The 101,567-nt window shown below is 46.8% G+C and overlaps 1 protein-coding gene and 1 long non-coding RNA gene across 2 annotated transcripts; one reads left to right on the plus strand and one right to left on the minus strand.

Annotated features, from left to right (window-relative positions):
• Positions 1-275: 275 nt before the first annotated feature.
• NUP50 (nucleoporin 50) lies at positions 276-18,632 on the minus strand. The gene is made up of 8 exons (XM_081248083.1): positions 18,298-18,632; positions 13,153-13,231; positions 11,122-11,205; positions 7,425-7,611; positions 5,733-6,398; positions 3,624-3,705; positions 2,114-2,232; positions 276-1,106 (listed from the first exon to the last, which is right to left on the minus strand). Exons 2-8 carry the CDS (start codon positions 13,219-13,221, stop codon positions 904-906), a joined length of 1,410 nt encoding a protein of 469 aa, XP_081104209.1. The 5' UTR covers positions 13,222-13,231; positions 18,298-18,632; the 3' UTR covers positions 276-903.
• Positions 18,633-18,835: 203 nt separating this feature from the next.
• LOC308625404 lies at positions 18,836-63,424 on the plus strand. Its single transcript, XR_014017093.1, has 5 exons — positions 18,836-19,052; positions 27,702-27,999; positions 48,599-49,014; positions 61,616-61,679; positions 61,761-63,424. It is a non-coding gene; the product is annotated as an uncharacterized lncRNA (long non-coding RNA).
• Positions 63,425-101,567: the final 38,143 nt, after the last annotated feature.

Consider the following 101,567-nt stretch of genomic DNA (forward strand, 5'->3'; position numbering starts at 1 on the left):
TTTCCTGGTTAGTTCACATGGCTCCTGTGTCATAAAACTATGATTTAGTAAGTTTAGGTTTTAGATCCACAGGATTCACCATGGTACAAATAACCAAGAGCATATTCTCTTCCTTTTGTTGTATGGTTTAACCCTTTCTTTTCTATAAGGGTCTACAAACTACCAATTTGTGCTTTTAAATCTCATTCCTGGCAATCCCCCCCCATCCCATTTGTCTCTAGGGGGACAGAAGTAAGAGCACCTCATGAATAAACCTACAAAACCAAAGAACAAGCTACTCATTTCCTTTTAAAATGAAACAGCAGTTCCAGAATCACAGTAAAGCAGCCGATGGGGTTAAAGGCCAGCGTCCACACAGAAAAAGCTGAAGGCAAACATTCAGTGCTCACATTTCAGCTGTAAAATAACACAATAAAGCAAAGAAGAAACATCTCCGCCACAGCACGGTAGCACGGTTCACGTGGACACACATCAGCCAAGCCTGCCAGAAAGAAGACCGCTACAGGCAAGCTCCCTTCTGGACACACCGCCGTGAAAAGCCGCGCCGGTGGTGGCAGCTGACCCCAAACTCCTGGATCGGAAAAGCCTTTGGGAAATCTATAATCGATACCCTGATTTCAGTCCATTAAGAAATCACCTGTGGTTAGTTTAATAAATGAACATTAAAAATCTTCCAAAAATTTCCTTTCAAATGTATTTCACACATTAGACAGTTCTTAAGAAGGGAGAATACAGTTTCTTGACACTTAACGTTAAAGGTTTTATTGGCCGTGTTAATCTTCCCCACACAACTTATAAGTTATCTGTAAGTCCTAGAATGTCAAAGTAGGAAGAGAAGAAAACTAAGTTTAGGGGGCGGTGGGGAAGCAGCAACTTGGCAACGACTCCTCAGCCGAAGTGTGTTCAGGCATCCTTTTTCTCCTGTAAAATTCTGTGCAGCTCATCTGCATCCTCGCTTGTTTTTACCCGAATTAACATGGTAACTGGGGTGGTGGCGTTCTTCTCATCAATGGGTGGGTTTGGAACGCAAACAATAAGCACATTGTTTTTCCCTGTGCGAGTACACGGCATACTGGGTGGAATCAGAACATTGAGCAGTATGTTGCCTGCATTTAAACACAGGGAAAAAATGCATCAAAATATATAAACTAAAGTTCCGTGAAACTACAGCTTTAAGAGGCTAAACAATAAACACCAGAGCAACTTATACTTAATGGAGCCACAGGAATGTCCTAAGGATGGCCACAGCTCCCTGCCAGATGCCAGCACGGTGTCCCTGAGAGAGGACCATGTGCCTCTGGCAGGACGTGGACTGGGCCTCCCTGAGGAGGACCCGCCTTCTGCGCACCTGCCCCAAGTCTCCCACAGCCATGGCAGCAGCCCTAAACCAGCAGCGCTTTAGAACACACCGTGCTTTCTTGCACTGCAGAAAAAAACACGCCAGCACGACGTGGAGGCTTCACTATGTCATTCGAACAGAGAATGGTCAGCAGAGAAACGGCTCTGTCAGAGGCCAGCACCGCTCACAGGGTGACAGTGATGTCGCTATGATAGTATCACAGATTAGTCAAGTCCACAGGAAAGAAGCCTCGCAGAAGTTTCTTTCCAGGACACAGTCTGGTGTACTCTGCCACCACTGACCACATCCCCTTAGACCCGCCCCGAGCCCAGCCACTACCTCTTCCTTTCAGAGGACTGTTTTAAAGGTAAAGCTGGAGGGTGGGGTAAAGGGTGGACAGCAACGAGTTAATGAATATTTGCTACATAAAAAGGATTCCTTTGAACAGTTAATTTCCCTTGAGTGTTTACTAAACCATCCGATTTACCTGTAGCTTCTTAGTCACATACCTAGCACAAAGGAAAATGAAAACCATTTCGGTTACTTCTTGGCAACAGCTTTCAATACATCCAGGTTTTCTTATACCCTACTACCCTGGTACTCGACTAAATCTATAATCAGTGAGTACAGGATGAATTTGGCCTGAACAAACTCTATTCCATTCCAAAGAACACATTAATATACTTGAAAATCTCAATGACTAAATCAGCAAAGGGCTTTTACATACTATGTGATTATGATTATTTTGTACCACCTGAAAAAAAAGATACCCACCTAAATTGGTGTCGGCCCGCACTAAAAGCTGTGTCTTCTGATTAGCTGTAGGTTTTAAATGCAGAGTGCCTACACCCTTCTCTTTAAATTCATTGTCTTTCTTGTAAAATAGTTTACACCTACAGAGAAAAATAATAGGTACAATCAGACACTCAATGACAAACAGCCAAGCATCCCACACCTCCCTGACGTGCTCCTTCAGCCCTGAGCTCAAAAGAACTGACCTGGTCCTTAAAGAAGAGGAACAAATACAGAACACACACTCTGCCACACAAACACCCCCCCACTTTCCTACTTCTTATTTTTGAATTCTCTTCAGGACTCCTTCAATTTCTGATCTCCCAAGATGTTGAAGTAAGTCTGGAAAACATGCCTAAGCAAGGCCTAGAATAATGCTGTCAAATGTTTCCCCGGCCTCCTGTCACACATCTCCTTAGGTTATTAATAAACAAACCAAAACTACTGCCTGTTCCTTTGATTTACTGATTAGAAAAAAATCTTGGGAATTCCCTGGCGGTCCAGTGGTTAGGACTTGGCGCTTTCACTGCTATGGCCGGGGTTCAATCCCTGGTCAGGGAACTAAGATCTCACAAGCTATGCGGCGTGGACAAAAAAAAAAAAAAAAACCTTAAGTCAGGGTCATTCTTTTACATCATCTGTGTAATTAAATTTTAAAACAGGCAAAAGGAATTGCTGGTCTCTCTTAAAAGTTCTCAAAAATAAACAACATTTGGGAATCCCACAGGATTTGGTGATTCACACTACGAAAATTGCTGACTTAAGTCTGAAATGTTTGTATTAGAAAAACACATCCAGGGAAGCTTCTAAGAGGGTACAAACGTTTTCCAGTAAATATCTTTGTTAAAAACCACTAATTTCATTGAGAGATGATTCAAAATTTCTCTTCAGTCTTCTTCTGAAATCAGCAGCTCTCATTAGACAAACAAACAAAAAACAAAAACCCCAAACCAGTTCTCATCACTGAGGGAAAGATAAAGTATTTACACATCCTTAACGGGAAGGAATGGCTGCTATGGAAAACTTTTTGGCTGTGAGAAAATCCACGAAGGTTAATGTGTCTCCAGGAAGGAATCCGAGATGCCACCTAATTTAAGAGCAGAAGTAAAACCAAACCTCAAATCAGTGACTAGGTCTTTGTAGGGGAAGGAGGAGGGGAAGAGAAGAAAGGAGAAAAAGGGAGAGAGTGATGAGATGAGACTGGGGCAGGAAGATCAAAAAGAAAAGACTGTCTCTAAAGCACTTGAAAAGCAGAAAAGAGCTAAATTAACAGAAGAGAGTAGGATACGCCCAGCAGGAAATTTTTAGAGTCGGATTATTTTTAAATAAACAGGCCAAGAATTCTTCCTTGTTCCAATTCAAAGAATGGGCACAGCCTGACCCCAGGATGGGACGCCCAGTAAGTTCTGCAGGGACAATGTCACCTGCGCTCTCCAGCCAGAAGCCTCTTTCCACGTCTTTGAAAAGTGGAATTCCCGTGACTATTACTTACTTTTTGGAGTAAAAAGCATCTTCTTCTTTTACTTCAGTAACTACTACTTTGGGTGGCTCATCATTCTCTTCTTCATCTCCACCTTTTATAAAAACAACACTAATTCAGTAAGATTCAAACCAAGAGCTTGAAAACGTGACAAAAGAAGTTCGTTACCTACCCCCGCCCCAACCTAAAAATTCCAGGTAAGCTGATACAGAAACTGAAACACAATCTAATCGTGCGGGGGGCGGGGATAAGGAGGCACTCACTGGATTTTTGCAGAAAGCCCTTGAATCAAAGTGTCCGTGCTTGTATTCAGTGAACAGGCAAACTCACACAGGAAAACAATCAGTCAACACTCACATATACTCAGATTACCCACTGGGAAATAAAAATCTCAGATGGGTTTCCAACACTTTCATCCCCGAATGCTCCTGTGACTGTAGCTGCATCACGCCAAGGAATAACCAATGAGAGCAATGACCAAAGACAATGGAGAAAATAACAACTTTACAGGACAAGTTGTCAGAGAAATTAGTCCAAAGCCAACTGTAAGCAACTTAAGCTCTGTCAGGGCCACCACGCCCCTGGACATGCTGGTACCACGGGCACCCTCCCGGGCTGAGTCCAACAGCACTTCCCTTCACTCCAGTGCCTCAACCTCAGGGGAGAGCTAAGTCACTGCTGGACACAAATTACAATCCCCTTAAGGAGAAAGCAACTGCATAAAACTCACTGACTAGTGACTAAGAAAAACAGTTCTGGCGCTCAAATAATTCAGGTCACAAGCTCATTTCGATTTTAAGAAGGCACTCCTGAGTTAGGCCCTCCAGCGTGGGTACCGGGCATCTGTTATTTTAACAAGCTCTCCAAGTGTGCGTAAGACGTGTTAACCGCAAGATAAGGAATAAGTGCTTTATGGAGGGGCATCCTGCTGAGATGGAGACTTAATTCAAACTCGACATCCCTTCCACAACCCGCAGAGTCCCTGTGACTATGACAGACTCTCCCTCTGTCGTATTTAGGGCAGAGAAGAAGGGGGAGCTCTTTATTCTATGCTTTGCCCTGGAGGGCCCTTGCCTGAGGATACAGGTGAGGAGGGCAAGGCAACATAAGGAGAGTTTCCCTCCAGGTAGAAAAACATAATATTTAACGGCCCACTGGCAATTGCAGTTTTCCTTCTCAAGGATCAATATGCTGATGCCTGAGAGACGTACTTTTTTTTTTTTTTTTTTTTTTTTTGCGGTACGCGGGCCTCTCACTGTTGTGGCCTCTCCCGTTGCGGAGCACAGGCTCCGGACGTGCAGGCTCAGCGACTATGGCTCACGGGCCCAGCCGCTCCGCGGCATGTGGGATCTTCCCGGACCGGGGCACGAACCCGTGTCCCCTGCATCAGCAGGCGGACTCTCAACCACTGTGCAACCACTGTGCCACCAGGGAAGCCCAGAGACGTAGTTTTAACTGCTTATAAGTAAGAGCCTACATACACACAGTTTGTTCACCACCACCAGGTGGTGAAGAGGGATTATGATACAACCCCTCTTTCCAGGGAGCTTCTTGAACCACGTAGGGAGCGGAGGGGCGGGGATTAAGGCCTGGTTTGGGGCACTAACACGACACACCACAGAAACTTCTAGAAAGGTGGCTGCAGTCCAGGCACATCTTGGGAAAACCCTGTCAATTTTTTCCCCCACAGCTATGAAGTCTACCTTTTTTACAGTGGAGTATGGTTTTGCCTTGTGAATTTATTTATAAGCAAATCTCTTAAAAACAAACAATTCAGTGAACGTCCATCATGAATTTTTCAATAAACTACAATTTTTTTAAATGGAAAGCCAAGTATTTGATAATTTTCAAAGTCACTGTGCCAGGTGTTTTTATATTATTTTTATTTTTATACTCTTAATCCTTAAAATAACCCTACCAAATCAGTCTTACTCCATTTCACGAATAAGGAGACGGACTCAAAGGAGTTAATCGACTCTGTCCGGGATCACACTCACGTCGAGGAAATGATGGAGTTGTGACGTGAATCCAGATCCACCTCGTGCACAAGGCTACGCTTTTCCCACCAAATACAGAACTCCCACAAATCTAGACGACTTCCAGGGCTGACTTTGTGTTTACCTTTGCAGTCGTTGCCGCCACCTTCTGCTCGGCTCTCCAACGTTTTAGGGGAAAATGGTGAAGAAACTGGTTTACTCTGGGTAATATCTTTGCCAAATAAACTGGCGTTTCCAGAAGAAAATGAAAATCCAGTCAAGGGGCCAGAGTTTAAGGAGCCCAAAACAGAACTATCAATTTTCTTGCCGAAATTAAATGAGGCACTTGTTGCTCCTAGTGACGGGTCCTTGCTCTTTTCAGACACAGCCTCCACCTTCTTTTCAGATGTATCCTCAGTTTTGTCACCATGAAACAAAAATGTTGACTCTTGCTGTAATTCTGTTGAGCCAAACAGGGAAGGAGGCTGTGTTTCAACTGAGATTTTGTTGGTTTCACCTTCAGAATTACTGCTGCCACTGTTCCCATGCTGCTGTTCGATGCTTGCTAAGTATTTCTCATAGTCTTTAAAGATAGGTGTCAGATCACAGAGCGGGTTTCTATTCACGTGCTTCACAATCCAATCCCGAACGGAGCAGTTTAAGGCCGCCAACTGCTTATGATAGGCATTCGTGTGGCGGGCGGCACTGGAGGTGAGGCCAGAGGAGGCGGACTGCTGACTGTCGCCATTAGTTCTGGGATTTGAAATCTTTTTATCGACCAAGAAGGTAGGGCCATTTACAGCAACAGACCCTAAAGGAAATTACAGTTTTAAGAATTTATTCAGAAGCTGATTTAATTAAGTCATCTTGATTTTCATACCACTCTGTCTTTGTATTTTGTGCTTTTACTGTATCCCATTTTTGTGACAGTTCAAGAAGTATGTGCACATATAGTATTTGGAAACTAGTTATTACAAAAATCAAATCAAACATTATATATATGAATATATCTACTTTTTACATGCTTGCATTAAACTGCTATAATTTTAAAATAATCTCTTCCTTCAAAAGGATGGCTTTTTTACCAAAAACTGTCAAAGTACTATGTTAGTATAAAACTTAATCCCCAAGGTTGTAGGGAGGAACATATATTAATGCAGTTAAAATCTTAATAGAAAGTACTTACCTTAATCACACTAAACATTCTGCCTAATTTAAATGAAACAGTATATACTCTTAGAATAACTAGCTAAGTATAATCCAACGAGTCAGGATCATTTCTAAGAACCAAAGATTTTAACCCATGATCCCATTCTCTGTTGTTAATCCCAAGACTTCTTGACCAATTCCCTCAAAACAGGATTAGGCAATCAACATGTCCTGGGCAAAATAAACCTAGACTGGGAACAGTAAGGTATGTGGCACAAAGGAAATTCTTGGTACGTGTATAATGAATGAGGGGGTGGGATGGGAGGCCTTTACAGAGGGTCCGCTAAGAGCTTCTTTTTCTCCTTTGACCCTTAGGTTGATTCTGAGGTCATTCTCGTTTCGCAGTTGAAGATTTGGAGGCTCAAAGGTTAAGGAACGTCACCGAGGTCACACAGAGCTGGTAACTGGCAGAACTGAGAACAGAACCCAGGTCTAGTTTGGCCTGTGCTCTACTCACTTACTCTGTAAAGAGCCAAAAGCTCCCTAATTTCCATCCCTTTCACCATTACCCTGTTTTTGCTCATATAGCCTCAGGACTCAGAAAAAGTACAAGAAAAACTTCTTTGAAAGTTATTTGTCATAGATCATCTTTACACAGATGTGACTCGGGGGAGAAGAACCTACTCACCAAAGGTGGCCTTGGTCTCGGTCGCTGTCCTTGCACTGGAGAAGGGAGGGGCACTAGTTATGCTGTTTCCATTTGACAGTCCTTCCAAAGTCTTCCCTCCAGCGCCATTACCAAATCCAGAAAACCCCCCTCCTCCAGAAGGTACAACCAAACCTTTAAAATCTTTAAAGGCCCCTCCACCATCAGACTGAAATATAAAGAAAGAGCACACACGAGATAACTCTACTTTTCTGTCTCCAAATAAGCAAGTGAATAACAGTACTATCTTGGCTAAATAGTACCTAGAATCCTTATGCAACCAGCATTAAAGGAAACTGCCAGCACAAGCAGAAACAGAACATGGGTTTTACTCATGACAGCTTTGAAACCCGGAGCTGCCTTCCTAAAACAGGAAGGATAGATGTGATTTACAGTGAAATAATTTTTAAAAATATATTTAGGATATAAAAGGTTAAAAAGACTAATTCAAATAAATTCACGGACTCACCACCGAGGCACAGAACTGTAACTAAAAACACATTCTCAACACAACTAAACCCCAAATGAAAGATTCTTCATATACTACTCAAAGACCCTTTGCCTAAGGAAGTTGTAGAAACATCAAGTGAGGTTAACTAAAAGTACTCTACCCACTACTTATAATTTCCTAAGAACTTTTGTTGCTTACGGCCTGCTTTCAGTATACAGAAACTTGCAAAGTTGACTGAGTCCCAATTCTAGATTTTCCGTGAGTTGAGAAATCCAGAGGCAACATTTTATTTCCAAGGTTTTCTCTGCTTTCTTTAGCAAGGTCTTTCTGGCAGACCCTTCCTGCTGTTGGTGGCTGTCTCCCATCTCTAACCCAAGATGCTCTGGAAATGTTTGGCATGCCTTATGAAATTCTAATGCTGCTCTCTGCCCCTGGGCTGTGGTCTGCACTGTTTCTGCCTCTTCACTGTCACTTGTCCACAGCTGGCCCGTCCCTCCTTGAGCCTGTCTCCCCTAGGCATCTCGTTCTTCATCATGAACTTGCACTCTTAGGCCTCTTCTCATTTCCCCTGGCTTCAACCTCCTTGATGGGGAAATTTCTCAGAGCTGCACCCACCTCTCACGCCACTTCCTGTTCTGAGTGGCCAATCAGTACACCTAGTGGTCTCCTAGAGAACTCCACTTGGATGTACCACAGCCCCTTGAAATACATTTTTCTTTTCTTTTTTTTTTTTTTAAGAGATGTTAATGGCAGCGCAGATGGCAGGACAGTTTAGGGGAGAATGGATACACAGATGTGGGGTGAGTCGCTTTGCTGTGCACCTGAAACTGTCACAATATTGTTAATTCGCTATACCCCAATATAAAATAAAAAATTAAAAAAAAGAGGGATGTGCAATTTATTTGTTTATTTTTTTGGCCACACCTGGAGGCGTGTGGGATCTTAGTTCCCCGACCAGGGCTCGAACCTGCACCCCCTGCATTGAGAGGCGGAGTCTTAACCACCAGACTGCCAGGGAAGTCCCGAAATACATTTCTAAAACAAAATCGATCACCTCCTCCCTAATGAAGCTGTCCCTCCCCCGGTATCTTCTTCATGAAAGAGCCACCAAATATAACTTGGCTGAACACCTACATCCAGCCAGTCACCAGTCTTAAGAATGAAATCAGGCCAGAAAAGAACTCGGAATAAAGAAAAATTGAACAGAGCCACCACAGAACGTGCAGTTCTGTAGGTTTTTTCTGAGGATGCCACCCAAGATGTTCAACCCAGCCTCTCCTGCCTGACAACAGATGTCCAGGTCACCAAGACAGAGCTCACGTGTCTGGAATTTATTTGAGGGATGAGGACTGTACTGGGGAAGAGTTATTAAACACGGAGTGACGGCTGAATACTGACCACATGACTTCAGTTCACAAGTTATAACTCATCTTTTATCCTCTGGAACACAGGAATGAAACATTTTAATATACCATATTATACTAGAAGGAAAAACAAAATGGGAAACGCTTCTATTATTCTCAAAGGTATCAGCCTACCCAGAGCTCGGTCCTAGGGAGCAGGTAAGACTCTGAGAATATCTTACATTTTCCTCTCTTACTTCCAACACCCTCTTCCTTGCTTTCCTATTGCTACTCTTTTCCCTCTTCCTACTGTCACTCAACTCAAATTTGTCTACATCTATATCTTATTTCTCCAATTGGATAAGTTCCCTTTAAGGTACAGATCTCTTATTTACTTACTTACTTATTTATTTTTTCTTAATATAAATTTATTTATTTTATTTTATTTATTTTTGGCTGAGTTGGGTCTTTGTTGTTGCGCATGGGCTTCCTTTAGTTGTGGCGAGCGGGGGCTACTCTTCATTGCAGTGTGCGGGCTTCTCATTGTGGTGGCTTCTCTTGTTGTGGAGCACGGGCTCTAGGAGTGTGGGCTTCAGTAGTTGTGGCATGGGGACTCAGTGGTTGTGGCTCGTGGTCTCTAGAGCGCAGCCTCGGTAGTTGTGGTGCATGGGCTTAGCTGCTCTGTGGCATGTGGGATCTTCCCGGCCCAGGGCTGGAACCCACGTCTCCTGCACTGGCAGGCAGATTCTTAACCACTGTGCCACCAGGGAAGTCCCAGATCTCGTATTTATTATCTTTTTGTATCTCCCATGGTCTACACCAAGGAATTTTCACAAGTGCACTAGGCATTTAAAAAAGCATTTATTAACAACCCAATCAAAAAATGGGCATAAGATCTAAACAGACATTTCCCCAAAGAAGATATACAGATGGCCAACAGGCACATAAAAAAATGTTCAACATTGCTAATTATTAGAGAAATGCACATCAAAACTATCAATACAATGAGGTATCACCTCACGCCGGTCAGAATGGCCACCATCAAAAAGTCTACAAGTAATAAATGTTGGAGAGTGTGGAGAAAAAGGAACCCTCCTAAACTGTTGTCGGGAATGTAAATTTGTGCAGCCACTATGGCGAACAGTATGGAGGTTACTTAAAAAAACTAAAAACTACCATACAATCCCACTCCTCGGCACATATCCAGACAAAACTATTGATATAATTTGAAAAGATATTTGTACCCTAATGTTCACTGCAGCACTATTTACAAGAGTCAAGACAGGGAAGCAACCCTAATGTCCACTGACAGATGACTGGATAAAAATGTGGTATATATATACACAATGGAATGTTACTCAGCCGTAAAAGAAAATGAAATAATGCCATTTGCAGCAACATGGATGGACCTAGAGAATATCATAGTAAGTGAAGCAAGTCAGACAGAGAAAGACAAATATGATATTGCTTATACATGGAATCTAAAAAAATGATACAAATGGACTTCCTTACAAAACAGAAATATGACTCACAGACATAGAAACAAACTTATGGTTACACCAAAGGGGAAAGGTGAGGGGAGAGATAAATTACCAGTTTGGGATTAACATATATACAACAATACTATGTATTAAATAGATAACCAACCAAGGAATTACTGTACAGCACAGGGAATTATACTCAATATCTTGAAATAATGAATTTAACAATGAAAAACCATTATTTGTATTAAAAAAAAGACATTCTTGATAGATTACATAAGAGACAGTAATTAAAAAAAAAAAAAAAAGCATTTATTGATCTGACTGCTCCCAGAGGTGGAAATATTCTACAGCTCAGAAATCGAGTTAGTGTTTAATACCAGAAGCTGTAAGAAAACACTCACTTCAAATCCAACACTTCTACGCTTTGCTCTCTTTATGGCTCTATTCTTCAAGACTTCCTCACTGGCCACCGAGAATGTTCCCACCTGCAGGAGTGTACAAATTAAACAGCAACAAGATAAGGCCAAAAAGGAGATAAAATGCTGAACAAAAAAGCTAGACCAGACAAACTGATCGAGATATCTTTTTTTTTCTTTTTTTCTTCTTTTGTGGTACGTGGGCCTCTCACTGCTGTGGCCTCTCCCGTTGCCGAGCACAGGCTCTGGGTGCGCAGGCTCAGCGGCCCAGCCGCTCCACGGCATGTGGGATCTTCCCAGACCGGGGCACGAACCCTTGTCCCCTGCATCGGCAGGCGGACTCTCAACCACTGCGCCACCAGGGAAGCCCTCTTCTGGTTTTTAAGTAACACGAATTATGGAGAGGGCACGTTAAAGTTTATGTCTAGTACCTATCCTGTGAATTCCAATGCTAGTTAGGCGAATCAGAAACCTTCCAGAAACTACAAATCCAGACTTTATCACAATTCAGAGACAAGAGCGCATATATCAAAGTTCTAAGAAGACTAAGACCATCAAAACTTTGGTGCAAAGCTGTTCATGATCAATTCTTCGAATATTTCAAACATATTCAAAGACATTACCCAGATGCCCAAATCTAATCTCTTACAACTATGGTTTTCAAAAATAAATTTTATGTTCATAATACACATTATTTCAAAGAGGAGCTTTGCCCTTCTGCCCGTGACCCAGAGACCACTGAGACTGGGACTCTAAGTAACCTGCTGGAAACCTGCTGAAAATCTTTCGCTTTACTTCAACCCTTCTTTTTACCCTGGAGGAATGGCATAAAATATTTTCTGTAAAAAGTTCTCATCTATACTTATTTCAGATAATACTAAACTTAAAGAAATCTCTACACCCACAGAAGGGATCATTTGGCTATACCTGACCCAAATTAAATGTAATGTCCTTCCACACTCATTTCATTAGAATCTGTCCAAATGGAAGTTTTTTCATTCCTGAAGTATTTTAATGTCAAAACAAATCATTATATGGTAGGCCCAGAATGTAACTGTGCCTAAAACCTGGAAAGAACTAAAGTTACCAAAGACTTGCTTAAGAAGTACCAAGTCAGTCAGAATTGTTAAAAGCTCTGTTAAAAGCCCATACTTGTGATTTTGGTTTCCCCAAACATACCAGTACACATATTTGTAAAGGAAAAAATACTAATATTAGAAAACAGATTGCGAAAGAAGGAAAACAGCAGTCTAAGAATTATCTTGGAAACACTTTTGCAGACTCTTTAAAATATACATCTATTTTTTAACCTAGCACACTTCTACTAACTTGAAAGGCTAACTTGGTGCAGATTTCCTTAGTGAACTGGCCTGGGAATATCAAACGGCTGATGAGGCACTTTAGAAATGCAGCTGTGTTCTATTCTTTGTAAGATAAAAATTAAAAGATTTCCTCAGGGAAGACCATTTTTATTTTGTTAGGAAAGAAACTAGGCCATCTAAATTCTATTCCTATTAACGCAGTTGTTGCGGGGTGGGCGGTGTCTTAAGTATATGAAATAAAATGGGCCTCCAAGAAGCATTACAGTAAGGGAGGCGACCTCAATCTTCTAAAATCTAAAACTGTGAGCGTGGCAGACTAAGACAGTGGTGGTGAACCACTTTTCAAGTTTGAGTGCTGGCACTGTGCTAAGTTTATGACTAGATCATTCACTCACCCTTCAATGTGGGCTAAAACCATGGGCTTAGAATGCTTCAATGAAATGCTCCATGAAATTTAGGAGGAAGGTGCTTCCACAAAGGAGCAGAGCATTTAGGGAAGAGTTGCTAATGGAGAAGCACACCCAAATGTAATCAATTTCTAGACTAAGTACAGATCATAAGAAACCATACTATTTCCCGTTCTGGATGTTCTTAAAAAGGCCATTTAATTTTACCAGAGTCTTCATGAGGAATCCCAAAAAGAATTTAAATTTGGAAGTAGAAGGAAATCATTCTTAGGGAAATTATTTCTTACCTCTTCTGCTTCATCTTCTTGATCCCAATTCCTATCTGTCAATTCCTTCTCGGCAATTCTTTTGGCCATTTTTTCGAACCTAAAAGCAAAAAGACTAGAAGTGATAAGTTTACTTTTCTAGAATATGATTTAAATCTTACAAAGAATTTTAAAAATTCACTCTAGCATGAAATGAGATAAAAACATTCCTGATACCAGTGGGCGCTGCTTTAATGAGAACTCTGCAGCACTGTGGGGCTCCTAGGGTCATGAATCAAATAAAGATTACTGGAGGAGGCAGTGAGGTCCTCTAAGGCACAGCGAACAATATACTAAATCAACTGCATTTGAACAAATTACAATGAGGGCTTCCCTGGTGGCGCAGTGGTTGAGAGTCCGCCTGCCGATGCAGGGGACACGGGTTCGTGCCCCGGTCCAGGAGGATCCCATATGCCGCAGAGCGGCTGGGCCCGTAAGCCATGGCCGCTGAGCCTGCGCGTCCGGAGCCTGGGCTCCGCAACAGGAGGGGCCACAACAGTGAAAGGCCCGCGTACCGCAAAAAAAAAAAAAAAAAAGAAAGAAAAAAAAATTACAATGAAACACTGATTTTTAAAAATCAGAAATCTAAAGAACTGAATAATAATCAACAAATACTTAACTAACTTATTCCATGCAACTTATACTTACACAGAGTCTTGCTACAGGCAAGACTTTTTTTTTTTTTTTTTTTTTTTGCGGTACACGGGCCTCTCACTGTTGGGGCCCCTCCCGTTGCGGAGCACAGGCTCCGGACGCGCAGGCTCAGCGGCCATGGCTCAAGGGCCCAGCCGCTCCGCGGCATGTGGGACCTTCCCGGACCGGGGCACGAACCCGTGTCCCCTGCATCGGCAGGCGGACTCTCAACCACTGCGCCACCAGGGAAGCCCCAGGCAGGATATTTTTAATGTTTAAAATTCTCTTAAGGATGATAAAGTACAACCTTAGTTAAGAATTTGAATAAGGTATTGGAAATACCTTCCCAACATGAGTACAGATGGTCCCTGACTTACAATGGTTCGCCTTGCAAGTTTTCAAGTTTACAATGGTGTGAAAGCAATACACACTGAGTAGAAACCTTCTTTCAGATTTTGATCTTTTCTCAGGCTAACAAGAGGCGGTATGATATTCTCTTGTGATGCTGGCCAGAGGCAGCAAGCCACAGCTTCCAGTCAGCCAGCCAAGCCATCACAATCGATATACTTACAACCATTCTGTACCCATACAGCCATTCTGTTTTTCATTTTCAGTACACTATTCAATAAATTACATGAGATATTCAACACTACTATAAAATAGTCTTTGTGTTAGATGATTTTGCCCAACTGTAGGCTAATGTAAGTGTTCTGAGCACATTTAAGGTAGGCTGAGCTATGATGTTCGGTAGGGTAGGTGTATTAAATGCATTTTTTTTTTTTTTTTTGGCGGTACGCAGGCCTCTCACTGCTGTGGCCTCTCCCGTTGCGGAGCACAGGCTCTGGCCGCACAGGCTCAGCAGCCATGGCTCACAGACCCGGCCGCTCTGCGGCATGTGGGATCCTCCCAGACCGGGGCACGAACCCGTGTCCCCTGCATCGGCAGGCGGACTCTCAACCACTGCGCCACCAGGGAAGCCCTGCATTTTCGACTTAACAGTATTTTCATCTTACCATGGGTGTATTGTGACGTAACCCCAACATATGTTGAGGAAGATCTCTATTCATTTTTAGGCTATAGACAAGTTGATAGTAATCTATTTCCCAAGACTGAACGTTTCATTACCCCAAATTGCATATTTCTAAGCTAGGACACCATTTAAAAGTTCAAAATATGATTAATATGGATGTGTTAACATTCCTAGAATTTTTAACTCTTCAAAAATAAGCCATCAGGGCTTCCCTGGTGGCGCAGTGGTTAAGAATCCACCTGCCAATGCAGGAGACATGGGTTCAAGCCCTGGTCCGGGAAGATCCCACATGCCGTGGAGCAACTAAGCCCGTGCGCCACAACTACTGAGCCTGAGCTCTAGAGCCCGCGAGCCACAACTACTGAGCCCGTGTGCCACAGCTACTGAAGCCCGCGTGCCTAGAGTCCATGCTCCACAACAAGAGAAGCCACGGCAATGAGAAGCTCGCGCACCGCAATGAAGAGTAGCCCCAGCTCGCCGCAACTAGAGAAAGTCTGCGTGCAGCAACGAAGACCCAACACAGCCAAAAATAAAAATAAAATAAATTTATAACAAAAAAAAGCCATCAGCTCAACTCCTCAAAAACCATGGTGTTACGGGGAGGAATAAGAGTCAGGGATTGACGGTATTACCTCTACGAGCACTTATTCAAGGTGGGTACTTGTATCCATCCCTTAAAATTTCCAATTTATTTTGTGATCCTAAGATCATAAATCCTTTGCTATTAAAAACAGAAACAGGGGGCTTCCCTGGTGGCACAGTGGTTGAGAGTCCGCCTGCCGATGCAGGGGACGCGGGTTCGTGTCCCGGTCCGGGAGGATCCCACATGCTGCGGAGCGGCTGGGCCCGTGAGCCATGGCTGCTGGGCCTGCGCGTCCGGAGCCTGTGCTCCGCATCGGGAGAAGCCACAGCAGTGAGAGGCCCGCGTACCGCAAAAAAAAAACAAAACAGAAACAGGGCTTCCCTGGTGGTGCAGTGGTTGAGAGTCCGCCTGCTGATGCAGGGGACACGGGTTCGTGCACCGGTCTGGGAAGATCCCACATGGGCCCGTGAGCCATGGCTGCTGAGCCTGCGCTCCGCAATGGGAGAGGCCACAACAGTGAGAGGCCCGCGTAATACACACACACACACACACACACACACTCTCTCTCTCTCTCTCAATGGAGAGCTCCACTGTGAGTGTTGTGCTGGATTCTTCCCTAACTGACCAGTTAAATGGACCAAAGAACTCCATATTCTCTGCTACTTACCTTGCCCAGGAATTTATCGACTAGTTTGGAACACTAGCCAGCGTTCCTGAAAACCAGCCTAGCTTCCTTCCTATAGTCCTTCCCCAGTCTCATTTGCCCTCAACACCACAACCCACCAGAGTAAGTTTCTAGAACCTCCTGGTCATTAGGATACAAACTTACACATCACCCATTGCATGTTAGTATCTATAAAATAAAATTCAAATGCTGGTATTCCAAAGTCCTCCAAAATCTGACCCCCTGTAGGGTAATCACATAGGGCTTTTCAGCTTTTAATACTCTTCTAATAATCTCTCAATTTTTCTTTTACAAGTGCTTTTTTCTGATTACAGAAAAAATGGTTTTAAAGTCCCAGATTCTAAAACATAAATGAGAATTAACGTAATTTTCATTCATTACCTGCAAGTCCTCTTTTTTAATGCCTCCCTCCCAAACACTTGGTCAAGTTTTGCTACTAATCTTTGTCATCCAGAAAACAAACAAGGTACCCTTACACATAGATCCTTATTAAACTTGAACTGTTCAGAGGCCAGGTCTCTGTATGGATTCTTTCGGGCCATTTTCCTACTCAGTAACTAGCACCTCCACCAGAGGGCGGAAGAGGGGAGAATCTGAAACAGTCATTTTTTGCTATCAACTATCAACTTAATAACTTAATAGGTATTAAGATTAACTGGCAAAAAGGGGTGGAGGTGAAAGTGCAAAACCTGTGATAAGCATAAAATTGTAACACCTAACTCATACCCACAACTGAAGAGACAACTGGCATACTGAAACAACCTAAATTAATGTAGCTGCTTCTTGTTCCACCCTATTTATCCCATCAATGACTAATCAGAGGGCGGGTACCTTTGTTTCACTCACTCATGTACCTCAAATCCACTCCCCGCCCCCCAATGGCTGATGGTCCGGCTGTTGCAGAATCAGAGATCTGGGGCACGATGTATTTGAGAAAATACTACAAAATGCTAGAATCCAGTTTTGCCATTTTGTTGCTGGAGACCTTGGGCAAATTATTTAATATTTGTGCCTCAGTTTCTTCATTTGTAGAACAGGGAGGTGTTGTGAAATTTAAATGAGATACACAAAAAGCTTAGTGCCTGGAACAGAGGAAGGACTCAATAAATATTATTAAAGGAACAAGTTTTGTTAGAAGCAAAGGCTACAAAATACTACTTCTCCCTAACTTAAAAGCTGTAGTGTGGAAAAAAAGAGAATTAACTTGAATTATGAGTCTGGCTTTAAAAAATACGTTACCAAATCCGTATTTTATTTCAAAGCATGATACTTCAGACAATAATCTTCTTTTTATGCCAGAAGAGAAAAAGGGAAAAAAATCCCTGTAAAGTACTTAGCACAAAGCCTGGCACCTAGAGTCTTATATGCTATTACTTAGAACTTAAAAAACATGTGGGCTTGTGGTTTAAAAGGCACCAAATTATGAAATGATTACTAGGTATGAAGCATGCCTTGTGATAGCAAATCGAAACTTTTGGTAATTGGAGAAAACTTTATTTGCCCGACATAGTGAGGTTTGCGTATACCACCTGGTGCTGCCCCACCCTTGGGGTTTAACTTCAGTCCACATCAGTTTTAAGACGGAAACAGATTTGAACATACTCGACGGTGTGATGCCCGGAGGAAAAAGGGAACATGGGGCCGAACTCCGGAGGCTGAAACGCTAAGGAAAAACGAAATCTCTAACACTGCTTCTTAATCGGGCAGCCTAACGGGTGATCAGTGGCCTGAGACTGCAATAAGAAAGTGAAGCCAGACCAAGGAGATGGTGGAAGGAGCGAAAAGAAAGAGACGAGTACCGAGAGGAACCGCTAGGAAACAAACCGAGGGGGCCTCGCCAGGACGGTCCCTGCCCGCTCCGGCTCCTGCCTCCGCCAGGGCCGCAAAGGCCCTGCGCCCGGGCGGGCCTTACCCAAGTCGGACACGGCAGCCCCAACAGGCCGGCCCCGAGCCCGGCTTCACAAACACGCCCGACTGCGTCGCTGCTGACACTGCGCCCCCCCTCCCCGGCTCCCCCATTACCCGCTCCCCAGGCGGGGCCCCGCACCCCGCTCCTCCCTCCCAGGGTCCCCATTCCAGGCCCGGGTCCCGCACCCGGAGCCAGGCTTCCTCCTCCCAGACCCGGGCCCCGCACCCCAGCTTCCGCGCTCGGCCCCCGCCCCTACCGCGCCGCCCGCCCGCCCGCCTGCTTCTCACCTCGCCGGCGGCAGCCGCGGCCCTCGTTGGCTTGTGGGTGCGGCGAAGCCCGGGTGCGTAGCGGCGAGCAGGTGCGAGGTCGCGGCCGCGGCGCTCGGGTCTGAAGCGGCGCCCGATCGCTTCCGGGGCGCTGAGAGCCTCGAAGGATTCGGTGGTCGGCAAGCCCTGAGACTCAAACACCATGTCCCTCGGGGACCTCGCCTCTCTGCGTTGGGCAGTGAGGGGGAGAGCCGTCCGTTCAGCAGGAGACAGTTGGGAGAACAGCACTCCACACGCCCCACGCCGCCATTTTGTAACTCGAATCTACCCCTCACGACCAATTCGAAAAAAAGGGAGGAAAGAAACGCCCGCGTCCAGCTACTACGCAAGCGCGCCGGAGCCTTGGTTTTGCAGCTCCTCCTACGGCGGCAGAGGGGCGTCACGCGGCGCATGCGCCCAACTGCTTTGAAACGGTCGCCGGAGCGCTCCCGTCTTACGCATGCGCACGCGCATGCGCGCACTGCACGCGCCGGCATCTAGGGCAACCGGTGCTGGCGGCCAGGGGTTAGCGGGCGTTGGTCACGTGCCGGCGGCCGTAAGCGTTTGAGACGTCCGCGCGCCGGTCGCTGCTGGTGGTGGGCGCGCCTGGGAGTCGCGAGGCGCCGGGGAGAGTGGGATCAGTCAGGGAACGTGGCCGGGGCTCGTGGTGTCCGTGTATGATGCTGGAGGGCTGAGGAGAGATAGGCCGTGACTCCCAGAGACGTGAGTGAATTCGGGTAGCGTCACGTCGGGACCTTGGCGCCGGGGGCCCGCGATGCGCCGGCTGCGGATGCTCGGAAGGCCTGGGATTGCGGAACCGGGAGGGACGGTCGCGGGCGTGGATGAGAAAACCGGACCCGTCCGCCGTTCCACGGCCACCTTGTATTTGCTTTCCGTGGTGGGTCCCCTAGAGGCCAAGTAACTTGCCATTTGCACACCTAGTCGGGATCAACGAAGATGAAGTTTGCAAACACATTTTTAAACTGTGGGACTAATACATATGTCCAGTGTCAGGATTTGTGTTCGTATGCTTTTATTTGAGTACTACAGTATAGCATCTCAGATACCACGTACAGTAGTAGATTAAGCTGTACAAAGCGGTTCAACTTTAACTCTCCTTGCCTAACGGTTAATAGGACACTATGGGAATTTGACCCATTATTAACTCAGCAGGAAAGTTGCCTCAGAAAAGGAACATTCTGGAACTTTACTGGTGGCACAGTGGTTAAGAATCCGCCTGCCACTGCAGGGGACATGGGGTCGAGCCCTAGTCGGGGAAGACCCCACGTGCGCGGAGCAGCTAAGCCCGTGCGCCACAACTACTGAGCCTGCGCTCTAGAGCCCGTGAGCCGCAACTCCTGAGCCCACGCGCCACAACTACTGAAACCCGCGCGCCTAGAGCCCGTGCTCCGCTTGCCGCAACTAGAGAAAGCCTGCGCACAGCAACAAAGACCCAACACGGCCCAAAATAAAAATAAATAAATGAATAAATAAAAGAAACATTCTTAGAGCAGTGGTTATTAACCATTTTGGGGGGAAGGGTTTATGGATTACTTGAAAATGCAAAGAAATTTTGTGCATACATTCATGTAGGAAACCAGTTTGCATATAATTTCAGGGTGTTTGTGAGTCCTCCCTAAAAGCCTATCCATGGACTGACTAGCATGTTAAAGACTACTTGTCTAGGTACTAGATTACACATCATAAGGGTTTAAAGAAGAACAAAGGTGACCCCTATTATGTTTACTTCTCCTAGGATGAGACCTTCAAAACAGTTGTTGCCAGGTGTTTGTTCTTTTTCTGAGGATGTACGTGATAAATACCCAGCCAGGGAACTGTATTGTTGTGTATCTTTCACACCGTCCTTGTAAACTGGATGGAATGCGAACTGTACGGAGAATGTTGACTGACAGCGTATTACAGAAAGAGAGATCTCCAGAGGCATGCTCTTAAGTGTTTTTTTTTTTTTCTACAAAAAGAGACATAATACCCTTCAGGATGATACATGACTTGGCAAAGCTATGCAGTTGGTTAGTGGCAGAGCTAAGGCCAGAACCCAGGTCTCACTTCCAGCCCATCGTTCATTTCAACAATCAAAGAATGCCTACTGCTGGACACTCCACAGATGTTACAAGTGGCCCCTCATCTCTTCCAGCTGTCCCAGGTCAGCTTTCCCACATGTCACACTGGCTGTTCTAAGTACTTACCACTTAAACCTCACTAGCCACATTTCTCCATATTCCACCTCCCAACCCCCAGCCTCACCTCCTGCCTAACCATCCTTAGTACATACTATGCATTCAACTAGTTAACAAATGAATGAACCCTTTTTATTTTTCTTCACTGAGAGAGACATTATCCCAGACATTTCTGGGTTCCCTTCTGAGTAGTAGTTTGTGAATCATCATGTTTGGTTCTGTCTCTGTGAAGCTCATTCATTCCAAACTTTCTAGTGCCTTAGAAACTGAATGGTAATTTTTGTTTTTCACAGGCAACTGTGATTACTAGACAACTTGCTGTATAATATCTGGTCCTTACTATATAAAGGACCCAGCTTAGGTAGTGCTAGGCTTTCTTATAGTCAACATTGAAATGTGGCTAGTTAAAATCATAACTTTTATTCTTGCAGTAATCCATTTATCTTGTAAGGCTGAGCTGGTACATTTATTTCTTAATTACATATTGTAGTATGAGGTAATTCATGCCTTTCTAATGCAAATAAAGATTTATGCATATAATAGCACAATAGCACTTGAGCTGACTTACACAAAACTGTGGTGGATTTTAGTGCTTTACTAAAATGACAGCTTTATACAGGCTATAACTCAGGAGAATGAAGGCAGTCTGTATGCAACCCCTACCTCCACTGAATTTGGCTTCCATTTGTCACTCATTTTATGAAATAGTCCTCCAAAAGCATTAGCTAGTTTTTTCTGAAATCTACCTTTCAAAAATCTCTTTGAATTTGCTTGACCTCTGAGGATTTTTATGGTTGCCAGGTTAGGTCACTTTCATCTTTTTGTTAAGTAAATAAGTAACCAGACACATCAGTTTACCTTCTTAACCTAATTCAGAATGAGTTCATGGCAATGTAATCTTGCATTCCTTTCTCCTGCTTGAGTTCCATGACGGGAACCACCATTGTGTCAGCTTTGCCACTGTGATCAAGTCATAAATGTCTCAGATAATTCAAGCCTAGTTTACCCTAATGAAGAAAATTCGAAGATAACATTTGTTGAATTCCAGCTGTGTCCTGGCCTTTGTTTTAGATAGAGAACCTTGAGATTGGAATAATTCTCTGTTTGGACTTAACAGAAAACATCCAACAACAGGAAGCCTGTAGGACCACACTGTGCTCCTAATATTAAGGAATTGAAAAAGGAAGTGTTTTTCTATCATCAGCCCAGCAGTGGGACTGCTGTCGTGGAGTGGTCCTGCTGAAGACCCCAACTAATAGAAATTTGTACCTCTTTTGTGTTTGAAGTGACCTCTTTGAATCCAGAAATGCAATTGCACTTTTCTCTTTATTTTGGGTCATTTGTTGACCAATACCTGTGCCCTGTCCTAGAGTAGGTTTTACCTAAAGAATAGGAGAAAAAGGTTAGGACAGATGGGCAGAGAGCATGCACTGCCTTAAAGGATATCGTATACTGCTTTTCTCTTCCTGTTCTTCAGTTCTTCATGAGTTTGGTGTTGAATACTGATAAAACGACCTCCACAGTCAAGAGAAGGTAAGTACTAAAGGCAGCAGAATGAAGAATTTGGGGTTAGCGTTACCAGATCACAGAGCATGGAATTCTTAAATAGTTGTGCCACAGGAATTCACAGAGTTCTTGGAAGATTCGCATTCCCCCAGACCTGGTCTAAGAGCCAGAAGTCTGGTGGGTGATGTGTGTATAACAGGCACCAAGAGTCTTGTTTTCCTCCCAGACTCTTGCTCGAGTTTGAACCTAGTGGAAAGTCCGCCTCCTTTAGTTGTTGGGCAGGCAAAGGTTATCCAACCGAGTGAGGGAAGGGAGATGCATAAAATAGGAAATATGGTGATTAAGAACAAGCTTTGGAGTTAATTTTCCTGAGTTTGATTCTTTTTTTTTAATCAATTAATTTATTTACTTATTTATGGCTGTGTTGGGTCTTCGTTGCTGTGCACGGGTTTTCTCTAGCTGCAGTGAGCGGGGGCTACTCTTCGTTGTGGTGCACGGCCTTCTCATTGTGGTGGCTTCTCTTGTTGCGGAGCACGGGCTCTAGGCGCGCGGGCTTCAGTAGCGTGGCACGTGAGCTATAGTAGTTGTGGCTCGCGGGCTCTAGAGCACAGGCTCAGTAGTCATGGCACACGGGCTTAGTTGCTCCGCGGCATGTGGGATCTTTCCAGGCCAGGGCTCGAACCTGTGTCCCCTGCATTGGCAGGCGGATTCTTAACCACTGCTGCCACCATGGAAGCCCTGAGTTTGATTCTTAAACATGGCTCATACCAGTTGGGTGTCCTCAGACAAGCTATTGAACTCTGAGCTCAGTTTCCTCATCTGTGAGCTGAAGGTAATAGTGCCTTCATGGAGTTGTGAGCGTTAAAGGAGAACATTGATGTAAGGCACACAGTAAGGGCTCAGTATAAATGGATCATTATTATTAAGACAATAGCCCCTGTTTTTAAGTTTCTTGGAGGTTTTCCCTCCTCAAACACTGAAAGGATTTTAATTATTTTTTTCGAATAGGATTCTTGTTCTAAAAGATTTTGTTTACTATCAAAGATTGTATTTGTGAAATGATAATTCAGTTTCCCTTTACTAATCAGAAATGTAACCGACATGCGGAGGTTTTTCCCTCCTTACCATAACTAATATAATCTCACCGGGTTCTTGTTATTCCAGCTAAAAGCAAAGAACTGTGATGTTATGGCTGGAGCAGTTTTATGATCAGTTAGACTTACGATTTCCAGTAGGCTCTTTGAAACGTTACTTATGGGTCAGAGAATCCCTGTGCCTTTTCATAGGTTCTAGACTACATTTTTCTCAATGTCAACACAGTTAGCTTCAAAAATAAAAATTAATGTTAAACTAGGATTCAACTGGATTCTCCTGAGACTTTGCGCAATGCCTGACTTATTTTGTCCTGGAAGTTGCAGTCCATTGACTTGTATTTTCATATTTCAGGCTTCAATGCAAAAGGAAAACTAATGGCTACATTTTCTAGAGCTGTTATTATTATTATTATTATTTTTTGTAGTACGCGGGCCTCTCACTGCTGAGGCCTCTCCCCTTGCGGAGCACAGGCTCCAGACACGCAGGCTCAGCGGCCATGGCTCATGGGCCCAGCTGCTCCGCGGCATGTGGAATCCTCCCGGACCGGGGCACGAACCTGCGTCCCCTGCATCGGCAGGCGGACTCTCAACCACTGCGCCACCAGGGAAGCCCCCATAAATATTTTCTTATATTGAAATTTAAAGTCTTTGGTTTTGGCACTCGGGGACCTTCACATCTTGCCCCAGTCTATCTTTTCAGCCTCTTTCAGTGTTCCCTGTCATGCCCTCTATACCCGCTAACCTCTCAGTGTTCACCAAATACATCTGCCTTTTAAAGTCTCTCGGACCTTGCTGGGGGTTCTCTCTGCCTGGATTGCTGTTTCTTCTCCTGGTCGGGCCTCTTTGAAAACCTGGTTCAAATGTGTGCTCTGTGGAGCCTTTCATATCTCCCAGGCCAAGGTGGAAGCACTCATCATGTATTTTCATGAGATGTCTCTTCTTGGTAGACAGTGTGCTCCTAAAGCATATAGGGCTTTGTCTGATTCATCATCATCTCTCTAGAGCCAAATGTGGTGTATTAGTTTGCTCAGGCTGCTGTAACAAAATGAGCTGGGTGGCTTAAATTACAGACATTTATTTTCTCACAATTCTGGAGGTTGGAAATCCCAGATCAAGCCCTAGCAGGGTTCCAGTTGAGAAGTCTCTTGAGGCTTGTAGATGGCCGCCTTCTCACTAAGTCCTCACATGGCATTTCCTTGGTGTGTGGTGTGCTGCGGAAGGAAAGAGAGCAAGAGAAAGAAGGAAAGAGATCTCTCTCTGGTGTCTCTTTTTAAAAAAATTTATTTATTTTATTTATTTATTTTTGGCTGTGTTGGGTCTTCATTGCTGCACGTGGGCTTTCTGTAGTTGCGGCAAGCAGGGACTACTCTGCGTTGTGGTGTGCAGGCTTCTCACTGCAGTGGCTTCTCTTCTTGCACAGCACGGGCTCTAGGCATGCAGGCTTCAGTAGTTGCAGCACACGGGCTCAGTAGTTGTGGCTCATGGGCTGTAGAGCGCAGACTCAGTAGTTGTGGTGCATGGGCTTAGTTGCTCAGCAGCATGTGGGATCTTCCCGGACCAGGGATCGAACCCATGTCCCCTGCATTGGCAGGTGAATTCCTAACCACTGCGCCACCAGGGAAGTCCAAATCCAAGACTTTTAAATGCTTTAATCCAAATACATACCCACTCCTGTCTTATATATCATTATTGTCCATCATTTTACTTATAGCTCTTTTTTTTTTTTTTTGCGGTACGCGGGCCTCTCACTGTTGTGGCCTCTCCCATTGCGGAGCACAGGCTCCAGATGCGCAGCCTCAGTAGCCATGGCTCACGGGCCCAGCCGCTCCGCGGCATGTGGGATCTTCCCAGACCGGGGCACAAACCTGTGTCCCCTGCATCGGCAGGCGGACTCTCAACCACTGCACCACCAGGGAAGCCCCAGCTCATTTTTATATTCTTCAAATTATTTACTATTGCTGTTGTTTTTAAACAGTCGGTGCTGATTTAGAGTTGCCACGTAGTTAGTTACCAATTACTTTGCTACCATTTTTTCTTATATCTCTTTTTCAAACCTTTTCTTTCTGAAATAAATCCCATAGTATTTCTTTCAGTGAAAATCTTGATAGTGGTATTCTTTTAGGCTCTTCAGAAAAAAACAAACCTCTTCTCTTCCTCATTGTTATATTGACATTTAGCTGGGAAGGTAATTATAGGTGGACACTTATTTCTCTCAGCAGAAAAATTTACGTGTATTTCTTTACAGAGAGATTATGCTGTGCCACAGCCAGTTAGTGGAGGAACGGAGACTTGAATCCATGCCCACGTGACACTAGAGCTGAAGTTCTCAGCCAAATCCTTTGTATTTGGATTCATCAAATAATATAACGTGAACAGTAACAGGTCCACAGTGTATCTACATCATGACAACACATAGGCAAATTTTAAAATACAATATTCAGTCCAGTGCAGCAAGCATCTTTTGAAAACTTCTCAAATGCTAAGCAACATGGGGCGTACAGAAAGATATTGTGCTTTGGTGGAGGCAGCACAGTCTCCTTGGGGAGGTGGGAAGCACTGGCAGCATTTGTTCCAACATACTTCAGCATCCCAGCCAGGGTTCTAGGTCTTGTGATGCTGGGAAATAGCAAACACGTAAGGCTCTCTTTGAGCTATAAATGTGCTTGTATACTGATTACCCTCAGGAATACATATGCAAACATTGTATACTGGCTGAGGAGCCCCCTGAAAGCAAGCCTGGACAGGGGCATGCACATACCTAATTGATTTGGGAAAGTGAGTGATTCCAGAGACTGGGGGAGTATAACAGGGAAAAAGGAAAACCAATAAAGAGTGCATTCTCAAGCTGGTTCTGGGGCTCTGTCTTAACCAGGGTTCTCCAGAGAAGTAGAACCAAGAGATTTACTATAAGGAATTGGCTTTTGCAATTATGGAGACTGGGAAGTCCAAAATCTGCAGTGTTGGCCAGCAGGCTCGAGACCCTGGAGAGCTGATGGCACAGACAAAGTCTGAAGGTGTCCTGCTGGAGAACTTCTGCTTCAGGGAGTTCAGTCTCTGTTCCATTCAAGGCTTCAACTGATTGGATGAGGCCCACCCATACTATGGAGGGCACTCTGCTTTACCCAACGTTCACCATTTTAATGTTGATCTCATCCAAAAAACTCTCCAAATTGACATATAAAATTAACCATCACAGGCTTGGTCCTCTGGTACCACCTAGCAGTGTGTAGAATGTGCCTCAGACGGTGCTACCTGGGACAGAGAGGGAGCAGTTGTCTGCTGGTGCTGTGCCCCATGGCCAAGGCTTTCTTGCCTGTGGATGCATGAATTTGGGGCAGATTCCTGCAGGTGTCCTGCACTGTAGTGTCAGGGCAACCCTGGGGCAGAACGCCAGAGATGGCTGGGTCAGAAGTGTGGCCAGGAGCATCAGGATACACCTTCATCAGGGTACACCTGTGTCAGGGTAAAACTGCATCAGGGTACACACACATCAAGGTACACCTGCGTCAGGGTACACCTGCATCGGGGTACAACCGCATCAGGGTACATCTGCATCAGGGTACAACTGCATCAGGGTACACACACATCAAGGTACACCTGCGTCAGGGTACACCTGCATCGGGGTACAACCGCATCAGGGTACATCTGCATCAGGGTACACATGCAGGATACACCAGCACTGGCTGGAATAAAAGGTAGGATGGGAGAATATAAGGCCAGGGCATAAGAGAGTCATAATTCTTTCTGACTACCTTAGTTTTCCTCAGTGAACACCCTTCTCCATTTTCTACTGGAGACTTTTAGAGTTACTGTTTTTCCCACTCATGGTAGGAAAATCATTTAGTTTTTGTTACTCTCCAGAAATCACCAATGTCTTCGCTAACTCCTAATGATCCTCTCTGTCCTTGGATGTCACTGTCCGTCTTTCTGTCCTGCAGTCCTCATGACCACACGGTACTGAGAATACTGTTTCACTCTCCCAGCTGCCATGAAGCCTTTGAGGCCACGGATCCACCCTCTCTTCCTGTTTCTCAGTTCTGTGGTTCTTATTAATTGCTGAATAAATGTGGCTAAAACAAACTGAACAGGCTTTGCTTTTCGACTCTACCATACGGGTCCATTCTCATCGTGCTTTTAAAACTGCGGTTAGGGCTTCCCTTGTGGCGCAGTGGTTGAGAGTCCGCCTGCCGATGCAGGGGACACGGGTTCGTGCCCTGGTCCGGGAAGATCCCACATGCCGTGGAGCGGCTGGGCCCGTGAGCCATGGCCGCTGGGCCTGCGTGTCCGGAGCCTGTGCTCCGCAACGGGAGAGGCCACAGCAGTGAGAGGCCCGCGTACGGGGAAAAAACAAAACAAAACAAAACTCTACGGTTAGACCTGACCCCAGTCCCTTAACCCTTTGGCCCCATCTTCTCATGCATAACATGAGGTACATGTTACCTACTCAGAGGTTCATTGCTCGATTACATGAAGTGGTGGGTATGAAAGCACTAACAACTGTGAAGCCGAGCAGAGCTGCGGGCTGTGATTGTTACCACGGCGGAGTTTGCTAGCTGGCCACCACAATCTGCTCCCCCGTCTTCTGCAGGAACGGACTGCCGTGAGGCTCAGCGAGAGATGGCCCTGCCCGTCTCCTTTCTTGCTGGTGTGGCCTTGCGCCCAAATGCAGGGATGCACGCGGAGATGATGGTGCAACTTCTCGGTCATCTCCCACATAGACAACGAACCCCAGCCCGGAATGGAGCTCTTTTCCCTCCTTGCAAGCTGGAACGTGGACGTGCTCACCACCCAGCTTGGACCTCGGGAGGAAGACGGTGCCCGCAGCCAGCACAGCAACAAGCTGGAAAGGGCCTGGCTCACCATCTGGACCTTGGGACTGTTATGTGGTAAGGCAATCAGCTTTGCTTTAAGACACTGTCCTTTATGTTAGAGTCTCTCTGTTTCTGCAGCCTGGACTCTGTCCCGTTATTATGAGTACGGTGTCAGCGTGAGTCTCATATAACGAAGTCCTCTTCCTTTGACACTAAACTCATGTTGGGCCTGAATCATTTGGCCTTAATTTTCTCTCAGTGAAGATGTTACGTTGGAGGGGGCAGGAGACACTGAGGACCATTCTATACCAGATACGTGAAGGATGGACAGCCCTTGCCTTTCCTGCATTCCTGTAGGATAACTCTCAACGAAAGCGTTAAGCTCATATTAAACCATCTTCTTTGTGAAGCCTTGGGCAGAGAAGGTGGAGCTGATATAATGACACCCCTGCTTTTCTTTTCGTGGCCTTGGCCAGGACTTTCTGTGACACACATTTATGAACCAGAGTCTGCCTGGAAATTGGGGCTGAGGAAATTTTCCTAGAGTGGGAAAAGCCCAACGCACTTGAAAACATGAGGCACAGCTAAGCCCAAATTCCAACTTTTATCACTTAACAGTGAAGTCACTTAATCTCCCCAAGTCCCTTTTTATTATTTTATCCAGCTCTTAGATGGGGCACCACTGTCTGCTTCCAAGAGTTGCTGGGGAGATCACATACCATTGAGACAAAGGGCTCCAGCATATTTCTGGGCGTTTTGTACACTGTTCACAAATACTCGTTTCTTTCCTCAGATAAATTTGGGAGAATCCATTCTTAAAAAGTTTTGCCTGAGTTACTTTATATCCCACTCTCTCAGAAGGTATCTGAGGCTCCCTCTAAAAGCAATGTTATTTCTAAAGAAAGTTTCCTTTTAGGAGTGATTATTTAGGATTATTTTCTTCTTCCGATTCTGAGAGATGTGTGTGTGTGACGGGGTAGATTTAGTTCACTACGAAAGAGAAGGCGTGAAAAGACAGCAGTCCTTGGTTTATGACAGCATTGCTAACCTTGACGGGAGGGAGGAAAAGATGGGAGGTGCTGGGCGATTCTGACCCTCAAGGCTGAGGAAATGAAAGCTAGTTTGGGAAAGCCGTGGTCAATTTTGAGTGAGACCTCTGAAGCTCCTAAGGCTGGGGAGGTCTGCCATGATGAGGGTGTTAACGATCACAGTTTAAAGTCTTGGTGTCTAAAGCCATAAGGCAGGTGATTTCTAAGGCCCCGCAGGTTCCTGGGGATTCCAGGTGTGGGGTAAATACTTAGCGTTCCCTCTCTTCTCCTTCCCCCACTTCCTGCCTCCCTTTTCTCTTCTGCCCACTTCCCTGCAATCTTATGCATGCACAGACACTCATTTGTATTCAAAGCAAGGCTTAATCCATTCATTAAATATATACTGAGTAATAAATGTGTCAGATTCTAACCAACTGAGAAACAGGTTCGCAAGGAGCCACTGAAAACCAAGGTACGGATCAGCTTTATTAATGGGCCACGCAAGTGCCCAATAGCCTGGGAAGAGCAGAGTTCCAGGTGCCGCTGGACTGGAGCTGGTGGACCCGCCTCCCACCAGAACCCTGACACCCCCATCACAGGCAGAGGGGCAGCACCCAGAACAGCCTGGTCTGATGTGTTCGGCGCAGGGAGAGCGGCGGTCTGAGGGAGGAGGAGTTAATGTCATCTGGTAGATGAGGCCCAGTGTCCTCTGTCCTCTCGTTGCTGGTCCTGCCAATGAGAGAAGGGAGCAGTGAGTGACGGGCAGCATTCAGTACCCCTCCTGGGGGAAGAGCAGAAGTCCACCCCTCTGCACCAGGGAGGGGAGGTCTGAGTGGGCGGGTGGGGGACATAAAGGCTCCTAACAGGGAACTTTGGATCATGTCTCCTCAAAGCTCACGTTGACGTCCTAACCCCCAGGAACTCTGAATGTGACCTTATTTGGGAATAGGGCTGCCGCAGATGTAATTAGTTAAGATGCAGTCACACTGGAGGAGGGTGAGCCCCTAATCCAGCACGACTGGCGTCCATATAAAGAGGGGAAATTTGGACACAGGTACACAACGAGAAGGAAGGCCACATGAAGATGGAGCAGAGATCGGGGTGATAAGTCTTCAAGCCAGTGAACACCCCAGATGGCCAGCAAACCCCCAGAAACCAGGGGAGAGGCCTGGAACTGTCTCCCTCGGAGCCCGCAGCAGGAACCTGCCCTGTGCACACCTTGATCTCGGATTCTGGCCTCCAGACTGTGAGAGAATAAGTGTCCATTGTGCAAACCCCACAGCCTGTGGAGCTTTGTCCCTGCACCCCCAGGACAATCTACAGAGGCCTTGAAAGGAGGAGCCCTGGAGGAGGACCCCACTGGCCGGGTGCCCGCAGGTGCTGTCCCTTCTCCTCCCAGCGCCACCTCGTCCCGCCACCCCCCAGAGCTCTGGGGAAGACCCTAGACTCCAGGGGAAAGGGCAGCGATTTCTGCTCGTTCAGAAGCCTTGTCCTCTGCCCCAGGTCCCCGTTCACGGGACTCCAGTCACAGTCTTGCTAATTACCTACCCTGTGAGCCAGAGCCAAAAGCAAAGTGAGCCAGCAACCTGCTTGTAAACCACCTTGGGTACCTGTGTGTGTGGAGGGCGGACCCGACCTGCACTCCTCCGTCACCTGATTCTACCTGCAAGAAATGCGCACGCGCCCTACCGCAGGTGGACGGCACCAGCGAGCGTGATCCCTGACTGATGGAGCTCCCAGCACCCTTGGGTTTTAAATGCGGTTGGTTTTTGCCTGGTTCACGGCCTCAGTGGTTCTCTCATCTCTTTAGAAGTCACTGTCGGGTCTTCCCTGGTGGTCTAGTGGGTAAGGCTTCGCCTTCCAACACAGGGGGTGCAGGTTTGATCCCTGGTCGGGGAGCTAAGATCCCACATGGCTCAGGGCCAAAAAACCAAAACATAAAACAGAAGCAATATTGTAACAAATTCAGTAAAGACTTTAAAAATGATCCACATCAAAAAAATCTTAAAAAAAAAAGTCACTGTCCTCTTCATTCAGGTGATGAGGCCCTTAAGCTTAAGCACACTCACCTTGTATCGATATAGTAGTTTTCTCTGCTACAGTAATAACCAAGCCATCTTCTCCAAAATGTGCAAATTTAGGAGAACTGGGCTAGGGGAGGCCAGGGCCCCAGGGGCAGCTTCCCGGTCACTGCGAATGTCTCTCCTGAAGTCGCCTCCCTGCCTCCCCCCACTATCCCCGCTGTACCCCTAGCACACACTGGGGAGTAGGGCTCCCTCCTCTTCTGCTTTGCACAGTGCCTGGATGTGGCAGGCTGGCAGCAGCAAAGGCCCGAGGACCACTGTGCGTGCGGACAGCTCTCATTCAGCTTCTGCTGGAGCGGCCAAACATGACTTAGGTGTCCTGTACTCCTTGCCCCACCCAAGCCTCTTGCATGCGTTACTTGAACCCAGGGAATCAATTTCCTCAGCATCTGGCCGAGTGCCTGGCACCTAATGATCGATGAGCACTGGATTTATTTGAACCAGCTTTGTGTCCTGGGTCAACTCATTTTATGTCCCTGGGCTTCCTTCCATCACCTTTTCTGCCAAGAGACGGACCTTGAACTGGATGCTTTCCGCAAGGTGCCTTCAGCTCCAAAGTTGTCATCTTCAACATGTGAAAGTCACTTCCTAATAGCTTCTAGTCACCAACTACTCCTTCTACCACCACCACCCCCGCCCCACCCCAAACACAACTGTCAGCACAGTCTGGGTTTTGGGATACGCATCTAGTCTTACAAGAAACAAAATGCTTCTCCCGTTTTCATTTCTTTCGCATCTAAGACTATAATGGTTGTTAGCATTTGATTATTTGTTGATGTGCAGGAGGTCCCCAAGACAACTTTCAGGTTCAAAATTCTCTAGAAGGATTTGCCAACTCAGAAAAGCTCTTATACGCATGGTCACAGTTTATTACCACAAAAGGACACAGAGTAGAATCAGCAGAGGTAAGAGGCACAGAGGGCAGAGTCCAAGGGAGACCTGGACTGGGGCCCCCAGCTCTCCTGTCACAGTGGAGCCGTGTGGTCAGTGCTCCATTCTCCCAGCAAGGACGACGGAGGGAAGAGGGTGAGCCTGAGGATGAGAATTGGCCACATGCGAGGATTCATAGAATTAATAGGCGTCGCATGACAGGAAAGTCAAGGATGACCCCCACTTTCCTGCTTATGAGAGAGGGAATGTGAGAGGGGGTCTGGGTCTGGGGAGGAGTGGAGACAGTGAGTCCGGTTTTGAATATATTGGTCTGAGGTGCTTGTGGTACGTCCACGTGGGCCAAACAAGAGGTTTGAACTGGGAATCGTAAGTGTTGAAGGAGGTATCGAAGCCCTGTGAGTGGATGAAATTGACTAGGGGTGGAATTTAGAGTGGGAAGGCATGTTCTTTTTTTTTCCTATAGCTAATTGTTTGCTTTTGTTATTTATTTATTTATTTATTTATTTATTTATTTATTTATTTATTATTTTTTTTTTTTTCTTTTTGCGGTACGCGGGCCTCTCACTGTTGTGGCCTCTCCCGTTGCGGAGCACAGGCTCCGGACGCGCAGGCCCAGAGGCCATGGCTCACGGGCCCAGCCGCTCCGCGGCATATGGGATCCTCCCAGACCGGGGCACGAACCCGTATCCCCTGCATCGGCAGGCGGACTCTCAACCACTGCGCCACCAGGGAGGCCCTGTTATTTATTTTTAAAAAATTTTATTGGAGTATAGTTGACTTACAATGTTGTGTTAGTTTCAGATGTGCAGCAAAGTGAATCAGTTATACATATACATATATCCAGTCTTTTTTAGATTCTTTTCCCATATAGGCCATTACAGAGTATTGAGTAGAGTCCCCTGTGCTATACAGTAGGTTCTTATTAGTAATCTATTTTATATATACTAGTGGGTATATGTTAATCCCAGTCCCCTGGGATTTTTTTATATCTTTTTTTTTTTTTGCTGTACACGGGGCTCTCACTGTTGTGACCTCTCTCATTGCGGAGCACAGGCTCCAGACGCGCAGTCTCAGCGGCCATGGCTCACAGGCCCAGCCGCTCCGCAGCATGTGGGATCTTCCCAGACCGGGCCATGAACCCGTGTCCCCTGCACCGGCAGGTGGACTCTCAACTACTGAGCCACCAGGGAAGCCCATATCTATTTTTTATATCTATTTTATATATACTAGTGGGTATATGTTAATCCCAGTCCCCTGGGACGTAATTTATCAAGTCCCCCCATGTTTCCCCTTTGGTAACCATAAGTTTGAGTGCAAGATCTGTGAGTCGGTTTCTGTTTTGTTAATAAGTTTATTTGTATCATTTTTATTAGATTCCACATGTAACTGATATCATATGATACTTGTCTTTGTCTGATTTACTTCACTTAGTATGATAATCTCTAGGTCCATCCATGTTGCTGCAAATGGCATTATTTAGTTCTTTTTCTTCTTTTTTTTTTAAGATTTAATTTTATTTATTTTTGTCTGTGTTGGGTCTTTGTTGCTGCGCGTGGGCTTTCTCTAGTTGGGGCGAGCAGGGGCTTCTCTTGTTGCAGAGCATGGGCTCTAGGCTCACGGGCTTCAGTAGTTGTGGCTGGCGGGCTCTAGAGCACAGGCTCAGCAGTTGTGGTGCATGGGCCTAGTTGCTCCGCGGCAAGTGGGCTCTTCCTGGACCAGGGCTCGAACCCGTGTCCCCTAAATTGGCAGACAGATTCTTATCCACTGTGCCACCAGGGAAGTCCCTATTTCATTCTTTTTTATGGCTAAGTAGTATTCCATTGTATATAGCAAGGCGTGTTCTTGAGGAGTTCCATTGTATTAAAAATCGCTAGTTGGATGGTGAGCCAGCCTGGGAGGCTGAGGATATAGTCAACTCGAAATATAAGAAGAAAACTAGGGGAAGGTGTCTAATGTTTCAAGAAAGAGGGAATGGTTAGGGGTCTTGAATGTGCTGAAAGGTTAAGTAAGATGAAGATTGTACAATATCTACTGGATCTAGCAAAATCATTGGTCATTGGTGACCCTGCAGGAAGCCATTTTGGAGAAGGGAAGTTTGAGTAGAAGCCCTTTGCAGTGGTTTGAGAAATGAGGAGTGGAGACACTGTACATTACTTTACAGAGGTTTGGCTGAGAACTGAAGCTCAGAGATCAGGAAGTAGCCAGAGAGGGCAGTGGGGTGGAGGGGTGATTTTTTAAAATGTCTTCAAAAGTAGAAGAGCCCCGAGCATATTAACATGCAGAGTGGAATGATCTAAGAAGAGGCTGAAAATAAAGAAGAGAGATGGATAATAGAATGCAGTTCTTGAGAAGGTGAGAGGGGCTGGGACCCAGGGCACACAGGGGTGCTTAACCCAGGAGAGCAGGAGGGGAGGAGAGGATGTTCACGGACACAGGTGAGTGGGTAGTGACAGTCCCGTCCTTAATGCTATGGAAGGTGCCACTTTTCTGTTCAATTCAACTCCACAAATACTTGTTCCCAGACACTAGGCTTTGAGCTGGTGAGGTAAGTGAGAGCGAATCTAAGGCTCTCATGGAGTCAGAGAGAAGTGGGGGAGACAGGTAACCACCATCAGAGCTAATGTTCATGCAGTCATAGCACTGAGTTCTCACAACAGCCCAGGAAATGAGCAGCCACGTGATTCTGATCTAACAGCTGAAGGAACGGAGGTGCCGAGAAGTTAAATTACTCGTTCTAGGTTAAAAGAAATTGTGGGACTGAAATGAAAACCCAGAGAAAGCTCTCTGGAGCGTGTGCTTTTCATGACAACATCACGTGCTGGCTCTTGTTCATAAATCACATCTCAGGAAAGCAACTCGCCAAAATGCCAGACGCCCAGCTATCACCAGTTTTCCAGGGCAATCCTGGTTTAATGTCATTCTCATCTTTTCAACGAAGGCAATTCATTAACTTTCCTTCTGGCATCTCTTCAGCTGGCACGTTCCTGTCAACCTTTATAATCCAGCCTGTTAACCCTCTGCTGCTTCTGTAAAGCTGGTCTCTCTCTGTTTTAATCCTTCTTGGTTTTTTCATTATAGTTCCTTTCTGCACCCCAAACTGGGGCACAAAGGACTTGTTTTAATTTAGGAATCTGTGTGGGAAATCTTACAAAAGGCTCACAGAGATGATGATATGAGACTCTAATCTCCAGCCTGGACCTCTCCCCTGAACTCCAGCTCCATATATCCAGTTGCTTACACAGCATCTCTATCTGGATGTCACATTTCAAAGCCTGAACCCCCAAAGCCTGATCTCCATCTTTGACTCTACCTCCTTGTCTGCTGCCCCCTGCAGTCTCCCCATCTCAGTTAATGGTATCTCCATAACCCCAGGTATTTGGGAAAAAACCTCTCCTTCTTGATTTATTTTTTATTTTTTAAAAATGTTATTGAAGTTTAGTTGATTTACAGTGTTGTGTTAATTTCTGCTGTGCAGTAAAGTGACTCAGTTATACATATATATATTCTTTTCCATTATGGTTTTTCAAAGGCTATTGAACGCATTTCCCTGTACTTGTTGTTTATCCATTCAGTATATAATAGTTTGCATCTGCTAATCCCAAACTCCCAATCCTTCCCTCCCCAACCCTCTCCCCCTTGGCAACCACAGTCTCTTCTCTATGTCTGTGAGTCTGTTTCTGTTTCTTAGGTTCATTTGCGTTGTATTTTAGATTCTATATATAAATGATATCATGTGGTATTTGTCTTTCTCTTTCTGACTTACTTTGCTTGGTATGATAATCTCTAGGTCCATCCATGTTGCTGCCAGTGGCATTATTTCATTCTTTTTTATGGCTAATAGCCCACTGTATATATATACTACATCATTTTTATCCATTCATCTGTCAGTGGACATTTACGTTGTTTCCAAGTCTTGGCTATTGTAAATAGTGCTGCTATGAACATTGGGGTGCATGTACCTTTTCGAATTGTATTTTTGTCTGGGTGTGTGCCCAGGAGTGGGACTGCTGGATCATGTGGCAACTCTATTTATAGAAAACCTGTCCTTCTCTCAGGCCCCACATATAATCAGAGGATGCATCCCATTGGCTCTCCAAATAATGCACATCCACCATCTGACCATATGATGGTTAATGTGTCAATTTGGCTAATGGTACCCAGGTATTTGGTCAAACACTAGTCTAGATGTTGCTGTGAAGGCATTTTTTTAGATGAGATTAACATTTAAATAAATTGATTTTGAATAAATCAAATTACCCTTCTTAATGTGGGTGGGCCTCATCCAATCAGTTGAAGACCTTAAGAGAAAAGATTGACCTCCCCCAAGGTAGAGGGAGTTCTGCCTGCAGGTGGCCTTTGGTTGCAACATCAGCTCTTCCCTGGGTCTCCAGCCTGCAGGCCTACCCTGCAGATTTTGAACTTGCCATTCTCCATAATTGTGTGAGCCATTTCCTTATAGTAAATCCCTCTCTGGAGAAAGAAGAAATGCTCATGACGGTCACAGTCCTCATTTCTGTAACTCTTCACATGGCTGTCATTGGTATTTTTAAGTACCTTCTTCTACTACCCATTCTGTATTTCCTTTGCCCTCAGCAAGCACTTAGCTTGTTGTGGTTCTTTGGTGGGGGGACCCAAACTGTCATTCCTGAAGGGTCTGGGCCATTAGTAGTCCTGCTTGAATTAGATTGTTGTAGTTTTCCATGAGCTTTTATCACAGGGTGTGATAATACTAAGAGATGACCTAAGTGACCTCCCGTATTCCAGACATACCCAATTTCCCCTTGGTGATCAGGGTCAATCACCCCAGCCAGCACAGCAACTCCCTTATTTGCCTGTTGATTCAGAGACTGGGTAGCAGTCTTAACTTCCGTTCAGTGGAATCATTGTTGCATCTACTGGTAGAAGCATGTCCTCTCTTTGGAACTAAGACCTCAGAGCCAGCTGAACATAGGTCATGGATATAGGAAGCAAAAATCTCTGCTAGTAGGACCCTAGGGGTAATAGTAAGTGATGCCATTTCCACCTCTTGACTCCTGGACTCGTGAACCCTGGCTACTAGACAACAAGAGAACTATACACATCTTCTTGGTTCCTTCTCTGGAGAGCTCGAACACAGGCCATTCCTCACCACCTCCATGATTACCTTGGCCCAAGCCACCAACATTTCTACCTGGATTATTGCAAAAGCCTCCTAAGTCATGAATAAATTGATGAGGGAATATGTAGGCTGGACCTTGAAGGAGACACAAGGACCTGGTAGGTGGGGAAGGGGCAGCAGAATGGCATTAGACAGAGGAAACTACAAAAACAAAGGCATGGATAGTTCTGAAAGAGCAAGCTATGTCCATTTCTAAATATCAGTGAACTGGACAGAGAAGGGGAGGAAGAGCAGATTGGGACATATAGTGAAGTTCTTGCATAGAAAAATTCAGCTTGGTTACTAATTGAGAAAGCTTTACCTGGAAGATTATTCAGAATTGACTGTTGTTTTATTTAGATAAAAGTATTTTGTGAAACTCAGTGTTATCTTATTTTCACTTTCCCCACCAACTTGTTCCCTTGTGTTAATTTTCATGGAATTAGCCAAGTGGAGTTTTGGGAATTTTTCTTTTGTACAATGCATGTATTTAAGATGTAAACCAGTTTACTAGTTGATACTACAATATTATATTATAAAATTTTTTTAAATAAACTTTAAATTTTGTGATAATTTTAGATTTATAGTAAAGTTATAAAGATAATAGAGTTCACTCATCCCCTTTGCCCAGTTTCCCTAATCTTACATCTTATATAACCATGACACACTTGTTACCACTAAGAGATTAACATTGGTACGTTACTATTAACTATACTCTATACTTTATTCCTATTTCACCCATTTTCCCACTAGCATCCTTTTTCTGCTCCGGGATCCGATGAAGGATCCCATGTTGCATTGACTTGTCATGGACTCTTGCTCTCCTCTGGTCTGTGATAGTTCTTGTTTGTCATTACTTAGTCAGTTAGGAGTACTGGTCATGTATTTTGTAGATACCCCTCAATTCAAATCTCTCTGATGTTTTCCTCATGTTTAGACTGGTGTTTGGGATTTTGGGGGTGAATACAAAACAGAGACGAAAAGCCCTCCTTTTCTCATGACTTCAGGGGTACATGATTTCAACATGACAATACTGTGATGTTAACTTTGATCACTTGGTTAAGGTGGTGTCTGCCGGACATTTCCACTGTGAAGTTACTGTTTTCCTCTTCCAATGCTCTGTTCTTGGGGACAGAGTCATTAAGTTCATCCTCAAAAGGGTGGGGTTAGGAAATGAAGTGCCACCTCTTTATGGGGGGAGTATCTACATATATTATTTAGAATTCTTCTGAAAGGAAGATTTGTCTCTTCTTCCCCCTTTTTGTATTCAATCATTTATTTGTATCAGTGTGCACTCATGTCTATTTATTTTATACTTTTGTTGTAATCCAACACCACATTCTTTCTTTTGTTCAACATGCTGCATTTTTTTTCTAACACTTCCTTTCTTTCTGGCACTACAAGATGCTCCAGGGTTATCTCCTATTTTCTCTGCCCAAGCCCTAGAGTCAACCCTGTCTCCAAGGAGCTATTATAACATTTTATAAACACCTTAGTATAGTTTTTTTTTAATTTAATAGTTTTGAACAGATAGAACATTAAGTTGAACTGTATTGAATGTTTAAGTATGAAGGAGTGGAGAGTAATATATAGATTTTGTTGATGGGTTTTTATCCTTATGAAAAAGAGAATTATCTATTTATATTAATATATATTGTTATTGCCTTATTTTAAATATATATTTAAACAGCAGAAGCTGTTTCCTGCTTGTGTATGTGAAAGCATATTCCGGAGTATACTGTTTGTATATGTCCCTTAGCTCAGGTTTGTTAATTTTGATTTTCAACTATAGAATCTCTCTACTGGATTTTTCCTTTGCTTATTCAATCATGGAAAAAGATATGTTAGAATCTCCCAAATGTGATGGTTGACTTGTAAATTTCTCCTTGTAATTATTTTAGTTCTTGCTTTGTATATTTAGAAGCTATATTATTAGATGCACACAAATTTAGAATTGTTCTGTCTTTGTGCTTAACTTCCCAAATTAACTATCTTTATCTGTAGCAATTTTCTTTCTTCTTTCATAGTAGTTAAACATACATAACATAAAAGTTACCATTTTTATCATTTTTGAGTATACAAGTCAGTGACATAAGTACATTGTTCTGCAACCATCACCACCATTTATCTCCGGAACTTTTTCATCTTGCAAAACTGAAACTCTGTCACCATTAAACAATAATTCCCCTTTTCTCCCTCCCTCTAGCCCCTGGGAACCACCATTCTACTTTCTGTCTCTGTGAATTTGACTGCTCTAGGTACCTCATGTAGTGGGATCATACAGTATTTGTCCTTTTGTGTCTGGCTTACTTCACCTAGCATAATATCATCTTCCAGGTTCATCTGTCTTGTAGCATGTGTCAGAATTTCCTTCCTTTCTAAGGTGGAATAATATTCCATTATATGTGTAGACCACATTTTGTTTACCCATTAATTTGCTAATGGACCCTTTGGTTGCTTCTACGTTTTGACTATTGTCAGTAATGCTGCTATGAACATGGGTGTACAAATATCTGTTGAAATCCCTGCTTTCAGGTCTTTTTTTTTTTTTTTTTGTATAGACCCAGAAGTGGAACTGCTGGATCATATGGCAATTCCAATTAATTTTTTGAGTAACTGCCATACTGTTTTCCACAATGGCAGCACCATTTTATATTATCACAAGCAATGCACTAAGGTTTCAATTTATCCACACCCTCACCAACACTTCTATTTTCTGGATTTTTTTTTTGATAGTAGGCATTCTCATGAGTGTAAAGTGACATCTCGTGGGTTTTATAGTAATTTTTAAAATGAAAGTTCTATTTTTCTGACTAACACACAGAGTTTTCTTTTGGTAAATATTTGTGTGGTACATATTTTTGTATTCTTTACTTTCAACTTTTCTTGACCTAATGTTTTATGTGAGTTTCCTAGAAACAGCAAATTATTAAATTTTCTTTCATATCTAATCTGACAATCCTTGTCTTTTAACTAGAATGTTTAGTCCACTCATATTTATTGTTGTAATTGGTATAGAGTTAATTATGGCATGTTATTTTATGTTTTCTATTTGTCCTCATTTTTAAATTAAAAAATTCTCTTTTCTTAAATCCTTGGGAATTAGTTTATTTTTTCATTCCATTATTTTCCTTCTGCTGTTGTAAAGGGATAAACTTTGTTTTTATTCTTTTAATACTTAGCCTTGAAATACTTTAACAGGCACATTTAACTTTCTGAAGTCTAAATTTAGTAACTTTAGCTTCCTTCCAAATAATATAAGGACCTTACAACATTTTAACTCCAGGCACCTCCCTTTTAGCTTATGTGTTTTTGTTGTTGTTGAGTGTTTTAGCTTTACCTCTCTCTCTCTGACATTAGTCTTTATTGTAAGGTAGTATGGTTTATTCATTACTCCTTCTGTTTCCCTCTATGTGTACGGAGATTCACTAGCATGACACTTCTAGCCTTTCTCTGCCTGACTTAAACTAATGGGTGAATTTGGAAGGGAAACTAGACATGTGTAACCTTGTCTTTTCTTGAGAGGGAGTTGTTTTCAGGAAGAACACATATGATTCTTTTCCTCCAAGCTGTAAGTCTTACAGAGGCAGGTTCCCATGTACTTGGCAGAAGGGAGGGTGAGGGTGCAGCTGTGGAGACCTGGAACTGCCTGTGACTGGCTGGGTAAGTTGGCCTAATTCTATGGTTCAATATTATGAGATGTATTTGCCTGCAGATATAAGCTACATTTCCCAACATTAGTTTTGTTGGTAATAAAAGCAAAAATTTGTCCTTCTCTCTGCCTTCTTGTATGTTCTTGTTTTACAATCCATTCATAATCCATATATGGAAAAGAAATGCTTTTTATTGGGATCTCTAAAACCTTAACAAATTTCTGTTATTGTTATTTTTGTTAGAGTAATTTGTTAAGGTTTCCTCAATATTTGCCATATTCTTTGCTCACCTTTACTCCTTGTATCGCAGACTTTCCTTCTGGGATAACTGTCCTTCTTCTTGAAGTTATCTTTTTTTTAAAATTAATTAATTAATTTATTTATTTTGGCTGCACATGGGTTTTCTCTAGTTGCGGCGAGCGGGGGCTACTCTTCGTTGCAGTGTGTGGCTTCCCATTGCAATGGCTTCTCTTATTGCATAGCATGGGCTCTAGGTGCGTGGGCTTAAGTAGTTGCAGCATGTGGGCTCAGTAGTTGTGGCTCACGGTCTCTAGAGTGCAGGCTTAGTAGTTGTGGTGCACGGGCTTAGTTGCTCTGCGTCATGTGGGATCCTCCCGGACCAGGGATCGAACCCATGTCCCCTGCATTGGCAGGCGGATTCTTAACCACTGCACCACCAGGGAAGTCCCTTGAAATTATCTTTTTTTTTTTTTTTTTTTTTTTTTTTTTGCTGTACGCGGGCCTCTCACTGCTGTGGCCTCTCCCGTTGCGGAGCACAGGCTCCGGACACACAGGCTCCGCGGCCATGGCTCGCGGGCCCAGCCGCTCCGCGGCATGTGGGATCTTCCGGGATAGGGGCACGAACCCGTGTCCCCTGCATCGGCAGGCGGACTCTCAACCACTGCGCCACCAGGGAAGCCCTGAAATTATCTTTTATTTGTTCCTTTTGACAGGATATATTTCTGGTAAACTTTCTTAATTTTGTTTGAATTAATTTTGTCCTTGTTCTTGAGAGATGGTTTCATACTATGTACAATCCTGTTATTTATTTTTTCAGAAGATAGCATTCCACTGGCTTCTGTCTTTTATCAATATTATTGCTGTTCAGAAGTCAGCTGTCAATCTAATTATTGTCCCTTTACAAGTGATCTCTGTTTTCACACTTGGTGAAAAGACCTTTTTGTCTTTTGTATTCTGCAGTTTCACAGTGATATTTCAAAGTATGGATTAAGAAAAAAACAACCCAGATTAGAATTCACTGAAAATCTCAAATCTGAGAATTCATTTCTTTAATTAAATTAGGAAAATTATCAACTACTTTCTCTTCCCCATTCTTCTGTCATCTTCTGAAAACTCTTCCTTGTTTCTCAACTTCTTATATTTTCCATCTTTATTTCTGTCTGTATTGTATTCTGTGTAATTTCTTTAGATGTATCATCCAGTTCACTAATTATTTCTCCACCTATGTCTAACCAGCTGTTTAACATATCGATAGAGTTTCTAATTTCAAGTTTTATGCTTTTTATTTCTGTAAGTTTTAATTGATTCTTTTTCAAATCTGCATGGTCTTTTTCTGTATAGTTTCTCATTTTTATTCATATTTTCAATTTTCTCTTTAACTATGTTGGATATACTTTTTTCTGTTTTGTATCTGATAATATTCAAAATCTGGAGCTTTTGTTAGTCTACTTTATGTTGTATCTGCTCATTCTCACTCATGGAGACTTATTTCTCTGTGTGTGTGTGTGTGTGTGTGTGTGTGTATGTATCAAAAGCTCAAGATCCTTGAAACCTTGTCACTGGGAACTCTTTGAGGACTTGCTTGAGGGTGAAGATTTTAGTTTGATTCTATCAGGCTCCTGAGTACACCACCGACCTGGGACCACTTTGGATGAAATTCTCAGTTTGACGTTTTTCTGGCCATGCAGGTAGTGTTAACTGAAGCCACAAACCTGTGTGAGGACTGGTTTGCTGCTAAGATTTTTCAGGGCAGCCATTCCCCCTCCACCCAGAGTTGAAGCTGAGACAGACTCATTTCCTCACTGACCCCTTTTTAGGGCAGATTCTTTCTCTCTCACACTTTCAGTGGTCTCTGATGGAAATGCCCACCTGGTGTGCACCTGAGACTAGTCTTCTAAAACTGAAGCTCTTCTTTCCCACAGTTGACACAGGATGCCTCAGGGCTGGCCTCAGGACTCAGGGCTGGTTCTCCTCCCAGCACCCCTGCTCCTGCTTTGTTTTTAGCATCTGAGAATTTCCTTTTCTTTTTCATAAGCCCAGTCATGCATTTAAGAGGACACTTTTTACATTTAATCTAGAACTTTGGGATTTTTGGTGGGAGTGTGTCAGGACAACTTTTTGCTGGACTAGAAACCTCTTGCAGGGCTCCTCCATCCTCTTTGCTGCAAGAGGGCACACTACTCTTTTCTCATACTTGAGCCTTCTTTTATAACCACACCCCTCACTCCAACAAACAGCTATTCCCTTTCATACAATTTCACATCAAGGAAGCAGAGGGGAAAAGAAAGAAATGATGTTCTGTCCTCCTCTTTGCCAACTTAGAATATAAACACTCCAAGAGTGGGCACTTCTTTTTTTTTTTTTTACATCTTTATTGGAGTATAATTGCTTTACAATGGTGTGTTAGTTTCTGCTTTATAACAAAGTGAATCAGTTATACATATACATATGTTCCCATATCTCTTCCCTCTTGCGTCTCCCTCCTCCCACCCCTCTAGGTGGTCACAAAGCACTGAGCTGATCTCCCTGTGCTATGCAGCTGCTTCCCACTAGCTGTCTATTTTACGTTTGGTAGTGTATATATGTCCATGCCACTCTCTCACTTTGTCACAGCTTACCCTTCCCCCTCCCCATATCCTCAAGTCCGTTCTCTAGTAGGTCTGTGTCTTTATTCCTGTCTTACCCCTAGGTTCTTCATGAGATTTTTTTTCTTAGATTCCATATATATGTGTTAGCATACAGTATTTGTCTTTCTCTTTCTGACTGACTTCACTCTGTATGACAGACTCTAGGTCCATCCACCTCATTACAAATAGCTCAATTTCGTTTCTTTTTATGGCTGAGTAATATTCCATTGTATATATGTGCCTCATCTTCTTTATCCATTCATCCGATGATGGAGACTTAGGTTGTTTCCATCTCCTGGCTATTGTAAATAGAGCTGCATGAACATTTTGGTACATGACTCTTTGAGTTATGGTTTTCTCAGGGTATATGCCCAGTAGTGGGATTGCTGGGTCATATGGTAGTTCTATTTGTAGTTTTTTAAGGAACCTCCATACTGTTCTCCATAGTGGCTGTACCAGTTCACATTCCCACCAGCAGTGCAAGAGTGTTCCCTTTTCTCCATACCCTCTCCAGCATTTATTGTTTCTAGATTTTTTGATGATGACCTCCTAGAGAAATGGAAATAAAAACAAAAATAAACAAATGGGACCTAATGAAACTTCAAAGCTTTTGCACAGCAAAGGAAACCATAAACAAGAGCGGGCACTTCTTTAGGAATGATTTGTGTAGTAAGTAACTGCTCTTAATCATGGACTCTCACTTGTTTCCACAGATCTGTATGTTGAATTGGATGTTTACTACCTTTAGATGTACCTTAGATGGATTGTGGAGTTGAGCTGGCTATTTAAAGGCATCCCTGATTGACTCTTTGTATATTAAAAGACATGCTTTGGTTGAATATCATAAGAAATTTTGCTTAAAGTGGGATGCTTTTGGCATTGTGCAGCTGTATTTGGATTTAACTAGCACAGGGTAACTTGGGGAAGCCCCTGGCGTTATTTTATTGGTCAAAAACAATGCCTCTCTCATAATTTATATATTTAACAGTCACCCGACGTCCATCACCCAAACAAAGGGATAGGTAAAGCCATGTTTCTTGGCCTCTGAGAAGTTCCCTTTGCCTGCTGCCTTTCAGCCAGAATGGGCTGGTAACCACGTCAGGCTCACTAGCCAGACAGGAAGATGCTTTTGCTGAAGTCCGGTCCAGCAAAAGGATGACAGAGTGGTTGATGTGCTTCATTATCCTAAGAGAACAGCTACTCATCACTCCTGTTATTTCCAGGAATAGCTACCTTCCCTTGTTTCTTTCAGCAGTAAGGGAGTGCTCCCAGAGTGGAAGGCAACCCAGCAGCTTTGTCTTTTTTTTTTAAAGATTTTTTTTGATGTGGCCCATTTTTTAAGAATTTGTTACAATATTGCTCTGATTTTATGTTCCTGGTTTTCCGGCCGTGAGGCATGTGGGATCCTAGCTCCCCCACCAGGGATCGAACCCGCGGCCCCTGCATTGGAAGGCAAAGTCTTAACCACTGGACCGCCAGGGAAGTCCCAACCCAGCAGCTTTGGACATTTATCTGCATAATCCTTCTGGAAAGCACAACGAGTATTTAGTTTGTTCCTCTCGTCCAAAGCAGGGACGCTCATTTCAAGAGAGCAAAGGAGTGTTTCCTCCCATGCCTTCCTTCCCTGTGCTGTGCATAGTACATCCCAAAGACGATGGGGGAACCCAAGGGGTCCCGGGAGCAATAGACCCCAGAAGTATTTAGGGAATTAGGATTGGAAATGAGGTAAACGTTTCCAAAGCTTTGCAAATCATTCTCGCAAACCCACAAAGGACAGCTGCAGAGCTTCAAAATGAGAAAGTATAAAATAGTAAAGAACGAGATCAAACCAGATGGGAATAATCACAGCAGTGAATGATCACTTTTCATTTTTGGAATCCTTTAAAGCTGTGTATTGCCTTTGTCAGTACCAAAGATTCTAAGGAAAAGGTGCCCAGTCATCAACTGTGCTAAGATTTTAAAAAATGGATCCTATGCTTTGAGTTTAAAAAAATGTTGAGCAGACGTATGACCTTTATGTTATTTCTGAAAATGGAAGACCGTTGAGACCTCCTTGCAAGCATCACCGTTCTCACAATAACACATTCATCAGTGGAGCCAGTGGTCAGACGGTGGTTAGGCTGTTGGTTGCCTTCCACTAATCCGCGTGATGGTCTTTCATAGAGCTGCCCCTTTGTGAGCCTCCGATTCCTAGCTGTCATTTCTTCCACTCCCCCTGAGTGTCTGCATGTTGAAAGCACCCTGGAGCTGCCTTTTCACTGTGCAAGCGCTTGCTGTCTTAATTAACGTGTCCACGTCTGTCAGGAAGCACAGTGTCCTGTGGCATGTGGCAACATTGATATGGATCGCAGTCTAATTTCGAGCAGCTAAATGTCAGGAGAGCAGAGGCCACCCCCGTTTTTGGACCTTGACTTTGAAGGCAGGTCTTGTTGCTAGGTTCCTCATCCCCTCTACCTGCTCCCACGGAGCCGAAGAGAAATCCCCCACAGCTGGAAGAAGTCAGCACACCATGGCGGCTTCCCTTCGCTTCCTTGGACAATGGGAGAAAGTAGTTATTGTTGGCAGCTCCCGAGGCAGCCATTCTTCCTGGGTAGAAATAAGAGGAGGTATCATTTCAACAGGATCTTGAAATATGGGTAAACGTTATCAAATATGGAAAGGGGTGTTTTCAGGGGGTTCCACTTCTGGCTATGAAGGGTACTTACAACAGACCAACCTTCCTACCATGAGCAATCATAAGAGCTGGATAGAGCTTCCCTGGTGGCGCAGTGGTTGAGAGTCGCCTGCTGATGCAGGGGACACGGGTTCGTGCCCCGGTCCGGGAAGATCCCACATGCTGCGGAGCGGCTGGGCCCGTGAGCCGTGGCCACTGAGCCTGCGCGTCCGGAGCCTGTGCTCCGCAACGGGAGAGGCTACAACAGTGAGAGGCCCGAGTACCGCAAAAAAAAAAAAAAAAAAAAAAAGCTGGATAAAATACCAGACACCTGTTTGAAGGCATTGGTGAGTAACCAAGGCAATGAGGATATGGTCTCTGCTTCTCTCTTCAGGGCATTGATCATTCGTGGCATGGAACCCAGAGGCAGAAGTACTGCCCAGAGCTTCCTGCAGTCTCAAGGTGCTGGGGATACACTGAAGTCCACTGCCACCAAAGCAGTGAGGATGTGATAAAAGATTGTGAATGGGGACATGTTTTACAATCCCAGTTTGTCACTTAATTAACAATAAATGAGAAATAAAACTGTTCAGTAAGGTACTTGCTCAGCAGCCCATGCCTTCCCCTCCCTGGACAGACAAATCTTCATCAGAAAGTTCTTGATGGGTGTGGAATCAAATTCTGGTGAGGGTAGAGTTGCATGTTTCCAGTCCAATGCAGTCAGCCTGACACAAGGGCTGGCTGCTCCATGATGGGTGGCTCAAGCCCTAGAACAGGCACCCTGTCCCTGGACAGGCACCACTGATTTGACTCTTTGGTCTCCCCTTTTCTCTCTTTTCTATGATCATGATTCTTTTAGTTTGCACAGAATTCCTTCAAATAGGGTAAAATATGATTAATTTGGTTTCTGCTCACTAACTTACACTCACATTTGAGTCCTATCTCTCTGAGACTCCGGGGTGTGCTGAAGCCACCTCGTACTGGCTTGCAAGAACTGACTGTGCATGTCTCTTCCCAACTCTGCAGCCAATTATTTTGAGTTAGTAGCTTGAATTGGCCGTGGTGGAGCATTGACACCATGGAAGCTGTAAATATTACAAACCAAGACTTCTTCCCAGAGAGCCCATTGAACATTTACCAGCACACCACTGCCCAGACTTCTTCATTGGTGTTTGGGGGGATATTCCAAAATCTTGGGTCTCACATTTCTAGAAATTCCCTGATCACTCCTGCAAACCCTTCATGTTATCATTGCCCAAGGGTTCAAGGGTATATCTTGGAGAGCAGCCTCATTCCTCTTATCTCTGGATTCCCGGGGGAACATTTTACATTTGCCCCATGAACCAGCAAAGGCCAGACTGTGAACAGCCTTGAAGAGCAGTATAAGACGAGTGACAAAGGAAGATGAGCTCGGAAGCTGCTGTACCGTCTGGGGAACGGTGACAGAGGCCTGCATGGGATGCACACGCATCTACTGCCTGGATGGCCATTTCATTTGAGAGCAATCCCATTCTACCACTTGAGGAAACATTCTCCCAGAATGACTGAGAATCTCGAGGATTCTCAGGATGCCACTATACATCAATCCATTGACACTTCTCTCTCCACACCTGTCTTCCAAATTAGTCAATGTTTTCAGGGCCCTTGAATCCCAGGAGATAGATATTTTTCAGAAACAGACCCTTGGGTTTGTTATGCAAAAACTAAGTCAAATCAACCATCCAGAGGACAGAAAATCTTTGGTCATGGAGTGACAACTGTCGATGAGAAGAATTCATGGTTTTTACTGTGTTTATTTATACATGAGCATCTCAGATGACTATTCTTATTAATCTACATCAAAAGTCTATTTCTTGTAACCTGAGATTTTTCCCTGTTAAGCCCTGTAATGATGGTGTCCTGAGCAAGAAAGTTTTTTGTCTTGTCTTGTTTGGTTTTGTTTTGCCTCAGAGCGTAGCCTAAAGTACAGTTCTGATTGCCTTGTAAATAGGATGTTCCTTGAGTAATTATCTCAGTGACCACGGGTGGTTGTAGTTGATTCAGAAAAGTCTCCTTTTGGAGACAGAGTCTGTTCACGCTTCCCATTAAGTCATGAAGACCAAACCCAAGAGTGAGTTTGAATACTTACTCAATGTTCACGCAGGGTGATTTGATGGCAGCAAAGAGGACTGAGAAAAATAAACAGCCATCAGCACAGAAGAACCTCATTAAATCAGCTGATGAGAGCTTGTAGCTTCTCATATTTACAGTAACATGACAGTGTATAAATCAGCATCCTTCTCGAAGGCCAGACCCTCCAAAGAAATGGGCTTTTAAAACAGGAAGATGCAGAGCTAACATATTCATATACTTTCTTTTCAGAGGATACCTACCTGTGCAGTCCTCTAAGCTCTTCCAAAGATTCTTCACCTGCGTTGTTTGTTTTGTTTTGTTTGTTTGTTTGTTTTTGGCTGCACCACGCGGCACGTGGGATCTTAGTTCCCTGACCAGGGATCAAACCCGCACCCCCTGCAGTGGAAGCCTGGAGTCATAACCACTGGACCACCAGGGAAGTGCTAGCTACGTTATTTTATTGAAATTCTTATAACACATGAGGGGATGAGATGGGCAGACTATGTTGTATTTCTGTCTTCTCTCACCTGCAGGAGATGCTGAGGTTCCAAGAATGATGATGCTGGATCAAGGTGGCCCAGCAGGAGAACCACAGTAATTCAGGTTCAAGATTCTCAGCTTGGCATTTATCGTGCTGACTGCGAGGCTCATGGCAATTTATTTTTGTGAGTGAAACGTACTTAGCTATAGGTGGATGTTGACTTTTAATAAAGATGGTGATAGAAGTAGCAAAAACAGGGGTCTGGTGTGGTTGGGATTGGGGGACTGACACTGAGGCTGGTGTGGCGGCTTGTCCCAGCAATGGCTCCGACGGACCCCACGCCTGGAATTCACCCCCTGCCTGGGCACCTCCCACTCTGGCCCTGTGACTCACTTTAACCCATACAGCGGGGCCCAAGGGATGCTGCACCAATTCTGGGTCTAAGCCTTAAAGATGTTTTTGCACTTTTGGGAGCCCCAAGCTGCCATGTAAAAAGCCCAGTTACCCGGAGAGACCACGTGAAGAAGCCACATTGAGAGGGAGAAGCCCTGAGGCTACAAGGGGAGAGAGGGAGAGAGAGACAGACAGACGGACTGACAGGAGAAGGAGGGAGCCCCAGATGAGCCCACCCAGCATTCCGGTTGTCCCAGCCATGGCACTGGACACATGGGAAAAGCCACAGCAGAGGTTTCAGCCCCTGCTGCCATCTGACAGCAGCTGCATCCATCAGAGACCCCAAGGGAAACTGGCAAAAAAACTGTTCAGCTGAGCTCTCGTTAATCCCAGATCATGAGAAACAAAGAAATAGTTATTGTTTTAAGCCAATAAGTTTTGGGGTGGTTGTTATGCAGCAAGAGATACACAAAACAGCCAGAGGAGATTCCATGTATTCATTCGTTCACTCGTTGGTCATTTACTAATCTACTATGCTCCCATCACTTTCCCTTCTTGTTGCTTTCATCTAGCAGCATTCCAATCATTTCCCTTCGTGCAGCTTTAGCACCCGGCTGTCTGTCTTCCTCTACACCAGCTGGAATTTTTTTTTTTTTTTTTGCGGTACGCGGGCCTCTCACTGTTGTGGCCTCTCCCGTTGCGGAGCACAGGCTCCGGACACGCAGGCTCAGCGGCCATGGCTCACGGGCCCAGCCGCTGTGCGGCATGTGGGATCTTCCCAGACCGGGGCACGAACCCGCGTCCCCTGCATCGGCAGGCAGACTCTCAACCACTGCGCCACCAGGGAAGCCCTGGAATTTTTATAGGGATTCCACTGACTCTGTAGATGGGGACTGTTGCCATTCTAACAGTATTAGGTCTTCCAATCCGTGAGTACGGCTGTTTTTCCATTTATTTAGCTCTTCTCTAATTTCTTCCAACAATGTTACATAGTTTTAAGTGTTTAAGGCTTACACATCTTTTGTTAAATTTCTTCCTAAGGATTTTATTCTTATTGATGCTGTTGTAATTGCAATTGTCTTTGTCTCATTTTCAGATTTTTCACTGGTTGGTAGTGTATAGATATACAGTAGATTTTTGTACATTCGTCTTGTATACTGTAGCTTTGCTGAACTTGTTTATTAGTTCTAATAGTTTTTGTGGATTCCTTAGGATTTTCTACATATAAGATCATGTTTGTGAATACAAATAGTTTTACCCTTTCATTTCATTTCCTTTTAAAAAAAAAAAAAAAGATTTATTGGGCTTCCCTGGCAGTGCAGTGGTTAAGAATCCTTCTGCCAACGCAGAATGTGTCAGGTCTTCATTGCAGCACGCGGGATCTTCGTTGAGGCATGAGGGATCTTGAGTTGCAGCGTGCGGGCCCTTTGTTTTGGCGCGCCAGCTTCTCTCTAGTTGTGGTGCTCAGACTCCAGGATGCGTGGACTCTGTAGTAGTGGCGCGCGGGTTTCAGAGCGCGTGGGCTCTGTAGTTTGCGGCACACAGGCTCTCTAGTTGAGGCACATGAGCTCAGTAGTTGCGGTGCACTGGTTTAGTTGCCCCCCAGCATGTGGGGTCTTAGTTCACTGACCGGGGATTGAACCCACATCCCCTGCATTGTAAGGCGGATTCTTTACCACTGGACCACCAGGGAAGTCCCATACCCTTTCATTTCTGATCTGAATGGCTTTTATTTCTTTTTATTGCCTAACTTCCCTGCCTGGAACCTCTAGTAAAAATGTTGAAAGGAGGTAGCAAGGGAAAACATCCCAGTTTTGTTCCTGACCCTGGGGGAATCCTAGGGGGATTCAGCCTTTCGTCATTAAGTCTGATGTAACTGTGGGTTTTTCACTGATACTCTTTATCAAGTTGAGGAAGTTCCTTTCTATTCTCAGTTTGCCAAACATTTTTATAAAAAAGTGAATTTTGTCAAATGCCTTTTCTGTGTTTATTGAGATGATCGTGTGTTTTTTGTCCTTTATTCTGTTGATACGATATATTAATTGATTTTGAGATGTTAAAACAAACTTGCATTCCTGGGATAAGAATCCCAATTGATTCTGGGATAAATCCCATTTTGGTCATGGTGCATAATCCATTTTATATGTTTCTGGATTCAATTTGCCAGTGTTTTGTTGAGGACTGTTACATAATATTCAAAAGAGACATGGGTCTATAGTTTTCTATTCTCGGGATGTCTTTGACTGGTTTTAATATTATGGTGATACTGGCCTCATGGAATGAGGTGGGTACTTCTTTTTCATTTATTTACCGCAGCTCTCAAATGGGAACTCAGAACTGCCAGACAATCCTGCTACACTTGCCTAGTAAATTTACTTTCATACTATTATGTAGCTTTTCATCTGTCCTTATATCTAACACTACTTAGTTGATGACTGCCTCATGTTTTATGGAGAACAGAGATGTAATTAAATGAGAACTGCCCCATTTCCCACACCCAGAGTTACCAAGTCTCAGCATCCTTTGCCATGGTTGACTGCTCTCTCCTTGAAATACTTCCTTCTGGAGGCCACTATGATACTGCACTTGTCTGGATCCCTTCCTGCCTCAGAGATTGCCCCTTCTCCACCAGATCTCTAAATGTTGGAGTTCCCTAGGGCTCTGCCCTCTGCTCTTTCCTCTTTTTTTACCTACACTCTCCAGTGATCTCATGTATCCCTTTAACTTTGACTCAAAAATGTATATGTCCTGCCCTGACCTTTCTCAGGAATTCTAGACTCATATCCAACTGCCTTCTCATTATTGCCATTTGGATGTCTAAAGGCTTCTCAAAGTTAATGCTGCCAACACCCAACTGTTTCTCCCCTGCACCAGCCCCATCCTGCAGCTGCTTCTCTCCTAGCCTCCCCTGTCCCTGTGGACAGCACTGCCACTAGCTAGGGCATCTTTGATTCGTCCCTTTCTCTCAGATCCCTTTTTTTTTTTTTGAGGTACGTGGGCTTCTCACTGCTGTGGCCCCTCCCATTGTGGAGCACAGGCTCCCAACGCACAGGCCCAGCGGCCATGGCCCACGGGCCCAGCCGCTCCACGGCACGCGGGATCCTCCCGGACCGGGGCATGAACCCGCGTCCCCTGCATCGGCAGGCGGACCCTCGACCACTGCGCCACCAGGGAAGCCCCTCAGATCCCATTTTTAAACAGAAAAATTCTGGTTGACTCCACACCGAAACATAACCTGCCGTATTCAGCTACTTTTATCCATTTCCTCTGCTTAAAGATTCCCTGATTTGCTTCCTCTCACACCTATTATCTCTGAATGCAACTTGCTCTTTTTGGTGCACTGATGAACTTTCCTTCCTCCCTCCCTCCCTCTCTTCCTTCCTTCCTCTCTTTCTTTCTGAAACAAAAGTCAACTTGGGGTCTTGCCTTAAAAAAATATATATATGAATACAAATACTACTATCTTTTTATCAGGAAATAGAATGTCTGGACAGGGATGCCATATACAGGTTGTGCACTGCACAAGTCCCAGGGTGCAAAATGGCACGGTGGTGGTATTCAACAGCCCTGTACTTATGTATTTTTTTATGAATATATCTTTTTTATTATTTATTATTTTATTATTTATTTATTTATGGCTGGGTTGGGTCTTCGTTGCTGCACGCAGGCTCTCTCTAGTTGTGGACAGCAGGGGCTACTCTTTGTTGCAGTGCATGGGCTTCTCATTGTGGCGGCTTCTCTTGTTGTGGAGCACGGGCTCTAGGCGCGCAGGCTCAGTAGTTGTGGCACATGGGCTCAATAGTTGTGGCTTGTGGGCTCTGGAGTGCAGGCTCAGTAGTTGTGGTGCATGGGCTTAGTTGCTCTGTGGCATGTGGGATCTTCCTGGACAAGGGATCGAACCTGTGTCCCCTGCACTGGCAGGCAGATTCTTAACCACTGCTCCACCAGGGAAGTCCTGTATTTTTTTAATTGATAACTTTTATTGTGGCAAAATATAACAAAAATTGATCATTTTAACCATTTTTAAGTGTACAATGCAGTGTCATTAAGTACATTCGCAATATTGTACAATCTTACCACTCTCCATTTCCAGAATTTTTAAATCTGCCCAAACAGAAACTCTCTCCCCATTAAACACTCCCTCTCCATTCCCCCTCCCCCAGCCCCTGGCAACCTCTATTAAACTTTCTGTCTCTATGAATTCGCCGATTATAGGACCTATAGAAATGGAATCATACGTTTGTCCTTTTCTGTCTGCTTTATTTTTATGCATTCTTTTGTATTTTTCCATCCTTGAAGTGTTTCGTTTGAAAGTTAAAATTTCAAAGCATTATTTAACTAGCACACAGGTTAACATTCTACCTTTGAACAAATTTAGTTCAAGATATTTTTGAAACTAGTTTATCTTATCTTTTCTTTATAGTTTATCTTTTTCATTTATCTTGTCTTTTTTTGCAGATTACTTAGCTGTAAAATGTAGTTTGTCTCATAGGGTCTCTTAATATTACGTTTTTTTGAAAAGAAGACATTCTACCATGATAAAAATTCTTTGTTTGGTCAAACTTTAGTCAGGCTCCTAAACCTCCTTCTAGGCCAATCTGGGGGTCCCTGTTAAATCTAGCTTTGGCAAGCACCCTGCTAAGTTGATTTAACCAGAACCCCCATCCTTGATACTTGATCACCCTCGATAATCTGATCTGGTTCCTCACCACCCCCCCACCCCCTGGCTCCACACCAGGTGATGCCTAAACAGGCTGGCCTGTCTTCAGCAAGAATCCTGTTAGGTTGGCTTCGCCAGAATCCCCCTTACCCCTGATGTTTCCTCTTATTCATTTTCCATCCACTGACTCCTACCTCTCCTTGGCTCTAAATCCCCACCTGCCTACCCTGTATTCAGAGCAGAGCCCAACCTCTTTCCCCTGACTGCAGAATCCCATTGCAGTGGTCCCTGTACATATCATGATGGTCCTGAATAAAGCCTGCCCTACCGTCTTTAACAAGTGTCTCTGAATAATTTTTTAACAATCATTGCAAATTAAGTGCATGGCAAAGTCTTTAATATAAAAAGAAATGTATGTGGGGGACTTCCCTGGTGACACAGTGGTTAAGAATCTGCCTGCCAATGCAGGGGACACAGGTTCAAGCCCTGGTCTAGGAAGATCCCACATGCCGTGGAGCACCTAAGCCCATGAGCCAAAACTACTGGGCCTGCGCTCTAGAGCCTGTGAGGCACAACTGCTGAGACCACGTGCCACAACTACTGAAGCCTGCGCGCCTAGAGCCTGTGTTCTGCAACAAGACAAGAAACCACAATGAGAAGCCCACGCACCGCAACGAAGAGTAGCCCCCCACTCGCCGCAACTAGAGAAAGCCCGCACTCAGCAATGAAGACCCAATGCAGCCAAAAATTTAAAAAATAAATAAATTTATTTTTAAAAAAAAGAATTGTATGTGACTTTCGTCAACCATTTTTCTTTTCTTTGTGACCATAGCAGGGGTTTAGATTTTATTTCAAGTGTTTTTTCCCATTCACACCAAGACCAGATATCCCCCCTCCGCCGCCCTGCCTTTTTTCTTTTTCCACTGATTTCCAATCTAAGCCAATCAGAGTTCATACTTTCTGCCAGAAAAATCCAATCAACTCTCCCTGCTTTGCAGCCAGACCCAGTCAGCTCTGCCTTGGTGACCAGGTTAGCCGCAGGCCTCAGGAGAGAGAGGGTGAGAACAGAAGGTCCCTCATCATGGGCTTCACGCATTGCTCTTGAAGGGCACTGCCAAGTTTGTCCTGAGCATCCTTCCCCTGCCCCACACTGCTGCCCCCCCACCCTTTCTCCCAAGACTGAAGACAGCCAGTCTCCTGACTTTGCCATCTTTTGGAGAAAGGAAAGAACAGTCTCACATACTTCTTGTTCAGGATTATAGGTTTAAAATCAGCTTGGATTTGCTGCTTCTGGACTTTTCTCCTCTTTCCCTGCCTGCTAGTCTTTGTGCTGGGAGCTATCAGGACAGAGTCTGCCTCAGTCCTGATGATGGTAATGGTGATGATGGTGATGGTGGTGGTGGTGGTGATGATGGTGGTGATGATGAGACGATGATGATGGTGATGATGATGATGATGATGATGGTGGTGGTGGTGATGAGATGATGATGATGGTGAAGATGGTGATGATCATGGTGATGATGGTGGTGATGAGATGATGATGGTGATGATGATAATGATGGTGATGATCATGGTGATGATGATGATGGTGGTGATGAGATGATGGTGATGATGATGATGATGGTGGTGATGGTGGTGTTGATCATGGTGATGGTGATGATGGTGGTGATGGTGGTGATGATGGTGATGATGATAGTGATGATGATGATGGTGATGGTGGTGATGATGGTAGTGACGAGCTAAGATATGTGAAGCCCTCTCCACCTCTACATGTTGGCTCATGTAATCCTCATAACAACCTGAAAGGGTAAGGAAACTGAGGCATGAGATACTGAGCTGATTGCCCTTGTCACAGTTGAGTATCTGAGGCCGTGTCTGAGCTGCAGCTGGCATCTGGAGCCTGCACTCTGAGCCACAGGAAACTCTCTGGGACCTGCTCCCAGTCTAGCACTGAATCTTTGTTTAGTGGATGCCTGAGCCAAGGTCCTTAAATATCACTCTCCCTTGTTGGAGAAGAACCACTGAGGCCATTTAAGCATTGGCACATTTGCAACCACTTCAAGTAATTTTATTTGTCATGGAACGTCAACTTTTACATGATGTGTGCACAATATCTACTCACTATGATCCTTAAATCAATAAATACAGTGTATTTAAATTGATAAATAGAATGTATTCAAATATAATATAAATAAACACAATGTATCCAGATACATAGTAAACAAACAGTGTATTTAAATCAATGAATGAAATGATTAAGGGACCCTAAATGGACACTTACCTGGTTCCAGAGGGTTCTCTAGTTTCAATACTTTCCAGCTAGAAATTCTGAGAGGTAGTCTACACAGTCATTGTATTTCAGTTACTTTCACATTTTCTTGGTGCTTCCAAGAACTTTCTCTGAACTTCTCAGGCCCCTTATCATTCCCTATAGAATTGTAGTTATTTTTTAATTAATTAATTAATTAATTTATTAATTTATTTATTTATGGCTGTGTTGGGTCTTTGTTGCTGTGTGTTGGGCTTTCTCTAGTTTTGGCGAGCAGGGGCTGCTCTTTGTTGCAGTGCGCGGGCTTCTCATTGCGGTGGCTTCTCTTGTTGCAGACAACGGGCTCTAGGCACATGGGCTCAGTAGTTGTGGCACACAGGCTCTAGAGCGCAGGCTCAGTAGCTGTGGCACATGGGCTTAGTTGTGTCACAGCATGTGGGATCTTCCCGGACCGGGGCTCGAACCTGTGTCTCCTGCATAGGCAGGTGGATTCTTAACCACTGCGCCACCAGGGAAGTCTGAGAATTGTAGTTATTTATGTGCCAATTTCATCTCTAAGTGTCTCGAGGTCAGGCTTGATCTTTGAGTCATCCGTCCATCCTCCTTTCCACCCACTAGACCCATCCTTCCCCACGTGGCGTCTAGCACCATCCCTTACCCGTTGTTAGGACTCAGTACATATTTGATGTTTGAAAGAATGAACAGTCCTCTAAGACATTGCCTGATGGAAGAGATCCAAGTACACACACCCAAGCTTGTCTCCATGGTGCAAATCAGGATCACTCAGGATTTCTCTATTGATCTTTCACTGTATCCAAAAGGGCTAGACCATGAAGGCAAAGCAGTTACTTTCATTAGAGTCCAAATGAGACTAGTGAAGTTTTACGGATATTTGAAAAAAGACATTTAGTTCAAACAAGGAATGTCTAGCTCTCATTTCCATCACCACAATCACTGTCCATGAGTCAATGTTGGGTTTCAGCCTCCATGACCCTGAGATTGTTTCAGTGGCCCCTCCATCCCTGTGCACTGGTCAGTTGCTGTTCCACAGCCTCAGTTCTGAATCACCTGAAGCTCATGATATACAAGTTCCCATTCGATGGGCTAAGTGTCTTTTCTGCAGGGAGGTAATACATCCCTCAATTACAGTTGTCATGATTTCTTAAGTAACTCTATGGATACCGGGACTCAATTCTGGATACGTAGGGAATGGCTGTGGTCTCTAACCCTCGAATTTATATTTTCATTGGGAATATTTAAAAGTGACAGTAGAAGTTAAACGACAGTCTGAGTTTAGCAATGATAGAAGGCAAGAGCAAAACTGTATCCCGGGATGGGGCGAGATGAACTCATCACTGGCAGGTCTTGGAATTCAGAGGACGGGAAAGTGACTCTGGGCTGAGCTTGTGTGGGAAGGCTTCGCCCAGAAGAGGATGATCTTGTACTGCCCTGTCACCAGTGGTAGCAGCGTGCCAGGCTCTCGGTGCGGCAACCAGGCCATTGGTCAGCAGGCTGACCTCCCTCAAGCTCAGTAGCCAGGCTGTTACAGTTACGGTGGGAATCGATGTACCGAATGATTTATACCTTCCATTCCCCAAACCAATGCTTTTCCTATTTCTTCTCATTATTTGCTGAATCGATGTGCTAATTAGTAGCTGTCACTTCATTTCTGAAAATTATGACAGAGCTAAAACTGAATGATTACCAAGATACACTAATTACATCTCAAGGGATGTGCCCAAGATGTTTAGACTATCTTTTCTCCTCCTTTGTTGCCTTTCCCTAGTGCGTAACTTTGCTCTAATCACTTTTGAAGGAAGCAAGTCACATCACAACTCTAGCACCTTGGGGTTTGTATGTGTAAGAGCTAAGAGGGGGATTAGATTCTGTTAGAGTGGCTGGCAGTCTTTGAAATGAGGTGTATCAAGGCCTGGCCCATTTTCTTCCCCACATGCTAACTGCACATTGGCACGAGGGATAAAATAGGGCAGACTATTTTAGGGTAGGCTTGGTATGCCCTTTCCAGCTCCTGATTCAGGGCATGGACTCTTTCAACCCGAAAGGAAGGGATTAAGGTGGTAGAAACAGCTCATGTACCAGCAAAAACTTGGAGCGCCATCTTTGGTACATGGTCAGCCAGCTTCTGTACCAAGACCCCACCGCATCAGTATCTTTGGACTTCCCATCATACAAGTGGCCACATTTAACATTTGAGTTGATAGTTAGGGATTAAAGAACCTGGGTGGAACCGAAGTGGATCAGATTTCTCATATTTTTGTTCTGATTTTCACTAAATAGAATTAGGCTGAGTTTGTTGCTGCTGGCTTCCTGCCTTTCCCTCAGTCCTTGTCTCTACATACTGAGAGCTGCTGACCAGAGGCCCCTGAGACTCAAGTCCTGATGCCTTTTTCCCCGGGCTCTGAGACTGTACTGGGCCTGGCCACTGGACAAGCCAAGCGGGAAGTGCAGGGGAGTTAATGCCCCAGAAGCAGCCCTCAGCTGTTGTTGATGGGGCGCAGGTGAAGCCTAGCTTCTGTGCTACCCAGCAGAGGAACTCCGAATGCTGTCTCAGGAGCCTAGTAAAAAGATATATTTCTTTTTTCAGGAATTTGATAAAATGATAAGATTTCATCAGCAGTCACCCAATGTTCAGCAACTGTCCATTAATAGTCTGCTCTGTGCCTGGAACTGCTCTGGGCGCTGTGAGTGTGGTGGGAACTGAGACATAGAGGGTTCTTACCTTCATGGAGTTTACATTCTAGGCAGGGCAGAGCCACAGTCAACAAGTAAATAAATAAACAAGTAAATAAATAAATGAACATGCTGTAATAAGTGCTATAAAGGTTATAAGACATGATCAGCTCTTGGTTATTTCATTCACTGGACAAATATTTATTGAGCTCTGTATGACTGTATGCCAGGTACTGCATTGGGCCTTGGTGACATGGTGCAGACAGGACAGAACAGGTCCCTGAACTCATGGAGATGTTGTGTCTGGTTGGGAAAGATGCAGCAAATACATGAATAGATGTAACAACTGCAGATGGCCAGCTGCTATGAAGGAAGGAAATGGAGTGGTATCTTGGAACCACCCCATTAGGTGGTTCCAAGGTGGAAATTAGGAAATTTCCAAGAATTTCCTGATTCTTGGAAAATGCAAAGAATTAGGAAACGACTTACTCTGAGAGCTCACTCTGGCTGACAGGTGGGCATATTTCAGCAGAGGTGGCTTGTGAGGGGGTGGAGAGGTGGGGTGGGCAACTTAGAGTGCTTCTCACAGCAAGTGCAAAGGCCCTGAGGTGGGAAAGGGCTTGGCGTGTGTGGTGAGAAGAAAGGAGGCTATGTGACTGCCACCTGCTGAGCCAGGGAAGGGGGGAAAGGAGCAGTTGGAAGCTGGGGAGAAGCCTGGTCGCTCGGCCCCTGGTGGGCCACGGGGAGGGGCTTGAATTTTATCCTAGTAATTATCTGGAGAGCTCCTGGAGAACTGAAGGGAGGAAAATGACACAGTATGACTTATGTTTTTAAAAGCTTGCTCGCTGCTACCTGGGAAACGGCGGGTTGTGAGGTGAGACAGGAAGCCGCCATGAGGTCAGGAGGTTATGACAGTGACCCAGGCAAGACCTTCACCGAGCGTATTGTTTTTGAGGTTCATCCATGTTGTAGCAAATGTCAGTACTTCATTCCTTTGTATTGAGGAATGTCTGGGTACACTTACTGCATCTGGACTTTTGGGTTGTTTCCACTTTGGGGCGATCATGAATATTTTGCTGTTATGAACATTCATGTACAGGGTTCTGTGTGGACGTGTTTCCAGTTCTCTTGGGAGGATAATACTTTCGAACTACTAAGTGATTTCTTTTTTCTTCTCCTGTAATTCTCTTTGTTTGCCCTCCCTCCTACTCAAGCAGCTAGACGACTTGGTAAAACAATCACAGAAACGCTGCCTTATTTTTCTCACTGCATCCACGGGTGGCTGGTGATTTCAGTTGGCCCCATCCATGATATTTCCTTGACCATGTGATGCAGGTGGTGCCTGCCAGGCTTCTCTTTTATAATAAGAGTTATTCCTTTCCCTGGTTTTCTGCCATTTTTGTGGGGAGGTTCTTTGAAACTCTGCAAGGATCTCCATTCATCATTAACTCTTGATGTATTCATTTTACTTATTTATATCTGTATGGATTTACGCTTTCCTATTATAGTCATTGGATTTTAATTATTGGTACCATTATTTATTTTTATGCTCAAATCATCCTAGATTTGGCCAATGGCAGCCTTTTCAGAAGTAGATTCCATATTTGTTGATGCGTCTCTCTCATCCTATAAGCACTTACTCGCTCTCTGGCCTCTTTCCCCTGTGGTGTCTCATTCCAGCCCCATCTTCAAAGAGGACCAACCCCAACGCCAAGGCTCATCAAGCCTCTGCTTTTGTTACACGCTGGTGTCTCATTGGCTAAAGCAAGTCACATGGCCTGGCAGGTGTAAGCATGGGCGGGGCCACGCAGGGGCACAGAGCCCAGGACGGGGGATTCATTGGGAGCCGTCAGTCCTGCAGGCCAATTACAAATGCTAACTGACATCCAGCCACAGTGTTGGGGAGAAAATAAGGAGACGTGTTAGCCGTTAGAGAATGAATGCCCCAACCAAAAGGGCAGCCCCTTTGCAGCTCCAGGTAAACGTTGCCATGTAGGACATAAGCCCAGTGTTGCCAGGTCTTGTGATTTTTTTTCAGAGACACAGAAAATCTAGAGTTATAGACAAAATCCAGATTCTAAAGTGTTGACTCAAATTTTTAATCCCATGTGGGCCAACAAAACCCATCTGTGAGTGGCCTTTGGCACCCGGGACACCTGTCGGCCACCCCGGTGGGTGCACCTTGTGTTTCTAAGCAGTGTCACTGCACCACAGCCCTGTAAGGCAGTGCCATCAGGAATCTTCCCATGGCAAGGGGTGGCATCACCCACCCAGACTTGCTCGGGCCGGAAGGACAGTTATTGGTTCAGTAAAAAGAACTTGCAAGGCTGGCTTTGGTCATGCTGACCTTGGGGCTTAAGTGACGTCCCCAAGACTTGGTCTCTGTCCCTCAGCTCTGTTTTCTCATTCGTTGGCTGCATTCTGAAGCAGGCTTTCTCTGTGCAGCCGCACAATCGGCAGCTCCAGGCTTAGGTGATCCTCTGCGCTTGAGTCCCCCAAAGAGAAATTATCTTTCTCCCAGCATCCAGCTCTGCCCAGCTGACAGGCCCTCCTGCCCCACCAGGGACCACATCTGTCTCTGGCCAGGCTGCCTCATGAGCCCCTGTGACTTGGAGAAGCAGGGACATCCAAGTGGAATTGCATGGAGTGGGTGGCAGGGCTGGGCGGGGTTGGGGGCAGTAACATAGGCGGGGGGGGGGGAATCTGAGAGGGAAGAAAGAACAGGTGTCAGTCGCAGGAGGGAACTCATTATTTCTCGCTTGTTCATCGAAGACAATTTTAGAAAATGCAAAGAATTAGGAAACGACTCACTCTGAGAGGTCACCCTGGCTGACAGGTGGGCATATTTCTTTCTTTCTACCCGGGTGAGCTTCATCCCTGCTGTATGTGTAACTTTGTATCTGCTTTTTTCTCTCAGAATTGTAAGTTCCTCAGGTCTCTGTCTCGAGGATCTTGAGTGGAGCCCGGCCTGGGGTTCCTTGAAGTGTCCCATCTCGGGACAGGGTGACCAGCCCCTGGGGCCAGGTTGAGCTCTCCACGGAGGACCCAGGAGACTCTCTGGTGGGGAATGGAGAGACTGAGGCAAGGAGCCAGGCGGGTCCTGAAACACTTTCAGACAACGCAACCATCGCGACCCCGGCGCTCTTATTCAAGACCACAATCCTGTGTCCATGACCACAGCAGTGGAGCCCGGATGCTTTCTCGTCTGCGTTCTGACGATTACTCTAGACCCACGGGCACAGTCTGTCAATGTGGGAAGGAGGCAGAAGCAAGGGGGCACATGCCTCCTTGGGCAGCTCCTCTGCTTTTTCATTTTTTAAATATTTTAATTTATTTACTTACTTATTTGGCTGCGCTGGGTCTCAGCTGCGGCATGGGGAATCTTCTTTGCGGCGTGTGGGATCTTGTTTCCTGACCAGGGATCGAATCCAGGCCCCCTGCGTTGGGAGCATGGAGTGTTAACCACTGAACCACGAGGGAGGTCCCGCCTCTGCTTTCTTCCTTCACTGGCTGGTGGCAGAAGAGCAGAACATCACCCTGTTTGCTGGCTGGGTGTGTGATCGCTGGGGACCCCCTCACCATGGAAGGCTTTGGGAAGACAGTCTCTGAGTGTTCAATGGTCTCCAGACCGACGGTGAGTCCTGAGCAATGGTTCTGGCACCTGCTTATTAGCCCGTCTATGAAACACACGCTATGTACGCCACGGCACTGAGTGGGTCCCAGGGGGCTAATTGCTTCATTGTGTAAATCCACGCTTAGGGAAGTTTAGCACACACAGACTATGCGCTCAGCCAGCTGAAATGATCCTCTGTTGCTGTTACAGTCAATGGTGAAAATCACACACACCACTTTGAAAAGTGAACGATGTTTTTCACCTGATGGATCATAATAGCTCTGCAGAGTGGTTAAGGCCTGGACCGTCAGTCCATTGAGAGCCTGTGGAAGTGGGGGCGGGGGTAGAAGAGCGAGGCTGGGGGTGAGAAGGGGTGTCCCATCGTGTCACTCCTTCTAGAAAGCCGGCCCGAGAAGAACTGGCAAGCGCTTCTACTGGAACGCCAATCCTTAACTCCGTCTGTACTTTATGGGCTCGTGAACATCCCTGAACCCTCTTCTGTATTTCCACGCACAACTCTTTGTTTGGCTGGCACCCAATTCCCACTCTTTCTCAGTAAACCCTCTGTGATGTGTGTAAAGAACAGAGGAAGGGCCATGTAAGTGTTGATGGTGTAGGCATGCAGCCAGGTCCCTCTGCTTTGAGGTCTAACTCAAGACCCACCTCTGTGAAAGATCCGCAGCCCGCTGATGCTCCCCTTGCCTCCAAATGCTGAGGATGGTGACAGGGCCAACAGTGATGACAATGATGGTGATGACAATGACGATGACGATATGCTGATGACAGCCAACACCCACTCTGTGAGGCCCTGGGACCACCATGTTCTAAATCCTTTATCTGTGTTAATCATCGTAATACAACAGTGCACCAAGCCACTTGATGTCTTTCCTGTTATTTGGATCAGGAAACTGAGGCAGGACAGTCTAAGTGACCTGCCCCAGCCGCACGGCTGGTCGGACGCAGAGTGAAGATCTGGACCCAGGCCACAGGCCTTAGGAGTCCAGCCCAGAACCCAATAGACAGGCTGCCTCTTCGAGGTCACAGCTACTGGTTTGGGCCCCGTATCCCTGCTGGAATCATGAGCTGACTGGCTCCGCTAACGTGCCTTCTTCACTTCTCAAAGCAAAGCCACCTTAGTCTTTGTATTCCCAAAGTGTACACAGTAACTGCTCACTTAGCATCGATCAGCTGGCAAAGACCCCGACGGGCAGATGGTGAAATGCTTTCATTTCACAGTAACAGGCCCTTGTCTGGCTCTCACGTTCTAAAGGGGAACATTGTGGCCCCCTCCCAGGTCCCAGGGGTCAGAAATCCAGGGATGCCTGGTTGGGGGGACAGAGAGGAGGCACACCCCCAGGGGAGGAGGGACAAGAAGGTTCGTCCCTGGGAGGAGAGCTCTGGGGGTGGGGCAAAGGCGAGACCAGGTCTCCCAGGGCCCAGTGTGGGAGCTGCAGGGTTGGCAGGACCTCTGCAGAGTCCGGTCCCGGTCAGCTGACTGGGACTGTTAGCCTGACTTGTCCTCAGGTGACAGCAGCCTGGAGGGCAAGAGAGACCCTGGGAACAGGAGGGCAGGGAGGCCGGCCCGAGGAGCCTGCCAGGCCACCCGCCCGGTGTTTGGAAGGAATGTGTCGCACCTAATGGGAAACAGGAGTGCTCTGGAGCTCCTGTCTTTGGGCAGGACACAGGTAGCTGTTCTGGCTCCCACGGGGACTTCAGGAGGGGGAGGTGGGACCCTGGCCTGCGCCCTCCGATTGGCTGCGGGAAGCAGCTAAGCCACAGGCCCCGCACGAAGCAGGTGCTGAGGCTTGTTGAATGAATGAACGCAGGAATGAATGGACCTTCAGAGCAGTTATGGAGAGACAGAGCCCAAGTCACGTGCTTCTACACGAAGCAATTCCACGCTGTCATCCTAAGTGTGAGGACAGGCAGTTTCCTAGGAAGGAAAGTAGGCCTAGGCATTGGCTCACGTGACTTGGCCAATTGCCTAGAGCGGACCAGAGGGTCTGCAAGGGTCTTTCTCAAAGGGTGACCTATGGGCTGACCGCATCTGTGTTGGGAGGGGCCCAGAAATCTGCATTAGCAAACTCCGTAGGTGATCCTCACGCGGAAGATGGGGCCTGTGACTATTAAGAGGAGAAAAAACAAAAACGGAGAATAAAATGTTCCCGTGAACTCAGAACAAAACAACAGCTTCGGTCTAAGAGGGCTCTGAATAATTGTCTGGGTAATGCTACCCCCTCTTTTTTATTATGATAAAATATATATAGCATCAAATTTACCTTTTTTTTTTTTTTTTTTTTTTGTGGTACGCGGGCCTCTCACCGCCGTGGCCTCTCCCGTTGCGGAGCACAGGCTCCGGACGCGCAGGCTCAGCGGCCATGGCTCACGGGCCCAGCCGCTCTGAGGCATGTGGGATCTTCCCAGACTGGGGTACGAACCCGTGTCCCCTGCATCGGCAGGCGGACTCTCAACCACTGTGCCACCAGGGAAGCCCTAAAGTGCTTTGTTTTAATGTAAATTCCTACGTTTCCTCAACTCTCACCTCCCTGGTGACAACTCTGTGGCCACCTCCACTGCGGAGACTCTCACCTGAGGGCTTCTATGCCCAAAGCTCCAGTTGTGTTGAACCGAGTCAGTTTGTCCTTCCCGGCTTCCGAAAGCTCTGACACACACCTCTCCGTGTCACTAGATGGCGCTGGAGAGTAGTTTGGGTTTTTTCCTTGGGGAGAAAGACCTGTTTTGTCTCCTTCTCCTGGGGGGTAGAGATTCCTTGTGCCAGGGTGGGGGGATTGCTCTGCAGTGTCCCCTGCCTGGGGTCACATTGACTAGAAAGTTGGCCACGTTTTTGAGCGTCTAATGTCTTTAGTTGGAGAAGCCCACATTATCCTCCCTAAAAGGGGTAACGTTGTTGGGAAAACACCAGCACGTTGGAAAGAACATCGGATGCGGTGTCAGAAAAACCTGCATTTTAATCCTAGGTCTGTCAAATTTGTGTGTGACCTGGAAACATCATCTGGGCTCTCCAAGCCTTAGTTTCCCTACCTGTAAAGTCAAAGAGTTGGATTAGTCAGTGGTTCTCGATTCTGGCCATGCCTGAGGGTCCCCTGGGAAGAGACAACATGCACGCTGGTTGAATCAGAATCTCTAGGAGAAATGTGTTTTGAAGCTCCCGGGTGGTTCTGATGCAGTGGGTGGAGAACCCCCGTGTTACGGGGTCCCTGAAATCCTTTTTAGCTGTAAGAGGCTCTGTCCCTTACCAGCTGGCTGACCTGGAGCAAGGAACCCTCTTGAGCCTCAGCTTTTTCATCGTATAAAATGGGAATAATGGTACCTATTCTCACCTGGGGTATGATCAGTAGAGGAGACAGTATGAGTAGAACCCCATGGCACAGTGCTCAGGCTGAGCTGCTCTTACCTCTAGACGAGCTTTGCTCAAAGCGCAGGCGGCGGGGGTACACAAAGGGGGTCTCTTACAAGACACCTGCTGCCCAGGGATCCGCATCCCGAGCTCCTGAATCCGTGGGACTAACTTGAATCCGTGGGACTGGACAGGGCCAGCTCTGAGGCCTTTGAAATGTCCCCCGGTACTGTACTCGCTAGATGCTCAACAAATGTTTGATTAAATACCTCATTTAATTAAGGAAAGCTTCTGGAAGAAAGTGACACCAGACCTGAGTCTTGAAGGCCAACCAGGAATTAGCAAGAGAAGGAAGGGTGGGGGGTTTCTCCCCAGGCAGCTGGGATGTGTGGTGTGTGTGTGGGGGGGGGGTGGAGCAGCAGGGGGCTGGCCCAGGACCACTAGGCTTGACCACCCGTCCCCTGACGGAGCCCTCCTCCCCGCAGCGGGCCCTGCAGGATGGAGAGTGAGGCAGCGCGCTCCCTGGTGGGGAAGCTGGGGAAGGTAAGAGTGGAGGCCACACCCTGAGGTCCCTCATGCAGAGGTCTGAGCTCTGTCCCGTAGGTTCTGCAAAAGCCCGAAAGGGTTTAAAGCAGGGGGGGTGTTCTGGAGCTCCTGCTTCCTGTGGATGCTTGATGGAGCATTGAGGGGGAAGCAGGAAGAAGGAGGGGTGAGGAGGGAGACCTGGAGGAGGAGGAGGTGGAGGGTGATGCTGTAGTCCAGGCAGGGAACTCTGGGGGATGGAGAGTCGGGAGTCAGTTCAGCAGCCGTTGGGGAGTTGGGGTGGAGAGCAGGATCGGGGTTGGGTGCTGCTGGGGCCTTGCAGGGGAAGAACATACCCTGGCTTAGGTGACTTAGGTCTCAAAGGACCACTGTGGCCCGGTGGAGGGACAGGGGTGAGGGTGGAAGCGGGGCGTTCATCCAGAGGAGACTAAGACAGCCCGGCAGTCTCTGCGTCTGGTGGTGGCAGCGGAGGAGGGGAGAACAGGTCAGCCTGGCCGTGTCTCAAAGGCAGAGCCACCGGGATTGCTGATGGATTGGATGTGCGAATGAGAGAGGGCGTTGTGAGGACGCCATGCTTTGTAGCCTGAGCGACTGCAAGGACCTGGGAGACTGGGGAGGGTTGAGTTAGGGAGTTTGGGGTGTGGGAGGTGCTCACCGGGCTGTCATGGGAACCTGTCCCGTGGCCAGAGAAGTCAGGCCTGGAGGGAAATCAGAGCCACACAATGTGCCCAGTGAGGCGAAAGTCAAGGGGCATCAATACACCCACTGGCTTTGGAACCGGCGACCTTAGCCCCTGCACCCTCACTGGGTGGTCTGGGTGGGAGCTGAGGGACAATGGGTGAGCAGGAGAGCAGCTTGGGGGTGGGTAGAGGGGGTAAAGGTCAACAGCCTGGATTTGTCCCCTCGGGCCGCCACAACCAAATACCACAGCCTGGGGGGCTTAAATAACAGACGTTTATTTCTCACAGTTCTGGAAGCTGCAAGTGTGAGATCAGGGTAGAGCAAGGTTGGGTTCTCTTCCTGGCTTACAGACAGCTGCCTTCTTACTGTGTCCTTTCATGGCAGCTGTCTGCAATCCAGGAAGGAAGTCTGTCCTCCCTCCCTCCCTTCCTTCCTTCCTCCCTCCCTTCCTTCCTTCCTCCCTCCCTTCCTTCCTTCCCTCCTTCCTTCCTTTCCCTCCTTTCCTTCCGCCCTTCTCTCTCTCCAAACTCATCAAATTATATACATTAAATATATGTGCAGTTAATATGTACAGTTTGGGGTATATCAATTATATCTGAAAAGCTGTTAAACAACTGTACTGACATTTTTGTTTGCTTTTCTTCTCCTTTTGCACTGTGGCTTTATAAATTTTTAAAATAATTACCTTATTGAAGTATAATTTATGTACAATAAGCTGAACCCATTTACATAAGATTTGATGAGTTTTGACAGATGTTTTCGCTTGTGAAACTGCCATGTGAAACTGCAATGTGTGAGTGATTCAGTTCTGCTACATTCTTTCCAACTCTTGGTATTGGGTTTTACAATTAAATACAAATTTTAGCCATTCTCATGTGTGTGTAGAGGTGTCTCACTGTGATCTTCATTTGCATTTCCCTGATGACTAGTGATATTGAGCTTCTTCTCACGTGTTCATTCATATATGTTCTCTTATGAAGTTGTGAGCCCTTTCCTGAGCCCTTTAGCTGGATGCAACCATCACCACCATCCATCTCCAGGACTTTTTCATCTTCTTAAACTGAAATTCTGTCCCCATTAAACACTAACTCCTCACCCCCTCTCACCCTGGCCCTTGGCAACCACCATTCTACTTTCTGTCTCTATGAATGCGACTACTCTAGGGACCTCACGTAAGTGGAGTCATACGATGTTTGTCTTTAGTGGCTGCTTATTTCACCGAGCATAATATCCTCAAGGTTCATCCATGTTGTAGTATGAGTCAAAGTTCCCTTCCTTTTAGAAGCCAAATAATATTCCATGGTATGTATAGACCACATTTTGTTTATTCATTCATCTGCTGATGGACACTTGGGTTGTTTCCACCTTTTGGCGATTGTAAATAATGCTGCTATGAACATGGGCATACAAATAACTGAGTCCCTGCTTTCAATTCTTTTGAGTGTATGCCCATAAGTGGCATTACTGGATCGTGTGGTAATTCTGTGTTTAAGTTTTTGAGGAACCACCATACAGTTTTCCATAGTGATTCCACTATTTGACATTCCCATACTTTCTTTCATTCTTAATCAGAGGGTTCTGGGTAGGATTCCACTTTTGGTCAGCACCTTTAAACAGTAGAGCACCTATTTCTTTTGTTGTCATTTATAAGTCAAGGAATTTTAACGTTAGAAGGAATCTTAGAAATAAATCTTGTCTAATAACTCCCCCGTCTATTGATTAGGGAACTGAGGTCAGAGCAGCTAAGTGGGCTGCCAGGACACTTGGCGAGTTGCTATGGGATGGGCGTCTTCACCATTCTCCCCGCCCTCTTGGGTCGCTGTCACGAGCTGGGTTTGAGCAGCTTCTCTCCTTACAATATGCTGTGTGAGCTGGTCCCTGCTGCTCCCCCAGCCCCACCCCCCAGCTTCTCCTCCTTCCCTGGGCCCTTGGGTGCTGATCTCTACAGACTTCATCAAACCAGCTCTCTTTCCACTGGGTTTCCCCTTTGCTTGGGCCAATGGGAGGTGCTGGGAGGAGAGAGAGGTCTGGGTATTTATTCCCCGGCTCCTTCCCTGTTAGAGTTGCCAGATAAAATACAGGATGCCCGGTTAGTTTTGCATTTTAGATAAATGAAAACACTTTTAGTATCAGTATATCCCATGCAATCTTTGGTATGTACTTATACAAAAAGTTATTCATTAATCTGAAATTCAAATTTATCTGGGCATCCTGTATCTTCATTTGCTAACTTTGGCCACCCTATGAGCCCCTGTGGGTTTGCAGAGGGCGAGCCTGGTGGCTTTCCTCTGCCAGAGATCCCAGCTCCTGGGCCACCCCCTTCTCCCTGCCACAGATCCTGGGGTTCCAGTTTCTGCTCCCTTCACTCCTGGGGGGGGGCTGGCAATGACATCCCACTCTGGCTGGTCCCAGGTACTTTCCTGGCCCTTGCTGGGTTTTCTTAGCCCTGCCCACACCTTCACATAAAATCTCTTCATTAAATTCTCCTCCATCAGCCAGTGAGGGTTGAGCTCTGCCCAACGTTAATAGGTGAGGAGGGCTGTGTAAGCAGCGGCCGTGAGGGGGCATTCAGGGTGCCCCCCACGGCGGAGGTGCAGGTGCCTTCGTTACAGCTACTGCGGAGCCAGGAAGCTTTCCTCTACAGCCATGTCTTTAGCCTCAGTTTCTTCATCCCTAAAATGGTGCACATGTGTGTGCAGTGGTGGGGAGGTGGGCGTGAGATCCTCCCTGCCTTTGCAGTGGGGTTGTTGTGAGGATCAAACGTGTTAATTGATGTGAAAATACTTGGTAAGATTTTAGTAAAATGTCGAGAATAGTTACTATGCAGCAGGAAGATGTTTCTGTCCAACATAAGCCCCTCTTCCTGCCCTCGGGGACGAAGCGAACGCCCCCTCCTCGCGCCTCACTTCCAGAAGGCAGTGGCCATCCGTAGGTTGAGGCAGACCTGGTCCCCGGAAGGAGAGGGATTGGACAAAGTCTGTTCTGGGCCGGGGGCCTCTGAGATGCCCTTCTCTTACCTCCCCCTTCTCCCCCTCCAGGAACCTCTCCTTCTCTCCCAGCCCCTGTTATCCAAACCTGGCCACGAAACACCGTCATCTTTGCTCCAGCCTCTCCTGGGCCGATGTGCCAGAGCCTGATGGCGGAATGAAAAGCTTTGGCATCTGATGCAAATGGCAGAGCCCTGGCCACCCCATGGGCCGTCTCAGGAGGCCCTCAGCAAGGCCTGGGTGACCGTTTACCTGCCCGATGAGGCACCGTAGGAGAGCCTCTCGGGCTGACCCCTAGGCCAGACCCCCTGTCACAGAAGGGAGACAGAGCTGGTTTGGTCAGTGTCACTTTGCCATGCGGGGGTGCACACATGGCCCCATACGCTCGTTGGCGGGGCTCGTGAGCATCTGCTATGCCACCCCATTTCTGGTTTGGGGGACACACACTGAACCAGACATGCCCCTGCCCTGGAGGCGCGGCCAAGCCGGGGAGACACACTTACAAACAGACAGTTATGATGGGGCCAGAGACAAGCACAGGGGCAGTAGATTAGGAAGCTCGACGGAAGAGAGGTGCCTGAGCTGAGTCTGGAGGTGCATGTAGGAGCTGGTGGGGGGAGAAAGTTCCTGCTCGCTCAGCCTTTTCCAATCATCTGTCTTGCTCTGTCTCTTAAAACCCGTGAAAATGATGAAATGCCTGCATCCCACCTCTTCTAACTCTGCCCATAGCCTCCACGATACGGAGGACAAGTTAGCTGGTCACTGGCACCTGAGACCTTGCAAAGATGCTCAGCAGTGTCCCTCAGGGTGAATGATGATATTTAGCCACATTCAGGGCATGAGTATGGGGGGCCTGTTGCGTCTTGTCCACAAGCAAGAAGAGATGACTACTGCCAGCAGCATTCCAGTATCTCCCCTTCTGCTATGGCACTGCTGTCTGAGAATACTGAGACAGCACAGCTACGGAAAGAGCAGGACTGGCCTGGAGATCAGTGACCCAGACAGCAGAGTCCTAAGCGTGTAAACGGGCCCTGCGGGTTAAGGGAGAATGAGGCCCCTTGGCATCGAGCAGGGCCGCAGCCCTCACCAGGCAGGACTGTGGAGGGGCTTGAGTGCTCACTGGAAGATTCTGTTCTTAAAGACCGTGCTTTGCCTAAAGGCATGAACGAGGACTTAGAATTTTCCAAGCTGGATAATCTTGGTTCTAAAACAAGAAGTGAACGTTCTAGTATTAAAACATATGGATCGAGTGTGTGTGTGTGTGTGTGTGTGTGTGTTTGTGTGTGTGTGTGTGTGTGTATAAAGGCACTAAAGAGCTTGGGGCAGAGTAGATGGACATTTTCTTTGGATGAAATAATGAAGGCTCATTGATGATTCTTCATTGAGACTATTATTCATGGGTCGTTGTGAATAAATGTTTACAGGTTTCTTTTCAGAGTTTGGATTCAGTCATTCTGAGAAAATCCTTTTGTCATCTCACAAAGCCTAGGATTAAAGACTCCATCCACATATTATTTTCTACATATGGCTGGACAGGATTATTGTGCCGAAAGCGGGTAGGCCTAGTAAACAACACTTTCTCTAGAATGCGGCTTTCATGGGGGATATATGTGTCCAGGCTGCTGATGTTGGTCCATGGGGCCTTGGACTGCTGGTTTTGCTCTGATCTCTGGTACTTAGCAGAGGGAACAGATGGGTTTTCAAATCCATCTCCTGCTCCCATTCTCACTACTAAACTTCAAATAATCTTAATCCCTATAATTGGATTAAGGCAACCTGGGATTTCTAGAGGCCCTTGGTGCCTACCAGAAGCAAAAGTAAATCCTCTGTGGAGGAATATATCATTTTAGCCCTCAAATTATTTCTATAATTTTTTCATATAGAATGATTGAGTCTGACACTCAATCAAAAATAACAGAGCATAAAGGCAATAAGACCATATGATCAAAACCCAGGAGAAACAATAAACAGTAAAAGCAGATTCACAAAGGTTCCAGCTAATGGAAAGAACAGACATAAACTTTAAAAATAGCCTTTTTTTTTTTTTGGTACGTGGGCCTCTTACTGTTGTGGCCTCTCCTGTTGTGGAGCACAGGCTCCGGATGCGCAGGCTCAGCGGCCATGGCTCACGGGCCCAGCCACTCCACGGCATGTGGGATCTTCCTGGACCGGGGCACGAACCCGTGTCCCCTGCATTGGCAGGCAGACTCTCAACCACTGCGCCACCAGGGAAGCCCCAAAAATAACCAGGTTTTTAATATGTTTGAAGACTTAAGAAAAATGAGTGTTATGGCAGATCACTAGAAACTATAAAAAAGAACCAAGTTGAAATTCTGTGCCTGACAATAGACCAAATTCTATATTGTCTATATAATAACCAGAATTAACAATAAAAGGGTTTAACAGCAGAATGGACATTGCTAAAGAGAGAGTTGGTGAATTGAAAAATGTCACAAGAAAATATCCAGAATAAAGGAGAGTCAAAAGAATGAGATATATATAACAAAAAGAAATTCTACAGCAGGAAGAAAACCATATCCAGGCGTATCATAAGAAAAATTCAGAACACCAAGGATTTCTCAAAGAGAAGTAACAACAACTGACTTCTCAACAGAAACAATGAAAACCAGAAGATAATAGGATTTATTTCTAAGGTGCTAAAAGAAAATAAATGCTAGTCTAAAATTTAATATTGAAAATATCCTTCAAGAATGATGGTGAAATAAAGACATTTTCATACATACAAAAACTGAGATAATCTGTCAGCAGCAAATATTAAAGAAAATACTAGAAGTATTATTCCAGCAGAGAGAAGGTCAGAGATGTAGAAAGGAATGAAAACAGAAAATTTGTAGATAAATCTAATGCAATAAAAATATCATAGTATTTGGGATTGGGAGAATGGAATTGAAGTGTTCTGACACCCTTGTATTGCCTGGGAAGTGGCAAACATACCAGTTTATGCTAGGCTTCAATACTTCAAGAATGTATGCAGTAATCTCTAGAGTAATCACTAAAAGAATAGGAAAAATGGTATCAGTAACAAGCTAATTGGGGAAGTTGGGATAATAAAATATTCAACTAATAGAAAAGAGGCAAGAAAGGAGAGAAAAAGGATATAAAAGGATGGCAAAATTAGAGAAAATAGTAAGATGGTAGATTTAAATCTAAATATATCAGTAAATACACTAAATGTAAATGGACTAGATGCTCCAATTAAAAGCAAAAACTGTCAATCTGAATAAGAAAATAAAACCCAACTATGTGTTGCTTTCAAGAATCATAAAAAAATAGCAGAATATGCAAAGTTTGAAAGTAAAATGATGGAAAAAGGTGTACCAGTAAACTCTAACCCAAAGAAAACTGGTATAAGTATACTAATATCAGACAAAGACATTAAGGCAAGCTGCATTACCATAAACAAAGAGGGACATTTCATAATGATAAAAAGATTTAACTTACCAAGAAGATACAACAATTCTACATTTGTATACATCTAATAAAATGGTCTCAAAATATATAAAGCAAAAATCAACAGAAATACAAAGAGAAATAAACAAATTCATAATCAAAGCAAAAATATTTTAACACATTTCTCTAAGTAACTGACAGAACAAACAGACCCCAAAAAATCAGTAAGTATACAGTAAATTGAACAACATGATTGTGTTAGGGTTCTACAGAGAAACAGAACCAATAGAATACCTCTCTCTCTCTCTCTCTCTCTCTGAGAAAGATTTATTTTAATGAATTGGCTAATATGGTTATGGAGGCTGACAAGTCCAAATTTTGAAGGATAGGTTGTCAGGATGGAGACTCAGGGAGGGGCCGGTGATGCAGTTTAAGTTTGAAATCCATCTGCTGGCAGAATTCCCTCTTGCTCAGGGAGGTCAGTCTTCTGTTCTATTCAAGCCTTCAACTGATTGGATGAGGCCCCCTACACTATGGAGAGCAATCTGCTTTACTAAAAGTCCACTGATTTAAATGTTAATCTCACCCCAAATCACCCTCACATATAGGATAATATTTGACCAAATATCTGGGCACTGTGGCCCAGCCAAGTTGACACATTAACATTACAGTGATTAAAAAACTTGATTTAATTGATATATATCAAATTCTGTACCAAATAATTACAGAATACACATTTTTTTCAAGCACACATAGGAACACTTCTAAAAGTAGACAACGTGCTGGTCCATAAAATAAGTCTCAACAAATGTCTAAGGATTGAATTCATACAGAATATGTTCTTTGATAATGACACAATTAAGAGGGAAGTCAATAACATAAAGATAAATATCTTTACTTATTTTGAAATTAAGATCTACATTTCTAAATGACCCATGAGCCAAAGAAGAAAGAGTGATGGAAATGTGAATTTGAATGGAGTGATATTGAAATGATATTTTGACCTGAATATTTTGAATTGAATGATACTGAAGACAATATTATCAAATTTGTGGGATGCAGCTAAAGCTATGCTCTGAGGGAAATTTATAACCTCAAATGCATATCTTAGAAAAGAAGAAAGGCTGAAAAGCAATGAGATAAGCTATGTTATCAAGAAATTAGAAAAAAAAGAACAAATTAATCTGCCCTCCCCCCATTGAAGGAAGGGAAAAATAAAGATGAGAGTAGAAAGTGACAAAATAGAAAATAAACACATATTAGTGATGGCCAACAAAGCCAAAGGTGCACCTTGGAAAAGACCAATGATGTTGATGAACCCCTGGTGATATTGAAAAGGGAAAAAGGAGAAAGGGCCCAAATCCCTAATGTCAGGGATGAAAACGGGATCATAGAGGATATTATGAACAAAATGCCAATAAATTAGGAAAAAAATACAAAAATTCCTAGAAATATACAACTTATCAAAATTGACAGGAGAAGAAATAGAAAACATGAATAATCCTTTAAACAATTAGTAATTAAATTCCTCTCGATAAAGAAACTATTATGCCCAGAGAGCCTTCGTAACCAAAAGAAGAAATAAAGCCAGTATTTCACCCGTGTCTTTCTGAGTGCGTCACACCCTGTTTGAACCATTCATTAGTGATTAGAATCAAATACATGCTCCTTAGCTTGGTGTACAAAGCTTCCGATCTGACTCCTGTTTACTTCTTATCTCATCCCCATCCCTCCTGTATAAGCCATTTCCCCCCTTCCCCCAGCCTAGCAAAACAGTTTGCACCTCCCTGAACTCACCATGCTGTTCCTTGCCTCTGGGACTTTATAGTCACTTATTTAACACATTTATGAGACCTAATCTGTGCTAGGCTTTCAGGATCCCAGGAGGCCATCCTGGAAGAAGCCGTGGCTCTCACTGCCTGGGGCACTTTACCCCCTTCTTTACCCAGCTCCTCCCTCCTCTTCCCTCTGCTCAAGTTCCGTTGTTGTTCTTAGACTCTGTGTGGTGGCCAAGTGTTGCAGGTCTGCCTCTCCAGCTCTGTGTTACCCACATGTCAGCAATGTCTGAGTATCTTCAATGCCTGGTACACAGTAGGCGTTTACTTGTTGACTGAATGAGAAGGAAGCAAGCATACAGTATTAGTGCTTGCAGGAATCCAATGGGTCCTCTAGACCAGCTCTCCTGCTGTCTGGGAAAGGAAGCAGTTCCAGAGTTAGGGACTGGTCCAAGGTCACCAGTGAGTTAGAGGCAAAGGCAGAGGCAGGACAGAACCAGTGCTGCCCTGTCTACACAGCATTGTCTCTAGATCTGTCTGTTGGTGTGGTTTTCCTTGCCACGAGCTTGCTTTTTGCTGACTCAGACTTTGTGCCTAGCCCAGACTCTACCTCTAGGCCTCTACACCCAGTGAACAAGTCCCATCAGAAAGTGTAAAGTGATGTCCTCAGGAGCAAATCCCCAGAGACACCTCCCTGCCCGAGCTCTGGGAGTCCACCCCCTGCGTGTGAGGGTACTGGTGTGCACGTGTGTGTGTGTGTGTGTGTGTGTTCAAGGAAACCAGATCACTCAACGGTCCCACAAAATCACTGGCAGCAAGTAAGATCCAGTTTTAGGATAAATTAAGATGAAATAATCCATCTTCAATGGCTAGCAGAATCAAGAGGTGTTTTTGTTTGGATTAAGGTTATTTTAATTAGCAGCCATAGATTTCACTGGAACTGGACTTTAGTTTTATTGATTAGGACCCAAGTTTTACAGGGCAGTGCATTTTGATGCAAACTAAAAAAAAAAAAATCGGTGCATAAATTATTACTGAAAGTATGAATTTCACATATTTCTTCAATGAAGGGATGTGTGTGTATGTGCATATGCTTGACCACTGAAACCAAAGAGGTTACTATATCCATGGAAAGAACCAGTAGGAAAATCACTTACTTGGGCACTTTTTCCACTTTTGTTGTTGTTTTTCTATTGTTTCCACTTTTGTTGTGAGTGATAAGCTTTTGTTAACTTGTTTGCAAGGTCAAACCTACAAAAACCCAATGGGGCAGAAGTCCCTAAGAGAGCTGCCCATTCCAGAAATGCAAACAGTTCTCAGGGACAGGAGAGTACAAACAAATTATTCAGGTTGACAGATGAAATAGAAAAATTCTGACCATCAGACTTGCTAATTAGCCCTCTCTTGCCTGTAGCCTTAATGTGTGAGAGGGGAGGGCAGGAGATGTTTTGTCCTCTGTAAGTAAATTTTGGCCGAAAACAGGTCAGAAAGATTTGTACAGCTGGGTTGAACCCTCCATACCTGCACGGTCCTGCGGAAATGTAACATGAGCCCTGTGGGCCATCTAAAACTCTCTGGGAGCCACATCAAGAAAGGAACAATCGGGCCTCCCTGGTGGCGCAGTGGTTGAGAGTCCGCCTGCCGATGCAGGGGATACGGGTTCGTGCCCCGGTCTGGGAGGATCCCATATGCCGCGGAGCGGCTGGGCCCGTGAGCCATGGCCGCTGAGCCTGCGCGTCCGGAGCCTGTGCTCCGCAGCGGGAGAGGCCACAGCAGTGAGAGGCCCGCATACCACAAAAAAAAAAAAAAAAAAAAAAAGAAAGGAACAATCAGGTTAAAATAATGTTAACCTTTATCTTTTTTTTTTTTTTTTTTGGCTGCCCCACGCGGCATGCGGGATCTTAGCTCCCCAACCAGGGATCAAATCCTTGCGCTCTGCAGTGGAAGCACGAGTCTTAACCACTGGACCACCAGGGAAGGCCCAATCTTTATCTTATTTAACCCAGTACATCCAAAATATTATCCATTCAATGTGTAATCCACATAGAAATTATAAATGAGGTATTTTACATGCTTTTTGTCATACTTGGTGAGTCCTGCAATGCAGCAGTGACAGGTGACAAAGACATCTTGGAACTAGCTGTTCCTAGGTGGGAAGAGGGAATACAGAAGTGAAGGTCCACTCACTGACATGGAAGTCCATCCCCAGCTCAGACTCTGCACACACCTGTCCCCAGGGAGCCAGCATACCAAGCCTCGTGGGTGGCTCGGAGGTGCGGCTGGGCGATTGGGCAGTGCTGCAGGCTCCGCTCGGACCTGGGGACCTATGTCCCTGAATTCCTGTCTTGTTCACTTAACCAGTATTTGTTGACCACCATCAATGCAAAACACTTCGTGAGCCGCATTCAGTGTATCAGTATTCCTCTGTACTGTCTCCTTTCCTTATTAGATGCTCAGAGCCTCCAGCCTTGTCTCTTCCCCTCTCCTGTCAGTGCTAAGAGAGTCCCAGTATGTAGCTTTTTTTTTGTATTTTTTTCATTGAAGTATAGTTGATTTACAATGTTGTGTTAATATCTGCTGTACAGCAAAGTGATTCAGTTACACATATCTATACATTCTTTTTAAAATATTCTTTTCCATTATGGTTTATCACAGGATATTTGAATATAGCTCCCTGTGCTATACAACAAGACCTTGTTGTTCATCCATTCTATATATAATAGTTTGCATCTGCTAATCCCAAACTCCCACTCCAGCCCTCCCCCAACCCCCACCCCCTTGGCAACCACAAGTCTGTTCTCTATGTCTGTGAGTCTGTTTCTATTTCGTAGATAGGTTCATTTGTGTTGTATTTTAGATTCCACATGGAAGTGACATCATATGGTATTTGTCTTTCTCTTTCTGACTTACTTCACTTAGTATGATAAACTCTAGTTGCAGCCATGTTGCTGCAAATGGCATTATTTCATTCTTTTTCATGGCTGAGTAGTATTCCACTGTATATATGTATCACATCTTCTTTATCCATTCATCTGTTGATGGACATTTAGGTTGTTTCCAGGTCTTGGCTATTGTGAATAGTGCTGCTATGAACATAGGGACGCATGTATCTTTTTGAATTATAGTTTTGTCTGGATATATGCCCAGGAGTGGGATTGCTGGATCATATGGTAATTCTATTTTTAGTTTTCTGAGGAGCCTCCTTACTGTTTTCTATAGTGGCTGCACCAACTTACATTCCCACCAACATTGTAGGAGGGTTCCCTTTCCTCCAGCATTTTTTACTTGTAGCCTTTTTAATGACGGCCGTTCTGATCGGCGTGAGGTGGTACCTCATCTGTACGCAGCTTTGAAACAAACTCTTCTGACTGCTGGAGAGAGACCTCAGCCAGATGAGGAGGAAGGGGGCCCTCTTTCACAGCTGCAGCAAAGCAGATATTATTCTGCATCATAAACCGTCTGTGCAAATATTTCCAAGAGAGGAATCTTCAGAGGTTGTCTCTGTATCCTGGGAAGGTTACCTTCAGCCTCTAAAAAGTTCAAGTCCTGTTGGTTATCTTACTCAAGAAGTTGCGACCTTGGGTAACACTGCACACATTCAAACCTTTGTCTCCTGAACCGTGTGAGTATTTGGCTGGTTTGTCGGCCCCTCGTCCAGTCCATCTGCTTGAGTGGACTTCCTCAATCGTGAATCCTCTTTAAGGCAGAAGGGCATTTCCCTCTTCTCCTCCACGGAAGGGGCTTGAAGAAAGAAAGAAAAACCGAGACAAGATTCTGGAGCAGAGCTCTCAACCTGGGGCCATTCTGTCCCCCAGGGGACGTGCACAGTGTCTGGACACATCTTTGGTTGTCACAACTGGGCAGAGGGTGCTGCAGGCACATAGTGGGTGGACACCAGGGATGCTGCTCCATGACCTACAGTGCACTGGACGGCCCCCCACAGAGAACAGTCGATGTCAACAGTGCCGAAGGGGAGACGCCTGCTCTGGGCGCCGAAAGTCTGGGTTGGATCGCGGCTCTGCCTCTCGCGAGATTTGGAATGGTGGGCGATTCACCTCACCTCTCTGTGCCTCAGCCTCTTCATTTGTAAAGCGGGGATAATGATAGTAGCAGCCTCACCGAGTTCATTTGAGGATTTTTTTTATTGAAGTAGAGTTGATGTACAATGTTGTGTTAATTTCTGCTGTACAGCAAAGTGATACATATCTATACATTCTTTTTTAATATAGTCTTTTTCATTATGGTTTATCATAGGATATTGAATATAGTTCTGTGTGCTATACAGTAGGACCTTGTTGTTTATCCATTCTATATATAGTAGTTTGCATCTGCTAACCCCAAACGCCCAATCCTTCCCTCCCCCCCCACCTCCCCCTTGGCAACCACAAGTCTGTTCTCTATGTCTGTGTGTCTGTTTCTGTTTCATAGATAAGTTCAATTTATGTCATATTTTAGATTCCACATGTAAGTGATAGCATATGACATTTGTCTTTCTCTGTCTGACTTACTTCAGTCAGTGTGATAATCTCTAGGTCCATCCATGTTGCTGCAAATGGCATTATTTCATTCTTTTTTTTTTATAGCCGAGTAGTGTTCCATCTGAGGATTAAAATGAGTAAATATATATAAAGTGCTAGAGCATGCCTGGTGTATAAGAAGTGCTTTTAAATACCAATTAATATGTCTCAGCCAAATTAACAGCATCTCCTTAGAGACAGACTCTGCTCTAGGTGGAGAGGGGGCCACACAACATCAAACCGAACTGACTCCCAGGGCCTGAGGGCCGCAGCGAGGGCCGCTTGAGACAGCTGGTATCAGCTTCTCATCCTCATCCTCCTCCCTGGAGGGGGCTCTTTCCAGAGCTCTTGTCTTCTCGAACTACTCCACAGCCACCCAGGCGCCCTGGCTTGAAGGTTCCCAACAGCCCTCCCTTCCCTGCTCCCTGGCCCGTCTGTCCCCAACTCTGTGACAATGTGGTGTCTTTCACCTCTCCCCATCCTTCCCTCTTACTTTTAGTGTCTTAGTGTAAGGACCCCATCATCTATAAGGTCCGCACCATCTGTAAGGACCCCAACATCTGTAAGGCCCCCATCAGCTGCAAGGTCCACATCATCTGTAAGGACCTCATCAAGTCTCGCCTAGACTAGTTCAACAGCCTCCTGGCTTGTCTGACCACCCAACCCTCTGCCGATCCATGTTTTGGAAGGAACTTTCTTTTTTTTTTTAATTTTTATTTATTTAATTTATTTATTTTTGGCTACGTTGGGTCTTCGTTGCTGCGCACGGGCTTTCTCTAGTTGTGACGAGTGGGGGCTACTCTTCATTGCAGTGCGTGAGCTTCAGTAGTTGTGGCACATGGGCTCAGTAGTTGCGGCGCACGGGCTTAGTTGCTCCACGGCATGTGGGGTCTTCCTGGGCCAGGGCTTGAACCTGTGTCTCCTGCATTGGCAGGCGGATTCTTAACCACTGAGCCACCAGGGAAGCCCTGGAGGGAACTTTCATAACTGCAAATTCTCTTTATCTACAGGAAAAGCAACTCCACACTCATCTGCAAGGCACAGGCAACCCTCCAGCGAGGCCCCTCTGCCTGTCCTGCCCTGGCCATGGCCACCCCTGGCTGCTCTCAGGGAGGGAGGACCAAAGCATGAGGGTGTTCTCAGGGGAGCTGAGTGCCTCAGTCAGCTCTGGCTAACAAATGACCCTGTAACTCAGGAGCTCAAAACAGCCATTCCTTTCTCCTACAGCTCAGCTGGGTGGTTCTTCCATTCTTGGAATCTTCTCATGCGTCGGCGGCGTGCAGCCCCCGGGTGAGCAGGCAGCTTTGCTGACTTTGTCTGTCTCTCTCCCACCTCTCAGGCCTAGACTGGACTCCTGGGCCAACGGTTCCACATGCTCTTCCGTCCCCCGCGGGCTGGTCCAGGCTTCCTCCCGGGAGTGTCAAGGTTCTACCGCTTTCTCCCTGTCGGATTCTTTGCAAAGCTACCATTAAGAATTATAGAGGCAAATACCGTGGGGCCCGTGAGTCAACTCTTAGAACAAAAGATGATCATCCTTTCTGGGAAGACGTGTTTGCAGCCACTGCTTACTCCTCCTGACTGAGTCACTGGTGCCTTTATCGGGAGGTGGGAGAGCGGTGGTTTACAGTGCCCAGGAGCTGGGCGTGTGCTTCTGCATCTTAACCTTCACCATTCACAGCCCTGTGCTCACCCCACCCCTTTGATGTGCCAGTGGGCTGGGAAGGGAGATCGGAGCCAACGTGACTAAGAATTTTTAAATTCTCTATGTGGCAACTACAGGGAATAAAGAGCAAGGCATAATTTAAAAACTTTTTTAAAGCATTGCTCTGCGAACCTCTATTTTCTTAGCTCTTTTTTTTGTTTGTTTGTTTGTTTTTGCCGTACGCGGGCCTCTCACTGTTGTGGCCTCTCCCGTTGCGGAGCATAGGCTCCGGACGTGCAGGCCCAGCGGCCATGGCTCACGGGCCCAGCTGCTCCGCAGCATGTGGGATCTTCCCAGACTAGGGCACGAACCCGCGTCCCCTGCATCGGCAGGCGGACTCTCAACCACTGCGCCACCAGGGAAGCCCTGAATGCACTTTTGTCTCACACCGCGAGCTGGAAAGTATCCATCTATTTGCTCAGAATAGGGCAATTCAGTGAGTCGGTTAATAGGACTGGGCACCTACCACAGGGCCGGTCCGGATTCAGACACTGGACAGAAGGCTCTCGGGACAGGACGTGCCCTCCAGAAGCCGACGTTCCACTTGGGGAAAGGAACTAAATACTTGGACAAACAAGATAAATGCAGACACAGATCTACGCTGTAAAGAAAAGGAAAGTAAGTCTTGGGTCAGAGCATCCCTGGCGTGGGTCAGTGGCCTGGGGAGGCGTCTCGGAGGATCGCTGTGTGAGCGGAGGGCTGAGAGAGATTGTTCCTTCCAGGTGGAAATGGGGGAGGGGTGAAGCTGGGAGCAGCACCAGCAAAGGTGGGCAGGTGTGAAAGGACAGCAGGTGTGCAGGGGGACCCACTGTGGCTGGGACAGGATATGAGATGGGGAGGGCATGGAAGGTGAGGTTGGACAGACAGGCAAAGGCTGGGCTGTGGAGGGCTGGGTGCAGAGTTTGGACGTGACCATCGAACTTTTTAAAAATCGAGGTATAACACACATGCTGGAAAGTACATAAAGTGCACCAATCTTAAATCTACAGGTTGATGAATTTTTACCTATGTATACACCCTTGTAATCACCCTCATCCCCGGCCCCCAGAGAGATGGCTTGTCCCCTTCCTGGTCACCACCCTCCCCACCAAAGGGAGTCGCTGTTCTGACCAGCAGCCGTTGGTTCGTCTGACCCATTTTGTACTTTCTATCAGTGGAATCATGCAGTCTGGTCTGTACTCTTTCACGCTGGCTTCTTTCACTCAACACGACGTCTGTGAGATTCATCCGGTCTCTCGCACGTAGCAGCAGGTCATCCTTTTGCATTCCTGTGTAGTGTCCCATCGTACACGCGTGCTACACTTTATCCATTAACCGGTTGATGGGCACGTAGGTTGTTTCTCTTCTTGGCTCTTGTGGGTAAAGTGCTAGGAACATACCTGCACGTGTGTTTTGGGGATGTAAGTGCTCACTTCTCTCAGGTGTGAACCTGAGTGGAGCCTGGGTGGACCTGTGTTTGCCTTCAGAAGACACTTCCCAGTGATTCTCCTAAGAGGAGGAACCACTTCACGCTGGCCCCAGCCGTGCGTGAGTTACAAGTGTGACAGCTGGGGTCCTGAGCTGATTTGGGGACATACATGCTGTGGACCATTTAGAAGTGGAGAGAGGCAGCGGTGGCCTGCGTGGGGAACAGGCTTCAGGGTGGCTCCACTTGCTTTGCTGACAGCCTCGGTGTGGGCTCTGTTTGCAGGACACCTGAGACCTGTGGGTGCTTCTCATGCCCTGCTGCCCTGACCTGACAGATGCCCAGTGTCGCCTGGGGAGATTCTGCCCCCACAGGTCTGGGGGAGCCCTGGGGTAACAGTTTGATGCAAAACCGCAGGGCTCAGACTCCTGTTGGAAAGCTCGCCACCCACCCATCTCCATCCCCAGCGGAGAACCCGGATGTGTGGATTGGGTCAGAGCCTGCAAGGCTCCCCAGATCCAGGTGTGATGCGCATGGCGTGTGTGATGCCCCTCTGCAGGCCGGACTCTGGTCAGGGCCTCCACCACCCCTCCCTCCGTCCTCCCCTTTGGTCTCCACACTGCCCAGCTTCTGTCTGCACCACCCGTCTCCAATCCCAGTCCCTCCACCAGCCTACCTGGTCCCTTTCGGATTCCTGCTCCCATTCTCACAATAGGCAGCTGAGGCTTGGAGGCGTGGCTTCAAGTGCCCACGTTCAGGGTGGCCCGTGGCAGAGCCGGGGCTGGAGCCTCTGAGCCACAGCCCAAGCCCCTCCCGCTGCACCACCCTCAGGGCTTGTCCCTCCAGCTCCTTTCCCGGGGACACACTGAGTGTCTTTGCTCCCTCAGGGAAGGTCAGGGGTGGGGCTTCTGCAGCTCAGATTCAGGGGTGTTGACTTGGGGGGAGGGGAGGGGAGAGGGCCCCCTCCCAGCTTCACAGGCTGGGAAGGCTTCCCAGGCTTCTCTGCAGAGACTTTCCTCAGCAGGAAATCACCTCGCAATGGTTAACACCCACTCATGTGAGAGAAGACAAATTAAACGCCGCCTTAGGCTCTAGTGTAGCTGGAGCCAAGTGACCGGTCGGTCGCGTGACAAGTGGGGCTGGAGCTGACCTTTTTCGAGATGGCTGAGGGGGCAGACAGTACGACAGGAGGCTCCCTGGGGGCGTCTCCCAGCATCTGGTCCAGGGACAGGGATCATGTTACAGGAGGGACAGGAGGTCCAGGGTGAGGCAGGCTGCTCTCAAGGATCCTCTGTGGACTTGAACAACCAGACTGAGACCATCCCCAGGACGTGGAGTCCAACACCCTCTATCTGTCCATCCCAGGTGACTGGACTCCAAGCCCAGGTGACTTTCTGTGATGTCACAGAAATGAAAAGTGAAAGGATGACACTCTTTGATGACCTGCTGAAGCCTGTGTCCAACTGCAAGCTCTTATTCATCACTGGTGTCCCTGTGGCCCATCCTCCCATCTGACAAGTGGCCCCATGGACCACCTTCCATCCCACAAGTGTCCCCGTGGTCCATCCTCCTGTCCCACGCAGTATCTCTGTGGTTCATTCTCCCCTTCTACAGTGTTCCCATGGTCCCTCCTCCTATTGTATCAGTGTGCCCGTGGTTCATCCCCCTGTCCCACAAGTGTCCCCATGGTCCATCCTCCCATCTCACAAATGTCTCCATGGTCCATCCCCCTCTCCCACCCACTGACAGGTGGTCTATCCTTCTGTGTCACACAATGGTTCTGGGGTCCTATCCTCCAGTTCCACATCACGTGGTGTACAGAGATAAAACACCACAAGCAAGCAGTCAGTTATGAAGATCTGTGTTGGGGACCTGAGCGCCGCTCAGGGGGATTGCTGCACTGGGCACAAGGCTTTGCTGGCAGAATTGTTATTCCAGCTGTGGGCCTGGGGGCTGTGTCCCCAGATCAGAGACCAGTGCCTCTTCTGGCTCATTTTCTTGCATGTCAGGGTCCCGGGGGAGAATTCCACATCAGCTGCTTGATCTACATGGAGAACCAGCCTGCAAAGCTCACACGAACCATTGTCTTCATGGCTCAGCGAGGTAGGTATTATTACTATTACTGCTGTTATTGTTCCCCCTGCACCACTTTCCAGATGTGACACAAGGCACAGAGTGGCCATTTCCTTGCCAAGGCCACTCGGGGGAGCAGAATAATGCCCTCCCCCAAGGATAACCACACCCTAATCCCTGAACGTGTGAATATGTTGCCTTACGTGGCAAAAGGGACATTGCAGGTGTGATTAAATTAAATGTCTTGAGATGGGGATTATCCTGAATTATCCAGGTGGACCCAATGTAATCACAAAGGTCCTTATAAGGGGGGGAGGGAAGCAGGAGGGTCAGAGACAGAGAAGGAGATGTGCTGAGAGAGAGAGAAGGGGGAGAGACGAGAAGATTGGAAGATCCTATGATTCTGGCTTTAAGAACAGGAAGGGGCCATGAGCCAAGGAATACAGGTCACTTCTTCCAGGTGCTGGAAAAAGCAAGGAAAAAGATTCTCCCATAGAGCCTCCTGAAGGAGTACAGCCCTGCTGACACCTTGATTTTAGGACTTGTGACCTTCAGAACTATAAAATAAGAAATTTGTGTTGTTTAAAGCCCCCCAGTCTGTGGAAATATGTTACAGCAGCTACAGAAAACTCATACAGCCACACGCCCAGTATGTGGCAGAGTGCACACAGCCCAGGGAGCTGGCCCGACCTCAGTGCTGTCCACCATGGTGTCAGTGGGGCAAATGGCCGTGACTAGACAGCAGGGCTCACAGGCCTTGCTCGGCCACTTGGCTCTGGTCCTGGCTGGCATATCTGGGTGCTTCATTCCATTCCCCCAGCTTCTCACCAAGGATTCCAATGATGCTTGTTAACTGAGAGAAGGTGCAAGTTGCTTGGCTAAGGCAGGCGCTCTCAGCCCTGGCTGGGTGTGTGACTCTGAGAAGGTGCCTCAGGGGTCTGGGGACAGGGCCCAGGGTGTTGAGAACCGCTCACTGGGGACTTCCCACCTATTCAGGGCCTTCAAAATTGTTACCATTGAGATCACAGCCATGATCGACTCGGTGGAAAAATAAGGTATATTTCATCAAAAATCATTCTGAAGCGACCTTTCAGCTCTATTCCACACATTGAGGGTTTTGCAGGGGCATGTGCACGGGGACATTGAGGGTGCATTCATTCATTCATTCATTCACTCACTCATCCTGTGCCTACTGTGTACGTGGCATCCAGACATCTGGCTGTGGCTGGCTGGAGCATACAGTCTAGAAGGGAGACACACAGTTGGAGTCGAGCAAACCAACGCCACTTACAAACTGACAAGGAGATGGAGGAAGCACGTGGAGTCCTAGGCAGATGGGAGAGTCTGTTGGAGTGACTGGCATTCAAGTTGTCCAGTGCCTGTGATTGCACTAGGCACATAGTAGGGCCTCAAGGACCACTTGCAAAACAAAACAGGCAGAGAGGGCAGTAGGCTGGCAGGCAGGGATGTGCCCACCATAGACTAGATGACGGTGGCTCAGCCCTGGGGCCCTAAGCTGGGGAACGGGGCTTGATTCTTTTGAATCTCATCTTGACCACTTACTAACTTGCCACCTTGCTACGTGTGTTTATCTCTCAGCCTCGGTTTCCTCATCCACAAAATGGGGATGATCACAGCCCCCCCCCGCCAGGATCGTAAGGATTCATTGGGAAAAAAGCAACAAAACACAGAAAGCCTTTTGTAGAGTGGAGGGAGAGATGAGGCCAGAGCCAAGCTGGGTGGAAGGAAGGATGTTTACAGGGGCCTGGATGGGGGGGCCCGGTGGTGGGCATCGGGGTGTCCTTGGGAGTTTGTGGAAGGTCCAAGCTCTGAAGCGTGACCTCATCTGCACAGTCCTCTTCTAAGGCCCTCCTAGGCCTTCAGCAAGATCCTTCTGGCTGCAGTGAGCAGGGCCAGATTGGACAAGGGGGTAGGACAGGAAGCAGGATGGCAGCGTGTGCTGGGGGAGGGGTGGCTGCGGGGATGGAGGGAAGCAGGCGGATCCCAGTGTCATTTAGGACTCAGTGGAGCTGTTTGTGTGGTGGGGGGGAGGGGATAGAGGGTGGGGATTTGTCATGATGACTCTGGCGTGAGTAATTGAGTGGGTGGAACTCCATTTACTGAAGTGGGAAGAGCAGGAGGGAAGCAGAATTGATGGGAGAAAAACATCAAGTTTGGTTGTGGGCAGTTTTGGAGAAAAGGCACAGAGAATAGAGGAAAAGAGGCAGAGGGGGAAGCTCTGGAGCTTCCAGCGTTCATGGCTTAAGGGGCGTGTCCTCAGCCCCTACAAATGTGGGGGGCAGGGTGGGAGGGGAGGACGGGGTCCCACGCCTTATTCCAGAAGGACTGTAACATCAGGAACACCTAATTAAGACTCTGTCAACGGGACCCGAGAACAGAGCAGGGTTATCCGTCGCAGAGAACAGTCGGGAAGGATTAGGGACAGCCACGCGTTTGGGACGTCTCGTGCTTTGTTGAGAACGCCACTCCCGGCTCTGCAGAAGGTTCTAGAACACCCGTCCAGGTGGAAACTGGACTGAACTCCTGCATAGAGCCTCCCTTCCCCGAGGGCTGCAGTTTCTCCCGGAATCCAGGCAGCCTGCACGCTTCACCCCTCGTCCCCATAGAACCTGGCAACCCCCTGGCCCAGGGCCGGTTTTTCTTCTTGGGCTCCTCTTCAAGGACGCTGACGAGCCCTAGACCGGGAGCTGCAGCCAAGAGGAACCTTGTGCAGCTGCCGCTGCCACCTGTCCCTGCAAACTCCGCCAAAGGGTGCCTTCCCCAGGGGGTAGGAGGAGTGTGGCTGCAGCCTCAGAGCCTGGACAGCAAGGTCCATCCTTCCCCCACCAGCTGGGCCAGGGTGTCTTCAGGAGGGTTTATGCTCCTTACTCCTCCCCCTCCCTTCCCCCTCCCTTCCCCCTCCCCCTCCCCCTCCCCCCTCTCCTTCCCCCCTCTCCTCCCCTCCCCTCCCCCTCCTCCCCTCCCCTCCCCTCCCCCTCCTCCCCTCCCCTCCCCTCCCCTCCCCTCCCCTCCCCCCTTCCTCTCCATCTCCTCCCCTCCCTTTCCCTTCTCTCTCTACACCACCTGGCTCACCGCTCACTTGTTCACACGCTTCCTCAGTGAATACCTCGTGAGTGCTAACGTGGCAGGCACTCTGCCAGGTGCAGGGACCCACTTGCAGCGACAACAGGATGGTCCTTGTCCCCAAGGAGCCGACACTCTAGGGGAGAGAGAGACAGACAAGTAAAGCAACGTGGAAGACAGAAGGCACTTGGGAGGAAGGGTCAGCAAGGAGAGCCAACCTGACCCGAACAGGAGAAAATGAAATCCCACTGGAGCTGCTGTGGCCAGGGAGTAAAGAGGAGTCTGACCAGGTGTGAAGGCGGGAGATCGGAAGGAGGGACATGCAAAGGCCCTGTGGGAGAGATAGCCAGCAGCCAGGGGCATGAGAGGCTAGTGTGTTGAGCTCAGAGGTGAGAGAGGTAGGGCACATCAGGCAGGCAGTGATGTGACCTCTTCCTGAACCAAGGGACAGGCGTGCAAGGAGAGGTATAAGGGAGGCCTAAGGAAAAGGGTAAACTCTAAATAGACCAAGCCACAGCCACAAAGCAGCTCAATCCCTAACTACCTGCCGAAATCGAAAGCATATTCTTTCTGGGGGAACACAGAGTCCTTGAAGTTTTTACACGACGTCTGACATTCAATTAAAAAAAAAATCACCAGGTCTATAAAGAAACAGGAGCAGAAGGAAAAACATTGACTCATAGAAACAGACCCACAGCTGATCCAGAAACTGGAGTCATCGATGTGAAAATCAAAATAAACGTGATTAATGTGTTCAGGCATGTAGGTAACGGTGGGGAATTTTACCAGAGAACAGGAATCTACAAACCAAACCAAATGAAAATTCTAGAGTTGGAAAACTCCATAACTAACATCCAGAACTCAGTAGATGGTTTAGTAGCGTATCGTTTATAGCTGAAGAGAGGATTCATGAACTGGAAGGCACATTTCCATAAAGTACCCAGAGTGACACACGGAGAAAAGAGAATGGAAGTCTTAGAAAAGAGCTCCTGAGACGTCTAGGATGTGCTGGAAAGTTCTGACGTGTGCAATCGGAGTCCCATCAGTAGCCAGACACACGGATGTCACGTGCCACCTAATGGGTTGCTTTGAATAGGACGCTGGCACCCTCATCTGGGACCCCCAGCCTCCAGAACTGGAGAAAATAAATGTCTGTTGTTTTAGTCACCCCAGCTTTGGTATTTAGTTAGAGCAGCCTGCGCAGACTAAGACACTCCTATAGAAAGGAACACATCGGTTCCCTTTTCCCTTGGGGCATTGCCGTCTGGCTGAGATGCTGCCGGGTTCCAGCCACTCTGGCCTCGGGGATTCTCCACCATCCCCAGGGCCTGCTGCAGGCCCTGCCCTCACTGGTCCCCGCAGCTGGATGGATCTTCCCCAGCAGCCTGTGAGGATCCTTCCTTCTCTTTAGGTCTCTGCTCAGGCATCCCCAGGACTGAGACCGTCCTGACCACTCCAAAGCCCCCCACTCTCCCCGTCACGGTTAACATGCCTCCTGCCTTGTAATTCCTCAGAGCACGCTGCATGCCTGACAGCCTGCGTTTGTTCTCTTGTTCGTGAGACAGCTCTCTCATGGGAACGAGATTTCTAGGACTGAGCAATTTGTTGTGTTCATTGCTCGATCCCCAGTAGGTCCTTAATATGTATTTATCAGTTGAGCGAACGAACGAACGAACAAACAAATGAATGAATGAATGTCACATCGGGTGGCAGAGCAAAGACTGGGAAGGAGCCTGGGCCCTCGATGTGCCACCAAGCGGCCACCTGGGACCCCAGGCAAGCGGGCTTATCCCCTTTGGGGGCCCATTCGGGTGGGAGGCTTTGTTAATCCCCCCCAGGTCCCCAGTGCACCCCACACTTATGCCTGCCCTGCTGACCGTCTGCCTGGAGTGAGGGTCCCTCAGCTCTCCTTCTGACCATTGTGACCACAATGCGGCCCCGCCCCCTGACCACGTCTGGGGTAGCGCCCCTCCCCACTGACCTGACTTATTCCCTTCACGACACGCGCTGTTGTGCTGTTACCTGAAATCGTCTCGCCCAGCTGCCTCCAGCCCCCGATGCTGCCCTGTGTTCTCTAGGCTACGACGGGGCAGAGAGCAACTCAGCCCTGCTTCTCCCCACTTCCTCAGGGACCAGAAGGGCTCCTGGCACATAGTGCTTGCTCAATAAATACTGGTGGGTGCACGGATCTCTATTTCACAGAAAAGCAGACAAACCTGGAGCAGTTAGGTGACGAATCAAAAGTCACACCGTTTATATCAGATGTGGTACCCAATTCCAGGGCTCCCTTCGAGGGACCAAACTGTCTCTCTAGAAAGACAAAAAAGAAAAAAGAGCAGGGAGAGAGAAGATGAGGGAGTGTAAAGGCCCTGCAATCAAAATAATATTTGTAGAAAGGTTTGGTTTGCTGGGGGTTGAGAAATGAATTATAAAACTCTATCCATCATGTACATTTCTTTCATCATGATGTACGCCGAGGATTCTGGAAACGTGGACTGTGGAGGCCGAGTGGTACCTCAGGATGCACCTACTACAGTCGCCCACTCGGTGCTTTCACGTCTTCCAGAGCAGGAGTGCAGGGTAGCACATTAGGTGTGTGTTGCTTGGAAAATCTGCCATCTGTGAGAAGAGCAAGGCTGTTAAATTATCTCTAAAAAAAAAATAAATGCTTAGAGTAGGAGCTGGGAGGGGCCCCCTTGTGAGTTCTATGTGTGAGTCTCAAGGTTTGGGTCTGAGCGTCTATTGTGAATGTTTAGGAACCTGTCTTTGCTATTTCCAGCTCTAGAGAATGTTCCAGGTAGTGAGGGAGCTGATGGTGGGTCTCCAGAGGCCAGGGGTCACTATGGGGTTGGCTTCCCCCTGAGCCTGTGTTGGGAGGTGCTGCTCTGGCCCCTGTCCTCCTGGGGCCCTGGAGGCGGAGCCCGTGCTTGTCCTCAGCCGGTAGGGGAGCCAGTGCCCAGCGGAGTCGGGAATAACCAGCCCCAGGCCGTGGGAAGGCTTTCTGGTGGCGGCTGAGCTGCCCACAGTGACTAAGAATGATGCGTGAAAATAACAGCTGAAAATGTCACCACCCACCCCCCAAACTTTCCAAGAAAAAAAAGGAAACGTTGGCCCAGGGAACAGCAGTCTGTGAGCAAAATGAAGAAGCAACAGTTTATTTGTGGCCAGAGACTAGGCTTCCCTGAAATGAACAATGCTCATGACTATCTTTGTCCATTACCCACAAACCAGCCGGTACCTTGATGGACGCCTGCGGCTGCAGCCCAGTCCATTCCACGCGGCAAGGCCCCTCCCTCCCACACCGGGAGCGGCACAAGTTAGTGGTGACGTGGCAGGTCAACTATGTAATGCAGAATATGCCACATACAGCCCGTCAGCCTCGAGTACTCGTGTATAAAGAGATCATTCCTGTCCAGGCTGCCTCCCAGGGTGGATGCGAAGCTTTGTGAGAGTAACTGCTGTCCATCAGTTTCCATCAGTAAACCCCCTTATCATGACTGTCCTGTCCTTCCTTTTTTTTTTTTTTTTTACATCTTTATTGGAGCATAATTGCTTTACAACGGTGTGTTAGTTTCTGCTTTATAACAAAGTGAATCAGCTATACATATACATATGTTCCCATATCTCTTCCCTCTTGCGTCTCCCTCCCTCCGTATCCCACCCCTTCTTGACTGAGGGCTTATCTGATGGGTGCGAAGTGGAGGCCACCACATCACCCGAGGGGCTGTCCTTTGCCCCCTCCCGCCCCAACAGGAACCTACGGTGCTCCCTGACCTTGGGTCTGAGAACAGCACCAAGTGCTATCCTCATGGAGACGGAAGGGGCTCCTGTCAACTGCGGTCGGGGGGCCCCAAGGGGCAGGGCATGCGGGAGTACAAAGCATCCCGAGCAGCACGGGCCTTCCTCATAAAGGGCCAAATAAAGTACTGAAAAGTGTAACCAAATGACTTTGAGAGCCCAGTGACCTGAGTTGGAAGGAGAGTCAAAGGGTATCCCATCCACCCTGGGTAGGGTGGGATTGTTACCTGGATGCACAGATGTGGCTCTGAGGCCCCCTGGACTCGCCCCCGCTGTGCCCCACTCCCTGACCTCCCTCCTAGAGAAAATCCAGAAGATGTGGGCTGTAAGATCACTTTTTTCACTTTTAGTAAACAGGGTCATTTTAAGATTCTGATCATTACTAACAAGGCTTTAAAACCAGCCCTACTATTAACTAGAACAATCCAAGAAGAGAAAATGATAAAATCTCAGACAGAGAGGAGAGGAGAGGGATGGGGCAGGGGAGGTGGTGGAAATGGGTGAGCGCAGAATTCAGGTAACAACATGGATGGCGCCTCTAGTTAGAATGAGGATTTTAATGCTGATGGTGGCTAGTATTTATTCAGCTCTTACCGTGTGCCCGGCAGACTCTAGTGCTTTCCTGGGTTCACGAGTTTAGTCTGATTAACGACCACCCTGTGGCCTCCACATCTGCTCTTATCCCCAGCCCTCTGATGAGGTAACTGACGCTCAGAGACATGAAATGAATTACCCAGCATCATTCTGCCTGTAAGTGGCTGAGTCGATTAGATCATCTGTGTGTGTGTGTGCACGTGCGCATGTGCGTGAGACAAAGAAAGAGAGCCTGTCATTGTCTCTTGATTTCCAGAACCTTCCCCTCTGAAACTGCGGTATCCACAATGCAGTTGATGAGAATATGAATGTATTTCTTGTGGATTTATTTATTCAGTCAATAATAGACTTGGTATCTTCTTAGGCTGTTTCCGACTATCATATTGCTGCACTCTGCTTCATAGTCGTTAGATTCGTTAAAAAAAAAATCCAGCTGTAAAGAGTTAGGGATGGGGGGACTTTCCTGGCAGTCCAGTGGTTAAGACTTTGCCTTCCAGTGCAGGGGGTGCAGGTTCGATTCCCGGTTGGGGAGCTAAGATGCCTAGGGGCCAAAAAACCAAAACATAAAAGAGAAGCAATATTGTAACAAGTTCAATAAAGACTTTAAAAATGGGCCACATCAAAAAAAATCTTTTTTTTTTTTTTTTTTTTTGCTGCGTGCGGGCTTTCGCTAGTTGCAGCTAGCAGGGGCTATTCTTCGTTGTGGAGCACGGGCTCTAGGCGCACAGGCTCAGTAGTTGTGGCTCGCGGGCTCTATAGTGCAGGTTCAGTAGTTGTGGTACGCGGGCTCAGTAGTTGTGGCGCACAGGCTCAGTAGTTGCGGCACACAGGCTCAGTAATTGTGGCTCATGGGCTCTAGAGCACAGGCTCAGTAGTTGTGGCGCACAGACTTAGTTGCTCCGCAGCGTGTGGGATCTTCCCAGACCAGGGCTCAAACCCATGTCCCCTGCATTGGCAGGTGGATTTTTAACCACTGCTCCACCAGGGAAGACCCACACATCAAAAACATCTTAAAAAAAAAAAAAAGTCAGAGATGGCACACGGAGCAAGGCAGTGCCTTTGGAAACCATCCTGCCCAGATCTCCCTTATTTGAAACTTAGGGACGCTGGGGAGGCCAGGAGGAGGGAAGTGAGGTGGTGAGGGCAGCCTGAGGCCGAGCCAGTGCCGATTCAAAGCCCCCTGGCTGCCCCTCTGTGACCTCCCTCCTGTGGTCCCTCCTGGGACCCCTCTCCCACCCTACCCAGCCAACCCCGCTCCTCCTGTGTGGTCCCCGCTGTCTGGCCCTTGGCTGAGAATGGCTGAATCTATCCTAAATCTATCCCTGCTGCTGAGACCTCTTCATTTATTCATGCAAGAGACCCTCCTGAGGTTGTTCCCTGGGTCGGGATCCAATCCCACATGAACAAGTGACTCCCCACCCAAAGGGGGCCTGAGAGCCCCTCGCAGTGCAGCCCTGACGCCATCCACCACTGCCCGGATCATCCTCGGTGGAAACCCCAGTGTCAGACGCCACGCTCCTTCCCCTCTCCCCTGCCCTCCCACCAACATCCTCCAGTCCCTGCAATCTGCTTCTCTCTGGTCCTGAGTCCATCCACTTCTCTCCAAGCTGGGAAAACTCCTGGCATGTTCTTCAAGGCTCATCTTCATGTCCCCACCTTCACAAAGCTCACCCTTTCCACCAGGTGGGGATCCCCGGCCCCTCCTTTGGCGGCTGTAGCCCCTTATTTCTGTCTCTGTCCCAAATCCCAGTCAGGGTCTGTCTTCTTAGTGCAGCACCTGACACCCTATAAACACTGAGCAAGCATTTGTTCCATGAACAGATGCGTGGACGAGTAGAATCTATGACTTCTAATGCTCTGTAAAAGCCCTTCCACGCCATTGGCTCTCCCCACATTATCATATTCTTGGTCGAGGTAATTGGGGAAGATGGTATTGTTCCCATTGTACAGGTGAGGTAAGTGGGTCCACTACACCTGGGAGCCATGTGTGTGCCTTTCTGATCCTGCTCTGGCTGATGGTCAGACTAGAATGGCACCTGCTTGGTCCTTGGTGGAGAGTGGACGCCCTGATTGGGATGTTAGTGTCGCTCATCGGGTTTTGTGGTGAGGGTAAGTTCAATCCGGACATGTAGATTTTGAAGGCCTTGTAATGCTCCAATCTGAGATTTTCTGTTGACAATTGGTACAACATTAAGGCGCTTTCAGACCTTACATTTGCAAGTATCTGTTCATATTAGACTCTCAGAACCATGAGATTGTAGAACTTTATACTCAATAGATCATAAAATTTTAACATAATTAAGAAAAGATCTAAATATACTCACAAGAACATGGATGAATCTCCCAGAAATTATATCAAATGAAAGAAGCGAGACACAAAAGGGTACGTACTGTGTTATTCCACTTATGTGAAGTTCCCAGACCAGGCAAAACTAATTTATGGGGACAGAAATCAGAACAGTGGTTGCCTCTGCAGGGGTCGGGGTGGAGGGGATTGAAGAGGCACAAGGGAACTGTCTGGGGTTGTGGGAATATTCTAGATCTTTACTGAGGTGTGGGTTCTATGAGTGTGTACATCTGTCGAAACTCATAGGACTATATACTCTTAAGATCTGTGCATTTCCCTGGGTGTTAACATTTGTATTTGAAAGATAAAGAAGAAAAGCTCTAGGGATCCCCCTCTCCTCTATGTAAACGTGTCCCATGTCGGGGAACCCACTGCCTATGTCACAAGACACCACCCGGTGACAACAGGGACCCTCTGACATGGGCCCCAGGGGCCCTGGCCAGCTCCTCCTCTGCAGCCAACACCCATCCAGCCCCCACCCAGGTCCTTCAGGGGTAGGAGAACCAGGGCTGCCAGATGGCTGAGGGACCAGCTTTATGACAGCCAGGTGACCAGGGTTTGGGCTGAGGGGGTGAGCCGTCCATGTAGCACTCGTGCTGTCAGCAGCTTACACTATTTGTAGGATGCTATGTCTTCTGTGTAGTGATTCATCCTTTCTACTTAAGTACATCAGTGTCTTTAGAACACAAAGCATGGCATGAAAACAAGTTCTGCAAATGGGGAGGGAAGGTGTTTACATCCCAGACCAGAAACCAGTAACTTGGAATCCTGGAATTTATGAGCTGGAAGTTTGGGGGCCACTGAGATCCCCACCACACACACACACACATACACACACACACACACACACCCCAACCTCTGTTCTTGCTCAAGGGACCATGCAGAGCCTGCAACATATTCGGTTATCTCTTCATGGATCACGTCTTTTTCTTTGGAGGGTAGGTGTGACTTGGGGAACAGTCAAAAGAATGTAGATGAAAAAGAAACTCACGGTGTAGAACCTTGAATAGTGTGACTGCAGAGGGACACACCTGAGGTGACCCCGCTGGGTCTGCCCTGGCTGATCCCCTCTCCCTGGGTGTAGGTGTGCCTTGGGCCTCGCTTCTCCCCAGAATATGGAGACAGTGTCCGTCCTGGGATCGGGAGAGTCATTTGTCAAAGGTTTCAGGATGTCACGCCCTTGGTTATACCCCCTTGCCTAAGACTCCCTCTGGGCAGAGGAAGTGGGAGACCCTCCTTCACTGGCTTTGGGGAAATAGGTTGCCGAGCTGAGAGGGTCTGCAGGGGATGCGGGGTAAGAGCTGCAGGGGCCTCTGGGAGCCGAGAGCAACCCCCGTTGACACCCAGCAAGAAGACGGGACCCCAGTCCTGCAACCACAGAGCATTAAACAGGCCTGAGGCAGGACCCTGGCCTGGCGGGCACCTTGGTGGCACCTGTGAGACCCGACCAGAGGGCCCACTGAGCCGGCTTCCCACCCGCAGAAGCTGTGAGATAACCAACGTGTGCATCTTTGCCAAGTTCGTGGGATACAGCACAGAGGAACAGAAAGCGAGTACAGCAAGTTACTGTCCTACACAGGGGACTTGGTGTTCGTATTCGCCTCTAAATCCTGGGAGGATAGAGAAGCTAGTAACCAGGAGAAGCTGGTTACCTACTGTGTGTGTGGCGGGAAGGTGACAGGGGCACTGGTGGAGAGTCTGTACTCTACACCTCTGTTTACTTGGTTGATTTTGCAAAAAGTAAATGTCGAAACCTATTCAGAACCTGAGTAAACTGATGGTGACTGTGGTGATAGTGATGGAGCCACTGTCTGAGGCACCACATGTGAAATAACTCATTTAAGCCCTTCACACCCCTGTGAGGTGGAGGCTATTATCACCTGCACTGGGGAAACTGAGGCCTCGTAGCTTCCTATCGCCCTTGGGCTAACAGAACCCTCCCCCCGACTCCCCATCCTCCGGAGCTGGGCTCTGGGCCTGTGTCCTGCTCTTCTCGGCCGTGTCTCAAGTCCAGGTCTTGCCGAGGAGGAGGCCTGAGAGCCCGCCGTTAATGCAGGCAGGGCAGGGCGGCTCTCAGAGGCTGGGGAGGTGGGTGGAGGGCACCTGCAAGGCCTTGGGTGCCAGGGTGACTATCACAGCTTGGCAGACTCCAAACTTCATAGCCTGCAGTTAACTTTCAACAATCAGACCTGGGAGGAGGCTCCTTTACATTCTGGATATTTCCACACCACGACTTCTGTAATTCACGTCTCTATGCGTTAGCATCCGCCACCGTCCCCTTCACTCATTCCTGAATCTGCTTTGTTAAAAATTCCAATGGAAAAATCTCCTTTGATTTAAAAATTTTTTTTTCTTTAAAAAGGAGTTTGTATTTCTAACCTTGTCATTTTACATGTATGAGTTAGATTTCATCAGCATATTCTTTGAGTTTCTGTATTTCATTATACTTTACTATTTTGGGAGGTCCATATGCAAGGATTGTTTCACAGGTACCATGTCTGATCTCAGTGTGTCTTTCTTTGGTTAATAAAAACCACAGTTTGTAAATCAGGCATAAAAAATGGCATTTCCCTCAGCTCCCAGGATGATGCAACGGTAAATTCAGCAACTTACGTCTTCCTTAATTTTTTTCCTTTTATTTCTTTTGTCTCAATTTCCCTGGGGAAAACCCTGCAAATAATTTCTTTAGGAGGTAAGGAGACCTGTGTTTCTGCTAGTTTTATTTTCATGTCCACGTGTGCCTGCAGAATATCTCCACTGTGTCAACCGGCTGTGAAGCATCCTTCTTAAGTACCCACCCCACCCACGGGGGTTTAATTATACTCCTCTTCTCTCTCTCTCTCTTCTCCTCCCTCCCGGTGGGTCGTCTTGAATCATGATGGAAAGGGCAGCGGAGCAGAGGGGTATAGAGTTAAAGACACTGAAGTTTGACTCCTGGGTTTGCCGCTATCCTGTTCGCTTTGTGTCGTTGGGTAATTGCTAAACCTCTCTGGTGCTTGAGTTCCTACCGTCAGTGGGATCTTATCTGAATCTGTATAGTGTTGCTGGGACAAAGGACCTCTTTACACAAGATGGTTGCTGTCACGATTGTTGTGAATCATCCTTAATCAGTGCCTGGCACACAGAAACTAGCCGTTAGGCAAGCCTCCTGCAGTGGACCGGTTGCCAGTGTGTCTGATGGGTCATCGTGAGATGGTCTACTCAGTGAACAGGTGGTTATGGCCAGGCGCACACCAGCCTGGAGGTTGACTCTCCAAGTGGACCTGGACAGCCTGGAATCCTTCTTTCTCTACTGAGGCACAAAGGTGCTTCTACCAAGGGCTAGGATCTGCTGCAGCAAAACCCAGGTGTTGGGCTTCCCTGGTGGCGCAGTGGTTGAGAGTCCGCCTGCCGATGCAGGGGACACGGGTTTGTGCCCCAGTCCCGGAAGATCCCACATGCCGCGGAGCGGCTAGGCCCGTGAGCCATGGCCGCTGAGCCTGCGCGTCCGGAGCCTGTGCTCCACAATGGGAGAGGCCACAACAGTGAGAGGTCCGCATACCGCAAAAAAACAAACAAAAACAAACAAACAAACAAAAAACCCCAGGTGTTCACATTGTTACAAGCTTCAGGGGACTGCCAAGGTGAAGGTCCAAGGGGTTGCAAAGAAAATATTGTTGGTCCTTACACGTCTTGGTCATGTATTTAAGATGCAGTGGCAATTTCAGCACTAGATGAGGAAGTTTTACTTGCCTGACATCTAAGTGCACACGCAAATACTGCCACGTGCTTGCTTGTGAAAATCCACGTGTGCCTTTGTGCAAAGGTACTAGGAACCGGTCAATCCATGTACCAATCCAGACTCTGGGCTGGGTGATGGCTTCGTCCGTTTGAACATCTGTAGGTTGGGTGGCCCACTCGGTTCACAGACGGCTCTGGCACACTAGGGTGGTCCCTGGGCCCTGTGAGTGTGTCCTGTGACCTGCCTCCCTGGCCACAGCAGATTGGTCCATGGAGTGGCTGACCGTTCACCCCAGTTACCTCCCTTCCCTCCGGGTCTACGACGATTAACGATGTACAGTGACTGGTCACCACCGTCCCTTCACTCCCCAGTCCTGGGTGATACAAGAAGATGGGCACCTGCCACTGAGCAAGTGATATGTGACCTGAGCCTTAGAGGTCAGGAGGAGGAGAAAGGAAGAGGGGTGAGTATCGCAGGATGTGGGGGAGAAGGTGCAGAGATTCAGGGTCCTGCACAGGTGGGCTCGGCACCGGGCGGCGTCTAACCTCGCCACGAGGAGGCCAGCAGCAGCTCAGGCAGCAGTCGACCCAGGCCCTTTGCAACCCAAGCAACTGAGCAGCTCCCATGGGTCACAGGAAGGTCTGAATCCCAGAGCCCCACACACCCAGCTGCCGCTCGGTGCAGCCAGGCTGGAATCAGCTCGCTTTTTCCTGGAATCTTACGCTGAACAAGCATCCCCGTCCTTCCCCTCTCTCTCTCGGGGAACTGGCAAAGCAGAGGCCCCTGGGGTGTTTTTATTTTCCTGGAAGCTGAGAGAACTAACATGTGCTATGTGCTTTAGTGTGTGATCTTCATAAAACCTGTAACTGTGTTAATTTAAAACCAATTTCATTTCCTTTTAAATGTGGCAAAGTCACTGGTCTTAATTCAAGGACTCCAGCACCTGAGGTGTGATGTGGTAGGCGGGTCGCAGGGACAGAAAGGAAAGAAAAAATGCCACTTGGATGTACTGAGACCGCCAGGGAAACCCCTGGCGGGGAGAAGTTCTGGGGGATTTGAGGTTTCGTTTCAGGTTGAGGAAATGTTTTTTTTTTTGTTTTTTTTTTTATTTTTTTTGCGGTACGCGGGCGTCTCACTGCTGTGGCCTCTCCCGTTGCGGAGCACAGGCTCCGGACGCGCCGGCTCAGCAGCCATGGCTCACGGGCCTAGCTGCTCCGCAGCATGTGGGATCTTCCCGGACCGGGGCACGAACCCGTGTCCCCTGCATCGGCAGGCGGACTCTCAACCACTGCGCCACCAGGGAAGCCCAAGGAAATGTTTTTGATGTTTCCCTTTGAGCAAAGATCCCCACTGGACCAGAGCAGCGGGGTGGCCCAAGCAAAGACACTTGGAGTTCAGTTCCCTGGGATTTGCTCTGAAGCCCCCCAACGCCGTCAAGCCAGGAAATGCTCTCAGGGGCTCTCAATAGCACATGGGGGTCCCCAGGGTGGAGTCTGGGTCACAGCCAGGTGTGTACAGTGATCTGGACTTGTAGAATCTTTGAATCTTAGACTCAGGAGGCAGGGACAGTCCTGTCTCTTGCCTGTTTGAAAACCAGCCCTAGGAATTCCCTGGCGGTCCAGGGGTTGGGACTCCGAGCTTTCACTGCCGAGGGCCCTGGTCAGGGAACAAAGATCCTGCAAGCCATGTGCTGCGAGGCCGATAAGATAAGATAAGATAAGAAAACCAGCCCCTTAGCAGGGCCTCTTGTGCTTGCAGGACCTGGAACCAGACTTGCCCCACACCCCAACCCTCTGATGCTCCAAGTGCTTCTCTTCCTGAATGGGCCAAGCATCTGTCACCTACAATGACTGTCCATAGCTTTTGGACCAGGGCCCAGGCTCTCCTTTCTCCCAGCCCCACCCTGCCAATGTCTTTCCCTGCTGAACCCCCATTCTTAATTTCACTTTGGAGTCTTTTCTGTTCTTTTGCTCAGAACTTATCCCCCAGTCGTCTTATATTTCAAATCTCAATTTAAATGCCACTCCCCTGGGGAAACCCTTTCTGATCCCTGGAATCTATCAAGGGCTGGGGCCAGGGGCTGCAGACACAGTGCCTGGGCTCCAGGGGCCCGCAACCTGGTGTGGCTGACAGAGCTGCAATGGGGCAATGACAGGTCAATGACAGGTCAGCAGGAGAGGCCCTGGCAGGGAGGCACAGGTGTGTCGAGCCCTGAAAAGGACGGGCGTGCCCTCCCTGGGAAGCCACGAAGTTGGCCCGAGGAGACGGATAAGGGACTTGGTGCCAGAAAAATGGCCCTGAAAATGGAGGACCCAGAAATTGGTGAAAGGGACAGAAGCCCCTCCGAACCACTGGCCCCATCAGCTTGTGCTTAGGGCCGCCCGATTGCCATTCCAGCAGCTCACTTTGCAGCCCAAGCTCAGGGTGCCTGTCACCTCAGGTGCCAGTCGGTGAGAGACACAGCGCTTGCAAACCGTGTACCTCATGGAGCCTTGTCCTGTGTCTGAAACACGCCGATGTCCCAAGAAGAGGAGATGCTGAGCACAGGTGACTTGGGAGGGCGACACCGGCACTGCGGGAGCACCCACCCCTGGAGGAGAGCAGTGTTTTCTCCTGACGTCTTTCCCCACCGCAGTCCCTCCCTCCTCCTAACCTGCAGGAACCCTCTAAGCTATTTCCCCCTTTGCAATCGACCCCACCCCCGCACACCCAGGAGCTAGTTCTTTCTAGGTGAACAGAGAAAAATGGCACCTAATTAAGATTAGATGTGCTGTTGTGGTTCTTGGAAACTTATTTCCCTCTGCAAGTTAATAATCCCTACCGATCACCCCTTTCAGGGCAAATAATTCACCTTAGGAGACAGTGGCAGTGTGCACTGTACCTGATTCACCTTAAATGGCTTTGAACTTTTAAAGTGCCCCTCCTTTAATGGTGTTGTTGAAATAGCTCAGGATTCTTATAATGATTGTAATTACAGCTTCTGTTTAGTTAATACCAATGATATACTAGACACTTCACTTCCATTCTCTCAGCTTCTCAGAACACCTCTGCAAGCCAGGAATTATTCAGAGAGAGAGAGAGAGAGGGAGGGAAAGGGAGGGAGGGAGAGAGATGA

This window comes from Mesoplodon bidens, assembly GCF_964165515.1.
Source record: "Mesoplodon bidens genome assembly, chromosome: 11".
NCBI lineage: Eukaryota > Metazoa > Chordata > Mammalia > Artiodactyla > Ziphiidae > Mesoplodon > Mesoplodon bidens.

Bases quoted from the DNA above. Each gene is read 5' to 3' on its own strand.
- NUP50 (XM_081248083.1), bottom strand. From the start codon at position 13,221: ATGGCCAAAAGAATTGCCGAGAAGGAATTGACAGATAGGAATTGGGAT. The intron at 6,399-7,424 runs GTGAGTAGGTTC...AATTTCCTTTAG, and splicing joins CGAGACCAAGGCCACCTTTG to GGTCTGTTGCTGTAAATGGC. The intron at 1,107-2,113 runs GTGGGTATCTTT...GTTTAAATGCAG, and splicing joins GCGGGCCGACACCAATTTAG to GCAACATACTGCTCAATGTT.